Source organism: Sciurus carolinensis, chromosome 19 (genome assembly GCF_902686445.1).
Source record: "Sciurus carolinensis chromosome 19, mSciCar1.2, whole genome shotgun sequence".
Taxonomy (NCBI): Eukaryota; Metazoa; Chordata; class Mammalia; order Rodentia; family Sciuridae; genus Sciurus; species Sciurus carolinensis.
In genome coordinates this window covers 16,236,008-16,380,186 of record NC_062231.1, presented here as the reverse complement: position 1 = coordinate 16,380,186, position 144,179 = coordinate 16,236,008, and the positions used below count along the sequence as shown (strand labels likewise).

Here is a 144,179-nt window from a genome sequence, read left to right as displayed (position 1 = left end):
GGCATCATCCACTGTATTTTCAACCAACACGTAGTCATTTAGTATGTCATACAGAGCCTGGGAAACCAGAGTCACAAGAGGAACCAAGATGGACATAGTCCCCGCCCTCCCAGAAGCACAGAGTTGAGGGGGAGTCAGCAAGTCAAGAAGCAGTTCTAGTTGAGAGGGAGAAAGGAGGCCCCAATGTCAATACCAAGGAACTCTAAGGATTTGAGACAGGGAGCAGGTACGGCCTGAAGAGAGGGAGGGAAGAGCCAAGGAAACCTTCCTGGAAGAGGTGCCACCAAACTGCTAATGGACAACCAGAAGTCAGCCAGCTGAATGAGATTGGCTCTGGAAAGTGTCCTGGGTAGAAAGAACAGAATGCACCAGACCTGGAGGAAAGGGATCAAGTAGAGGACGAAAAACTGTGGACCACGTGGAGGGTACATTCTGAAGGAGGAGATGAAGGCCGAGGTCACCTGTGACTGGGTGACATAAACCACTAGAGTTATCCAATTAACAACCAAGTCCCTTAGATATCGCTCCAGGTTCAAGTTCACCCAGTCACCTTCCAGTTAGCCTTGGCCTCCCATGATGGCTAATTTACAGGGACAAAGTGTCTAGACAGAGGTTAAATTTCAAAATACAAATGAATAATGACTTTTTTCCAATTCTTGCTTATCTTTCTCAGGTGAATTTGGTTATCACCAGTGAGTCACCTGAGTATCCAAACATAGTCAGCAAAGACCCAGACATAGAACATGGTGCCCTTGCCCTACAGGGACCTGGCTGAGATGGACCATCTGCCCAGGAGGCACACGGCTGATTTCAGGCATCTGTATGTATTCAATTCTGTTAAAATCCCTTCTGTTGTTATGAAGAGAAAACCGAGTACGAAGTCTTAAACCACAAGAGAATTTATGGTTAGGAAGTTTAGAGGATCCAGAGTAGGTTAATTCTGTAACTCAGTGATGTCATCAAGTCCCAGATCTCCCCCCGCCATCTTTATTCTACTGTTGTCTTTTCTCAAAGATAGTGTTCGTTAGACTTTCCCTGCCCTGTTCTCATTCTCAAGAGCAAAAAAACACTCTCAACTTATTGGCTAAAACTTGGTTGCAGGCCCCTTCTATTTATCCAAAATTTGGTTGCAGAAAAGAAAGGATTGATTGGTTTGGATCCACCATGGGGAGTAAAGAAAGTTTCACCAGCCCTGACCCATGGCTCCACAGAGAAGGGCAAAATGGAACAGGTATAGGCTCTGCTGGCCAGGAAAGGTAAGAAGTGGGTATGGGTCATGGCCTGCTACAGTGGCCATGTTTCTGGTGCCCAGTGGGTTTTCTGAATGAGAAAAAGAAACAAACAAGACAGGATGCTTCCAGGAGGGAGGGTAGGAGAGAGGCTGCAGCTGTGCATTCAACTCAATGGTCTTTGTTGTAAGAAACAGAAACCCAACTCAAACTAGGTTCAAAGAAGAATCAATGATACTTATCGGAGGACATAACTGAGAACTCTAGAGCTGTACTGGCCTCAGATTTGCACCAAATTACAACCTACATACCACAGCAGTCCCACGAGAGTGCATCTTCCTGTGACATCACAGCTATGTTAGTTTGCATGAGTACTATGATGTTCACGCAATGATGACACACTGATGACACATGTCTCAGAACACGTCCCCATTCACTATTGAACAATGGCAAATGACTTGTCCAGAAATAGATTTTCAGCAATCTGTCTCAGTTCCTCTGTTGATGCTGCTTTTTCACAAGATGATCAGCAGCCTCAAATCTCTGTCCTTCCGGTCCAACAACCTCAAGAGTAAAGGGGCCTATGCTCTTTAATCTTCCAGTACAAGACCCTAAGCTGAGGCTCAGCTAAGACACCTTCCCCTCCCTGATACCTAAGACTGTGGCTGCGAGGAGGCCCATGGTCAGCAAGTGGTCACATGCTCAGCAAGTCTGGATCACGTGGGCAGGGGAGGGAGGGGGAGAATCACTGAGCAGTAAGGAGCAGAGGCACAGAGGGAACACAGAGCCTGGGAGGGGGTGACTTGCTTGTGTGACTTTCCACTGCTCATTCACAGCTGCTGCCTGATTTTCCTTTGGCAGGTAGAAAGTAACCAAGAAGTCTATGTCTTTCCATAGTCTTCTCTCCCTGCTAAGCCACAAAAAATTCCTTCCAAGACTCCTTCCAAACCAAGGGCAGGGAGGGTGGCTACAGAAAGATGTCCGTGCTTAATTAACTGACGTTGACAGTCACGACATGATCTCAGTGGTCCAACTTCCTTTAACCTGGGTTTGGGGAGGGAACCGGTAGGTGACTCTGAATGAAGTTTTCTTTTTTGCAGCGACATGAAAAGGAAGGAGCAGCATCATTGGTGCCACTTAGTTGAAAGCGTCCAATGAATCAGTGGAAGTTTGTATGATGGGAAAGGGTGGGGACGGAGCCAGAGCAGGACAGAAACAACAGCAGGCACGTCCTAAGACGCATGGCCCGCGTAGCGTGCCAAGGTGCCTCTTTTAGGAAAAGGAGCTGGACTTAACTTGTGAGTGGTTCTTTAAGTAATTGAGAACACACAATAAATGCAGTGATTTCCAAATGGAATGACCCTCCTGCATGAGCCACAGAAAGCATCATGGCCCCAGAATGATCACATGACACAAAGCCTAGAACCCATGACGGCAGGTTTGGTTGGGACACAATCTCCGGCCCACCATTCCCACCATAGGCCTTTGCCCTTGTTCTTCTCTCCGACCTGATCCACACACATCTGATTCCTCCTCAACCTTCAGATCCCAACTTAAATGGCTCCTTGACAAAGAGACCAACCCCACGGTCTGCTTCAGAGTCCTGGCACTCTTTGGTTTCCCGGCAGACCAGTTGTTGATGTGCATCTGGTTTATTGGCATGCCCACAGACTTGCTTAGATTCTGGTTTAAGGATGGCAGCATAAAGCTAGGGCCCTGGTTCAATCTTAGTCACCAGGAGATGGCCAGCGCCCCACCAGTGACTGGCTCTCAAATATTTGTTGAAAAGATGAATCCTAGGTTAAAGGAAGTTGAACCACTGAGATCATGATTGTCAACTTCCATTAATTACCTATGGTCCCCTCTCACGGACACCTACACTTGGACTACAGCTTATTTGCATAAGCTCTAAACCCTTGCAGTGGTCATTTGTCTGCTCAGACCACACATCCTAACCTGACTTCACACCTCTGGTACCTGATGAGTCCTGTTCATTCTTAAGGGACAATGTCACTTTCTTTCTGTAGCTTGCCTTGAGTTAGAGAGCCACATGTTTCAATCTTGGCTCCAAAACTGGCTTGCTGTGGGTACCTAGGAAAATGCTTAGCCTCTCTGAACCTCTGTTTCCTCCTCTAAAAAGTGGGGATCACAATAGCACCAACCAATAGAATTTCTTTCAGGACTAAACGAGAACAAACATGAAGTGCCCAGCCCCATGGCCTCATATCATTGTTTTAGGATCTAGCATTAATCACAGCCATTTGTGGATGCGTGGACCAGCACACTGTGAGTTCTCTGAGGGAGGGACTACGTTCTGTTTCTCTTTATGTTCTCATGACTTGCATCTGCCTCAAACACAGTAGGTGCTCAATACATTTGTGTGGAATTAAATTGGGTGTCATCGCAGTATCACCCAGGCATTCGAACATCCTCTGTCCTTCTCCTTGACATGCTGCTGTGCAGAGAAGGAGAACCCATATGGTTTCTGTCTCAAGCAAAAATTAAGAAGAAATGTTACCAGTCATGAGAAAATAATCACACCCCACATTCCCACACAAACTGAACTGCGTTTTTTTTTTTTAATCTTACTTTAAATATTTTTATTCGTTGATGATGAACCTCTGTTTATTTGTATGCCATGCTGAGAACTGAACCCAGCACCTCACACATGCTAGACAAGCACTCTACCACGTAGCCACAACCCCAGTCCCATAAACTGAATTGTTTTCAATCAAGTTCTAGCCTGGGCACTGGGCTCTTCTAGCTCACGTTTATTAGTGTGAGCCTTAAAGGGGTGACTGAGAGCAACTACGGAGAGTGGACAGGAAATAAACCCGGCTTGGTATCTCTCTAGAAGGGATGCATCTTCTCCTTCACTTCTTAGGCTGAAATCCACTTTGGAAACTGCAGAAAGCAGAGAGGAAATAACCCCAGCTTGGTATCTCTCTAAAATGGGTGCATCTTCTCCTTCACTTCTTAAGCTGAGATCGACTTTGGAAACTGCAGAAAGTGGAGAGGAAATAACCCCAGCTTGGTATCTCTCTAAAATGGGTGCATCTTCTCCTTCACTTCTTAAGCTGAGATTGACTTTGGAAAGCACAAGACCTAATGTCCTAGCCTTTGGCTGCCTAACCCACCAATCCTTCCCTTCTTCAGTCCCAGGGACTGTGTCAACTTTAAGGTCATGAAGACAGGCCACAGAGGAGCCAGACAGAGTAACAAAACATTATTTGCTTCCCTAGATTCTGGAGCATTCATCAGGAGCCTTCAGCGCCCAGAGTCCTAAAGCCCCACCAACCCTAGTTCCAGCCCGTGAGTGACCGCTCACGGGGCACTAATCATTCTATCAGACACCTAAGGTGGCTCCAGCCTCCTGTGGCTGTGCTTTCTTTTCTCCAATATTATGAATGTGCTTCTTTTTTAGAATGTGTTTTTGTTGGAAAGGTCTGTACCTCCTCATTACAGACTTACAGACTTCACCAGAGCATGATCTACACCTTAAAAAGTCAACCATGACTGATTAAATAATACTTGCGATGCGCACACGGGACAGGTAGAAAATAAGAGGTGCTACATCAGTCAGAGTCGGGGGTGGCTCCGGGAGGGGGGTGTCGACGGGCCGTGGGGACCGCTCTTCATTCAGTTCTTTCCTTGGAAGATCTCCTCCATTCCACGGCTTGTAGGCATGTTTTCTCACTCAATGGGAAAACGGAAGAAATAAGTCATGGGGACCTTTCATTTTTCTCATTCCTGTCATATAAACATGAAGGAAATGCTGTCTCTAAAAATGCTGCTAAGTTAGAGCAGCCCGGGGTGTTTCAAAGCCCACATTCTGGCCACTTCTCTCTGTTTTATGTGGCTTCCTGCTCGCCTATCCGATGAAAATAGCTCTTTCCATGGCAACGTCACAGAGCGAGATGGCAGGTTTTCTTCCCCAGTCACCCACCCCCCCTTTTTCTAAGCAATATTGTTGATCTTGAAACGAAACCAAGTTCTCCCCCATCCTTTTCTCTCATTCCATAATCACACTCGTATTGGCAGTTTCTCCCAGGGGCATGTGAGGACACTTAGCCACCTTTACCAAGGGACTGTATAGTTCCCTCCAGTTCCCCATAGGATGCTAACCCTTAGCACTGACAGTTTTGAACCTCGGAAGTCCACGTTCTTAGCTCAGTGTCCGCGGTCACTTGCAATGGCCCAGCCTACTCCTGGGCGTGCATATCCTAGCCTGGTTTACGTTTTATTTTACATGCTAACAATACTGAGCTGTGTCATCTATGACCCCCAATGTACTGGAATTTCACAGCCAACCTGCCACGGCATGGCAGTCAAGTTCAACATATCACCTCATCCCAAACGCACATGTTCACACACACACACACATGCATAGACACACATATCTATCACTCTAGCCTTGAACAATAAAGTTCTACTGAAGATCTATGGAGAAAAAGACTGAAGAGGGAAATTCTCCTGCACATCACTTGACCCCATATTTGTCCTTTCAAAACCTGTGAACTATTTCCTCAGAGTTCCTTTCTTTCTATGAGAACTGTTCAGTGTGGCTCTCCCTCTTTACCCCAGAGCTACTCCTCAAGTTAACGCTTTCTTCTCCTCCCTCTTCCAGTTCAGCTAATCACACTGAACAAAGTGGAAGCCAGGTCGCCAGCTGAGAGATGTCCCTGAAGCCAGATCATTAGGCAGACACAGACGGCTCATCGTTCCTGACGAGTGCGCGGTGGGGGAGGGGTGGACGCTGAGGCTCCCCCCATTCTGCCATGAATGGTTTACAAATGCACCTGGAACCTCCAGGGCACATGCTCTTTCCTCTACCCAGAATGCCTCCCTCATATCACCTGTATGATGAAACCTTAAGGTTTCAAGACTCAGGTAAAGCATCACCACTTCTAAGAAATCTTGGGGAATTTCAGACAGGTTTCCTCATTCAAATGGGAAAAAGTCCAGAGGTGACCCTGCAGAGGTGGCACTGTTTCTTAACTTCTGGGTTTTGTGCTTCATGACACATGCCTTTGCACTATTATGCCATACATTCTTTAAAGGGAATTGCTTCCCATCTTTGTCTCTAGAACTCAGATCAGCACAGTGTCTAAAACATAGTATATGCTGAGTAAGTGTTGGCCAGATGGAATTATATTCTCACCACACAACCAGAATCTGGGTCTTACAGGTGTTCTATTTTAGGAAATATCACTGGACTCATTTCTTTGCATCTCTGAGTCACAGGGTATGTTCTGAGCCTCTTCTAATAAGTACTTTATGTGAACGAACTCATCTAATGACAAGATTCACATGATATACGTATTACCATCCTCATTTTAGGAATGATGATGTTGAAGTGGAAATCCCCCTCTGGTAGATTTTCTGATTGCTCAAAATATTTGTTGCCCACTCAGGAGAGCCCCCTTCCTGTACAAAGAGACTCCCTTCAAGCCTGGCTATGTGACTTGCTTTGTCCTAGGAAAAATGAGAAGTGATATGTATCGTTAGTGAATCTTTGAGAACTAGCATATGGTTTGCTCTCTTTTCTCTCTGCTCACTAAGTAGCCTCTGCTATCACCCTGGGTCTGAGTTAAGATGATGTGAAACAGAAATACAGCTGGCCCCACTTGGCCTTATGGCACAAACAATAAATAAACCTTTGTTTGTAAGCCACTGAGATCTGGGGATCATTTGTTACCACAGCATAACTTAGCCAAAACTGACTAATGAGCTATATAAACCTGCAAACTTTTTAAACGTTACCATGTTCAAGAAAAAGATGAACATCTATCTGTTCATATAGGTGATGGATCTGTAATGCATCCCTAGTGCTACCCACCTCTCCCCTCTACCCCCACCACCCCACATGCACAAATCCAAGTCCTGTCCATGCCACTTCCTCAATTTCTTCCACTTCTTTCTTCATGTCAATTGCTACCATCCTTGGTCATGCATCAGCCCTCTTTCCCTTGAGTGCTGAGATAACAGACCTGATCCGGCAGTACTCAAATACTGCACATACCTTCCCCTTCCTCCAGACTACCGTCTGGAGAAGCTCTATGATATGATAATGATGCCATCAATCAATCACATGGTGCTTCAAAGTCTTCCATGCCTTTCCATGGCTCTCATTTGGTGACAAGACCTTCCAGAACCTGGCTCCTACCCTTCTCTCCAATCTCCTAATATTCTACCTTCTCACTTGAACTCAGCAGTCCATCCACTCTGATCTTTCCCCTCTGGAGCCATGTTAGCTTTACCTGTAACACACTGTTCCTTCTGTATGGAACCCTCTGTCCTATCTGCCTTTGTTCTCTGTCTCGTTATTCACATGATACTTCTTGAGAAAGCCTTCCATGACCCGCATAATCTAGGTCAGAATCCCTTGTTAGTGATTTTCCTGGGACCATGTATTTCTCTTTCATAATATTTTTCACAGTTACACCATCAGATGTATTTATAGGACCTCTTATTTAAACCTCTTTCCCAACCACACCAGAAATTTCGTGGTACATGGGAATGATGTCTAATTCATCTTTTCACCTAGGCACCCAATAATTTCTGAAACATGGCGGATGCTCAAATATTATTTAATGAACAAAGGGATAAGAGAGGGAAGACCTCTTCCACGTTTATATTCTGGGGCTCCTTGAAAAACTTGAAAGATACACTGGCTGGCTAGTTGCATTAAGCAGGAATTGAAGACAACCCACCCCATTCAATTTACAGTGTTAGAAAAACCCAAGATACCACAGTACTAATATCTTTCACCTGTAATCACATCCACGCAGGCCCTTTGGCCTTGCAATGAGAAGTTAGATTCAACACGGCTCTGAGCACAGGCCCTGGGCCTACAGCAAATAAGCTGACCGTGAATACCACCGAGTACCGCAGGCTCACCACGGTCTCCAAGTGAACTTGCTCATGAGCTAAAATGGACTGTTTGTCTTTTGGAATGTGTACAGATGGTGACCAGAAATGGAATACTGGCTGATATTTTCTCTCAACAACTGGCTAGGGCTTTGGGCGTCCCAGGGGGATGGTCTGAGCAGTTCAACATAAACAGCCCCAGAGGCCCACGGCGGGGGCCCCATGTTTTTCTAGGCCACCGATCAGGACATTGCCTGTGCCACCGCTCTTACTGATGGGGGTCAGAGGGAAAAGGGCAGAGCCGGCTGCCAAGAGATGCTCTGTGACGGACGAGGCTCTGTTCCTGACTTCACAGTGTTCTGACCCGAGTTCGAGGAAAGAGTCTCCTCGAAGTTTCTAAGACAGGGGAACCCAAGTGTGGCAGCCCGGTACAAAGAAAACAACCAGGCTCTCTCAGTTCCTCAGGGTCCACATCCTGGCATACTAGTGATATAAAATCGGGAAGGTGGGGCTGGGGTGGTGGCTCAGTGGCAGAGTACTTGCCTGGCATGTGTGAGGCACTGGGTTCGATTCTCAGCACCGCATACAAATAAATAAAATAAAGATCCACCAACTTAAAATTTTTTTTAAAAATAAATAAAATCGGGAAGTTTACTGCATTTCTCTGAGCTGTATTATCTTCATCTGTCGAATAGAGAATTAAAATGATGTGATGCATTCAAGCCTTCCCATGTAGTAGCTTCTCAATAAACTGTCAGCTCTTCTCTCCATCCCACATCCTTCTTCCAAGTGGCAAACAGAAGCAAATGCTCAGCTTTTATCCCAAATATCTCAGAGATGCTTCAGATGTCAACATCTCATCCTCATTGTCACAAAAGGGATTATATAATCTTAGTTGCTTTATAGAATGCCAGTCGGGGGTGAACTTTATGAAAATCAATGTAACACTGTGGAAATGACCTGAATATTAAGAAGTCACATCTCCTCCCGTCGCAGAAGCAATATCATCAGCATCAGCCTTTGTGTGGAACCTCCCAGAGGTCAGGCACTGAACTGAGTGATTTATACTTCCTGCTAACAGTGGGACCCGCCACAAATGACCTCTCCGCATCAATCGTAACTATCGTAGTGAAGATAATAACAACAACGTCACCTAGGGCTGCTTTGAAGATCAGGAAAAATACTTTATTCCACTGAGATCCACTTAGCGCTATGCACACATTAAGTGTTCAATAAACGGTAGTTTTGGATTTCCTTCCTGAGTTTTCTGGAGTCCACTTATTCTGATGCACAGGAGCTGACTGAGTGCCCTTCTTCCTAACTCAGTAATTAGTTACACCCCAGAGCTTAAAATCAGCTACAGAGGATGCATTTACACCACAGAAATCGGCCAGCACAACCCACCAGGGCTCTTTCTTTCCAGAGAGTCAGTGATTACTTACGTATTCCATTTCATCCATGAAGAAAATGGCATTGATGGGGAAGTTAAATGAACTTTCCAAGGTCACACTGCCAGAAAATGGCAGAGCTGGGGACATTCAATCAGGCCCACTTGACCCCAAACTACTATTGCTGTTTTGGTTCTTTTTTTTTTTTTTTCCTACCCACAATAAATGTGTTAGCATTTAAGGTGAAGAATGAGGAAATGGCCTGTATTGTTAACAGGTATCTTGTAGAATGTAAGGATCTTAAAAAGAATCGAAGGATTTGGTCTGCTGTTCTCCATTCACACCGGTCCATTTCCTAACATTGCTTCGCAACTGTTTATTCACGGAACCCTAGTAACAGAGGAGGAGATTTTTCTTTTCTCTTCCCTACAGCTCCCTTTATAAACAAAGGAACTGAGGCACAAGGAAAATGCAGTCTGCAAAATACAAAAAAATAATTAAATAATTTTAAAAAAAAGAAAAGAGAACTTAGTTACTCACAGTAACTTGGGAGGCCAGTGATTGAAAATTTGGTCAAGACCAAGAAAAAAGATTTTTTAAAAATGTCTTTGAATACTGTCTCAGATTAGTTATTACTGATCAATATTGTAGTTTTAAAATAGTATGTCTCCCTATTAAAAAAAAAGGGGGGGGAGCTTGGTAACTCACAGGAAGTGGCTCAGGGTCATGCAGAGATTCAAGCCCAGGGGGTCCAGGTCCAGCCTCTGTGTTCTGAGCCTGAAGCGGGACTGCATCTCTATGTCAACCACAAGCCTTTGCTTCAAGTTCCAGCCCAGAATACAGCTCCCTTGTTTGCCCTGCGGATTTACCGGCACAGTTAGGAAGTCTCTTCAGAAGCCGCAGGACTGCACCGTGGGACAGACGTCAGCTTGCCCGAGGGCCCCGCAAGCGCAATTCGCCAATCAGCAAAACTCCCTTATTTCTACTTATTTGGATCAGCCCTGGTGCTGCTGGGAGTGAGTTGACAGAGCCTCCCAGCCGGCCGCCAGCAGGTAGCGCCTGGGAAAGATTTATGACTTTCTTTAACTTTCTATTACACACATTTTCAAAAGCTTGGAAATTGACGTCTTCTACCTGAGAACTGTTTTTTTTTTTTTTTTTTTTAAACCTAGTGAGCACGAAGGCCCAGCTCTCACCACCTCCGTCCTCCCGCGGCTGTGCCCTTCATCCAAGCCCACTGCGTCCTGACCTGGAAAGCCGCTGGAGCTGCCCGCAAGACTCCTGGCTTCCACTTCTGCTGCCCTACAGTGTCCTCCCTCAAGCAGCCTCAGAAGGCACAAAATAGATGACCGATCGCCCCTGCCGAAACCCCTCCAAGGGGCTTCCCATCACACAAGAATCAAGTCCAAATTCTCTTCCAAGGCCCACAAGACAGACCCTCAGAAATCAGCCCTCAGCCTATTTTCTCAACCTCATCTCCACCAGCTCTCTTGATTCTCTCAGCTCCAGCCAATGAGCTTCCATGTTCTCAAACAGGCTAGTTCTTTTGTGCCTCAGGGTCTTTGCACTTGCTACTCCCTGCTTCGAACTCTTTGCCCCAAGTTATCTCATGGCTGGTTCCTTGTCATCCCTCAAGGTTCAATTCAAGAGCCACTCCAAGAACCTTCCTTTAAGGCTCAATTCACTCCAAGAACCTTCCTTGACTGCCCCATTGAAAGCACTCCTTTGACACATTCTATCCATGCTTTATGATTGTTATGACACTTGTCACTTACTTAAGCATTTCTTTGTTATTTATTATCTCCGTCACCTAACTGGAACATAAATTCATAAGAACAGGGACTTTGTCATTTTTACTATTCCCGTATCTGGAATGATACCCAGCCCTAATAGGTAGCCTATCAGCATTTGTTGAATGAACTAAGAAGTGATGTCTGATGCCTGATAGTCTCGGAGTTCCTATTTAAAATAGTAGGAGCACAATGGAGATGTCCTGTGATATCATTTCTCAATGCGGCAAGAGCGTTCCAGAACTGAGTGACATCCAGCTGGGTGTCCTCAGGAGAACAGAGTGACTCGGGAGACTAAGAGGTGCTTATCATCCTATTTCCTGTGTGACCAAAAGACCCTCCTGTCATTCATGCCTTCATGGACCTGTGGCTCGTTTCTAACCCAATGAACATGGCAGATCTCACTCTGGTGATATGTCTGCTGTGTAAGACTCCAGCTCAGCAGACGGGAGTGAGGGGGGACTCTTTGCCAGCTGCCATGTTGGGAGGTGGTCTCTGGAGAGGTCACATGACAGGGAACGCCAAGTGGCTTTTAGGGGATACAAGCCCGCCGCAGCTGATGACCAGAGAGAAAACAAGGACCTCAGAGCTACAACCGACAGAGATGCATTCTGTCAACAGCGTGGGCATCCTTAGAAGTGGTTGGATCTTTCCAGAGTTGAGCTTCCCATAAGACCACAGCCCTGGCCAATATCGATGGTCACTGACTTACGATGGTTACACTTTAGGATGACGCTTCATAGTGATGCAAAAGCCACATACACTCAGTAAAAGCATACTCTTCTGAATTCTGATCTTTTCCTGGGCTAGCAGCGGGTGGAACAATCTTCTTTCAGGTTGCTGGGTAGAGTAACAACTGTGGTTCTAGTTAGCCACACGATTCCAAGGGGAGACGGCTAGTCTGCTACAGTGCCCTGGGCCACTAAGCTAGAATGTTCGGTAGGTTTGCTGTAGTAAACGCACTTTTACTTATATTTTCAACTTGCAATGGGTTTATCTCAGTATCACCCGTGCTGAAACGAGGAGCATCCATACCTGGAATGTTGGCTGGGATTCCAGGCTGAGGACCCAGTTAAGTCGTGCCTAGACTCCAAATCCACATGAACTTAGAAAATCATTTCTGTTGTTTTACATCACTAACTCTGTGGTTCACTCTTCCCCAGCAATAGAGAACAAATGCAGGGGACATCCATTGATCCATTTACAGAAAGGAAGTTCCTTCAGAAAAGATGTCTGTGTTGAGGAAGTCAGGAGTGATTAGAATTTAAAGAGCCCTACCGTTGAGAAAGGAAAGAGCTACCTGGATGTGGTGGCACATGCCTGTCATCCCAGCTGCTAGGGAGGCTGAGGTAGGAGGATCGCAAGTTTGAGGCCAGCCTCAGGCACTTAGGGAGTTCCCTAGCAATTTGGTGAGACCCTACCTCAAAATAAATGAAAAGGGATATGGGTGTAGCTCAGTGGTAAATTTCCCCTGAGTTCAATCCCCTGTGCCAAAAAGATAAAGCAAAACAAAAGAAAACACATGTTGTTTCTAGGTACCACCTGAGAGAAGCCGAGGGATTGTTAGCAAGGACTAGAACAGCTGTGTTGTCCTCTGGAAATTAGCACCAAATGAAGCAAAAAGTCCCTCTGGGCTAGTTTTCTGAAGGGACAGGAGAAAGAGAGTCAGGAGACTTGCTCCACTCCCCCAGAGAGACGGGGCGGGGAAGGCCCCGGGGGGTTGGGTGATGTGACAGCCTCGGAGAACACAGCAGGCTGACTCTGGGGCTTATGGGAAAACAGAAGAAAGAAAGAAAATCTGTGGTGCATAAAGTGGACCCCAAATGTGAAAGGGGTGCCTCGTGATAAAGGAGCCACTGGTGGGTCCTGGTATAGCAGATTCGCCCTCCCTTCCCTGGGAACCAGCAGTGAGCATCCTCAGGCCACCAACTGGGCTCTGGCGGGAGCTTCAGGCACCTAGTCTTGGTCTCCCTGGGAGCCCAGTCCAGAGAGCCGAGCTGGTCTCGCTGGGAGTCCTACTAGGGCCGAGCTGGTCTTACTGGGAGTCCTACTATGTGTGGCTCTGCCCAATGTGGACGCTCTGTCAAATTTCGAGATCAAGTTGTGGTCCCCGCCTGCCAGACTCCTGGGTAAGTTTAATGACACAAGTGGTCATGGCCCCATGGGAACCATCTTCATTCCTCGCAAGTCATTAAAAGCAGTGTCTTGTGACGGCTGCCCCCGGAACACCAAGCATGTTTTTGAAGCATACGTACAAAGACACGGAGCAGATGTAAAAATAAATAAACCATCAGGGGAGGGAGGCTCGTATTCTGCCTAGGACACAATCATCCATCGACCGGCCATCTCCACCCTGAGTTCGGGAGATAGGATACAGAAGCCTGAGCTGGGACCCATGTGTCTGCTGGAGGTGCCCCATCTATACTCTGGCTTCTAGCATCTTCTGGGAGCAAAGAGAAGAGGAATACAGGTCAGAGTGGTGCAGAGCAGGAGGAGAGAGGAGTTCTCCAAGGGAAATGGGAGGAGGGGGTTACAGAATCCAGAGAGAGATGAGGGAGAACGAGAAGCAAAATATATTGGACTAAGAGAAACGTGAGATCCAAGGGCAGAGGTGCCTGAGCTCAGGTAAGGCCCGATCACTAATGAATATCAGCTGGGGATGGTGATCATTTTCCTGGGTTCTCAACCTGCAGTTCCTAAATCAATAGCATCAGCATTACCTAGGAATCCGCAGGAAGTACAAATTCTCAGGCCTCACCCCAGATCAACTGCATGAGCAATTCTGGAGGGGAGGCCCAGCGATTTCTTTGGGCTTGGTCATGTGATTTCTTTGGTCAATAGGATGTTAGCAGACTCAGTCCAAGCAAGGGCTTGAGGGGTGCTGTGTACTTGACCTTGAATACCCCTGTTATTCCCATAAGATGGGTCCCCCCTGCTCATACTGTCCTTTAGGCTCCTAGAATGAACATGGAGCAGATCCAATACAGCCACCTCAGTCAATGCACAGACTTCTGAGCAAAATAAAAGATTCTGGGTTTATTTGTTACCCAGCAGTAGCTCACCAACACATCGACCTTCAGTAGGTTTGGGTGCTAGGTTCCCGGGTGAGCTATCTCCTGTACAATATGGGCCTCGTGAAATCTCAGCACCTTAGAGCAGAGGGGGATTTTCAGGCCCCTGAAGCAGACAGTGAGGAGTATATTTTAGGGGAATGGATTCGTTTGAGGGACAGGGAGCTCTTCGCTTCTCTCAAGCTCACGAACAAGGCTACCCTGAGAGTTACTTTGGCACCGGACAATGACAAAGACCCAGAAGATGGAGCCAGAAATGGGATGCCAAGAATAGCCAAGGATGAGTTTGAGCAGTAACGGTCAGGAAGGGAAGAAAGTGGACAGGAACCAGAGTCACGCACGTCACTCCAGCTCACCTCAGCTGCTGACCTCCAACGGGCACACGCTAGACTCTCGGCTGAGCCAAACCTGTCTCCATCCATTCTTGCTCCTGGCCTTGGCTTTCCTGGGGTTTGCCTTTTACTCAGCAAGTTGGAGCTGTAGCAGATCCCGGATGAAGGGCAGCCTCCTCTCAGGGGAGGCTGGGTGCTGCTTGTGTGGAGTTCGCTCTTCACCCTGCAGGCCAAGCAGCCCCACCCAGATTCCAGCACTGCAGCCCATTGTTTCTCAAGTGCTTTCTCAGATGGTCATGGCAGTGAAAAGCCATGTGTGCTTCCGCTCAGCTGCGGGAGAAGTACTGCGGGCCACTTGCTAGGGGTCCTCGGCACCATCCTGGCTACTCAGGGAAAGCAGAAGTTACTCCTGGTCATCTGGCACCTGGCCTCCCTTGTGTGACCAATGATGCTTCCCATGGGCTTGTATGTCCAGGCAAATCCTCTCAAAAGGGGAAATCATTTAGCAAACACTTTCTGGATACCCAGAGGCAAAGATGTAAGTACTTCTCACACGTATTAGTTACAAGATACCCTCCTTTCTCAGCCTCGATTGATTAATTGAGCTGGTCTGTTCCATACCAATATCATCCAAACTCCCCCTGGCTCAGGATTGGGGCTGTCCCAGGGCCTTAGAAAGGAAGGAAGGTGAAGGATGACATGTTTGGCTACATGCTAGGCATTGTGCCAAGTGGTTTATATGAATTGCCTCATGTCTCCTCCTGATTCTTTGCATTTTTACCCTTATACCCATTCTACAGATGAGAATAGTAAAACTGAGGGAGGTAAAGCAACTTGCCTTAAGTCTACATAATTGATAAGTGGGAAGCCTGGATGGGGAATCCAGACTCACCTAGAAGCCAACATTTATACCCTTGCTATAATACATGAGAGGGGCTTGTCCATTTTGCAACTGATTATTTTATTATTAACTCCTTGAGGTAATACAATAGCTCTGATCTCCTCTTGGGCTAAGTTTTAAACACATTTTCTCATCTGCTCTTCTCAATATTAGTGTAACCCTCATTTTCTAGGTGAAAAAAAAATAATAAAGCTCAGATAGGTTAAGTAACTTTCCTGATATAGCACAGGTAATAAGAAACGAATCAGGATTTGAACACATGACTCATTTTAGAGTCACGATCCCCAATCACCTTGTCAGTGTCTATGCCTCTGAGCCCCATCGTATTGGTCAAAAGGGGGTTCAAGTCAAAAACGGAATGCTCCAAAAGACCCTAGCTTTCCAGAGCCCAGTGGATACCCCAGAGCTCTCGGACACACGTGACCTTGTAATGTCTGCGTCTAGAGCAACGTGAAGCACTGAAGATATTTGGGAATGAACTCTGCCACCCCATGCAATTGTGCCGCTCCGGGTGTTGGCGCTCACCTTTGGACACACCAAGGATGAGAACCAGGGCCATAGGGGATCTGAATGAGCATTTATAAAAGTAAATCACTTCTTGCATGAGAAACAATACAAAAACTATATTCCAAAGAGTCTCGTTTCCCTGCTCAAAAATAACCAGGGCTGGGGTCGTGGCTCAGTGGTCGGGCGCTTGCCCAGCCCGTGTGAGGCCCTGGATTGGATCCTTGGCACTGCATATAAATTGAAAAATAAAATAAAGGTACTGTGTCTGTCTACAACTAAAAACTATACGTTAAAAAAATCCAAAAATGGAGAGGAGAGTTATAAACTGGAAGACACAGCAAGAGAGGTATTCTCTCTCGGTTTCTCCCTAATTCATCTGAATTCTACCTAAACTGAGGCACAGGAGGACTTTCCACGTGGACCAGCAGGGCTCTCTATTTAAGCTCGTGTCATGAGCAAGAGAAGCTGCTTTGGTTTCTAGACTCCGCTTGGCTCTGGCTTTGGTCTTCCCTGGGGACACCGACTTCCTCGTCCGAGAGCACCCTCGCATGTCCCAGGAGGGGCGCGGCCACCTCCCAGTCAGGATCCAGGGCTTGAAGGCACAGCTCTGGAACTAGTTCCGAGGGGCACTGACATCAGCCAGGACCCCCTTGATGCCCTGGCCACAGAGATGACCCGAGGACAGGCTGGCTGCTCATCCTGGTCCACTCAGCGGGGGCCTGAGGCTTCTGAGGGAACCAAGAAAAGCAACTCTCCTCTTTTTCCTGTGAGTGGAGGCGCTACCCAGGTGGAGGATGGCGGGAGGGAGGAGGAGAGGAGGGGGTTCCGCCTTAGATGAAGCCCAGAGTCAGGGGAGGGGGAATGATTGACCCCAGCCACGTGAACCCCTCTTACCAGACAACCCGGAAGCTTCTCGGCTTTCCCTACTCAGCCAGAGGTGCACTATGAGCATCGGAGTTCTTTTCTCTCTCAATGGCTAGCCAAAAACCCTAAGTAATATGCCACCGGTGAGCAGAAACTAGGCAGAAACAGTCATCCCCTCTGTCCTGGAACACTGGCTGGAGGGCTAATAATAACCAAGGATTTTCTGTGTCCCACACCCTAGGAAAAAAGTGCTTTTACTTTGAGGACAACTGTACTTGCTTCGACCTGAGGGGTCCTTCCTCCTAGGAATTCCCTCTCTGCTCACCTCTGTCCAGGGAACTCCTATCCACCCTGCAATACCCAGCTCAGCTTTCCCTCCAGGTTCCCACAGCACTTACCCACGGCTGTTATCACCTCTGCTGTGGTTTGAATACGTCCCCACAAAAGGTCATGTGTTGGAAACGTAACCCCCAAAGTCCTATGCTACCAGAACTTGAAGGTGAAGCCTTTAGAAGTAACTAGGATTAGGGTCCTAAGAGTGAGGCCCCACGATGCAATGAGTGACTTTATAAGACTCAAGCTAGCACTCCTCTTCTGTCCGGCCAGGGGCCCTCCGCCATGATAGGATGTGCCAACAGGGCCCTCCCCACATGCTGGCACCTCAATGTAGACTGTCTATTTCTCTTATGGTTCTCATGAGCATCGATGAGTTAGTAAGTACTCAAAAAGGGCCTGGTGCATGCTCAGCTCTAGGTACATGTTTGCTCTTACCACTATCGGCACCTCTAGGAGCTTGCCCTAAACAGAAAGGGCTGAGTGAAGATGGTTTGCTCCATCTGGACAACCTCAGGTGCACAGGGTTGGGGCAGCCTCTCTCGAGCCAGCTTCCTGTCCCTCAGGCAGCTTTTCTTCACTTCCTTACTGACATGGCCTCACTGTGGCAGTTCCCACCTTGAGCAGCACTACTGTTTATTGAGTTGTTATTATGTGCCAGGGTTTGTTGGAAGACCATTCCATATCCTATCTCATTTTATTCTCTTAGTATTCCTTTTTTTTTTTTTTAAGTATTTACTAATGCAGATAACAGCATGGTTCACGAGAGCCAAGAAATGGAAACGAGCACGTGTCCACCAAGAGATGAATGGATAAACAAAACGTGGTGATTATGTACAAAGAAATGCTACTGGTTTTAACAAGGGAGAAATTATTATTATTATTATTTTTATTTTTAGTACCCGGTTATTGAACACAGAGGCACTCAACCACTGAGCCACACTCCTAGCCCTTTCTTTTATGTTTTATTTAGAGACGGGGATTCAGGAATTGGCTAAGTTGCTTAGGGCCATACTAAGACTGGTCTCAAACCTGGGATCCTCCTGCCTCAGCCTCTGGAGCTGCTGGAATTACAGGCATGCGCCACCACACTAGCACAAGGAGGAAATCCTGACACAGCCTACCAAGTGGTTGAGCCTTGAGGACATTGTGCCAAGTGAAATAAGCCTGTCACGAAATGTCGAATACCAAGCGATTCCACTCCCTAGAGTAGCCAAAGTCATAGGGACAGGAAGTGGGATGATTACTGCCGGGGCTGCAGGGACGTGGGGAGTGGGGAGCTATTAGCCCCCTACTCAGTGGGTGCGAGTTTCAGTTCGGGAAGATTAGAACATTCTGGAAATGGATAGTGATGATGGCTATGGAACAATGTGAAGGTCCTTAATGCCACTGAATAATTAAAAATGACTAAATGCTAAATTGTATGTTATGTGGACTTTATCATAATAAAACAGTATCTGATTATCTCATCTTCCAGTTGAGCAAAGAGACATTGAGAGATATCAAGCTGCCCCCACCCCATGGCCACACAGCTGGTCAGAGCTCAGGTGCAAAGACACACCTGTCTGTCCTGCCCTTTACCCTGCGGTGTGTCTTCTTCCACCCCAGCCTCTCTCCTCCCATGGTCTCCAACCCCGCTGCTGGGCTACCCTGGGGCTTTCCAGTAGGACGCTCAACATAATTCACTGTGGTCCTTTGTGCCCTGTTGAGACTTAGGTCACATTCCATGAAATGCACGGTCTTTGGCCATCTTAGTGGTTTGACATTTCTGAGTTGAGATAGGTGGGCCTTGTTCCTAGACATTATTTGCTTCAGGAAAAAAAAAAAATCACGGAATGATATTCACCTTAAGTGAGGTAACAAATCTCCAGTGATATTTTTTTCTTCTTGTCCAAGAACAACGATGATGCCTTGTCAGTCTGCACGTTCAGAGGGGCTAGATCACGACCACGTTGGGTTCTGCGGCTCACTCTGCCACTGTGTCACCGTGGGGCCTTGTGCTCCTCACCCTAATGACTCTCCCGATTTCTTTGGACCTCCGTTTCCCTTCTTGATGTAAGGGGTCCACAGCACCAACTCGTGTGTTCTGCAAAATGCTTGGAGGTCAGATAAGGAAGGTGCAGGAATCTTCTATCTGGGACAAAGCACATTCCTCCCACCCAGAGGAAGGAGAAGTCTCTTCCTGTCCCTTCCACCCTTTTCCTCTAGTGACATCTTATCGCAGTCTCCCTGGGGTGGAGGTCTGCCAGATGCACCGTCCTACTTATGGATTACGGGATAACAAACCTTCATAAAACAGTGACATGAAACAACACCTGCGGTTGATTTGGCTTTTGAGTCTGGAGATTGATGGGGTTCAGGCAGGCCGTTCTGGCGGGGTCCCTGAGCTAAGTGTCATGGAGGGTGGCCAGGATGGAGCCATCTCAAAGGCTCTAGATCTGTGTCTAGATCTGTCTGGGAGGACTCTGACAACTGAGGTTGAGGTGGCAGGGGCCGGGGCTCTTGGACCACTACATTTTCTCTCTACGTGGGGGTCTCCATAGAAGAGGCTCTGAGCCCCTGAACTCATGCATAGTGGCCAAGCCCCAGAGTTCTTGGCCCAACAGCAGAAACGGTACGGCCTTTTCTAACTTGGCCCTCAGCATCAACCAGCTTCATTTCTATTACCTCTGCTCTTCCAAGCAGCCACCAAGGCCCACCCAGGTTCAAGGGCAAGAGATGCTAATACCACTTCTTCATGGGAGGAAAGAATTTCTAAGCAGGATATCAGCCCTCATTTTAAAAATGGGAAAACTGAAGCCCAGAGAGGCTAAGGAACATGGTGAATGTCCCCACAACTGGTTGAGAGGCCTTAGACTCAACTCCACTGAACCCCAAAGGACACTACCTGCCCAGCGTGCCTGGTACATTATGGGTGCTTAATGATATTTGTTGAATAAAAATAAATAAATGAAAGCTATTGTGGCATACTGAAATATTGCATGGTATCCCATAAATAAATAAAACTTTTATGTACCAATTAAACATATATGAAAAGAGTAGCTGTAATGATGATTATCCTTAATTCATTCCCTTTGCTATGTTAAACCAGTGGCTTCCTGGAAACTACTATATCCAGGGAATAAAAAGAAAAAAAAGTATCACAGCAAATGATAATCAAGGAAGATTAAGAAAGAAGGTAGAAGTGTCTTTGTCTGCCCAGGCTCCGCAGGTGTGAAAGCGAAGAAAACCATTGTAGCTGCTGGTCGACATGTTTGTCCAAGCCCAAGCTTGTAGACAGGACAAGGTGGAGTGCAGGCTGTGGGGGACACTTCTGCCCCCACACACATCAGCCACTACAGTACTTCAAAGCAGAAAGAATCAGAAAACCTACCAACAATTCCTCAAAGCTTTCCTGGGGGGGGAAAAACTGTCATAGTAGAAATGAGGAAACCAAGGCCCAAAGAGCAAGTGAACCAACTGGTGCTCTCCAGCCCGTGGATGGAATGGCAGGAAGCAGAATCAGCCCTCATACTGTAGGTCCACACGTTTCTCAGCAGGAAGATAGCAGGGTGTCATGGATATACCCAAAGCCTAACAGGACAGGGAGCAAATGCTGGGCCCGGTGCATGGCTATGCAAACCTGAGCAAACCACGTAGCCACTAGGACACCCTGTGTCTTTACTGACAAAATGTAGATATTAATTCGCTCTTTGGATTAATAATAAGAACATATGAAGAGTTCCTTTTCAGTAAGTACAACCAATATTATAGGAAGAAGTGGGCAAAAAAACCCCAAATACACATTGATATATATATATATATACAAATATTTGTATGTGTGTATATATGTATATACACACAAATATGTATGTGTGTGTGTATATATATATATATATATGTATATATCTTTAGTGCTCAAGAAAATGTAAATCAAGACCTCAAGGAGAGGGCCGTTGTTTGTTACATCTGTTAGTTTAGAAAAAAACTGTATTTGACAATTCCAAACTTTGCATTTCAGTTAGGTTTTTCACTGATGTAACCAAAAGGCCTGACAAGAACAACCTAGAGGGGAAAAAGCTTATTCTGAGGTCTCAGTCCACAGATGGTTGATTGCATTGCTCTTGGACATAAAGAGAGGCAGAGCATCATGATGGCAGAATATGGTGGAGGAAAGCAGCTCAGGAAATGGCAACCAGGAAGCAGAGAGAGAGACTAAGCTCAGCTCATCAGGGACAAATATAAACCCCAAAGATAATGCCCCTCCATCACCCACTTCCTTGGGCCACCCTACCTGCCTACAGTTACCACTCAGTTAATCCCTAAAAGGGGATCGATGCACTGATCAGGTTAAGTCTCTCATAATACAATCATTTCACCTCTGACCTTTCTTGCATCGTCTCAAACATGGGCTTTTGGGGGATAGCTCATATCAAAGCCGTAACCGGGTGGATGTAATACCAGGGTCTCTCATGTTTCTGGCAAACCTATAAACTGATATAACCATTCTGGAAAACCAAGATTCACAGGAATGTTCATTGCCATGCTGTTAACAAAAGTAGACACCTGGCAAACACCAAAAAGCCCATGAAAGAGGAAGTGAATGAATCAGCTGTGGGATATTCCCACAATGCAATGTTCTATAGCATACACAGAAAGAGAAAGTAGCAATCCACGTGGATTCACTACAAAGAAGGACAACAATATGGATGAATCTCATCGATGCACTAAGTGGAAAAACTAAAGTCTCTAAATTATGTCCATTGTGATTGCCCTTTATTCACATTTAAAGACAACTAAAACAAAATGCATGCATGTGTTTATTAACATGCATGCAATAAAATTATATTAAAATTATAATAAAATGACACGAAAAAGAAAGCCAGCAGTGACGGCCACAGGATTCAAGGTGATGGTTACCTCTGATGGGTGTCAGAGATGAGATGGGGAAGGGACCTCGGTGCTTAGATGCTGGCTACTGTCAAAGTCTGAGCTTCGGTGTTAAGTTTGAGAACACGAGAGCTCATGACTTTGTTGACGTATGACATTTATGATGTATTCGTGAACCAAAACTCATTTACTAATTTAATTCTGCAAAATCGAGGATCAATGACAAGAGCCTTCCCGTTGAGCAAGGTGACTACGAGGATTTAGTCCCACAGCACTCCGTAGCACACAGTAGGCCCATAATAAGAGCCAGCAATCAGCAGTGGTTGTTACATGTATACATGGCTTAAAAACAGCTTCGAGTGAGTTAAAGAAAATAAAATCCTTCTATGCTAACCACCCCCCTGCCTGGGGCTTTACCAATTTCATCATTAAACGCCATCTTTCCACTTTGGGGGACCCCACACTTAAAAGTTGCACAGCTCTTGTTTGACAGACAACAAGGCCCAGTTACTTCCCAAAGCAGACTTCATGAGCAGAGAGCTCTCGAAGGCACCGTGATGTGTGGACTCTGTCCCTCCCTCCCTGAGGACCTCTCAGAGTCTGGTCTTGGGCCCTGTTCTCTTGAAGGTGTTCACCTGGCCTGGACTCTGGCTATCTGCAGAGGGCGGGGGAGCCTTGTGGACACCACTCTTCCATGCAGCCGGAGGTAAGAGTTTTCTTTTCACTCCCACGTGATGCAGGGAACAGAGAAGCCATTTAAGCCCTATAAATACTGGCAGGCTCAAAAAACAAGTCGCCAGCCTTAAGAACATGTCTCTGTTTCCTTTGGCATATTGGCCAATCCAGTAATATTTTCAGATAAGAAGGTAAACAGAGGGTGGAGGGGATTAAGAAGGCCTCACTCAGGCCAGTATGGTTACAGAAAGGCAGGGAGAAGAAATGTTTCTCAAGTCTTTCCCTTTCAGGGAAGAGGATGGTGGCCAGGCCCAGAACAGACTTCAAATTTCAGGGGTGGGGCAGAAGTAGGCCCTTCTCTCGGTACTTCAGGAAAAACTGGGAATGTCAGAGAACAGAGTGCCAGACACATTGGCACCCCAAAAAAGATATCTGTACAGCCTATATTTAGAGCTGTAGAATGTGATGGGGTACCTAGGGAGGTAGAGAAGAAAAATAGAAAGAGAGGAGGAAGGAAGGAAGGAAGGAAGGAAGGAAGGAAGGAAGGAAGGAAGGAAGGAAGGGAGGGAGGGAGGGAGGGAGGGAGGGAGGGAGGGAGGGAGGGAGGGAGGAAGGGGAGGGGAGGGGAGAGGAGGGGAGGGGAGGGAAAGGGAGGGGAGGGGAAGGGAGAAAACCAGATCAGAGTTCTTAACCCAGGGCTTGAAGCTGGGTAGGCAGGGTGGATGAACTAAAGCCAAAGGCACAAGCTTGCATAGCTCAAATGAAGGCTCCCAGTTTCTACATATTCTCAAAGAAGTACATGACTAAGAAGTGACTTCATAGCATAGATGATCTTTATGGATCCTTCCCCATCCACCAGACCTGGACTCCCATGTGCGTCTGAATTCAGGCTGAGACAGGTAAACACTGAAAGGCACGCTGTAACAGGAAGGTAGGCCCCACGGAGGAAGGAATTTTGTGTGTCTCCTTCGCTTCTGTATCACCACCAGCCAGAACAGCGGCTGACGCGTACTAGGTACTTGGAAAAGTTCTATGGAGCAGATGATCACGCCCAGCCAAAGCCTGTACTTCTTGGGCTCAGTCGGACCCATGGACAAATGATTCCTCGTCAGGTTGGCCATGGATGTGGCTGGGCTGTAGCAAATACTCATCTCTGGGCTTTACCTGCCCCACATCAGGGGCTTGGGAAACCCCATCGTTCTGTCAAGAGTCACACCTAGAATCCGGTGCGAATCCCTGGTCATTTAATCCAGTGGAGCAACCCTGAAATGCCCTCTGACACCTGGCAGCAAAAGAAACCTCGCCCAGTGTGGAGCGGCGGGTTGAACTGTGGCCCTGGACGCTGGATTTATAAAAGGCTTCCGCTGGCCTGGACTTCCAACCTTCCCCGTGTTGTTGATACCGAAACCTAATTGTGTTGATGTTGGTCTCCAAGGTAAACAGAGCTTGACAGGGGAAATGTTTGGGCCCAGAGATTCCTGTTTGCTCCAAGTACGGACGAATGGCCGGAATAATGAACATTTCCATCCATTTCCTTTTAAAGGGCTCCTGGGAAGCAGCGAAGGGGAGAGCCCCAAGCTTCCCCTGTCGGTCATCTTGCACAAACAGTCTCTGGCGTACCATCCGCACTTCCTGTTCTCGTGGAATCTCACTTGGAGGTAAAGGCCAAGAATTGTACCACGTGTACATAGGGTCATTACACAAATGGTGTGACTCTACTTCATGTACAACCAGAGAAATAAGTTTTACCCCGTTTGTTAATAATGAATCAAAATAAACAAATTAAAAAAAAATCATACCTCACTACAAAGGCCCCGAGATCCTGAGAGTAAGAGCCAAGAAGGAAGCAAAGAAGAAGGGAATGGGAAGAAGGAGGAGAGCAACCCAGCAGTAACCACAGTGAAGGCCCATGGTGTGCCCGCCGCAGAGCTGAGACTTGGAAACGCACCGCCTCCTCAGACCGCTCGGCAACCTGAGAGAAAGGTTTTCATGTTCCCTATTTTATAGGGGAGAACCCTGAGACCCAGAGTTAGCCCAAGGTCACACAGCTGAGTGATGACCCAGCGGGCATTGGGTGCCAAAGGCCACACTCTTAACCACTAGACCACACTGCCTGCCCTATCCTGTCCCTCTCCCTCCTTTCCATAGGGGCCCTTCCTCAGAGCACAGCATGGCTTCTGAAGTAAAGAGGGGGGCCCTTGGACTTGGAGGGGAGACACAATGAGCATCTGAAGCAAGGAACTTGTGGCGGTTCCCTGAGGATGGGCTGGAGGTGGAAAAGACTGGGAATGGACATGGAGCTTGGCAGATAGGCCAGTGAGCTTGACCCTCTCCGGAGACCCTTGGGAGCCAGGGCGGGATTGGGAGTGGGAGGAGAGCATGGCAGAGAGGGTTGTCTAGCGGCTGGGCGACTGGCACTCTCCGAAGGGGTGCGCCTGGCGAGCCTCAGTCTCCTCCTAACCCAGTCTGGGAAGCTGGCCTCTGTTGGGTTTGGCCAAGAGACCCTCATGAGCTCAGCAGCAGGGAATGCAGAGTGACACTGGTGTAGAGAGGAAAGGACTCTGCTGAACCAAGACCACAGCCGGAGCATCCCGCGGAAGGACTTAGCCCGAGTCCAAGGACAGCCTTTGTCTCCTGAATCACAGCCAAACCAGAGTCAGGCTCATCCCTGTCACACGGGGGTGAAAGGCTCTGAAAACGAGCCCTAAGAACCTCACAACCCCAAATGTGACCCAGGGACCAGCAGGTTAAACAGCAGCAGTAGCGTCATCTGGGAGCACCTCACAATTGCAGAATCCCAGGCTCCTCCTGATCCACAGTTGGCACTTTAACAAACGCCCTGGGCATTAAAGTTTGAAAGAAGAACTGTCCTTGACTGAGCCCCAACCAGGTGACTCAGAATTCCTAAAGCAATATTTCCCTCAAAAAACAGACTTTGCAAACATGGGGTGTCTTAAGATGCATATGCACATCCCCAAGGGAGAGAGGTCGGGGGAAAGGCGACGTAGTCTGAAGAGGTGTGTTAGTCGCCTCATGTTGCCGTGACCAAAATATCTGACCAGAACAACTTAGAGGAGGAAGAGTTTATTTTGGCCCATGGTTTCTGAGGATTAGGATTTCTTTCTTTTTTTTTTTTTTTTCTGGACAAAAGAAAACACTAATCTTCAGACTAAGTGACAGTTCAGAGCCCACCTTTCTTGATGGGGATCTATCAGCAAGTATTGTCATTCTATGCCCAGAGGAAATCTTAGATGCTTCACTTCTCTTCCCCTCTGCTGTGAACATCACATCCTACAAAAACCTCCAGCCTGGCTGGGCATGATAGCACATGCCTGTAATCCCAGCGACTGAGGAGGCTGAGGCAGGAGGATTGCAAGTTCAAAGTCAGCCTCAGCAACTTATTGAGGCCCTAAGCAACGTAGTGAGACCCTGTCTCAAAATAAAAAATAAAAAAGGGCTGGGGGAGTGTCCCAGTGGTTAAGTCTCCCTGTGTTTAATCCCTGGTATCAAAAACAAACCAACCAGGTTGGTCTCCTTGCTTTCAACTTCTGTCTCCTCTGGTCTCTGCTCCACAAAGCACTCAAAGTAAACATTGAAAAATCATGCTCCAATCCAACCCTAAGAACTGCCTGCATCCGTTTCCTTTAGTGGTTGTAACAAATTAGTAAAAACATGGTAAATTTGGACAACAGAAATCTATGGTATTCTAGTCTGCAGGTTGGAAGTCCAAGAGTTTAAAGAAACAAGATGGCAGCAAAAATAGAAGCAGCCTCAGGAATGGAGGTGAATTCACTTCACCTACTTCTCGATTTTGCCTGGATTGTTATCTGGTTAAAGATGTTTCCACCCAATCTTTCTTCAGTTACCAAATACCTTGAAATAGCCACAGCTCTTAGTTATCTGGAGTGTGCTCTTGGTTTCCCTTCTTCTCTGCCTCTCTCCTTCCTCGTTTCCAAGATCTGAGCCGCTCTTCTCTGCACACCCCATGATGTTCTGCCTTTTTTAAGGCCTGGAATTATGGAGTTACCAACCGTAGACTGAGACCTCTGAAACCACGGGCCAAAATAAACTTCTCCTCCTCCAAGTTGTTCTGGTCAGATATTTTGGTCACGGCAACATGAGGTGGACTAACACACCTCTTCAGACTACGTCGCCTTTCCCCCTACCTCTCTCCCTTCGGGATGTGCGTATACATCTTAAGACACCTCATGTTTGCAAAGTCTGTTTTTGTCAAATCCTATAACATTTACAGGTTCCAGGGATAAGGAGGGAGCTATCTTTTGGGGACCATTATTCAATCCACCATGTTGTCTCCCTATTGCACTTTATAAACCTTAAGTCTTTGCTGTGGGTTACATGGTCCTATAAGCTCCCACCCAACTCTTAGACCCTATCTGGTTCTGCCTTCTTCCTTGCTCGGCCACCCCTCTGGTCTACTTTCAAGTCATCTATTAAGTATGTACCTGCCACAGGGCCTTTGTCCTTACAGTTCCTTTTGCTTGAAATGCTACTACTCCTAGCCTAATTTTCTGAAAGAAGAAATGGATGAATGAATGAGTGAAAGAATGAATTAATGAATACCTGATTTCTAAGAGTTTAGAAAACAAGATGGTAGCAAAAGTAGAAGCAGCACCATGAGTAGAGATTAACTTCACCTACTTCTCAATTTTGCTTAGAGAGTTATCAGGTTAAAGTTTTTTTTTTTCAGTTATGAAATATCTCAAAATATCCCTGGCTCTTGCTTAACTGGAAGTTTACTATCAAGTAATTAGATGAGATGATCTTTATCAAAGTCTGAAGTGAGACTGATAGAAATAATGTCACATGGAACCAGTCCAGCCTCCTTATACTTGGAGGGAGAAAAGATAGCCCATGGTAGAGAAATCTATTCTGACATCCAGCAAAAATTCTGAGGGGGCTTCTTCTTTAAGTGGTCAATAAAATGGTGACTGTTGACTTTGGTGGCAATTTCACAAAGGCCACTGTGAATATGTTTCATCCTACCCTGAAGACAGGAATCCCGTCCTGGACCAAATGACCTTTCAATACTTCCTAATTCTGAGAACTGAACTATCACTCAGTGGAATTTAGAGTAGTCTAGTATGGAAATGGAAAAATGCTCTCATGTAGATACACAAATCAGTGGCTGTCACTCTATTATAGATATGAGTGGGTCTAGAGAGACCAACACAACTCCTTCTGGTTTGTCTGGAACTTTCTCCATTTGCATTTTAAATCCTGCGTCCTGGGAAAATCCCTTAATCCCAAATAAACCAGGACAGTTGGTCATCTTAGTGGTCGCTAACAGGCATATCCCAGCCACTTGAGGGACCCAGGGCAAAGGGTACAAGTGGAGGCCCACGTAGTTTATTCCTAAATAAATGGAAGTTATAAATCAAGTTTGCACACGACTGAATAGAAATATGTTCTGCCCTCCTCCAGAGACACATGTTTTCAAAACGACTTTGAAGGTCAGTTTGGAATGCCAAGCCTTTGGATTCCACTTTCTGGTTTGTCCCAACCCTCAAGGGGTCCTGTTCACATATAGGGGATGGTCTACTACATCCACCCCTCACCCCCTGTCAATAGCCAGTTCTTGGTTATTCCTTGGGCCTAGGGGTAAAGGCCAGGCTACCCTGTAAGACGGACTGGGACCCTTTAAATATGGAATTCTCAGGTCCATTAATTAAAATTCGATGGAGAAAGGGTGGGTGACCAGAGTATGGTCCCCAGGACTGGAGTCTCCCTTGCCCAGCTCTGCAGGTGATGTTGGTAGCCACCACTTGCTGAAGGCCTTTTGCATTAGAAACCACAAGCTGGCTTCCAGTCTCCAAATACTGCATCAGGTCCCCCTCAGTCTGAAGTCAGAATGATTCAAACTCAAAAGAAAAAAAATTGCACAAGACCTTAGAGAGGCCCTCAGACTATAACTAGAAAGAACTGAGGTCCCAACTAGGAGAAATGAAATGATAGTACAGCAGAGAAAATATCTATAAAGTGTACTTAGAGATTGACTTTCATGCCTGGGGATCTGTAAAACAGCGCCTGCCACAGCAGAGACCAGAGCTCAACCCACTCACACTCTGAGGCCACCCTAAGGCTGACATTTCTGTTTTCCTTCATGAGCTTGGCCTTGATGGGAGATTTAGACTATGGTCTATTCATCAGTAGGTAGGAGGACCCAGGTTCAAAATGTCCTGTGTGCTCTTACGCCTTGGTCCCATGAGCTCGTGAAGGGGAGCCACCTGGTATTAAGTAAACCACTACAAGGACAATATGAGGGGATGAGAGAGATCTAGAATACAGGAAGTGACATGTCAGCGTTAACATCATGGTAGCAGATAAGGCAGGCCTGGACAATCCCTCTGCAAGTCACTACCCGTGTGACCTTCTAGGAGGGACATTGCTTATTTTGAGCCTCATTTCAAAGCAAAAGAAAGATCCAAAGAGTACCTCCCATGTGGAATTGGCTTGAAGACGAATTAAGAAACAGCAAATAAAGAATTCAATCCAGTGCCTGTTACAGGGCACCTGTTTTAAAATATTGCTTACCAGTAGTAACTGGAGTAGTGGTGGTAGTGGTTAATTGCATTACACTAGTAGAGAAGTACTAGTTAAGGTCAAGAAGTAGCAATAGAACACAGTACTAGGAGGTATGGTTTAGTTGAACTATGAAGTTCACTTCTGAGTCTGCTAAGGAAAGAGCCAGCCTTCTTTATGTAATTTTCATTCTTTACTTTTGGGTATTGCAAATTGAACGCAGGAGTACTTTACTACTGAGCTACATCCCCAGCCTTTTATATTTTATTTTATTTTTTCAAGACAGGGTCTCACTAAGTTGCTGAGGCTGGCCTTCAACTAGTAATCCTCCTGCCTCAGCCTCCCAAGCCGCAGGGGTGACAGGTGTGTACCACTTGCACCCAGCAAGAGTCAGTTTTCTCTCTGACTGAGAGAATGGGTAAAGAAATCTCTCTGGGGAAAAAGCAAAGGTGTAGACTAAGCCTGCATAAACTGCAGAATGACCCAAGAGAACTGACAGGGAGATTCAGGGAAACACGAATCATTCATGCCTCTGTTGGAATATGGTACGAGGTGCCATCTATGCCCATCCCCAGTGATGTGGGGTAAGTGAGGAGCTCACCATGGTATTCACGGCTATGCAGATTCCACCAGAGTCACGGCAGCCATTCAGTAATATGGCAAATGATAGAAGGCAAGTCACAAGCTGGTGAGCCTGAATCACTGCCACCTTTTGCAACTGTCCCCAACTCTGGCCAAAGACAGGGACTACTCACTTTGTAGGTGAATCACTTCTAAATTAAGCATGAAGATTTCCAAATTAGTTCAAAATGCTCTAACAACTGGACCAAAGGTACCTCTCACTGAGTAGACGGAAGGGGATGTGAGTGAGGAAGAAAAATAGAAGCCTGTGTTCTCCAAGAATACAATTAATTTTCTTTCGAAATAGAGAACCTATTTTTGTAAAAATGACTGACTCACTTTATTTTTTTTTATCTTTTTTTATGACTGAAAAGGAAAGAGCGCGTGTGTCATGGATCACTTTACAACCAAATAAAGATGTCATGTGGACTTTAGGCTTTCTAAGTCAGTTTATATTATTCTAGCTCCATCCAAAACGTACACGTGAGCCTAAGACTGATTCGTTTCACAGTTGGACTGCCTGAAGTCCTTCTACTATCACAAGTAACTTCCCGCAATGCTTTCTCATGCCTTCTGGGAGACGCAGTATAGCTTTCCCCAAAATGCTCTCTGACCTGGTAACCCTAAGTTCTTGCTCTTGTTCTCATGGGCTCTGAGTCTCACTGCAGGACTTTTGGTTCTTTGGGACTCAACTAGGAAGGTTCAAGCCAGGCATGGTGGCACATGCCTATAATCCCAACAACCCAGGAGGCTGAGGCAGGAGGATCCCAAGTTAGAGGCCAGCCTCAGTAACTTGGTAAGACCCTCTCTCAAAATAAAAAAAAATAAAAAAGGACCAGGGTTGTAGCTCAGTAGCCAGGTGCCCATATAGTCAACCTGCAGACCAAAAACAATTAAAAAAACACACCAAACTAGGAAAGTCCAAAGACAATAATTGCCCTGAGTTCTCAGCTCTGGAATCAGACCAACCAGGGCTCCATTCCCAGTTTTGGCGACTGACTCTATGTGATGACGGACAAGCTGCTTACCCTTTGGGGGCTTCAGGCTCCTCATCTGTGAAATGGGGATACTTAGAGGCCCTAACTCAGGGGATAATCAGGAGGATTAAGTGTAACTATCTTTGTGAAGGGCTTGGCTCAGTGCCTGGCCACAGGGCAAGAGCCTCACAAATGTCAGCTCTTAGTCTTTCTAAGGCAGGACTGTTTAGAGTTATTTATTTAGACCCCCTAGAAGCTAAGCCACTGGAATCTGAAGGCTTTGCTAATAGAAAACCATAAGCTCCTGCCAAACAGAACTTCTTTTGCTGGAAGATCCGTACTTTTCCTGTCTCCAACTCCCCATTCATCATCTTTCATTATAATTGCTCACTTAACGTCCGTTTTCCTCAAGAGAGTGGATTCTCTGCAGGTGTCTTTTTTTCACTCCTGTCTGCCCAGTGCTCAGCAGAGAAAGATGGACAGAAAGACTCAGGCACTGGTTGTTTACTGAGGGACGGGAAGACTGAAAGACCAAGAGACCAATGGAATGACCTACCGAAGGACTGCCTGAATCCCAGATCAAATGACAGATCCAATGACCAACTGAGCAGTTCAGTGAATGAACACATGAAATAAGTGACTGAAATTGGTCATCCACTGTCAACTGGACCACAAGAAAGTATGTGAAAAAGGCAGGACTCCCAAGTACCCAGGTTAAGTTGGAAAGGGCAAACTCTTTGGGGAACAGATAACTATCTTTTTTAATTATCCTAAAGAGTTGGATTCTTTTTCTGATTCTATTAGTGATGGGATGGGTGCTAAGTCCCTACTGGAAATCATTGCTCACTGTATGCTCCTGTGGCCCTCAAACTATGTCCCTCCCACTGTCCCCACAAGCCAGGATCGACTTGGCAGCCTCGGGCCCCAGCGCATCTATTCGTGTCAGATGACATCGCCGCCAAGCCTGTGTCTTGAGCTGTGACAACAACTGGGGACATCAACAGCAAGGCCCAGAGTTCTTACTACCTCATTTCTGATAACTAAGAACCTTCCCTGAGGTCCGCCACCCACTCCTTTCGGCTGGGTGAGTTCATCCAGTCTTTCCAGAAAGCTCCTCAGCAGCGAGGCATGACTGGACCTCGTCAGGGGGATTTGGTGTCTTCATACCTTGTTCGTCAGCCGCGGACACACTCATCTCTCAGAGCTGCTGGAACCCTGCCCAGGGCTGGGCATTCCACGGCCTTCTCAAGGGCCTCCGAGGATGTGCGTGGCTAGCCAGAGAACACCGGACTGCGTTTCCAAACCGTCTTGAACGCACATGCTTACAAAGGCCCTGGACAGTATGTCGACTATCCTATTTTCCTGCAAAATATCTGTGATGGTAATTACATAGGCCGAACACTTATGACATTTTTCTGGTCATGAGGGAAGAAGACAGGACTCCCAAGTAGAGGCTGAAGAAAAGCCTTAAGGTCACCAAGAAGATTTTCTAAGAAAATCAAACACCATGACTACCTACTTGATAATTAGCAAATAAAGATTGCTCAGCTGCGAGGTGTGGAACACCTTCCCCGTGCCTGGCACTAGACTGTATGCTTGGTATAGCTGCCCGTGTGATCTATACGATGGGCAGTATCATCTCCATTTTACAAACAGGTAAACTGAGGTCTGACTCTACAGCTGATACCAAGTCCCAGCAAGAGGGGAGGGAAGAACAAATGGCAACAAAGTAGAATACAGTGTTGGAATATAACTTGGGTAGAATAAAATAATTCCTAACACTGGAAGAAAGAGGAATAGGGAAATCTCTTGGACATCTGATCATAGTTTGCTAATAAATTAACTGTCATCGTGTGACAAAGGGAGAACCCTTCAAATAAATTCCCAAGGCTGGCAAAGGACAGATGATTGACAGCTCCAGGAAGGCAGATGGCAGGGCAAACTGAAGAACTTTCTAACATGGAGAACTGTCTGGTGAGAGAATGAGCCCCCTAACATAGAAGACACCCAAACAGAGGGAAGCACATCCTGTCGGGGTACCATGGAGGTGGCAGGGGGACACCTTCAAGGATCTGTCCAGCTCCCAGCCCCTTGGGGTAGATGATCACTAATCATCTGAGAGGGTCTACCCCTGCCTGCATCCAGTCCTTTTGGGTTACAGGCATGCATGTGGAATAATTTCTGTAGAATCAGTTCAATGTCACAGTTTCATCTTTCTGGGGAGAAAAGCAGCAATAGGGGGAACCTTTATTCTGAGTCTATACTTTTATTTTTTTTGTACCTGGGATTGAACCCAGAGGTGCTTAACCTCTCAGCTACAATCCAGCCCTTTCTTTCTTTCTTTTTTTTTTTTATTTTGAGATGGTCTTCCTAAGTTCCTGAGGCTGGTCTCAAACTTGTGATCCTCCTGCCTCGGCCTCCCAAGTCACTGGGATTACAGGTGTGTGCCACCAGACCTGGCATTATGAACCAATTTTGATAAATATGGAAGAACTGGGTGGACATTAGAAGGAAAGGGGAACTTGGAAGAGGGATAAAACTATAAGAGCTACCATGTGCCAAGCAATGGGTAGCATACTTAGCACACAATTCCCTCAAGCCACTTGGGTAGGTCCTCCCGAGATCAGACTCATTCCATTTTAAGGCTAGAATGATCTAAGAGAGAAGTTAGTGGGTCCACACCCATATAGCCCAGAAGCAACAGAATCAGGGCTCAGATTCAGATAGCCTGGCTTGAAAACTCCCTCTTTTCTCAACAGTATCCTGTCAAACCCAGGAAGGGGAAGGTCGGGCAGGGAACAGAGAAACCAGTACTTAGGACAGATCAGTTCTGATGGGCAGAAAAGGAATAACAAGACCACAGCATAGAAAGGGTACCAAAGGACTAGGTCAGACCCTAGTGGAAAAGCAAGAAGGAGGAAATGGATCCAGCCTGACATCCCTCCTTCACATCTGAGTCTAATTTTGGCCTGGAACCCAAACAGCAGAAATGCTTCAAAATCACAAATGTTGGCAGACCACAGATGGGACCTCACACGTTTTGATCTAAAGCAAATCCACACGTCACCTTTGTCCCTGCAGGTGGACAGAAGCATCTTCATCAGCCATGTTTTTTTGTTTGTTTGTTTGGTTGTTGTTTGTTTTCTTGTTTTTCCCCAGAGAACAGGAACTTCGATATCCTATGGGGAGATGTTACCAGGTAACAGAGTTCCAGAAGGCTTTGGAAAATCAAAATGCCAACCTGGCAAACAGGATGGAAACGGTGACAATGGGGAAAGTGCTAATGAAGCCTTTAACTCCAGTGATTTTTATCTCCTGTCTGTCTCTGAAGCTCTCCTGGGAATCAGGAGTGTTACACTCCTTCGCTAATTAGAGATTCCCTGGTAGGTTGGACAAGCCTGGTATTCACCCTCATCTTGTACATAGAACATTATTCTAGACTGGAATGTTATTCTAAAGAGTCCCCGTAATTAGGTTGCGGAGGCTCAGGTACCATTAGCCCATAGGTGTTAAGTGAGATGAAATGATTCGTATTTCCGCGCCAAGGATCCAGGCCCTGGGGTACAGCGCTGCTGGCACATGGCCAACACCCAAGAAATGGTGGCTGGCATTCGAGTAGTTGCTCTGTAGTTTCTAATTCATGTTAACTTTGGAGTTGGACGCACATGGGTTCAGATTCAGGCTCTAAAACCAACTATGTAAACTTGTGGGAAAATTAATGTCTCCAGGGCTCAGGAAGATGGGGACAAGATGACTACCAACCTCAAGAAGGCCATGGGAAGCCTCCATGAATTCTGTGCAGACAGAGCCTGGGAAAGTTATGTTGGTGTCAGCTCAGAAATGACAGTGGGCACCAATCATCTTGAGTGTGTGGCTTAAAGCTGGGTAGTCCCCTCTGACAGGTCACTGTAAGTCCATGAGACAGCCCCCTCCCAGCGACTCTACCCCTCCACAACCCTCCCTTCCCCAGGGATCAAAATGATTCTTAGGCCAGGAATATTGGAATTGCCCTCTTGCCCTTTAATCCTATTCGATACGCTTTCCCCTCGGTGAGTCATGCCAACACCTCACTCCCACGTACTCTGCTACATCTTGGCTGCAAACTCCACAGATGTCAGCAAACTATAGCAATTCAAGTTCAGTAAGAGGGTCCAGAGCAGAAAATTGCTCTGGATTCCCCAGTGTCTCAGACTCAAGTTCCCGCTTCAAAGAATCAAGGCTAGATTAACGCTAGCTGGTTTCCCCCACCCTCCATGCATGAGGCAGAGTCATGGAAGCTTAAGCCGGGTGCTACGACTTGGATGTGTCTCCCAAAAGTTCATGTGTGCACCGTTAATTCCCCAGTTCACAGGCTGATGGTATGTGGAGGTGGGGCCTCTGAGAGGTAATTAGGATTAAATAAGATTGGGAGGTCAGAGTTCCTTGATGACATTAGCGGTTTCATAAGAAGAGACCAAAACTAGTATATTTGCTCTCTCGCTATGGGATGCCCTCTGCCATGTTATGCTGTAGCTCGAAGGCCCTCACCAGATGCCAAGCAGATGCCAGTATCGGGTTCTGAGAATTTCCAGCCTCCAGAACCATGAGCCAAACAAACTCCCTCTGAGAAGTTACCTTTTCTCAGGTATTTTGTTATAGAAACTGAGAGTGGATGAAGATACTCAACCTAAAATCCCACACTCAGTTCTCACAGTAGACCATTTCTTTGAATGGCAATTCTCTTTGACAATTTTTTTAATATATATATAAATATATATTTTATATATATTTATATTATATATTTATTATATATATTTATATATATTATATAATAATATAAATATATTTTATATATTATATATTATATACATTATATATTATATATTATATATTTTATATATATATATATATTTTTTTTTTTTAGTTGTAGGTGGACACAATACCTTTATTTTATTTTTCTGTGGTGCTGAGGATCCAATCCAGGATCACAGGCATGCCAGGCAAGCCCCCGACCACCAAGCCCCAGCCCCAGTCCTTTGACAATGTTTTAATAGCAATTATTTTTTCTTGCCTCCTCAACTTACACATCATTTCTATGTGGCAGGCATTCCTGAGCATGAGAAATCTGACAACCCAAGGTGACATGATTTCTCAGTTGAGGGAAAAGTACAGAGGAGAAAGAAGGAAGCTCCTTCCAAGGATTTGACCACCCATTACACTATCGCCCAAGCCCCGGTGCCAGTTTCCATGCCCCGTGAAAATATCCAGGGAAGAGGGGATGATGACTTTGCATCTCTCAAGTTCGTTGGGTACCTTTAAAGGAAGTTCCTCTACGAGAATGAACTCCATTTTAAAGATGAGGAAACTGAGGCACAAGGGGTTGAAGTGCCAAAGTCACTGTTGGTGGCAGAAGGAGAAATCTACAGTCTCCCCCGACCCAACAGCAGTCAGCATCTCGGCCCAGGAGAAGGCTTTCAAATTTCTCTCATGCCCTAGCACTTTTAACTGGTTTTTCCTATTCTTGACTGTCAAGCCCTCCCCAGTTCCTTTAAATAATTCACATAGACACAGAAAATGTAAAAGAAGCACACAGGCAATTTGTACCTGCATCAGGTTAGCTGCTGATGCCACAGTAGGCTCATTGGCACAGGTCGTGTCCTGGATGGAAACAGCAGAAGGGAGAAAATGAAGGAGTTGTTCATACGTGAGAAAACAGGGTTCAAGGAACCCTTAAGAAGAGGGAACTCCTGGGGGGCCAACAACGGGAGAGATCGGAAGGGATCAAGGGACAGAGCTGTCACCAAACTAGTGGGAGCTATACCTGTAGGTAGGAAATGAATGCAAGGAGCACAGAACCCTGCCCAGCCCAATAGGGAGGAAAAGGGAAAAATAAACATGGTGCCTGAAGTTGCAAGTTGATGGTCAGTCACGTCAATTTTAGCAGAACCAGCATCCAAACACAGGGTTCCAACTCCTAATCCATTGTTTATTTTGCACCAGGCGGATTCTCTTTGTGTCTTTCCCTGACCCCTGTCAAAGACTGGAAGGCAGATCTTGGCCAATGATCATGTTTTGTTTTGTCCAGATGTTCTGGCATTGTAGGCAAAGGCTTTCTGGATCTAGGAAGCCACCCAAAAATCTGGGGGCAATTAGACAGTTATTTTAAAATTAAAGTTCCTGTTAAAAAAAAAATAGCAGGAAAGAAACAAAAAAACCTAGAACTGTGAACAATTCAGGTGTATCAACAATTCTAGTTGATTCAATACAAACTATAGTGTGTGGCTCATATATATCTGTATCAGTTAATTAAAATGTACTATGTGGTCCATGGATTATTTATATCTACCCATTCTTAAGTGTTGGGTGTTTTTAATGTCAGAACAAATCCTAATCAAATAGAAATCACTCATTTGCACACTGAAACAATTTGGACCTTGGTCACTGTATTGTAGCAAAAGCATCATGGTGTGCCATGATTTACTGGGGATTTATGAACGTATCTGACACAAAACTGAAAGATCTGGGTTCAAGCTCCTGTTTTGCCTCTTTCTAGTGACTTGGGCAAATCACTTGTCCCTCCCAGTGCACTGCTGGAAACACAGAGTGGACCCATCAGTTATGGGTTCCCAGCCCCCAATTTCTCCACCTGAGTGTTAGGGGATGTCACCTGACCAGGTTTCCACAAGTATCTCTTAGTGTCTTTGCCATGTGTTACATAATAGTTCAGATAGTATCATCCAACTTCCTAACTTCTACATAACTCCCTGTCTAGTACAGAAGCCATTAGTTACAGGTGGCTATTGAGCCTTTGTGACGTGGCAGGTTTGAATGAAAACATAAGACACACACTAAGTTTCAAAGAAATAACACAAAGAAAAAAAAATGTAGAACATCTCAACAATTTCTTATATTGATCACTGGTGGAAATGACAGCATTTGGTTAAACTGGGTTAAATAAAATACACTGTGAATAGTTCTTCTGTTTGTTTTTTTAAATATGTGGCTACAGGGAAGTTTTAAATGGCATCTGTGGCTCATGGTATGTTCCAGTTGGAAAACACGGATGTAGAGAATACATCTGTTGTCAGGAAGAACCTCAACTTGTGGAACCAGCAATCCAGCCCTGCTTCACTCGTCCTGGGCACCTCAGGTCATTCTCCCCGTCTCTCATTACCCACCAGCCACACTGATGGAACAATCCCTCAGACTGATGGAAGTGTCCCTCAGACATACCAAGGCTGTGATCACCTTACCTGTGAGGGCAGAGACTTCTCCTGTCTTATTTGCTGCTGTATTCACAGCTCAGGATCCAACTCACACTAGTTCATTTCATTCATTTGTGAATGGTTAAAAGATCCTGTGATTCATTCAAAAATCCCAGTTAGAACAAACCCAGGGATGCTAATGGGACAGTTGAAAGGATACAGTCTGGAATTAGAAACCCAGAATTTGAATTTTAGCCCTGCCAGTGTACAGATGTGTGACCTTGGAGAAAGCTGTTGAATATCTATTTTCTCTGACAGTGATCATCCTGAGGACCCAGTACAATGAGAGCTTTGACACCAGACAACCCCAATGTTGGTTACCAGACAAACGCGCTCTCCAAGGGGAAGGATTTTGTGGGGTGTCTCTAGCACCTACTACAGGGCTTGGCTTAACACAAAACTGCTGGATCGATGAATGAATGCTTCCAATAAATCCCGGCACCACAAATGAATAAGCTTGGGAAAACCAGATCTCTCTACTGGAAAAGACCCCATTTTTTTTTTTCCCCAAAAAGAAGCAAGAATGACCTCAGAGCTAGAGTGTCCCTGAGGTGCATTGACCACATCTCCTCCAGGTTCCTGAACAATCCTAAGTAGTCATACTTTGTTCAGGTGTCCAGGCCAGTCTGTGACCACAGTACTTCCAGAATATGCGGGTCAAGAGCAGGGTTTGAAGGATCAAAGTCAGATCTGTAGCTGGGGTGAGAGCAAGCTCGAGCAGAGAGCAGGGGCCCTTCCTCTGCCTACAGCAAGGCCTTTTGCAGAAAAGAGGAGATGGGCCCCCCAACCTGAGACTCCTGAGTCTCATCCCAGCAGCTCCTAATTCTCACATTCTGAGAGACAGTCACAATACTTGCCTCCAACATTGTACCCAGACCCAAGAGTAAAACTAAGGAGGAGCCAGGTGCAGTGACACACGCCTGTACACCCAGTGACTTGGGAGGCTGAGGCAGGAGGATCAAAAGTTGGAGGCCAATCTCTGCAACTTAGTGAGACCTTCACTCAACATAAAAAAATAATAGGGACTGAGTGTGTAGCTCAAGTGGTAAAGTACCCCTGGTTTGGATCCCCAGTACCATTCAGTACATTCCTACCTACCTACATAAATAAATGAATGAATTAAGTAAGGAGAAGTGGAGGGAGTTCATGTGATTGGAACTAAACAGCATTGAATTATTTAAAAGTAGCACTAATCTGTGGAACAGTGATTTCTCAAGATGGAGCAAGAAGGGGGTGCAGGCTGGGAAAGGTGTAGGAAATGACTTCACTGAGAAGGCGCTTACCTAGTGTGAAAGGGATAAAGCTTGCCCTTGTTACACTCCTGGCTTCTGTTTCCACACTCTGAAATAAAAAGGCTTTCAGCAGGACACTGCACTTTAAGAGCTATTGTTCTAGGATCTGCTACTCAAAGGGCTATTCACCTGGAAACCTTCTGTTATAAGTCAGGCTTCCGTGGGCCACTGTCCCTTGACAGCACATCCTGGAAGTCCCACATCCTAGGCCATCTCTCCCTAGCCTTACCTCAGCTGCTCCATGCCAATTAAAAGCCAGAACCCAACCTCCATTCATTCAAAAATTGTGTTCTCCACCTCTACTCTGTACTACAGCTGAGAGCAACCAAGACAAACATTAAATACAGTCACATTTCACCGAGAGAGAAATCAAACACCCTTCAGCTTAGAAAAGGTGAATCGCAAATGGAAAGCCCTTTTGGGGATGTGGGGGAAAAAAAAAAAAATGAATCGCCATTTGGGATCCCAGATCAAGATTTGAGATTACTGGAGATGATGATGTGTTAAAAACTAGTTTAGTTTTCAGTGTGGGACTTGGGAGGTGGTGGCGGGAGGATCACAAGTGCAAGGCCAGCCTCAGCAACTTGGTGAGACCTGTCTCGAAATAAAAAATAAATAAAAAGGACTGGGAACTTAGCTCAAGGTTAAAGCACCCCTGGGTTTAGTCCCCTGCAGAAAAAAAAAAAAAAGGATGTACTTTTAGGTTCACTCTTCAATCTCCCTGCAACTAGGTTTTATTTTAGCTCACTGGAGTCCTGATTTCTAGCAGGAGGCACTGCCAATGGCTACAGGATGAACCCTTCATGAAAGAGCTTGTGTTTAATCCTCTCAAGACGGGAGGAAAAATGCTTCGGGGAACCCTACTTTGCAGAATACTATGGCATAGTAAGGAAACCTGGCCCTTCTATCTTTTAAGACATGTTAGATGTTTCCAGGGTACTTTGTTCTAAGGTTATTTCAAATCAGATGGACTCTTGCTTGTCCAGGCCTACATGAAATTACTAATTTCCTAGTTGATGGTTTGTAATCCTGAGCCACTTCTTCCCAGATGATCTCTCAATCTCATTTTTTACTTTTTTCAGGGTAAATAAAGCCTAGCTGAAGAGTTTGACCTTGGACCACTAACCCTCCCTCATCATTTCCTCCTCTACCTATTGGAAACCCTAATAATCCATGAGGCAACGATGAGGCCGCTGTATAAAACGAGTCCATGGGGGCATCTATTAAATAAGTCTGGGGCTCTCTTACTCCCAGAATAAGTAGGATTTGCATTCAAACAAGTTACAAGAAGCCACTTGTATTTTAGAAATGTTAAAAGAGCAAAAATCCTAACTCCTCAGAATCTCCTCTCCTCTTTGGTGGCTGAAGAACTTGCCCAGGTTCAGAAAAGTTAGCCCAAGTCAAGGCTGCAGCAAGCCACCTGCCTCCGCCCCTCCCTCCCCACACCCCCCAGGACAAGGCAGAAAGGGTGGTGGCAAGGGGAACACTGCTCAGCATTTATTTTTGGACCCAGCTCACTAAAAATACCTCCGCCTTCTTGTTTGATCACTCTCCCTTTTGACCTGAATGGATCGCCCAGCCTGCCGCCTGCCCCACCCTCTGCTCGTTGTCTTTTAAAGGAGAAGGGCGTGGGGACGGATTCCTGCCCCCGCAGCCGGGACAGATGTGAGCCGCCCTGGGCAGACAGGGGCTGCGGCCACACTGACGTCAGGGCCCAGCTCTGCTCCGCTGGCAGCCTCCCGGCAGAGGCCACCCAAAGGGAGGGGAGCAGCCTCACGCTGGGATTGGCTGGCCCTGCGCGAGCGGGCACGCGGATTGGCTGGAGAGGTTTTAGAGGGAGTCCGGCTCTCCAATTAAAGCAGCCCGGCTGGGCCCCGCGGAGCACAGAGCTCCCCCTACCTGGGCCGGCGAACCTGGCCATTCAGACACCCGCTGTCCCCGCTGCGCGCCCTTGCACTTCTGCCTGAGAAGCCAGGCGCTGCCTCTCCATCCCGGAGGAAGATGGCAAAAGTGACTAAGAACCTCAACCCACGCTTGCAGAAGGTGAGCTGAGATCTGTCTGAATCTACCCAGATTCTTTTTCTGGCTTCTCCTTTCCATCGCTGAGCAGGGAGGTAATGAGAAATTCATAAAATTCCAAGACTTAACAGAAAACAAAAAAAGTTAGGAATACATGTGTGAGCTCACAGGCACACACCTCCACATTCACTCTTTAAATCATTGTTAAAGTATTTGCAAAGGGTGTTTGTTCTTTGATGATGCTAATTAAAACTGAATTAAGGTAAAACTTGTGGGGCGGTTACTCCTCTGGTTCATAGAGGGAAAAGTTCTAGCTTCTCTGGTCCTGGCCATCTCTGGAGTGGTTAAAGTGAGGGTTGAGGGCGTGTAATATCTTCCCAAGGAGAAGACTTCTCTTTTGCTGCCATCCTCGTGTTTGTGGATTCCCACCAACTTACATGCACACAGTTTCTTTAGTTGGTGATTTGGCGGTGGCGGCATTTCTAGGACAAGGGAACTAATTTCTGTCCCCAGGGTCTGTGCATTTCCCTTTCAAGAAGGGCTGGCCAGCAGCCCAGAAGGTCACGGGTAAATTACTGCAGGAGGAGCCTGCAGCTGTGCCCTGTAGCTCCAAAACCCACTGGTTGCTCACCTGAACGCACTTGGGAGGCTTAAAAGTCATGAAGAGTAAAGGAATAGAGACAAGTGAGGCCTGACAGAAGGAGAAACTGAGGGGCAGGGCTACAGAGAGTTGGTTCCATCAGGCCACAGACTATCAGAGAAGCCTTAGGTATTCAAACCCTGGCTCCGCATTTTTTAAGCAACACACGATGTTGACCAAGTCACTTTTCTGAGCCTGTTACCCCATCTCTAAAGTAGGATTGATAGACCCCACTTCCCTCACAGCAGCCATAACAGCAATGGTAACGTTTTCTGCAATCATTACACAAAACAGTAATTATTAAATTCTGATTTCAGAAAATTCAGTCTTTTAGGACACAGTCCTCCTTAGATATCTGCCATTATCTGTGAGGTAGAATATGAGGCAAAAAAAAAAAAAAAAAAAAAATCACATCAGAATCAAAATGACAGGCAATTCCTTAGAGGCCCTGCATTTACCAACTTAGAATCGTGCCCTTCTATAGATGACCTGCCGCAGACCTCCAGAGAGGCCAGTGAATCCTTGTGCATGCATATGCCAAGTCACATTTAATCTGGGCATCTCTCTGGAATGTACCCTGCCCCATTGCATTTGCCGGACTATTTGCAGAATCGAGTCATCTCTCCTTCTATGGGACTCCCATAACACTTTGGGCCTTTGGAAGGTACCCATCAGTTTCTACCTACTAGTGAGTTTCCTGTGCTCTGCTCTCACTTCTATACATTTTTCTGAAGTTCTTGAGGGCAGACCTTTCTTGATAATCTCTCCCCCAACCCAGCACTTCATGCCACACAGTGGAACTCAAAAAACTGAATGAACCACGGAGAATATCTGGTCCCCCGTGTTTGCACTTGGGATATTACATGCATAAGGTTTTGTTTTTTTTTTTTTAAACTTGTTGCATTGTAGAATACACATTTGAACTGCCTCTCCCAAGAGTCCAGGGCTAAGGTGACAGTTTCATTGTCCTCTGGAAAGTAAGATGATTCCTGGTCTTTGGACAATAAGATCATGGGGAGTATATGAAGTCTGAAGAAGTCTCTGGAAACCTCCCTGCTCTTGGAGGAAGTCTTGTTTTTATTTTCCTTTGCATAGAAGAGTGTGATTATCTGGATTGGAGGTGGAATAGACTCTCCTTGTTACACTCTAGAGCCAATTCCTCTGGCCTGCGAAGGGTTTATTTTCCATTTAGATCCAATTACAGGCTTAAAGAAAGAATGTGGTATGGAGAGATGAAAGGGTGGATATTTTTTACCTCTTGGGATTGCAACAATCTGGGGGGAAGAGCACTTTGTAGATTATCCAATGCGTTCAACCCCAAAAGTGGAGGGATGGGAAGGGAGTTAGAGAGTAGCTCGCCTTCCTGAACTCGTACAGCAGTGACTAAGTACTATTCGTATCAACAGCATGCTGAAGAGAGTTTTATTGCATATTTACTTTTTAAATCTGTAACAGTGGGGGGTGGTTACAACATTTGGCTTCAGGATGCATAATCACACTTAGACATTTTGAAACAATTTCATAGACTCTTCAAGCTGCAAGGGACCTATTTACAAAATGAGAAATGGCTTGAAATGGCACACACACGGTCTCTGCTGTTCTGTTCCCAAAGAATTGGGAGGGGTGGGAATCCCCAGCAGCTGGAAAGTCATAAAAAGGTCTTCAAGAGAGAACAAAAACTCCAAAACTCGAGTAGCCTTAGAGATGATCTGTTTAAACCCCGAAAGGCAGGCTGAGGGACTCAGAGGAGGTCACAAACATTCATGAGCTGGGTGGCAGTTTCTGAGTGTCTCAACCATACTGAGCCAAATGCTCCATTGACTGCTGTTGAGCTGACATCTGCTTTTCCACTAGGAAAGAGAAGCTTCCCTAGCCCAGGGAGTTGGCTGAACATGGTGAAATTGCCAACATTCCTTGGTAACGAAGGGCCTTGAAGGCCAAATGCCATTACTTTTGCTGGAACCAAACATAATTATGCATTTGTTCTTCTACTGTTTATTAAGTAAAGTGGTCACTAGTGTAGTCTTTGGTCTCAGGTCTGGGTTCAAATCCCTGCCCCGCCACCTATTAGCTATTTGCTATGGGCAAGCTTATGAGCCTGAGTTTCTATCCTCACCTCGTTCGAAAATTGAGGCGTCAGCAGCAACATCTGCTTCCCAAAGTGACTGTGAAAATTAATAAGATGATGTATATAAAAGTTCAGCACATGAACACTCAATTAAAATTACCCAGTATTATTCTTGGCAGTGATGACATATTCAGTGGGTCTATAGAGGTTGAAAGAGTTTTTTAATGAATGGATGATGCACTTTTATTTATGACTGCCTCTCTGAAGAGCGCCCAACTTTCATTCAGCTGAACCCAAGCCAGATGACCAGTGAGCGCGCCTTCATTCTCCCCTAAGAGAGGCAAAATCTTCCAAGAACCAAGTCTCCTTCTGAACAGAGATTGCCAGTCATGGGCACTTCATTCTGGAGTCACAGAATGTTAAGGTTAGAGGAGGACTTGCAGTTCCCTTTCACTTTTTACATAAGGAAACTGAGACCCAGAGAGGTCAAACTCTGGCCTGGAAGTGGCTGGGAAGGGATGCTGAAGCTTAGTAGGTTCTGCAAGGATCTTCTGACGTCAAGGAGCCATTTGTGGGAATTGAGAAAGGAAGAGGACAAAGAGATCACAGGGCCTGCTCAGTCTTGACTGTGCACGACGTGCCCAGGATCTGGTTCCCAGGGTTCTGTCCTCACCCCTCAACACAAGGCTCAAGGGGCATTAACGTAACAGTACTTCCAAAGGCACTGCCAGGTTCAGCGGGGCGTCTCTACACTTCTCCACATGATGTCCCTCCTGGCTTTCCTGCCCTCTGGGTTAGTCCTCCCCTCTGTCCTCAGCCCTTCCTGCCTCACCTCCAGTTCCTGCAGTGTGCAAAACTGCTGGCAGGTGGCCCAGGGAAGCCTGTCCAACGTAAACACAGCTCCTCAAGAATTGCTGTTGGCTCCCTCACTCTTAAAAACATATTAAGCTGTCACTTAAAGATCTTAATAGCCAACACATTGGAGGCAAGCCCATAGGTGTATAAGCAACTCAGCCTCAAAGAGAGTCTTATTTAAAAGGAAAAAAAAAAAAAAAAAAAAAAGGGAAGAGAAGGGAAGGCAATGGAATTACCCAAGTTCCTCTTTAAAAAAAAAAAAAAAATTTAGTTGCAGGTAGACACAGTATCTTTTATTTTCTTTTTATGTGGTGCTGAGGATCGAACCCAGGCCCCACATGTGCTAGGTGAGCACTCTACCACTGAGCCCCCACCTCAGCCCTCCGAGGATCCTCTTAAAGGATCTCCAAAAACAGACGCTGAATCCATTACTTTGTAAAGTGCAGATTCTTGCCCTAGCATGCCGGCGTGTCTGAAGAGGTAAGGCCAGTGTATCTGCCACCTGTGATGGTGGAAGACAGGGAAAGATCTGGTCACAGGTCAGCTCTGGGTTTTAGTGTGAGCTATCTCAGCTCCAAAGCCAAAAGACCAGTGCAGGGCTTACCAGCATTCAGGCAGGTGGAAAACCAGGGAAGGCACAGTGGTCACCTCTAAGGAGGCTGTCATTTAATCTTCTCTCCACATTCGCTGACCAAAGGTGATAAGGAGGAAGGAGAACAGGAAGGGGTGGCTGCCACAATGGCGCTTGTGTGTGTCCTTCTTTGCCACCCCTACTCTGGCCACTTCCAGTGAGGATATTGTCCGGCATGCGGAAGTGAGGAAAGAATGGACTCCCAAAGAGGTATTCAGTTTGACTTTGGGAGGGAGGCTCCTCCTTTCTTTCCAACCCAAGTGTGCAAAATTATTTGCGTGTAATAAAGTGGAGACTTACCATGATGTACAGCAGGCCTTGCAAGTCCTTATTCCCCACCATTCATCCAACGCCAATGAAATATTTATTTCAAGAATAGATTTCTGGTGGGGGGGGGGCAGGGCGGTGAGTCATTACAATACCCAGGCATCTACTCGCCGGGTGACTATGCACAGGTCACTATTCCTAGGAAGCAGCACAACTTGGGTGAAAACCAAGATTGCTTCTGCCTGCAGCATGCTGACCTTTCCTTGACAACAGCCATCCACCCGCATAACAAGTCCCTTCCACTGAAAGCAGAATTGCAGAGCCATTTTTAGGACACCCCAGAGGAGGAGACAGCTGTCACTCTTGAATCACCTTCCTTTGTAAACATTCCGCCTTTACCTTTCATCTGATACCAGGAAGAAACATGGCAGGCAACTGCCACCACCTCACCAGAGGTAGGGCTACCAGCCACCTCTAGAGGGCTCACTCAAAACCAGGGCATTTCCTTAACATCATATATGTAGACGATTCCTGGTGTTGTGAACCACTCTTGGAATCACACCTATCAACAGCGTGACTCTGCAGGAGATACAGAAAATGCTTTCTATGAAACTTTGATGGAAGGAGTTGGGTCTCACATGGGCACTGAGATTCTTTTAGCGGCTGAAACGTGTATTTAGTACCTAAATATCTGATGCAGAAGCAATATTTTTGCAAAAACAGAAATGATAATGCAATCGCTAAGCTTTTGAAAATCCTGAATCAACTCCTTGTCTCTTATCTGCTCTTTTGGATGAGAAGTGAACCCTGTCATATTTTTTTTTCCCCCTCAGAAAGAATGTGTTTGTTCTTACTTCCATCAACAATTTGGCTTCCTGTCTCCCCAAAGACTTATCTGCTCTCTGTGAAGACAGATGAGTTTAGGGGAAAGCAAAAGAGAGGCAGGAAAGACATCTTTTGAAAGCTCAGAGGTTGCCTGACATATTCTCACACATTTTCTCATCTAGCCTTAAGGACCACTGTTACAAAAAAAAAATTAGTATTATTTTTGCATATGAGTAAATTGAGACTAAGTTTAAAATGACTGGCCTAAGTTCACATAACGACAGGTTAAGAAGTCAAATATAGACCTCTCTGCTTCTAAGACTTATTCACCAGCAGCAGAAATCTGGTGGAGAAGGAGCTTCACACACAAGTCAGGTTCTCCCAACTTACTGAACTCACTGATTGGCTAAGGGGAGCTGCCCAGAATTTCCTGTTGTTACCAGGCATCTCTACCTCTCTGATATCTCTTGGTCACCACCATGAGTATACTGTCACCCTTACCAAGTCAAAGCCATCCATGTCTTGGGTATTTAGTAAGGACTTCCTAGATTTCTCTTGCTATTCTAGAAGGCTCATAGAACTCTCTAGGTAAGTGACTGGTAGAGGGACCCTTTAAGGAATTGCATCTATTATCCTCACACTTAAAAAAGAAAATCCTAGAGCTCCTATACCCAGAGATTCCAGGAAGCTCTAGCATGGGGAGTAGGCTTGGCCTCAGAATGCCTGATCAATTTCAGCTTGCCTGGTCAGCCTGACTCATGGTCCACCCAAAACGTGTGAATTAGACAAGCAAACCACAGCCCAGGAAGTTGGGTCTCACATGGGCACTGAGATTCTTTTAGCGGCTGAAACGTGTATTTAGTACTTAAATATCTGATGCAGAAGCAATATTTTTGCAAAAACAGAAATGATAATGCAACCAGGACATACTTTAAAAGGAAACAAAATCACTAAAGGGGAAGAAACCAAAGTCTTCATTTGGCAAGTTGTTCTTCTGAATGACAAGGAGGGAGCAGTTCCCAACCCCTGGCGGTTGTTTCAAATCTACATGATTTGTTTATGGATTGATTTTTTTTCTTCTCTTCTTTAACATATTGGATCCTTTTTAAAATGTATCTTTGGAAACAAATGCACAGGAATCACTGCATAAAAGAGCTGAGTAGATGCTAATGATCAACTGGTGTACCTGAAATTCACACTGACATAATTAAGTGGTCCCAGGACCAAGACGCTTCAACTCACTGCAACTTTTATGAATGGAGGAGAAAAAGGTATATTTTCTCTGTCACTTCCATACCTGGAGTGTCCCAATTTTGTGTCAACCTCATATCCTCAAACTTCAGAAGGTTGGGTAAACATTTTGGCTGTGACCTGAGATTTGGCCACAGGTTCAGAGGCCATTTTGAGGAGCAAAATATTCACACATTTGCAAGCATATAGATCTAGATATAACTGCCCGTTCTGCCATTGGCCAGGTTTACAGTCTTTGCCAGGTTACTAATCCTCCCTGGACCCCTGGTTCCTTACTTGAGAACAACAACAAACGATACCTCTGCATTTCAATGAAAGTTGGATGAGCTAAAGCAGGTTAAGTGCCTGTACGCACAGTAAGGAATCCCTATATACTTCTTCCCTCTGTTGTTGGTACCCCTCTCATCAGCACAAAGCAAAAATCTCTTAGGTCATTAAGCACTGGGACATGGGAAGACCGAGTTCGGTTTACCTACATCACATGTGGCTCCTGAGATATGCGATAGCAGGAATTTCTCTTCGTAGCTAAACTTGACCTTAGCCATAAACATACTCAGGCTGTATCATTATGCAAAATCATGAGAATGGCAACAGTTCATCTTGGGTGTCTTGCTCCTCCCCTGTCAAAAGCAGCCTTCACCTTGTCCAGTACCAGTCTGTGACCCCAGCTCTGGGATCTTACATAGGCGTTTACCCTCAGATGGCTTCCTTATGAGATTAGGGTGATAGCCACCAGCTTCTTCATGCGGCAGCTACTTATTGAGCATCTATTATGTGCCAGACACTGTGCTGTTGTACAAGACAGTGAATAAGAAAGGTTTGGACTCTGCCATGTAAATGCAAATCTGGTGGAATTCATTTTTCATAAAGCAGGAGATGGGCCAACTCATGACGGTGTTCTGTGATTCTGTGTGTTCCTTGACCTCAACACTGCCCAACACTCACACGACCAGAGGCCTTGAGCAGAAGGACGTCTGAGGCCAGGGGACTCCTGGCAGCTCTCAGGTGCTACTGGTAACCAGTGGCCTTTTCGGTTCTGTCGCACACGTGTAGAAGGAGACGCGCTGTCCACTCTCAGCACATGTCCTCAGAGACAACTGAACACCCTGGGCTCTATTTTTTCATGATGTTGATATTAGGGACACCAAAGGGCAAAAGCATGGGGGAAGTGAGAAAGGTCTCCTGTCTGGCTGATTCTCTTAAGAAGAGAGCGTCTATTTGGGCTACATGACTAAGTGGCGTTCCTAGGCACTGGTTCATAAGACTGACCACTGAGGTGACTGACCTGAGTAATCTGCTGGCTGAAAGGGGTGGAGGGAAGGTGGATGCCAGTTCTACCCTCTTCCTGGAGGACAGCCAGCCCACCCCAGCCCAGGCTCCATAGCCATCGATCTCTGTGTTAAAGGAATCTGGCTCTAATGAAGGAGAGGCCAACACTGGAGGCTCCTTATTTTAGAAGAAGAATGGGAGGGACATTTTTTGGAAATCTTGTTAGTAGATAAAGGAGAGGTTTGTAACCAGGAATCTATGAGTAGAAATGAGAGTATCAGGGAACTTGAATGAGAAAAAAAAAAAAATTCATCTTTATATCCATAACTTCTCATTGAAATTAGCATTTTCTTCTATTATGCAAGAAGGCAAAAGGCCTAGAAGTTTATAAGACCCTCTGCCTTTGATCCCAATGAAATCAGGTATTTTCATATCCTATTATCCAGCTGAGATGGGTCCTTGACCTACCATTTACACTCATCCCTACCCCTACTCTGAAATGACAGTAATTAGTTCCACTGCTGTATCTCAATAATTAATTTCATGTTACCAAATTCCAGATATGGTTTTATATGGTGATATTACTTCAGTACAGTTGGTTTCCTTTGTAACTGTATTTTGTGCATTTAAAACATTGTTTTGAGGAGAGATGCTTTCATATCCAGACAACCAAAAGAGCCCCAAAATATTAAGATCCCCAAGATAAAGCTTTAACAGTATTATACACATGCACACAAAAAATTCATGTGTGTATACATGCATACATGTATATTTGTATGTACACACATACGAATATACACGCACATGTATATACACATATGTATACACACACATATCTATGATGAATTGAGATCTGAGGCTCTTGGAGTAGAAAAACTGCATTCAGATCCCAATTCTGCCCCTTGTTCCCAGTGAACATTAGCTCTGAGCCTCAGTTTCTTCAGTAAAATGGGCCTAAACATCATTGTACTCGTTATAATAATCTGTTAAGTTCTTAGCACAGTATTTGACATACAATGAATGTGTGTTAAACTAATTATCATTGCCATAAAAAGAGCTAATAAACTAAATGTGGTGGTGCACTCCTAAAATCCCAGCTACCTGGGAGGCTGAAGAAGGAGGAACACAAGTTTGAGGCTGGCTTGGGTAACTGCATAAGCCTCTGTCTGAAAATTAAAAATAAAATGAGCTGGGGATGTAGCTTAGTGGTAAAATGCCCCTGACTCAATTTCTGGTTCAAAAAAATTCCAAACATTATTTTAATGAAACTTTCTTACCTAACTTGATTTAGCCAACTTTAAGAATTTAGTTTGTTCAAACATGCATTCTCCAATTGTTATGTTTTGTTTTGGGAAATAGAGAAATAAAAGGACAGGACTCCCCGAACCAGAGGAACCTAGTTGAATTCTCAGAATCACAGCAGCACCTAAAGACCTGAACCAGAGGTTTGAAAGTGGGACTGAGAAAGAACAGAAGAGGAAGTAGTTAATCTTACCTGGGGAGGTGAGGGAAGGTCTCCCAGGGAGGCGATATGTGAGCTGAGTGTTGAAAGACAAGGATGAATGAGGATCGGGTCACAGTCCAGTTCTGTGCCTTCCAAAACCAATACTCATATTCTCCAGCATAGCTGACGTCTAACTTGGAAGTATCATTTCTCTTAGTGGAGATACATTCCAGGGTAGCCATCCATTCACAGAGGTATATCTTTTGTTTTCTTATCCGAAAACTTATTCTTTTTCCTCAACCAAACCCCTTTGGGGTGGCCAGACAGCAGAGCCTGCCACATGGAGTGCAGAAAACTTCTTACAACTTTGACTCAAGAACCTCCCAGGCACAGCAAAAGAGTTCCAGCAAACTCACTTGAATTTTTGCAAAAAGATCTAGGAAAAAAAAAAAGAGAGAGAAAACCGATCACGTGCAATCTATGTGGAAAGAAGGAAACAAACACTCTGTGATACTTAGCATGTTATGCATGTGACACAGGAACTCTCTCTAGTACACATGGGAGGTGTGCACCCCTTGAAAATCAAATGTCACTTAAACCTCAGTTTGGAGAACAGAAGTCTCAAGTAGGATTCTAGCTGCATTAAGAGGATGAAAATCAGCCTTCTGAAATATGGGAGTGTGGTGGACCAGATTCAGAATCTTGCACTGAAACCCTTTCTCTCACAGAGTACTTACTTCAGACTTGGTCTGAAAATACAGGTTCCAGTCAGACCAAGGGGCACACATCTGTAATCCCAGCAACCTGGGAGGCTGAGGCTGTAGGATCACAAGTGTGAAGCCAGCCTGAGAAGCTGAGTGGCATTCTCGGCAACTTAGCAACTGTCTCAAAATTTAAAAAATTAAAAGGATTGGGGATATAGCTCAGTGGTAAAACACCCCACTGGGTTCAATCCCCAGTCCCATAAAGTAGCTCCCAACTATTGAAATCGCCATCAGCAAGAGAATGGGTAAACAAATTGTTTTCTATTTATACACGAGAATACTAATAAGTCATTTCTAAAAATCTGACATACGCAACAGCACAGGCAATCTGTATTGGGTAGAAGAAGCCAGAAACAAGGCCATGGGACACCATATAATTTCTTTTATATAATGTTCAAATCAGGCAAAGCTAAATCAGTCAGAAGAGTGGTCACTTTTATAAGAAGAAGTGATTATTGACTAGAGAGGGGCATGAGGGAAACTTCTAGAGCACAGGAAGTGTGGTCCCATGGGATCTACATATAATCAAGTACCTATTGTGAGACTTGTGAATTTTTACTGTATGTGATTTTTACTTTGAAGCACCACCAGAAAATACAAAAGGCAATATTTGATAATCAGTAGGAAAGAAAAACACATATATGGTTGTATGTATACATATCAATTTATATATCTACGTATATATCTACATAATCTAACTACGCGCGCGTACACACACACACACACACACACACACACACACACACACACACACATAAGCAGCACAGGAGGTGGGTCAGAGGGGTTGAGGAGTTCCTGCTGCAGGCCCATGGATATATCAAATGAAGGGAGAACTCTGTCCCAAGGACCTGCCACTAAGACTCTTCCAAATCCTTCCTTTGACATTGAAGTTTCTATACAGTGGATCCCTTTGCAGCCATGCATTCCCCTTCGACATTCTTCTTCCCCCAAACTGATCTTCCACTCATTCCCTGAATATATTATTTCTTGCCCACACACCTGCTGAGAAAGCCCCCTTCCCCACGGGCCCAGCTTCCTTCCAGCCCCCAAGCCTCTCCATTTCTGTCCTCTGAACTCCCAGCGTGCTGTTACACTCCCACTCCACAGACATTTAATTTTCTGAATGGCCCCGTGAAAGAGAGAAGAGGAGGGGAAAGAGAGAGGAGAGAAGGAGAGAGAGAGTGGCTGGGGCAGGCCGGGGAGCTATTCTTAGGTAGTGGAATTTCGTGGGCTACTAACAATCTGGACAATGACGGAGGAGGAAGTTGGCGGGCTAGCAATCTAGGTCTTAAGATGGTGTGGGGGAGGGAGAATAATGGCGGCAGCAAAGTGGCAGGGCAGAGATGGCTGCAGCCTTGTTGACCCATTGTCCCTTCACCCTGGACCATCCACGACTACGGCCATGCCCGCTTAACTCCTGGGCCTTGATACCCTGTTTAGACTGAAGTTCTCCATGGGGAAGCTCCTTGAGGGATGGAAACCATGCCTTCGTCCCCTTCCTGTGCTCCCTGAAAGCCTGGTAATGTCCCCAGATAGAAAAGAGAAGGACTAGAGTGAAGACATGGGGCGAAGGCAAAGTACGGGAAGAGTAAGAAGAGTGTCCCTCCCTGAGAGGACGGGAAGAGGAGCCATAAAGTCAGATGTGGAATGGAGTAGGGGGGACCATTAAGCTCTTTCAGTGCCACTCAGTGGGACGCCCACGCTTGTGGCTTTCTCTCGAGCCTTGTGATTGGTAGACCTGGGCCAGAACTGGCAAAGTCCTAATGGGGTGGGAAAGTGGGAGGGAGCCTCCTTGGGAGGATTTAGGAGGGATCTTAAGATGAAAAGGAAATGAAAGTGAGAGGTGGAGAAGGGCGGCCTGCCAAAGCAGACCCTGAGATTTTGCTGTTTTACTGCCAAAACAGACCCCGAAGTTTTGCCCCGGGTTTGATTAACCTCCTTCAAACCCATCTACTGAAGGACTGGCTGTCGGCAGTGGATGAACCAACCCTTGATTTGTTTCCCCTGTTCAAACAACTCACCAGAGGTGCCTCTGAACTCGGGGCCCTCTCTTTGGGGTTGGAAGTCCCCAGAGAACAAGCTTCAATGGTTTCCAGGCGCTGGGGAGGCAGCTGGCCGGGATCGCAGAAGTCCTGGTCCCCCTGAGAGACAGGAGCCAAAGGGAGGACCCAAAACTGGCTTCAACAGAGTCCAGACCACTCCTAGCTCAGACTGATATCTACTTTTAAGTTTCTAGTCCTTGATGAATATTTATACCAAAATAGGGCCAGTGGAAAAGTTCCATCTGCACGGATTTTAAGAGTTTTGCCTTTCCTCAGCCACGTTGACCAAACTCAGGAAAGTGGGGGAAACTTTGCCAAGTACACGCTCTTTGAAGTGCAAGAAATTCTGAGAAGGCCCTGGGCCATCGTATTTCTTCTTATCCTGAAGACTTAAAGTTGGCATTCCTTTTTTTTTTAAAGAAATGCTGAATATCAACACCTCTTGGTGCTTTATAATTTTAGCCAAGTCTTTGACACCATGCTAACCAGGAACATTCTTTTTTAAAGGATTGCGTAAGTCTATTCAAAGTTTTGCGGGGTGAAATGGCTGTGTTGGTTGGTATTTGAAGATATTTTAAACATCTAAATGATCTGATGAATCACTTTTATTGTCCTCTTTACTTTGCTCGTAGAGAAATGGCTGGTTGTTCTTAGTTTTTTATTCATCATTTCCTACTCCTCAAGGTCAAAATACTGGAAACTTCCCTGTGTCCTGCTCTTGATGTGAGGGGCTCCTTCTTCTTGCAGGAGGCCTGTTAGTGCTTTTATGATGCAGAGGTCATGTGCGAGGAATTAGGCTGTGTCATTTTTTTTTTCTAATATTTCCATCAATCCCATTTTATAGGCGAGTAAATTGAGATTTAGAGGGATTAGAGAAATTGCCACCATTGCAAAGTGAGTCATTGATGAACAGGAATTAAGTGTAGGAAACTTAATCCAAAGCCCGTCCCTCTGTACTTAATTCATTTCCAGGCTTCTACAATTTTATGTTATGAATTTGGCCACAAGTTGAATGCAGTCAATACCCAGATGTGCATTAACAACACGGAAACCCATCAGGCCATTTCCCCCTTTCCTGGTCTTCCATCCTTCTGATTATGTCAAGGAGAAAGTGTCCATGGGACATTTACAATGCCTTTAAATGCTCACCCAACTTCCCAGTAAAGAGGTGGTGAGCAGTCTCTGTGCTTCTCCAAGGCAATTGTATCCAGCTAGAATTTAATGATATTGTTTCATTACTTCTATTACCTTCCCTGGTGGTCTCATGGTTAGAATGTGGCGCTCTCATTGCTTCCTATATTTTTTGTGACGACCTTCTACTGTTTAATGCACTTTACAGGTAGGGATACTTTTCAAAAAGTAATAAGTGTAATGGAAAATCATAAGCAAGTAATCACAAGATGATATACAGGAGGACAAAATCCAAGAAGGAAAGATGTAGGGTTTTACAAACACCTCGTCTCTGAGCCTCCTGATCTCTACAGCACCTGGCAGTTTTCAAGATATCTTTTGTGTATTATCAAATGTGATGGCCATAATGACCCTGTGAGGCAGGTAGGGATTATGACTCATTTTAAAGATGGAAAAAGTCGAGGTTGAAAGAGCAGAAGCTGCTTGTGGGGGTCACATAGGTAATGCATAGTGTAGACAAAGTTCAAGTTCAAGGTTTCAGGCTCTAACGTGCACAGAGCAGCCCCAACACGTGGTCAGCAAATGATCTCAAGGGCAGGAGTGAATGAAGGGATATTTCAAAGCAATAAGTCAAGACCAGAAATGCCATGGAAAGTCTGCAAAGCTTACTGATTCTCTCAAACTGGCCTGAGTTGTCTACATTTCCCAGTAGTTGAATATATTCCACTTCATGAAGAAACCCACAACGGAGTTTCTCTAGAGAAGTCTGATTTCCCCTCTTTAGTAAGTCACCTTCCAGAAGGAAAAGGATCTAACTCTTTCATCAGAGGATCATTTCTTACCCTCTGGGTACCACCATGCAAGGGCTGACACAGACAGCCCAACAAAGACAACCCAGGTTCTGAAATAAGAAGGAAAGTGTTTTTTGTTTTGTTTTTGTTTTCCCCAAGTCTACTATGAGTGGTGATTGAGATTCAGCCATCAGATCCAGGTAACCGGATGGAGAGGGACACCATTGACACAGGAGAACCAGGGTTTCTGCTACCAAAGAGGGCAAGTGGCCATCCCATGGGCTCAGGCACAAGGAGATTCCAGGCACTGAAGATGCACCTGGAGAGAAGGCGAGAGCTGGATAGAAGAGCTGAAACCATCGGGGCAGATCCCAAAAGCCTGCTGCTAGAATCCTGTAGGGAGAAGGGAGCCACTAAAGATGCACTGCAGAGAGGATGGTCCAGCCAAGGGGAGCTATAACTGGGAAAACCAGAGGAAACCAGGATGGCTTTAGGTTTTTCCCCTCTAACAACTTCGGCAGGCATCAGCCTCGGGTGGAGCCTCTCTACTATGTTTTAGCTTTTGATGTGACAAGAAGCACTGATGCAGGGAGAAAACAAGCTGTCGAAGAAACTGCCTACACACGTTTTATTGAGAAGCTACTATGTGCAAGGGATTACTCTAAGGACTGGCAGTAGAGCAATGAACTAGGCATAGCAGGGCCCTGCCCTCAAAGAAACTACAGTCTGGCAGGAAAGAGTGACATTGGAGAATTACAGACCAGAGGAAATCATTACCATCATGATGGTACTAGAGAAAAGTGCAATGCCCCAGGTTTTTAAAGATGAGATCATGGAGGTAACTGAAAGACAGTGAGGAATGTGTTAGATGAAGGAAGAAAAAAGTGGTCCAAGCAGAGAGGGAAGTTCAGGGGGACAGGCTCAGTGGTATACAGGAATTTGGCCTCTTTCCTAGGGCGGGCTATGGTTAAAGGATATTCCCAATTTACTCAAGAGATAATTTTCTGGAAAATAACTTGGCTTCTGCAATTCTCATTTTACATCTGAACCGAGTCCCATGAGTTTCAAAACTGGGCATTGCAAGAGAATTATTTGCAAAGTGACAGACTATCCACTAATTTCTTTCATAAAACTGGGCTTAAAGAAAAAAAAAGAAAGAAAGAAAGAAAGAACACAGCCTAAAAATTCTGTTAGGGTCTTTCAGTTCTAAGAACCTATGATTTTCTTAAATGCAGAATTCAAGTATGTACAGGGGAACAATCAAAGGAAGGAACAAATATCTGAACTGAAAAGTGTATTTCGTGTTAGTTTTAAAAACATGTTGGCAAAAAAGAGAGAAGGAGTCATTTATAAGTAGGATTTCTGTTTTAAACCCGAAAACACCTTGCTAAATACACAGCCACGAAGCACAAATGTTATTTTACAAAATCTTTACCATGGAGGCATTGATGTTGATTGAGGTGTGTGTGTGTGTGTGTGTGTGTGTGTGAATGCTTCCATTGTCCATAAGTGAACCAGCAATTTAGGTCTGAGATTCCCAGCAGGAAGCAGTTGTGTAAGCTAAAGGCCTCAGACTTCTAATAACAGTGCTGAACATTTATATGGCATATTTCCTTTTAAGATATTAAGATTCAGACAGGAAAGATTTTTTAAAAATCCTCCAACTTGGTGTTCTTAGTCTTCCCCCATTCCAAAATTAACTCCAATAAAAGTGTGTTATCCTTGGAAAGATCAGTAATGCTGCAAATTTAGAATTCACATGCACACACACACACACACACACACACACACACACATATACACATATAATTACATTTTTACAGAACGACATTCTTAAGATTTCAGGCTGCTAAAATCAGAAGTGTCTCATAAAACTGGGGGGTAAAATAAGTTAAGTATAGCTGGCCCTGGGATTATAGTTTTCTATTTCAGAAGATGTCTAAGAAGAGCTGAAATCTAAGAACCATGAAACCAATTAGATTTTAATTTCCAGGGGTAACCTGAAGACATGAGGCCTGTGGACCCCAACAGCTTGTTCTCGTTTAGGAAATAGGGGTGGAGGAGGGAGGAAGGAAGGAATTCCATAGGGACTTTATTTTTTCCTATCTCAACTTCCCCTAAGTTACTAGGTAGATCTCTGGATAAGATTCCCAGGGGGTTTCCATAACTACCGGCTCAGAATGAGAGCTTTAGTGTATCTTCCAAAAAACTGGCAAGGAAGGAAGAAAAGATAACCAAGGGAAAAAGATTATACAGGAAGTTCTGTAAGCAGGCAGGAAATGCAAGGTCAACTTTTGCCTATAGAAATCCCTAGAGTCAAATTAACTTTCTATAGACCTAAAGGAGTTAGTCAGTGAAAATAATGCCCACCCTCTGGGAATCTGGGTGGTCTCCAAAGATCCATTAAAATGTCCAGAGGTGGGAGGAAGTAGGCGGTAGGAGGACCATGCTCTCACTGATTAATTTAACTAAATCAGCCTCTGGGGGGGAAAAAAAAAAAAGAATGAACTTTTCTGGAAACTTGGGGAACTGTCAAACTGTCAAAAAAGAAACACACAGGAGAATGATTTTGCCCCCTCTTGGCTGGTTTTGTCTGCCTTTGCCCAATTCACTATTCTCATTAGCCTGGGTAGTGTCTGTAGCTCATACAGACGAGACTAAATGTCAAAGGAAAATATGAGTTTGGTCTTCAAAGTCCTATCACGTCAGTCTAGAGGGGTCTTGGACATAAGATTTGTGGACCTGCTTTGGATCCAAGGATGTGTAAACATGGCCTATCAGCAAGACGCTGGCAGCCCAAGAGGCTGGTTTCCTCTCTCCTCGGTCATCATTTGCACCCTGCCAGTAGAAAACTAAACAAAGAAGTCTGTGTCCCGCTAGGGACTGCCAACTTCCATGCACCATCACACAGATCCGATCCCCTAGCCCTGAATCACACCATTTAGGTTTCATAGGTGTTTGACTTGTTCCCTATCCCCTGTCTTTTCAAAGTGAACCCCAACCTCATCACCTTTGAAAGGTACAAGAGATATTCAGTGACTATTTCCAGGTTATGCCTTTTCTAGGGCTTTGGCTAATACACAGTGGGAGAGGGAACCCAGCCATGCAAAATATTCTATTCAATTCTGTAGCTCTTCTGCCCCAATGTCCTGCCTATCAGGACCTGCTCAGGGTTGAAAAACTTGGGAAAAAGTATTGGTTTGAATGTTACGCCTCTTTGCCTATTTGGGAGGGTAACAGCTAAAAAAAAGAATGAAATTATCACAAAGGAAAGAAAAGGGCTGGGGATATAGCTCAGTTGGTAGAGTGCTTGCCTTGGAAGCACTAAGGCCCTGGGTTTGATCCCCAGCACTGCAAAAAAAAAAAAAAAAGAAAAGAAAAGAAAAGAAAAGAAAAGAAAGTGATAGATAATCCCCCTTCATGCCTAACCAAGCACTTACAGTGTTTGCTTCATAATATGTCAAGTAATAAAGTAGGCAGAGGCAGACACTACTAGTAGACCCAGCTAGCAAACCAGATTACCAAGCAAACTCACTACAATGTTTGTAGTCATACACTCTATCTACAGTTAATATGATCCTAGGGAATGCCTGAAACCATTCATAGTACTGAACCCTATGAGTGCTGTTTTTTTCCTATATGTACATAGTGATAAAGTTTAATTTGTAAATTAGACACAGTAAGAAATCAATAATAACTAATAATAAAAAACAGAACAATTATAGCCATATACAGTAACATCACTGCTTTTGTGTTTTGGGGTCATTATTAAGTAAAGTAAGGGCTACTTGACCACAGGTACTGTGACAGTCAATCTGTTAAATGAAATAACTACTAAGTTACTAACGGGAGGGTAGCATATACAGTGTGGATATACTTCCTGTCTGGGTATAACAATGTAGCCATATGGTGAGAGATTTCATCTCTATGTCAAACTAAGGCACAATTTAAAACTTATTATTTGTAGAATTTTTCATTTAAAATTTTCAGACTGCAGCAGACCACAGGTAACTAAAATTAGAGAAAGAAGAACACGGATAATGGGGATCTACTGCAATGAGTCTTTATTATTGGAGGAATTAGGGATTGAACCCAGAGACTTGCATATGCTAGGCAAGCACACTACCACTGAGCCACATCCCCAACCAATTTTATTTTGAGACAGGGCCTCCCTAAGTTGCTTAGGGCCACGCTAAGTTGCCCAGGCTGACCTCAAACTTGCAATTCTCCTGCCTCAGCCTCCCTAATAGCTGGGATTACAGATGTTCCTCACCATACCTGGGTACTATAAGAAGTAATTCGTTTTTAATCAGAAAGAGATCTCCAGGAAGCAGATGATGTGATCAGGTCTTGAAGTGGGACTCAGTTTCAGTCACCGGAAGATAGATGTCCACACACTTACTCCTTAAATGGCCCTGAATCTGGACTTTCCTGCTCTTCTGGAACCAAGTGTCAACTCAGTGAAGTTTGTCTGGCAGAGGTAAAGAAGGAAAGGCAGGGGCAGGATCTTCAACAAGACACCTTCCATTTGATATTCCCTCTTTCCTCATATGGGTTGCTTTTCTACTCTGTTTTCATTACCAAGTTTTTGTTCCCAGATGATGTGAAGCCTGGTGGTCTTCAGTGACTCCCTCCCCTGGAGGCAAAGGCAGAACTAACATGTTTCAGGAAGGGTCATTTATGAAGGTTAGGAGACTAGAGAGAGGGGAGAGGGAACCTGCTCTAGGAATCTCAAAGACCTCTCTGACAAAGTGACAGGAGGAATGGACTGGACTTTTCTGGAACTTTCCCAGGGGGCATGTTCTTCATGGAGACTGAACACAAAGACTGTTTGGGGTCAGCTGATGCATAAGCTGAAGGGTCCAAGAAGGTCACGAATCCTTCTAACATGCTGCATGCTTCAGAGAAGCCTGTTGGACTTCTGTGAATTTCTCTCTCCCTCATGGTCACCCTGATTTTAACTTACTCTTGCCTAATTAAACATGGCACGTTGAAGCAGGCAACAGGAAGGAGATCATGATCTATTTTGCCCCAAACTTAACCCGTAGTAAAGTTGAACCTGAACAAACTTTAAATTAAAAAAAAAAAAAATTTTTAGTTGTAGATGGACATAAGACCTTTATTTTATGTATTTATTTCTCTGTGGTGCTGAAGATCAAACTCAGTGCCTCGCACATGCTAGGCAAATGCTCTACCACTGAGCCACAACCCCAGTCGCTAAACAAACTATCTCAAGAGACAAAAATGAAAGGCAGATGCAGTGGCACACTCCTGTGATCCTGGAGGCTTGGGAGGCTGAGGCAGGAGGATTCCAAGTATGAGCTTAGCCTGGGCAACTTAGCGAGGTCCAAAGCAACTTAGCGAGGCCCTGTTGCAAAATTTAAAAATAAATAGGGCTGAGGATGTGGCTTAGTGGTTCGGCACCTCTGGGTTCAACCTTTGCAAAAAAACAAAACAACAACAACAAAAAAATAGACAAAAATGAGTGAATGAATGAAAAATAAGTATTTAAAAGGAAATATTTCTTATATAGAGAAAAAAATATTCTTTTGTTCAGTGTTTGTTTAGAATTATATTTGGTGATACTAGAACCTTCCCTATCATGAGACACATCCATCTGACACTTTCAACTGCAACCAGGCCACAGGATGAATTTAACATACAAACTACCAAAGGAAAACAACTAACTCTTTCCCCAGAAGTGCTGTCAATTTAGGCTCTGCCCCAGTTTCTCACCCACCATCTGTTGTCCTTGTCTGTTGCTTTAAATATAAATGATTGGGGGGGCGGGGGAGGGGGGCGGAGAAGTTTCTGCCCCTAGAATTCTAAGTACTACATCAGTAGGGTCAATCTCGATTTGTTTAGTCTGTGTGTTTTATCCTCATTACACAATTCAGGACAAAAGTAGCTAAATTGAAGGGATTTATTCACGTCCATGTTTGCACAGATGGAGAAATCAAAATGCCCAAGCAGCTATTCCAGAGTGGAAACCATAGATTTGGATACACACCCACCCACAGAGCTCCCTAGAAAACATCTGTTCACAGGCCCTCTAAAGAAGGCAAGGTCTTTGTGAGACTCAATGTGGTTTCAGGAAGCATTTTATCCAGTCGTTTCCGTGGTTGATTTCCATGCCACGGTGAGAAATTCGGAAATGGTGAGAAATTCAGAAATGGTGAGAAAGCTGAAATAAAGAGAAAGAGAACAGCCACCTCTGCACATCTCTTTCCCCGTTCTCATTATGTTCTCAGCCAGCCATCATCAGGACCAACAGAGTAAAGGACAGAACCCTCTGGGATTTGGGTTACAAGTCCCATTCCATCATCCCATGGAAGAAAAGTTTATTTTAATTCATGGGTTCAGAGGTTCAGTTCATGGTTGGCAGACTCCATAGCTCTGGGCCCAAAGTGAGGCAAAAACATCATGGTGGAGGACAATTACTCAGGACATAGCAACCAGGAAGCCGAAAGAGAGCTCCACTCACCAAGGTCAAAAAATGAACCCCAGAGGTATACCCCCAGTGACCTACATCCTCCAGTCACACCCTGACTGCTGCAGTTATTGCCCAGTTAATCCACGTTAGTGGATTAACCCACATCGATTAGGTTACACCTTTCATAATCCAATCATTTCACCTCTGAAAATTCTTGCATTGTCTTACACATGAGTTTTTGGGAGACACCTCCTATCTTAATTATAACATTTGGGAAAACGGGATTTTCTTGGCCATAAACTGAAAGTCCTAGCTTGAGGTCTTCCCAAAGCTGGAGGAAGTGAGAGAGGAAGAAGCCAGGCGATAAAGACAGAGCAACAGATCAGCTTCAGGAGAAGAGGGACCAAGATCAGAAGGCTTTGTTTCATATTCATTAGAAAAAAAAAATGTATATATATTATGGACTAGGATACAAAAAGTCACTCTAATGTTTATGGGCAAAGTGACTAGAAAGCGTCTTATGCTCACCTTCCCACACCATCCTTGGGTCCTTTACCTTCTGACCTCCTTGCTCCTCTAGGGACACAAAGCACCTGTCCTAGGGAGGCGAGACCAGAGGGTTTACATGCAGGAAGGGCAGCAAATGTTAAATTCTGGACAGTGTATTGTGAGTAGTTTTAATTTCATTACTCTGTTCAGATTATGGGCCATTTGGACAACTCATTTGCTTCAATTGTTGGGGAGTTTCAAAAGGTGAAGTCCAGAGACTTGTGAAGACACCAGGATTCTTAACTGCAAAAGTGAGGGGGACAAAAAGATTACCCAGGCAGTTTGGAAGGATCTGGGTCTTCCAGGTTCTCTCTGCCACCTTTGGCCTGGAGTTAGGGAGGTGTGAGGACCCTCCCTAGCCTCAGGCTGGGAACAGGGTCACAGTATCAGCAAGAGGCCCAGGGAAGTCAGCCAGTCTGGGACATTTGAAGGAAGAGGAAGGGCTGTGGTTTCCTTCTGTCCCTGTTAGAAGAATTACTGCACTTGGCACTAAAGTTTATGAGGCAGATTTGTGCCAGTACAGATGTGACCCAAATGAAATGGCTAACAAAGTCAGACTTACTGAGAAAACCTCTTCTTGGAGGGAATGCCAGTCCATGTGCTAAGAAGGGGAATTTTTCTTTCAGACTTATTGAAATATAATTGACAAATAAAACTTGCACGTACTTAAGGTGTACCAGTTGATGTTTTGATACGTGTATGCGTTTTGAATCAGTCTAACTAGATATGTGTCACCTCCAACACAGTCACATCCATTGTTATAGTGAGAACACTTAACAACTACCCTCTTAGCAAATGTCAATTATGCAACCCAGAACAGTTAGCTACTGTCTCAATGCTGTGCACTGGATCTCCAGAACTTACTGATTTTCCAAAACCCCATTTTCTGCAACCTTAAACCCTGACAGCCAACATTCTATTCTGTTTCTATAAAGACAACTCTTTTAGATTCATATATGAATGAGATCATGCAACATTTGTCTTTCTATGCCTAGCTTATTTCACTTAACCTAATGTCCTTCAGGTTGATCCACACTGTCACTAATGGTGTTACTGTCTTCTTTTTTATGTTTGAATAATATTCCACTGTGTGTGCGTGCACGGGCACACACATTTTCTCCCTCTCATCTCTTGACAAACTTTTAGACTCTTTCCATCTCTTGGTGGTTGTGAGTCAGGCTGCAGTAAACATGGGTGTGCAGATGTGCAGATAGCTCTTTTCGATACTGATTTCAGTTCCTCTCGAGATAGATGAATAACAGATATCCATCCAGAAGTGGGATTGCTTCACTGCGTCTTCTGTTTTTAATATTTTGAGGAACCTCATAATGTTTTCTATAATGGCTGTGCCAATTTATATTCCCACCCACAGTATATAAGGGTTTAGGAAAAAAGAGTTATTGAGCCATCGAGCTGGGAGCCTTACAGTCCAGTTGGAGCAGCCGAGGGTATAATGGTGAGACCCAATGGTTCCCAAACTTGTCTCACATTGGAATCCCCTGGAGAGCTTCCAAAATGACTGCTGTTTATGATCAACTCCTAGAGATTGATGCTAACTTGGTCTGGAGTTGAGCCCAGGCTTTAGAGGTATTTGAAGTTCCCTCAGGGGATTCCAATGGGCAGAGAAGTTTGAGGACCATGGGCAAAGCCCCTCGCCATCCAAAGTGTGGGTCCTGGACCAGCAGCACAGGCTTCCCCAAAGAGGTTGGCAGTACTATGAAATGTCAGGCTCACCCCAGGCTTGCTGAATCCAGATGTGCACTTGAGCCAGATCCCACTGAGCCAGATCCCAGCTAATTTTGCTAATTGGAGAGTCTTAATTAACTGGAGGAGGGCTGTGCTCCAGGCATGTCCAGACCAGGCCAAGTCTCCCTGGTAAGGTTCAGCCTCATGTCACCCCATTTTTCTCCTCCCAGCACTGGCTGCCATTGCGATTCTACATTTATGTAAGTTATTTGAGAAAAAAAGTCTGAGGCCCCAACATATCTAGGAAAACTTTCTTGGCCTGGAACTGTAGTGCATTTGGTTAGATTAAAATGTGGATTTCAGAAATCAGAGATACCCTGTTCAAAATTCAAGCTCTAGTACTTTAGTCGGAGCCCCAGGAACCTCAGTGAGTTAGGGAAACCAGCTCTTTACTGGTTCTTCCCAGGCTTTCCTGGTCTCAGTGCTGAGTCCTCCATGTGAGGTGCCACACAGAGTTGGCAAAACCGGGACAGTCAGGAACCCTTCAGGTAACTTGCATGCAAGGTGGAGACACTAATAATAATATCAGTTTTCAAACTTCTGCTGTAGAGCAAAATCACCTGGAGTTCTTGAACAGAGATGGCTGGGCTCCACCACAGTGAGCCATTTCCTAGGTCTGAGGTGACGCCTGGGGTTTGGCCAGGCTCCCTGGCTCCCAGGGACCGCTGCTGTTGCTATGGCTGTTGCTGGAGGACCACACCTTGGGTACCAATGCCACACACCCACCTCAAATGTCACATGCACGTGAACTCAGGCTTAGCATGGTGCCTGGAAAAACGCAAATCCTAGTTCAGCTGTGCCTCAGTATCTGCAGGCGAGTGTTCCCGGATCACATCAGACACCAAAATCTGCAGAGGATCAAGTCCCTTTCATGAAATGGCTTAGTATTTGCACATGATCTTCGCACATTCTCCCATAGATCTCTAGATGACTTACTGAACTTAATACAATGTCAACGCTACCTGGTAAGTTGTTATACTGTATCATCTAGGGAAGATGACAAGAAAAAAAAAAGTCTGCCCATGTTCAATACGGACAAAAGTTTTCTTTTTTGTAATATCTTTTAAAATATTTTTTTAGTTGTAGATGGAGATAATACCATTATTTATTTTTTTATGTGGTGCTGAGGATCAAACCCAGGACCTCACACATGCCAGGCAAGTGCTCCACCACTGAGCCGCAACCCCAGCCCCCGTCATATTTTTGATCCAAAGTTGGTTGAATGTGTGGTTGTGGAAACTGCCAGTGTGGAGAGCTGATTCTACTTGTTTTACAGATGCTGTTTATTGTTATTAGAGTAAAGATGGGACTTAAGCTGGCCCCTAAAGGATTGTGGGATTGCAGCACCTTGAGGTTTATATAAGCCAGAACAAAAGCCAGGAGTTCACACTGAGAACTACAATAGACTCGGATGATTAGAAAGGGAATCTGCATAGAATCAGTAGATAAAATGGAAATTGAAATAGACACATGTGGACAGGTGAGGTGGACTCTGTTGACCAGGTGAGGGGCAGTCTGATGACATCTGACCCCCATCAGCCCTTCTTCCTATAAAAGTGATCCAGCCTGGTTTCAAAACGAACTGGACACGATAATAATCTTTAATATAGATAAACTCTGAAGAGTTAGGAATCAAATCGGAAGTGACTTGCTTTTGGTTATCAAGAGTTTCATTCTAATTTTTTTTAAGGGGTAATTCCTAGGAAGTGACTTTCAACATGCCGTCCCCTAAGCCACTGTCCAAGGAACACTCCTACCTTTGCCCCTGCTCCTTACATCCCCAGGACTCCCCCGATGTAAGTCCTCTGACACGATTCAGTTTGGCGACATCAGATGAACACACATCCTACCTACGTGAGCCAAAGAAAAGTGTCAGAACACTTTTTTCCTCCCTCTCAGGAGAAAGGACAGAGTAGGTGCTGTGTTACAAGACCACTTTTTTTTGGTAGTGAGGGAGGATTGCTAGGTATTGAACCCAGAGGCACTTAACCACTCAGCTAAGTCCCTAACCCTTTTTAATTTTTTTTTTTTTTTAACTCTGAGACAGGGTCTTACTAAGTTGATTAGGGCCTCACTAAACTGCTGAGGCTGGCCTTGAACTTGCAATCCTCCTGCCTCAGCCTCCCCACTCACTCAGATTACAGACATGCATCACCACACCCAGGAATTGACAGTTCTGTTTATTGCTTCTCTGTCAACTACTGGAAGATGCTGGAAGATCCAGTGTCTACAGACAGAGTCCACATCAAGGAAAGCTACAAACAGAGGGTCTGTCTTGGAACACTCTTTCTGGCTGATTTTTTTCCCTTCCTCAACATATAAGATCATCATTTTGCTCTTCAATGAACACAGTTGGGCCTGTCTGACTTCTGGAAGAACGACCCGTGATGAACAAATGACTATTTATTGTGTTAAACAGCCCCAAACTAGCTGCAAGTGCGGCTTGATTGCCCAAATCTATTTCTCCCTTCTTAGGCCATTTATTTGTCTCTCCGTCAGACTTCTGTTAGCATGGAAACTGTCCCATTAGCAGGATGTACACTGGGACCAACTCCCTGCTTCCTACACCCATATTTACTTTAAGGTCCTGGCCTAAGTAGGCTGGATCTCCTGCCTGTCACTTGCCTGACTCCAGTGAGCTTTCTTGGTGTTTCTTGGGATTTGTCATATTGATTTTATTCAGGTGCATGAGTTGCTTAGGTCCTCCCTAAACTGCTGAGGCTGACCTTGAACTTGCAATCCTCCTGCCTCAGCCTCCCCAGTCACTGGGTTTACAGGCATGCATCACCACACCCAAGAATTGATGGTTCCTGTTAAGCTCTTCTCCGTCAACTACTGGGAGATGCTGGGAGACAAAGGCTAGGGATGAGGTAATTGCAATATATGGAATATGTGAAAGTCTTTTTTTTTTTTTTTTTTACTTTTATAAAAATCTAGCCCAAGAGGCAAAATTTATATACAGGAAAAAAATAGAAAAATACATCTAACTGGGAGGTGCAGTTAGAAAAAGACTTCCTCTGAAGTTCCCTAGAAAATTAAAGCTTGTTGGGGGGGATGTTTTGAGAACATCAAGTTCAAGGTCCCTCAAACCATTTTACCACAAGAGGTAAAAACAGCAACAATAAACACTAAGTGCATAATAAGTGTGCGCTAAGGCCTTTCCATGTGGAATCTCATGCAATCTTCAGAGATGGCTGGGTTCCTGTTACCCTGGGACACAGTGAGAAAACGGAGAATCACCAAGTTGAGTCGCTGGCTCAGTGACAGCAGAAACCCTGAAGGCCTGACCAGCCTGGCACCGGAGCCTGGGGCTGCCCACCTGGAACAGTGCACGCTTCCCTCCTCTCCCCTTGCTTCTTGAAGCACAGGCTGGCCCTCCAAAGGTTCAGAAACCACTGCTTTCCAGTGCTGCCATCTTTATTGGATCGTGTAATCCTCCTTCCTATCTGCAGCCAGGAACCCCTTTGCAACATCTCACAAAGCAAGCATCCTCCCACGGAGAAAAAGAAACTTCTACACTGTGGGTGGGACTGTAAATGAGTCCAATTGCTGTGGAAATCAGTATGGAGGTTCCTCAAAGGACTAGGCATGGAACCACCATGTGACCCAGCTAGACCACTCCTCAGTATTTACCCTGAAGGATTAAAGTCATCAGACATCAGTGATGTATGCAGACCCCCGTTAATAGCAGCACAGTTCACAATAGCCAAACTGTGGAACCAGCCTAGGGGTCCATCAATGGATGAACAGATAAAGAAAATGTGGTCTAGATCCACCACAGGGTTTTTTATTCAGTCAAAAAGCAAAATAAAATTATATCATTTGCAGAAAAAATGGATGGAACTTGACAACATTATGTTAAGTGACATCAGCCAAACTCAGAAGGTCAAAGGTCGTATGTTTTCTCTCACGTGCGGAAGCTAGAGAAGAAACAGGAGAAGAAAGACGAGGGGAGTCACGTAACTCAAAGGGAGATCGGTAGAGGAAAGAGACCGAGGGGAGGGAAAGGGAAAATACTGGGGACTGATATCAGCCAAATTATATTGTTATATTGTTTGCCTGTACAAATATGTAACAAATCCCAATATTATGTAAATAAGGAATGTGCCAATAAAAATATGGAAAAAAGGAATTATAAAATTACAATAAAAATAATAGATAAGTCAGCAAATTAAAAATTAGCATGCTGCAGAACAGAATTAGGCGACCCCAAACCATTTTATGAAGTTCTAGGTCAGGTCAAGAACTGACTTGCCTCCAGTGGCACAGTTGATAAATGCCAGTGTGGCACTGGGAGGCTGGGCCCCTGCGTCCCAGGCTGAGGCTCTGCCGTACCACCCTGCCTGACATCCCTCCTGCTAAATCAAACCTGAAGGCAGCACACGGGACTGCAGCCCGGCCACCCAGGCCAAGCGGAAGAACACTGCTCAGGCAGGCCGGGTGCCGTGCCCCTGACAAATGCTTCCGGGTCTCCTCTGCCTCCAGGCCTCTGGCTGCACCTGAAATGGCCCAGCCGGGATTGGAACCACTTAACTATCAAGTGCAGACAGATCACTGTGTTTCAACGAGTAGAATTCAAGGTGTCACAAAGAGGAGGTGGAAGTTAGCGGAAGTAGATACTAAAGGCTTTAAGGGAGTAAAATTCTCTCTATATATTTCCTAGTTGTAGATGGACACAACACCTTTATCTTATTTATTTCTTTTTTATGTGGTGCTGAGGATCGAACCCAGTGCCTTACACGTGCTAGGTAAGTGCTCTACCACTGAGCCACAACCCCGTCTCCTCGAGAGCAAAATTCTGCCTCTGAATGGAGACTCCCCTGACCCCACGCCTGCTTAGGGCAAGGAGGAGTTAGTGGTGATAGGTTTTTTTTTATTTGGGGGAGTGTTTTGTGTACTGGGGATGGAATCCAGGGCACTCTACACTGGGCCACATCCCCAGCCCCTTTTTAGTTTTTATTTTGAGACAGGGTCTCACTAAGTTGCATAGGGCCTCACTAAGTTGCTGAGGCTGGCCTCAAACTTGTGATCCTCCTGCCTCAGCCTCCTGAGTTGATTACAAGTGTGTACCACCATGCCCAGCTTTTACATTATCTTAATTCTCATGTTGAATGTGGATCTAATACTGACCCGGCACAAACAGGAACATGCCCTGCTCCAGAGGCATGCAGTCTGGCTCTTCCTCCCTAAAGCCTGAGTATGTGCAAAACAGATACTGTGGATACACGGTACAAACAGCAGTCAGTCAGCTTGGTGTTATCATGGGGACCCTTGGGGTGCAGAAGAGAGGTACCATGAGGGATAACAGTTCTCCTTACATCTCTCTCTGAATCCAGTCCAGCCCTGGCAATAAGTCCAGCTCCATGAGTTTCACAGCTTGCTTTTTTAACCCTCTTAAAAGCAAACCCAATAAACTAGTAGTGCCCCAAAGAGCATGCTCAGATCACCCCACCCACCCACTGCACCTCTTTTCTTCCGTTTGGCTCTTGCCTGTTCTCTTCCTTCTGCTCGGCCTCTTCCTGTCTCCTTTTCTGCCTGTTCATTTGCTCAGACCAAATCCAAAGTCACATCACAGCCTCCCTGATCCTCCCGTATGGATTTATTGGCGCCGTTCTCTGCTCTTCTCAAGTCTACGTGCAAAATAATAATGGTTACCATTTCTCGTGCTTAATATGATCTGGTATTTCATGTTTATTATCTCTGTACCCATTGGGCAGGTAAGGAAACTGAGGCTCAGTTTGTCCGAGGCCATGCAACCAATAAGCTACATGCAACCAAAAAGCTAGATTTGCATTCTGGTATCTCAGACTTCGAAGCCTATGGCTTGCAATGACACAGTGGAGCAGACTCCCTTCCTCCACCTAAGGGCTTCAGAAACCAGGCGACAAGTAGGTTTCCCTCTTCACTTCCTCCTAGACTGTGAGTTGTTCTAGGGCACCCTTGAGGCTTATATTATATCCTCTGCACTGGGTACATAGTAAATGCTCAATAAATTGCACACCGTCCCCCTCCACCAGCCATGGAGAGCTAGGTAACTTTTTCAGAGAACAGACCCACCTATAAAATCTACTACTTGTTCAATTTTAATGCAAAAAAATCTGGGAATTTGTTTAAAATGCAGTTGGTGATGCAAAGGAGCTGGGCAGGGCATGCGCCTCTGCATTTCTGGCGAGCTTGCTGACGATGCTGCTTGTTTAAGACCCCATTCAAACTCAGCAGCAGCAGCCAAAGGCACTTGGGTTGCCTCTGGCTCGTAAGGAATCATCAAACCTGTGTGTGCACTGTGTTCTTGCCACAGCAGATTTTTATGGAAAAAGCTCAGGAGATTTTTCAGTGTGTTAGCAAATGATTAAAGGTTGGCTCGAAGTGATGAACATGTGGCAGCCTGTAGCTCTGGTTTAATCAATTCTATCGATGTATTAGAAATAAATGAGGAAGAGGAGGCACTCACTCAGTAGGAGGATGTCATTTCAGTGACAAGCGGATCAAGGAGTGGGTGGTGGGTGCGCAGTAGAGCCTCTCCAGCTAGCGCTGGCGTTGAGTGACAGCCCTGGAGCCTGGGAAGGAGGTCAATGGCATTTTTCTGGGGAAGAACCCCACCCTTCACGCCTGCCTGCCCTGGGGCCCCTTTCCCAGCTGGTCTTCCCTCTTCCTGGTAAACAGCTAGTGATGGCTAATTGATCTGGTGCCCTGTGAACCCTGTGCAGTCCCTTTGCGGCTGTGCCAAATCCTTCAGAGGTCAAGCATCCCCGGTCCCAGACGTTTGGAAGGAAAACACCCTCTTTTCTCTCTTTTTCCAGATGTCCCTGGGCCAGCAGCCGTCAGCAAGAACCGTGGCTTGTTTGAGGTGCAAGGGGATGTGTTCAGGCTTTGAGCCACATTCGTGGAGGTAAGGGGTTTTGTGAGGGGGGCTCTGCCTGCCTTCATTTCTTGGCCGTGCTTTCTGGGAACCCTGGTGGTTTCTGGGGGACTGTTTAGGTGGCTGTGGAGGGAATGCTGTCCTGCCTGTCCCAACTCACCAACAAGAAAAAAGCCCTCAGGGGACAAAGATCCGAAGAGGGAACTCAGTGCTTCCTAGACTGTTTTAAGTGGGGCAGCGGAGGTGGGGGGCGCCGAGCCCAGCCCAGCAAGGACTGATCTGGGAAAGATGGGGTCAGGGGAACCAGAGGGGTAGGACCGCCCGCCCTGGGGTCGGGTGCATGGGATTGATTTCATTGACGCCAGGATACCATCATTCCTGCAGGGAAGTTTTGGAAGTCAAAGTCATTCTGGCCCCAGAACTTAAAAACCAGAACCTGGTATTCGCATCCATGCAGGAGGGTCATGGGATCCAGCTGGGTTTGCAGAGTTCTTTCTTCCGCGGATTCTGACACCAGGCGCACATCTGCCATATTGCAGAAAGCCTCAGGTGTGCTCATCTCAGCATCTCTGTGCAGGGGCCCCCCTGGAGCTGTGCAGGTGTGACCCCCTGCAGCTCTGAGAGACGAGACTGAGTTCTGTGAAAGACAGCCGCCAACGAGGAGCATCTGTGACCAATGTCACAGGGGACACTGGGGTAGGGGCAGGGATCAACATTTGCATGGTGTTTCCTCAAAGATGCTGTTGAGATGAGCTGAGTGAATTCTTTCCGGTTGAAATAACCCTGAGCAGCAGATGTCATTCTCTCCATTTGACCGCTCAGGATCCTGGGGGTCACGGGGAGACAGGAAGTAAATGGCAGGATTTGAATTCGAGTCTGCAATATGGCGGACTGTGAGCTTTCAAAGAAAGAGGTCACGCCTTGACCCTGTTCCTGGACGGTCCTCTACCACAGAGGAGCTTCTGTGGTCTTCAGATGGGAAAGATCTTCAAAGTCACCTCATCCAGGCTCATGTCCCTTGAAAAACTTCCTCCTGGAAATAAAACACCCCAAGAGGGAGAGCTCCCTGCACTTCCATGTTGGCCGACTGGGCTCTTCCAGATCTTGAAAAAAAGTTAGCTTACGTGTCATTTCAACTCCTCTGGTTCCAAAGCTGCTTTCATCAGGGTCTTGGACGAGGTTGGTTCCCTGCAGCCCTGTGAGGACAGCTAGGAAGTCTCTTTGGACAGTTCTCAGAATAGAAGGAAAATGTTGCCCAAACACAGCCAGCAGTGAACTGAATCATGCTGTCCCTTATCTCAGGGATCTGTCTTGACCAGCCTGGTGCCTACCATCTGAAAAACAGTTATTTAATGCATTTCATCCGCTCTCCTAGTTGTGGAGGCAAGGAGAATCATTCTTGACTCTGTTCCTCGTAAAGTCACAGATTTAAACTCTGTAGCCTATCGCCCTGGAAATGATTTGGACATTAAGTGAATCTGTCTTTGGGGCATGCGGGCTGCATCTTGTAGGTTCCTCATATCGAGGTGGTCTATTAGTGGCAACCGCTTCAGAAGGGACCTGAATTCAACTCATATTGAAGTCGTGATGTCACACAGCCTTAGTTGGGAGACACTGTCAAACATTCTCCTAGTGTCAGTCGTTTGAAAGGTATTTAAATAGCTCAGGTTCCAGTCAAGCCAGGTTGTTGATGAAGGTTTCAAAATTTGAAAGCTACTGAGGCTCTTTGGGGATGATGTGTCTCTGTCCCCTACAGTCTGGGGTGGAGGGGTGTCTTCCTCATTGATAAAGATCCGCAACCTGCCTGGTAACGTGAAAAGGAGAAATAAAGTGAGCACAGTCTCAAAGAGCATCTCCTATTTGCTGACGTTTTCCACTTGGAAATGTTTGGCATTCCCAGCTTCTCCGATAGCGTGCTGGGATTCTACATTAACCCAAACAGCCAAGGGCGGTTTCCTCTCCCAGTTTCATGGAGGGAAGATGGAGGGAGGGGAAGAGAGTCACAGGGGACATGGAAGACTTGGTATCAGGGCTTCTCCGCACTGGGCTTTCCTTCTCCTCGTTCCCCTCCCAGTTCTGTGGCTTTCACTGCCACATGTAAATCTCCAGGGCCAGCTGTCATCTGCACTGTCACAGAAATAGTCTCTGTGAGGCTCCTCCAAGCGAGAGGCAAGAGTGTCATATGGATCGTGGATAAAATTTCCCTGCTGGAGGTGGTGGCATAGGCCTATAATCCCACTGGCTCGGGAGGCTGAGGCAGGAGGATTGCACATCCGAGGCTAGCCTCAGCAACTTAACGAGGCCCTAAGCGACTTAATGAAAGTCTGTCTCAAAATAAAAAATAAAAAGGTTGGGGATGTAGCTCAGTGGTAAAGCACTCCTGGCTTAAATCCTCAGTACCACCACCACCACCAAAAAAAAAAAAAAATCCCTATTCTGTACAATAAGCAAACCCTTCTTAGGTGACCCAAAAGGAAAGACTTCTGTTCTGTTTGTCCTGCAGCACCCTTAGGGTCATTTCTTTTTTTCTCACATTGCAGCCCACTGCATGTGAACTTGGGCTGCAAGCTTCTCAAAGAGCATTGGAAATGCCACGCTGCACCGTGGTGTCTTAAAGACAAGGAGCAGCAGCCTTGCACTAAAGAAAGATGTTTAACCTTCTTTAATCCACTCTTTCCCAAACTCACGACCACCAAGCACGGAGCCCGTCCCCATGTGCAGCCCCAAACACCCTGGGGAGCTGGCTGGGGCCAGCAAACTACCCCGATCTCCTCCAACTCTGTCCTAGCCCAGCCCCATCCTGCTTTTAGTTTCCATATGATTTTCTCTTGCTTTCTGGCCTCAGGCTTCTTAAAGACTACACCGGGGCCCCTTCCCTTGCACTTAACTGAGGCTCTCCAACCCAGCACTACTGCCGTTTCAAGCCTGATCATTCCTCGCAGTGGCGGCTGTGCTGTGTACCGGAGGTGGTTTAGTGGCATCTCAGGCTCCACGGGCTAAATGCCAACAGCAACCTGATAATCAGAAATGTCCCCAGCCATGGCTAGGTTCCCCCCCGGGAAAGAGAATTGATCTTGTTCAGGGAACTACTGATGTGAACCATCCCAACAAGCCGCTGCCAGCCCCACAGCTGGTATTTGTGACAAATGATCAAACCTGTTACCTTGCTGGGAATAGAAAAGGAGAGCCCCCAGGGCTGGTTTGCTGTGACCAGACTGCAGCCAGGCTCCCTTGATTAGCCCTTTATTGTCCCGGGTTGGTCTTGACAGTGCTCACTTTGCTTAAGGAGCTCTGAAATCACATGCTTTTAAATCAGAGCATCGGAGACAGCACTGCCCGCCTCTGGTAACAGGCGGGAAAAAAAGGGAGCGCCTTTCCTCTCATGCCATGGAATTCTGGATTTCTCAACCTTAACACCATGTCATAAAGCAGCCAAACACCCTTTAATTGACAGAAAGAAGTGTCAGGCTTTCAGGGGAATTTGAACCTTCCCCAAGATGGTATTTCTTCTCCAGCCTCCTTTCAAAGCCTTCCCCAGGAAATGAACACCAGTCTCTAGCTGAAGGGATCTCTTGGCTCATCTCTCTCCCTTTGCTTCCTGCACACATGTGGATTTATTTGTTGCTTTGGTACTAAAGATTGAACCCAGGAGCGCTTTACCACTGGGCTACATCCCCAGCCCTTTTTCTTTAGTTTTTTTTATTTTGAGACAGCATCTTCCTAAATTGCTAAGGGTGTCACCAAGGTTGAGGCTGAATCTAGCCTCCAACTGGAGATCCTTCTGCCTCAGGCTTCCAAGTCACTGGGATTATAGATATCAGCCATGGCACTGGCTGTCCACACGTTTCTCAAAGAAAATTTCCACTGGATTCTCACTTCGGTATGCTAAAGAATTCCAAAGTTGCTGGAGTTCTGGGACTCATGAATCTTGGGAGACCATCTTAATAATTGTTCAGAGGAGGGGTTAGTAAACTTTCTTGTAAAGGTTCAGATATTAAATATTTTAGGCTTTTGGGGTCATCCGATCACTGTTGCAACTAGTCAAGTCTACCGTTCCAACCCCAAATTGGCCACAGAGATTATGTAAATGAATGATCATGACTGCATTCCAATAAAACTTTATTTATAAAAAGCAAGTTGTGGGCCAGGTGCGGTGGCACACGCCTATAATCCCAGTGGCTCGGAGGCTGAGGCAAGAGGATCAGGAGTTCAAAGTCAGCCTCAGCAATTTAGCAAGGCCCTAAGCAACTCAATGAGACCCTGTCTCTAAATAAAATGTATATATATAAAAAAAAGGTTAGGGATGTGGCTCAGTGGTTAAGCACCCCTGGGTTCAATCCATGGTACCAAAAATAAAGAGCAAATTGTAGGCCAGGTTCAGGCCCAGGGATGCACATACTTTATCGCATCTCTAATGAATGAATTAGCCTTTACCATGGCAACCACCAGGAGAAAATTGTGCTACTCTTTTTCTCGGTAAATTTGGACTGCAAAGCTTCATCACATTCACAGCCCACATTCCCACAGACAGCTGAGTGTTTCCCAAACACAAATCCCAATCCCAAAGGCCTTTTTCTGCCATTTTCTCTGCTGCTGGCCTTCTCAAGGTACGACTGTTGTGCTCGGTGCTTGCTTTCCAAAGGGTAGATGCTGTGCCGGGGGAGACCGCCTCTCTTTTCCAGGGGTTGATCCTCCTTGTCCCCCCACTCCCCAGGAAAATATGCAAGTCTTGCAAATGCAGCCAGGAGGACCACTGCCTAAGCTCCGACCTGGAAGACGATCGGAAAATCGGACGCTTGCTGATGGACTCCAAGTACTCCACTCTGACTGCCCGGGTGAAAGGCGGGGACGGCATCCGGATTTACAAGAGGAACCGGATGATCATGACCAACCCCATCGCCACCGGAAAAGATCCCACTTTTGACACCATCACCTATGAGTGGGCTCCCCCCGGCGTCACCCAGAAACTGGTAAGACAGCTGTTTCCAATCCAGTGATTGCGTTCTTACCTTTGTAAATATTAGCTGTGTTGGGGGTTTCTGGATTCCAGAGAGGAGGGGGCAAGAGGGCAAGGTTGTCAAAACAGTAGGACCTGCTTTGGTTTGCACTCTGCTCCTACACCATGTGATGTGGAAGTAAAGACATCTAGGCCTCAGTTTTCCTCATCCGTGTAGTGGGTAGAGGCATTCGCATGAACTCTGAAGGGCCCTCCAACTCTAATACAGGGGCACCCATTGTCCCATTTGGGGCTCCTCATTTCTGAACAGGAAATCGCTAAAATTCTCTGAGTGTTTATCTCTATGAGATGCTCATTTCTCAGCGTCAGCCTGAAATATGCCCTCAGCAAAGAAGAGGTCACCGTCTGGGGACATGTGAAATGACTCCCCAGGGGACTCAACCTGTAGTCCTCTTCAAGAACCGGAGCACCAAACTGGTGCTTCTCAAATTTCAACATCCACGTACATCATCTGGGGAGCTCATTAAGATATATCCCGCCGGTTTAGGGTCCTCCTGAGATTCCCAGGTGATGCTGAGGCCGCTGGTCCCCAGACTGTACTTGGGATACCAGGAAGCTAGATGAGTTCCACAAAGGAATGAGATTCAAAAGTGTTCCCGAGCCTGGGCCTGGTGGTGCAGGCCTGTAATCCCAGCAGCTTGGGAAACTGAGGCAGGAGGATCACCAACTCAAAGCCAGCCTTGGCAACTTTGTGAGACTCTGTCTCAAAATAAAAAATAAAAAGAGTTGGGGATGTGGCTCAGCAGTTAAGCACACCAGGTGATACTGAAAAACTAAAAGCAAACAAAAACTCAACGGTTTGAGTGATGGGAGCCTAGCATTTCCTTAAATCTTCCGGGGAGGAAAAAGAGGGGTTCTGAAGTCCTACATGGTTTTATCCCTGCCTGCTCTTTCCATGGCTCCCCAACAGTGACTCCTCCCTCCGGTTCTAGAACATACCAACCAAGTTTTTATCCTCCTCACTTGCTTCTCCCTCTCTTGCAAAGTCCTTTCCCTGCTTTTTGCATGGCTGGTTCTTCCAAAGTCAGGCATCAGGCAGGCCTTCCCTAACTGCCCAGTTTACAACAGATGCAGCCCCTTCTCAGACCGCATTCTGTCTCTGTCCGCTACCTTAGAAGCTTTTATTGTAAGCTGTAATTATCTTGTGCAAGCCTCTGTACTTCCTTAGCATCTAAGTGCCTGAGGGGGCACACCCTGTCACACCACGACATCCCCGCACCTCACACAGTGCAGGTGTGTTAGCCAGCTTTCCATCACTACAACAAAATACCTGAGGTGATCGCCTTACAGAGAGAAAAGGTTCATCTTTGGCTCACAGTTTTGTAGATTCCAGTCCATGACTGGTTGACCTTGTTGATTTGAGGTCTATGTGGCAAGGCAGATCATGGTGACAGTGTGGTGGCACAAGACCACTCACCTCACAATCCAGAGAGCAAAGAGAGGGAAAGAAAAGAGACCAGGATCCCACAGTGCCTTCAAGGGCATGTCCCCAATGACCCAAAGATCTCCCAACAGGCCCCACCGTTTAAAAGTTTCCACTAATCTCAAGAGCATGATGCTAGGGATGAAGCCTTAACATATAGCTTTTGCGGGGACATTTAAGGTGTAAACTACAGCAGCAGGGTATGTGGTCGGTGTATTGTTGCAACGTCACCCTCCAGCCAGAGATACCCCAAGTGTGGTCCACAGAGTGGAACCGTTTTGCAAAGCCCTTAAAATGGGTACCCAACCAAAAAATGTACAGAAATTAAGAGTAAATGGTGGGAGGTGTTTGGAGCAGCTTGACATCTGAGTGATCGCAGGAAAACTCACCTCCCAGAACAGAAGTCAGCAATGAGTGGAAAAACCACACACACCCCGATCCTTCACCAGGAGGAGTTTGAGGAAAAGCACCGTTCTGACTTGTCCCTTCGGGGAGAGGGTGGAGGAGTCTTCCCAGGGTGAAGAAAGGCTAAGTTGCTTTTTTGTTTTGTTAACGGCACATTTTGAAAAGCATGAAGCACGTTTTAAAAGGAGGCTTAAGCAGAGGTGGGAATTGTCCTCCATGCGAGGAAGCAAAGAATAAATCACTGGCCTTTGCAAGTCTGTGGCGCTCAGGCAGGGGCTGATCCCAGATCTCAGAGGGTGGCATCCAGGCAACTGGCAGAGACCAGGTGGTTGGGAACCTGGACTTGCTCCAGCGCCCGGTCTGGGTAAGGCATCAAGTGACTCTCCGACCTGTCAGTGGAAACTAAGCAAGCAGCCCGTAAAAGAGCTGGCTGTAGGTGTCGGGAACTGGCTGGTGAGAACCCCAAACGCCCGGGCCTCCGTGTCACAGGGGGAGGCGTGGCGAGGCGGTGATTAATGCCAGCTCATAAAACCACGCGGCTATAAAGAGCCCTCTGTCTGTCCCGCCTCTGCTCGGCTGGGGCAAGACATTTCTGAAACTGGCCAATTCTCCCTTCCCACTTCCTTTCCCAACTTTTTTTTTTTTTTTTCCCTAACGACCAAGTGATGGGGACTGATTGTATTTTGGAACTGGAAGAGAATCTTGCTGTCTGCTGGTCCTCCCAGCCAGAACCAGGGCCAGAGAAATCCTTCAGCCTCATAAGCGGGTAGCAATAAGCCTGATCGCTCCTCTCTGCTGAGGGCTTACTCTGTGCCGCTTCTGTGCTAAGAGCTTTCCTACCACCTCCTCGAACGCCCCAGCTCTGGCCAAACGTGCGGCTATGACCCTCGTCTGTGAGTGGGTAACGGAGGCTCAGGATGTCACCAGTCAAGTGCTCCAGCCATGACTTAAGTGGCACAGCCTCCCTGCTGCCCAAACTCAGGTGCTTCCTCGTGGGACCACCAGAACTCACAGGTGGGGGGGATGAGGCAGGAAGGAGCAAGTTCCCTGGGTGAGCATGGTCAGGGAAGGTTTTCAAGAACAGAGAGGAGCTTGAGCAGGTCTTGGCAAGCTCACCAGGATTTGGGGAGAGGCAGGAGGGAAAAGGTGAAGGCGGCCGGCGTCGATCGAACATTTTGCAAATGTACCCGGCAAACAACTCACCAGTCCCCCTATAGAGGATGCCGAAGACCCATTTTACAGAGGAGTAAACTGAGGCTTGTGAGGAGACTACGTCAAGGTAGCATTTATTTCACACCTCACCCTCTACTTCCATACCCACGGCAGACATCGATGCCCATTCAGAGCACTGTCCCCATTGACGCCTATCTAGCCTCAGGATCTTTCTTTAGCCCGTACTGACTGGGGTTGGCATGTGCCATGAAACCCAGTGACTCAGGCCTGGGTGCTCTGATTCTGGAGCCTAGATGTGACCTACTGCCCAAACTGAAATACAGGCCACATTGCCACTTTCCTCTTAGTATTTTGATATGTCTTCTTACACAGAGAGATTCTGGAAGACTCTCCACCCTAGATGTCCCAGCCAGATGGCAAAGGACCAGATAACAGGTGTCCTCGGCAAAAACTTAAAACTCGAACCAATCTTTCCAACTGGTCTGAGAAAACACCTCTTCCTAAAGATTTTGGGCCCATGACCTCAGCTTCCTAGAGCTCCTCTTACAGAGTCAGAGCGGCATCTGGCGGCTGCTGGGACCCAAACCCCTGTCCCTATCATCCCCTCCCCAAGTCCAGGTCAATCAATAATTGCCTGAAGGAATGTATGGAGGCGGGATCCTGATATCCTCCTCTGTGGTCGATTAGCAATGCCTGCATGGGTGGCGAATGGTAGTGAGGGTAGGAGTCGCAGACCAGCTGGGCAGGGCCAGGGGCAGCTGAGTACATGGCCTCAACAGTGCAAAAACAAAGAGCAAGCACTGGTGGTGGTTTTGAGCTATAAGAAGAACACTGGGCCCTGAGCAGGAAATCTCCCTTTCCCCAGGCCCCAGCCAGGGACCCATCTGCAGCCACAGACACCCATGGCCAGTGCAGAGCTTTGAAAAGACACCGTGAATGCAAGGATCAAGAAATGGCTTGGCTGTTGGGGGCCATACTGCTCCAGGCTTCCTAACAGTCTGTTTATAAAGTTGAGTAGGGTATGGTGTGGATTCTTAAAGGTCAGAAAAACAGACATATCCAGGAAATTGAGAGTTCCGGCCCCAGGTGGCATAGTAGAGAAGGGCATGAGACCCAAGCTGCTGGCTTCAAAACTGTCTCTATCACATATTAGCTGTGTGGCTTTGGGAAGGTTATAGACCCTCTCTGAGCCCCAGGGAGTAGCATTAACTCTTCCTCCAAGGTTGCCCTGAGAATTAAACGTGTTAACATGCGTAAAGCACTTGGGAAGTGCCTGAAACCGAGTAAGATCTGCCTAAGTGTCAGCTACCCCTATCATTTTTTAAACTCTGAAGCTGAGAGGATCAGGCCTTTCCATAGGGAAAGCTGTTGCCCTTCCCAGAGGTTTTATCAGCTGTGTAGCATCCTGGGGCTTCCGTGTGTACGTTAGGTGGAGGATCTTGGCCTCTTTGACCAGCCAGAATCCACTGTGTCCTTTGGCCCCTTCCCTGGGCTGTCGATTTGAGTCAGTAGTGTTGCTCTTCATTGTTGTGATGGACCCAGAGAAGCGGCCACAGGCCTGTCCCGGGGCTCAGAACCCTACCAATCAGGCAGTCAACCCTGGACTGTGCAGATGGGGAAACGGAGGCCCAGAGGATTAGATACTTTCTCAGTCTGACAGAGAAAAGCAGAAGGATTGAACATGAATTGAGAGTCAGTGACACCCTCACACCCACCCTAGGGCTCTGTCCACTGCCCTGGCTGTCTCCTGTGTCCTGGAAAAGCAACTGGGAATCCACAGATGCTCCTGTGGTGGATTAACAGATGAACTGTGAGTCCTCAGAGCCAACAGTGACTCAGACAAGGGTCCCTCAAGGCACGCTGCCCAGGGAGCACACACAGTCACCCTCCACCTGACTCCCACAGGGACCCGGGCACCTGCCTCTCTGCTTCTAAGAATGCTCCTATTCAGAAGTCATTCATTAGGACACCTGGCAAGTACCAAGCTCTGGACTCATGCCTGCTTCATTCCCAGATTCTTTCCCCCTTGCATTAGTCAGCTTTCTGTTACTGTAACACATACTTAAGATAATCCATTTATGCAGGAAAAAAGGTTATTTGGGTTCATGGTTTTGGAGGGTCCAGTCCATGATTGCTTTTAGGTAGGACATCATAGTGGAAATGTGGTAGACAAAAACCACTCACCTCACATGGGCCAGGGGGCCAAAGAGAGCGAGAGGAGGCAGCACTTCATAATCCCCTTGAAGGACATGCTCCCAACAGCCTAAACCCCTCCCGCTAGGCCCAGCCTCTTAAAGGTACCACCACCTCCCAAGATTGTCAAGCTGGGGCATCCAAGACCCAAATGATACCATCCCTGGTCTCTAAAATCAGACAATGACTGGGAGTGTTCATGATGGATTTTAGTATGAATTTTCACGTTGATTCCCCCTGATTCTAAAATGAATCCAGCCCCAGGTGATGAGATACGGAAAGGTAGGATCACAGAGGAGCAATATGACTGCTCTCACCTGTGTGATGGGGACCAGGTCACCTGTTGGCCAGGGTCAGACTCAAGGTCAAGTGCAGAAATGGGAAGGCACCATCCAGGATAAATATTCTGTCTCCTGGTTTCCCATGCGGTGACCGGGACCTTTATCTGCCCCGCAGCATCTCATTCCTGAGATTAACCAAGGGAAATAGTTCTGTTTACTTAAAAAAAAAGAAAAAAAACCCAACACACATGTACATGCAAAAGCTAAATCAGATAGTTGTCTGAACACATTAGTATGTTAATATTCAGACAAATAACAGTCACTTCGGAGGGTAAACGTTATTGACTTGAGACCTTGTGGATTCTACTCTGAGAAGGTGTCTTTGCATATTTTAGAATTAATAAACCATGAAATACCTTGTGCCCATAATGATCTAATTACACTTTTCTAAGAAAAGCAATTTGAAACTGGATTGCCTTTTTTTTTTTTTTCCTTTAATGAGGAGCATTGCCCTTCAGGTAAATGAAGTAAAAAAAAACTTACCCTGTTTTGAAAGAACTAAGATCCATATTGCAGAACCAGCAAATCTAAACCCCTACTTAGATTGTACTAGTCTCATTAAGAATGTGAATCTGTGACTACAGCCTGAAGCAGAATAAAAGTTCATTTAGGGCCCTCTTGGCTATTACTAAAATTCGCATTTTTTTCCTAAAGAATCCTGGCATTTTGAAATGAGACGTTTTCCAACATGCAGATTCCTGGATCCCACAGTTCACCTACTGAACTGAGGCCTTGACTGGGGAATCTGCATTTTAGTTACTTTTTCATACAGTTCTCAAATACTGTGTCACTTGAGAAAAAGTACTCTGATATTCTCTAACTCCATCCCTTTACCTACAAATGCCATAATTTTATTCTTCTTTAAGGCTGAATAGTATTCCATTGTATATACATACCACAGTTTCTTTATCTATTCATCTATTGAAGGGCCAAAAAAAGAAAAGAATAAAAGAATATGGGATTTTCAAAGTTTCAATAATAAAGTATTAAAAATGGAATATAAAGAAAAAAAAACACTTTGAAGTCTGTCCCTGGTACATCTGACTGCAGTTACAGATTTTAAAAAGAAAAGACACAGAGAGGAAAGCAAAGGGAAGGCAAAATCGATAATGCACCCAGTGTAGACACTCTATTACCGAACCCCTCACCCACCCTAGGTTTTATGATCCTTGTTTTTACAACTGAGGAACCTGTGCACAGAGAGGGTGTGAGGTAGCTATAGTCACACAGCAGGTATGCCAAGAACCTGGATTTTGGTTCAGGACAGGCTATCTTCAGAACCTTCTCTCTTGCTACTAAAGTAGAAAGGACACTGCCTGCCCTTGGGGAGTGGAGGGTCCGCTTAGGGGGTGAACTTGAGCATACCAGGAATGGCTGAGGAGGAAAGAGTGGTTGAAGCATATGGTACTGATTGTAAGAAGGGGTAAGAGGAAAGAAGACTTTTCCTTTCTCCATGAGGGGCACCTCAGAGGCAGAAATTAAGGACATCAGTCATGGGTGAGTGAGAAGACACCTGGATGACATGGATTACATGAGATCAGTTTTTAATGCATTACTGCAACTATTGTACCGTCAGGGCTTTCTCTGTTGACGACCGTCCATCCGATGATACTGGAAAAGAGGCTTAAAAGCAGCAATTTGAGGACAGAGGCAAAACCTGTCATCCTAATTGTTACCACTGGGGCTGGGGTTGTGGCTCAGTGGCAGAGCACTTGCCTGGCATGTGTGAGGCCCTGGATTCGATCCTCAGCACCACATAAAAATAAACAAATTTTTTTAAAAAATGACCCATTGACAACTAAAAGAAAATTAATAAATAAAATAATTGCTACCATTACTTGCAAGTCAGACAACAATGCAAAATGGTCTTTATTGACCATTCTGATGGAAATATAAAGGAGTAGAAAGACATTCCTCTCTCATCCAAAAATGCAAGCTACAGTCGTTTGGGGGAATGAATAATGAAATACTCCTATTACTATTAGCAGTAGAGTGGTAGCTAATGGTGAGCAGGCGGAGCATAAACTGACAGATGGAAAGAAGTTTTTCTTTCTCACGTGACCACACCTTCACCAAGAGCAAGAGCTAGAACATTCTCTGTACATATAAGATGGTTCCCGGGACTGACAACTCAGCGGTAGGGCGATTGCCCAGTAGGTATGAGGTCCCGGGTTCCATCCGCAGCACCACAAAATAAATAAATAAGCTCTTCTCTACCCCACGATGTGAACATGGTCTATTGCGATCATCAGAAAACTGATAGAGGACTTCCTTCCTTCCTTCTTTTCTTTGTGGGTACCAGGGATAGAACCCAGGCTTGCGTAACCACTGAGCCACATCCCCAGCCCTTTCTGGAGCCAGGGTCTCGCTGAGTTGCTTAGAGCCTCACTGAGTTGCTGAGGCTGGCTTTGAACTCAGTCCTCCTGCCTCAGCCTCCCAAGTCCCTGGGATTGTGGGCAGGCGCCACCATGCCCAGATTTAGCCTTCTAATTCGGTCCAGCGTGAATTCAGTGAAGGCAGGCACCCTGCGGCTACAGCTTGATCAACTCTGAGACAGAGACACCTCCACGGTTCCACGTCACCAGCCATAAAACACAGAACATTTCTCAGACACACAAGCGAGACGGGCACATTTTTCTTGCCTGAGTCTTTCATCCCTGTTTCCTTCCTTGTGATGATGGACAGGTATTCCTTTTGTAATTTGGACAAAAAAAAAAAGCAACATTAAATTCAAAGATAAAGGCTGTACCTGCTTCGGTCGCCAGGAACCCGGAAAGACACCACGCTTGGCATTTTCGGTGGCTCCTGTCACCCTCCGTGTGACACTGTCTCTCCCCCTCCCCCTCCCCCAGGGCATGCAGTACATGGAACTCATCCCCAAGGAGAGGCAGCCGGTGACGGGCACCGAGGGCGCCTACTACCGCCGCCGCCAGCTCATGCACCAGCTCCCCATCTACGACCAGGACCCCTCTCGCTGCCGCGGACTCGCGGAGAACGAGTTGAAACTGATGGAAGAATTTGTCAAGCAGTATAAGAGCGAAGCCCTGGGCGTGGGAGAAGTGGCCCTCCCCGGGCAGGGCGGCTTGCCCAAGGAGGAGGGGAAGCAACAGGACAAGCCAGAGGGCACAGAGAGCGCGCCCACCACCAACGGCAGCCTGGGCGACCCGTCCAAGGAGGTGGAATATGTGAGTGTCCCTCTCGTCGCCGGCCTGGTTCAAGTGACCCAGGCACAGGGCTGCAGGGTCAGGTCCCCTGGAGCCTCACTGTTTGTACAACCATTCACATGTTCGTTCATCCGGCAGGTGGTTGGTGCCCCTCTATCTGTCCCAGGGGAAACAATACAAGGTCACAGTCCAGGGAAAGGTGAACTGCCACAGCCTAGGGAAAGGGTCTCTGACCTTGTTTGGGGTGAGGGTGGACCTCAAGATGTCGGTGAGGCACCAGCTGGTGATGAAGAGCGAGAGCCAGCCAAGCGCGGGGGCCCACGCCTGTGATCTCTCAGTGGCTCGGGAGGCTGAGGCAGGAGGATCGTGAGTTCAAAGTCAGCCTCCGCAACTTAGCAAGGCCCTCAGCGACTCAGTGAGAGCCTGTCTCTAAATAATATGCAAAAAAGGGCTGGGGGTGTGGCTCAGTGCCTGGATTCAATTCCTAGTACCAAAAAAAAAAAAAAAAAAAAAAAAAGAGAGAGAGAGGATAACTAGGAGCAATTTAAGCCTTGACACTTTGAGGGGACAGTGTGTATCCCCTTAAGGAGGTTAGTGTGCAAGAAAAGAGAGGAGTCAGGATTAAAATCAGTCTCATGTGACACAGCACAGTGGGCAAGGGAACGGGGGACATGAGGCTGGGGAGGTCAGTAAGTAGGGACTTGGTGGAGAGTCATGCTGTCCATTTATTTGTCAATCAAATTCAGGTTAGCTTGTATTAGCTGCCAAGCCCCAGGGAGTCAGAGAAGCAGAGGACACGGTCCCCCTGTTGGAGCAAACCATGGATATTAAGGATCACAGGCAGATTTTCGGTCGGGGAGAGGATGTGAGCCCAGCCCTGTTTTAGAAGGTTCTCTCTAGCAGCAAAGGGGCAGAGGCGCAATTGCCACGAGGGCTACTGGGGACGTCTGGAGAGCCCAGTGTCTGGGAGATTGATTTGTCTTCAGCTGAGACAGGGACCACCTGGGGCTGATGGGCGGTCACTTCATGTCCAGCCCCTGGTGTTCCTGAGTTCTTTCCGCCCACCAGCCACGTGGCCTCATTTTCCCTCTATGACATTTGGAGATCAAAGCTCCAACTCACAGGGTCCTCAGCCACGTCACCTTTCTCCCTGGGAACAGGCTGACAGCCCACCGTGGGCCAGCAACCCAGGGAAATGCCCGCCAGCCTATGCCATCGCTAGAACCAGAGAAAGCCTTTCCTGAGTGCGCCTTCCGTCTCAGCCTCCATCTGCCATCCGAGAGATACGGCCTCACACCGCTGTAGCCAAGAATTCTAAGATAAAAAACAAAATTTGTCTCTTCCACCACGGATTTGGCAATGATGTTTAAAAGACCCATGTCTCAGGAAAAACACACGTCCTAGGTCCTTTAAAAAAATTAGCTCTAGTTACCACATTTCATAAGCTGGTCTTCCCCCATCCCACCCAAGTCCTGCCCTCTGTCCACCCTCAAAATAACTATCTGTCCTTAACGGCATGAATTCTGCTGAATTCCATGTTGGAAGGAAAATTCTTTGAAACTGTTGGGACTCTTCCAAGTTGCCATTCCCAGGAGAAAAAAGCTGAGCGGAGAGCAGATCTTAGAGTCTCCTGAGCCCCCTCATTTGTTTAGCAGAGAACTGGGGCAGAGGTGGCCTAGGATTCCAGGTCCTTTCCTACAGTGAACTTTAGGAAATGCTCGTGACACTTCAGAACTGTTTAAATAACACTGCTGGGCAATACATGGCAGATTCCACAGTCAGAAAAAATAAGCAGGGAATTGCCAGGTATGGTAGTTCATACTTGTAATTCCAGTGACTCGGGAGGCTGAGACGGGAGGATCACAAGTTGGAGGCCAGCCTCAGCAACTTAGGGAGACCCTATCTCAAAATAAAAAAAATTTTTAAAAGAAAAGAAAAAGGACTGGGGATGTGGTTCAGTGGTAAAGTGCTCCTGTGTTTAATCCCTAGTACCAAAAAAAAAAAAGTAGGGAATCCAAAGGAAGCAGTTATTGGTTGGCCTGGCCTGGGCTGGCTATGGAAGACATAGCTCTCTTTTCTTGTCCTAACTGCAGTGTGAACTCAATACCTAATGATGTGATTAGAGGACTGATGTCTGTTACCCTCCCAAGATGCTGAGGTCTTGTTCATCTCTATATCTGCAGTAGGTGTCATTGATATAGATAGTAGATGCTGAAAAACATGCTCCACAGATGAATAAAATCAACGTTTGGACTAAACGGGTTCCTGCTAGGTAGCCACAATTCTCATGGCTATTTTGGCAAAGAAGATGGTCTGATTCCAATTCCACTCTGATTGCACACTGCTCTGTGCTAAATCCCAGGCTCACACGTCAGGGTCTCCTCTCTCTCAGAGTTGCCTGGCAGGATGAGTTTTACCAGAATCATCCTATCGGGGAGGAATATGAGGATCAGAGACAAAATGTCACCTTTCCAGATCCCCAACATTTCCAGCATCTGCATGATGTGGAATTTTAACACCTTACTTACTATTAGCTGCAGGAAAAAAAAAAAAAAAAGAGAGAAGACTAGGTGTTCTATTTTTCTTTTTAAATTTTTTAGTTGTAGATGGACACAATGCCTTTATCTACCTTTATCTCATTTTTTATTTTTTCTGTGGTGCTGAGGATGGGACCCAGGGCCTCTCACGTGTGAGGCAAGCGCTCCACCAGGGAGCCCCAGCCCCAGCTGCGGAGACTGGGTTTTCTTAATTGAACCCCCAGTTTATCTCAATGCAGGGAAGCAAAGCCTGACAGAGGCTGTTAGGAGCAGGGTAGGCTGGTTCCCACACAGAGGCGCACGGTGTGAATGTGTGTGGTGGTCGTTCTGTGAGCTCACGCTCCCCCTGTTTGTCATAAAACAAAAACAAAAACAAAACCACAGCATGGAAGGGTGACCGAGGCCAAGTGGCAGGGAAGAAGCCTGATCTGGTGCAGGGCCATGGTTGCTCTGGTGCAGGGCCACGGATTTTGCAGTAAGTGGTCAGGGCATTCGGCTTGAGGATGAGGGTGTGCAGAGAAATTGGAAGATAGCCTGATGTCCCCGAACCAGAGATTTATGGGGCCGGAGCAGGAGGGAATATGAAGGGCAAAAACGAGACACATGAACTAGACGGGTGGCACCTGATTATCACCACAGTGGTAATTATGTTGGCGGCTACAGCTTAGCGGGCACCGCTCTCTGCTCAAGGACTGGACTTGATACTTGTCCAATACAGAGCTCACAACCAACTAATGCTGTGAAGAGCTTGCACCTCCCGGGCGGCTGGGCCTCAGAACTAACGGACCCCGGGCCCACGTTCATTCCCATCTCCCAGACCTTATTCACAGAAGGGCTAATGGATGCCATGCCATGAGAGGGTCACGCAGCCATGCGAGTTTGAGAGACGGTAAACTACCTGGGTTCCTTTGTACCAGGACTTTAGTTGGTGAATGCAATGGTACTTAAACCAAAATCACCCAGAAGCCTGGGTGCCAGCCCGGGAGTCCCCGTCTTACTAGGTGTGGGGCACGGCCCGAGAATCTGCATCTTCAACCAGTCCCCAGGTGCTGTGGGTACTGGTCTGGTACTAAAAATTCCCTCATGTGCAAGTTCAGCAAAGACGATACTAATTTGGGAAATAGCAAGGATCCAAGAGGTGGTAAAACCTGGAGTTTCCTGCATTTACCTGGCCTCCTGGCTTTACGTTTATTTTGATGAATCACCTCAAGGGATCTCCGCTTGGAGAATATGACGTGGCGGCGCCTTGTCCGTGGGAGTTCCAGAAACCCAGGGACAGAGCCGAGCCCAACTCTAACCACTCCCGTCCTTGAAGACACTACATCTTAGCTGTCTGAGGCTCACAAGCTGCCTGTCCACAGTGCATGGGGCCATGTGCTCAGATGGCCCCATGCACCACCCTGTCAGCCCCCGACAGTGGTGTCCTTCCTCTGACACCCCAGGGAGACTCAGGTCACAGCCATGGTGGAGTGAGGCCACTGCAGCCTCCTTACTCCCAGCCCAACACCAAACTGTCCCCAGGGGAAGCACTGTCCAGGGCAGAGGGGTGTGATTGCTAAAACCTTTCTGTAAAGGGCTGGGAGCAGTTCCCGCCAAGGGCCTGTGTGTCCAGCGAACCGGTGACGGTGGGCCAGCCAGGTGGAAGGATGCTGGCTGCTCGTCCAAAGGGCCGGAGCTGCCCCAGTTAAGCTGACGGGGACACAGCAGATCCAGCAGATGGGCACCCACGCCCTCGGCCGGCACACAGCAGGCCTTCAGAGAGGTCCCGCCGGGAGGGCAGGAGACCTTCAAGTAGCCGCGGTACGTCCACCCTCCCGAGCGGTAAACCCCAGGGTTGTGGCTGGCCACGCCTGACGGAATAGTCTCCGAAAGTGTGATTATCACACTGAAGTTAGCAGAGTCGGGACAGCCCGGGAAGTGACTCCAGCCACCAAGCCGCCAGTCTCCCCTCCCCAGGAGGAAATACCAAAGCAGAAAAACCCCAGTCTCAGACGGAAACTCACCCCACCATCGCACCCAAAGGAAAAAAACACCTTCTACTAAACCCGAGACTGTTAAGCCTCCCTCTCGTTCTCTCATGTGCCCCACTGTCTCCCGAGCTCAGTGAGCCCCGGGGCCGCGTCTCCATCTCTTTAAATCTTTGTGGCAACCTCAGGCTTCTTCCCTGCCACTTGGCCTTGGTCACCCTTCCATGCTGTGGTTTTGTTTTTGTTTTTGTTTTATGACAAACAGGGGGAGCGTGAGCTCACAGAATGGCCACCACACACATTCACACCGTGCGCCTCTGTGTGGGAACCAGCCTACCCTGCTCCTAACAGCCTCTGTCGGGCTTTGCTTCCTTGCGTTGAGATAAACAGGGGGTTCAATTAAGAAAACCCAGTCTCCGCAGCTGGGGCTGGGGCTCCCTGGTGGAGCGCTTGCCTCACACGTGAGAGGCCCTGGGTCCCATCCTCAGCACCACAGAAAAAATAAAAAATGAGATAAAGGTAGATAAAGGCATTGTGTCCATCTACAACTAAAAAATTTAAAAAGAAAAATAGAACACCTAGTCTTCTCTCTTTTTTTTTTTTTTCCTGCAGCTAATAGTAAGTAAGGTGTTAAAATTCCACATCATGCAGATGCTGGAAATGTTGGGGATCTGGAAAGGTGACATTTTGTCTCTGATCCTCATATTCCTCCCCGATAGGATGATTCTGGTAAAACTCATCCTGCCAGGCAACTCTGAGAGAGAGGAGACCCTGACGTGTGAGCCTGGGATTTAGCACAGAGCAGTGTGCAATCAGAGTGGAATTGGAATCAGAGGATGAGAGGGGCTGTCATGCCCATTTCACAGACAGGGAACCTGAGGCTCAGCCAGGTGAGCCACTGGGATGAGTGACAGTCTTCGATTGAGTGCCAGCCTTTCTGCCTCAGCAGGGTTGTGAAGGTCCGGCAGCCCAAGGGGAAGCCCTGGCAAGGGGTCCAACCACATGAGGGTGCGCGTTTATGTTCACTGGGGTCGCAGCAGTGTTTGGGGCCACTGATAGTCGGGGCCACTGAGGAATGTGAGGGCCTTTGTTTGTGTGCCAAGAACAGCAAGTCTTCCTGCCCCACCCGGTTCCGGCCCCGCCATGTTGTCCTGGGTCCTGGGAGGATCACAGGGCTGGAACTGCTGGCTCCTCCAGTTCTTTGCACCTTCTCACCACAGTCTGGCTCAGAGCCCCTCACCCACTCTCCCAAGGCCTTTGCCCTCCCCTCCCTCCCAGTGGGTGGAACTGACAGGCACCTGCGCAGTGTGGGCAGCCAACCCGGATGCTGGGATTTGTGAACGGCTCCTCGTGTTATTTCCCTGCATTCAGAGAGCTTCATGGATGTTTTCTTGGAAATGAAATCTACAGATTTCATTTCATGGCTATTTTGCCCAGGAATTTCCGCCCTTCCACACACCCCGAACTTGTTAACTGAAGAAAGGGGAGAGAAAGCCAGAACATAGCATTTAATGTCATCTCCACTCAGCAGTGGTTATCATCCCTGCCAGGAGCCTGTCCCCTCCTTGCCCCTGGCTACAGTATCCCAGGCCAAGGGATCATCCCAAAGAGTAACCGAGAGAAGCAAAGAGGTTCACAGGGCTCCAAGCTCCCCAGAGAACTGGGCCGCGGAAGACAGGTCTGGCTCCTCTTTCTCCACCTCCCACAAAAATGCAGAGGGGTGTGGTGAACAGGAGGCCCTGGTCCCACCCTCCTGCCACAGGACTGACTCTCAGATGGAAACTTACAGCAGCTGGCAGCTCAGCCCACTGCAGCCCCAACAGAGGGACATATTTGTGGGCAAGGGACTTCCAAGTCTTTGTCCGAGCAGATGTTTGGCTTGTGGGCTGCCAGCCCCGCTGGGGAATCTGCTATCACCCCGCCCACTCTGTGAACCACTTCTTTCTGAGCTGGAGGACGGGGGACGAGAGGTGCAGAGGCAAACCTGGGGGCACTCAGACAGAGGAATCCCTGGTGCCCTCGCTTCTTAACCCCAACCCAGGTACCCGTGGACAGGAACCTGGGAGCAGTCTGCACAATCACCATGGTTCCAAGTTCTCAGCATCGCCCTCCCTTTCTTTCTTTCTAGTAGAGGTATTTTAATGACCTTCAAAGGACATCTTTTTTCTGAAGAAAATTTCCTTTATCCACTCTTTATGCTCTAACTAGTCTTCCATATTGCCAGGTGGCCTTCACAAGCATCTTTTTCTGTTTTCATTTTGAGTGGCGACGTAGTAGTCCATTGACTAAAACAGGGGCTGCAGCCTTAGTGCTAAGGTTGCTGCAGGTGGTATCTAAACAGATGACCATAGCTGTGTTCCAGTAAAGCTTTATTTACAAAAACAGGCAGTGGGCTGGATTTGGTTCATGGAGGTGATCATGGAGGTGGTGGTGAGGATGGTGATGGGGTAGTGGTGGTTATGGTGATGATGGTAATGATGGTGGTGATGATGGTTATGTAGGTAGTGATGGTGATGGTGTTAATGGTGATGCTAGTGGTAGAGGTGGTGATGTGATGGGGGTAGTGGTGGTGATAGTGATGGTGGCCTTGATGGTGGTGATGATGATGGTGAGATCAATGGTGATGGTGATGATGATGGTAATGGTGGTGATGGTGGTGATGATGGTGGTGATGGTGACGATGGTGGTGATGGTGGTGATGGTGACGATGGTGGTAATGGTGGTGATGGTGGTAATGATAGTGATGATGGTGATGGTGGTAATGGTGGTGATGGTGATAATGGTGGTAATGATAGTGATGATGGTGATGGTGGTGATGGTGGTAGTGGGGGTGATGGTGGTGATGGTGATGATGGAGGTGATGATGGTGATGGTGATGGTGGTAGTGGGGGTGATGGTGGTAATGGTGGTGATGATGGTGATGGTGGTAATAGTGGTGATGGTGATGATGGTGGTAATGGTGGTGATGATGGTGATGGTGGTAATGGTGGTGATTGAGGATGGTGGTAATGGTGGTGATGGTGGTAATGATAGTGATGGTGGTAGTGGGGGTGATGGTGGTGATGATGGTGATGATGGTGATGGTGGTACTGGTGGTGATTGTGGTGATGATGGTGATGGTGGTGATGGTGGTGATGGTGATGATGGTGGTAATGATAGTGATGATGGTGATGGTGGTAGTGGGGGTGATGGTGGTGATGATGGTAATGGTGGTAGTGATAGTGATGGAGGTGATGATGGTGATGGTGATGGTGGTGGGGGGGGTGGTAGTGATGGTGATGCTGCTGCTGATGTCACTGCCTGCCATTCTTTACTGTCTAGGTGGTGCCAGGCACTGTGCACGGAGACTTCCCATGTCATTTTATTTAATCCTAAGCATTATCCTACAAAGTTGGATCTTATTATCTCCCTTTTAATAGAAAAGGAAATTGCATCATTCTTAGCAAAGTTAAACAGTGTTTACAAACTTCAGGTTACAATCCATCAGTGGATACGATCCATCTATTTAGCATGTTACAACCAGAATCTTTAAAAAAAAAAAAATAGTTGAAAGAGAAAGAGTACTTCAGGGTAGTAAATATATTCCTGCAAACATTTATTTCATGGGTCTGTAAATAATTAGATCAGGGTATAAAGTGTATTTTCTACTGTGGATCACAGACAAGAGCAAACATTTCAAAATGCATAAAATTGTCTAGGCACCTAGCTGTTGATCAGTTAAGCCAGAATTAGAACCCAGACCTGCCTCAGCCCAAACTTCACCCCAAAGGACAGCAGCTCCCATCTCCAGAGCACCCGTGAGGTTCCAGGCACCTCACAAGGCCCTGGCAATAGAAAATGACACATCAGGACTTTCTTGCGAAACTTTGGACCAAGCAACATCCTCCTGGCTAGTCGTGGAGACCATGCCTGTCAAAGCCGGATCAGAGAACCACATTCCAAAGCCTACGGCCCTAAGCACTGACTGGGGAACCTGTCCTTTTTGCACCATGAGAAACCTCTAGAAGGCTACAGAGTGGGGACACAGATCATAAGGGAGTTAAAGTTGCAGAAATGATTTAGGCAAGGAAAAAAAAAAAACCCTCTGGGATAAAGAAGGCCGCAAAGCAAAGATGGTGAATGATCACCATAAGAGGAAATGGGGAGACGCTGTTTATAAATAAATTGTGAGTATTTGTGTTGGAAAGAACCCAGTGCCTGGATTCAAGGCCCTTGTGTTAATATTTACTGTATTGTAATAGTGAGATTTTCACGAGGCACTCTGGGTTTAGACTGGGTAGGCTTTGGGATAAGAACCTTCCAGAAGAAAACAGCATGACGGAGACAGGATTTCTGGCAAGCCTGAGGGAGAGATGATTACTGAGTCAGAGGACTCTTCTTATCTGCAGATCCCTCCCTGAAGGCCAGTGTGGCCTCAGAGACAATTCCTCAGCTGCCTATGCATTGGCCACCATCCTAAAACCCGCTGTATCTTCGTTGCTTCGGTTCAGAAGCCGTGATGATTCTGCGGGTCGACATTGAATGCCCCTGTTACCTGATGCTGCCTATTGTTCTGTCCCAAGGCGGAGTAGCTTAAATCAACAGTGTTGACTTTGCTCAGAAATCAGCCCGTCGGGCAGCCTGAGAGAGGGTGCTGGCTTCTGTGTGCTCAGCTTCACTTGGAACAGCTCAAAGGTCAGGGACTGGAATGGGCTGAAGCTCCCGGAGGTGTTTGACCCGGATGCCGGGAAGACACACATGGCGGGGCTGGGTGGGCCGGGCACCCTCGGGTTTCGCCCTCTATCTCTGTGTGGTTGTTCCACGTGATTTCCTGAGCAGGGGAATCCAAGAGCTCCAGAACCTTCTCGCCTGTCTGCTCAGGGCTCCCCCAGGTAAGTGCTAAGAGGGTCCAAAGAAGAGCTGCCCACATGGTCCCTTTACCACGGCTCCCCTTCAGATTGCTCTGACTTCATAGTGGTGCAAAAGCAACACGCATTCAGTTAGGAACTGAATTTCGAATTCCTATCTTCTACGGGGACCAGAATAGGTACAGTTCTTTTTCGCCATTTCAGCCAACAGCTGAGACCCATGGCCCCCCGTGAGTCGTGCGATTATAACCCTGGACAACAGATGCTGTCCTGGGGATGGTGCTGCTAACAGAGGACGCTCGAGGGTCAGGAATAGTCAGTGCGTTCGCAACTTCCAAAAGTTTCACCATTGGATGGATTTATCAGGACAGACGCCCATTGAAGCCCAGGCCCTTCTGACCACCTGGAAAGCCAGGGAGCATGGCTGCTGCCATGTTCTGCTCCTTTCAGTTCAGTCACCCAGCTGGGACGACGTTCGAGGAAAGGGAATTCGACTCCACGCTGGCTGGAAGCACACCCAAGGATACGCCGACAGGACTCCAACACACCGGGACTGAAGGAACCCCACATCTCATCTTGCCGAGAGCCACTGCCGACAAATCCCGAGGCCCCCAGCATGGAAGAGTCAGAATCTTTCACCCCAACCCTTTCGACCAGGAATCTCAGGCCATTTGAACAGGAGTGGGACCAAAAAATGTCACTGGCGTGGGGCGGAAGGCACCTCCCATTTGTTCTACTTATGACAGGTTTGCTCCACATCTCCTCTGCCCAAGGTTAGATGGAAAGTGGTGGAAACATCCCTCACGGGCTACGTCTGGTTTAAAGTAATTGGGAGCATGAACAGGAGCCGACCCATATGCTACGGATGAATTACTCTCTTCTACGCCTTGACCCTGATCCTGAAGAACCTCTACTTGCCCGTACCACATCCTTTAGCAAGGGAATTAGCCTCAGCAAGGTCACATGGGCTTGCTCAAAGGTAGTCCAGGTTTGAACATTCTAGGAATTCAAGATGACGTTGGTGGGAACTGAGCTGAATAGCTGGTATCATATTCGCTGAGCGTATGAGTAAGATAATGTTTTAGCTCTCAGTGACGGTGGTTTTGAGCATGTGGGCCCAAGTACCCCAGCATCCCTGGTGGGGTGGGGAGGAGGGTATGCAGATTCTCTGCCTCATCCCAGATCTGCTGAATCAGACACACACAGGAAGGGGAATTGTGATCAGTTTTAACAAATCCTCTAGGGGAATCTGGGGCAGGCTTAAGCCTACAACCACTATGGTGGGCAGTGGCGGGGGAGGGGCGAGTTAGAGGCAGGAAGCAGACCCTCCAAGCCAGGGCCTGCATGCTGCTGGACCTGGGGTAGTAGCTGACAACGGACAGATACAACGATTCCCTGTCCCAGATAAATGGTGATTTCAGCTAATCATTATTAATCCCTTAAAAAGTCCAATGATTCCATGATCTCATTGAAGCCATACAAAAAAAAAAAAAAAAAACCAAGGCTAAGTAACTGGATTGCAAGGTCACACAGGAATAGGCCCAGGCGGCCTGACTGGACAACTCCCCTCTTATCCACCCGACTACATTTTAGAAACAGTGAACCTCAGTGCAAGGGATTATGGTAGGAGATGAATTAAGTTCGAGCAGAAATAGATGGGACCAGGATCACAGGACTCAAATCAGCTGGGCGTTCGAACTCTGGGTTGCCAGCCTGTTCCTCGTGGCTGAGGGACCAGCAGCTGGACAGCTCAAGGACCACCTCAGATCTCTCATCCTTTGAGAAGATCTCTCATCCTTTGAGAAGACTGGGGAAAGGGCCCAGAAGAGCGCTTAGAGGCAAGAAGAAAAGAAGGGTTGCTGAGACCAAGCGACAGGCCCAAAATGTATTCGTGCAACAACCGTCAACGCCATTTGCTTAAAAGGACTGGTAGTAATGGGGCCAAGAGCCAGAGATGCTAGAGCCAGAGACTTCCCAGGGAGGGGCTTGAGGAAGCACTTTGGGACTGTGGAGAAGGTGGAGACCCGGCTCCATGAAAGATTCTCCCCACCTTCGTCCAAGAGTTCTCTCCCAGCAGCTCAAATGGGAACATGCCACTCCTCCCCTCGAAAACCTGCAGTGGCTCCCTATTGCCTCCAGAGTGAAGTTCCAACTCATACCACAGATTCAGATTGACTTGCCATCACCCAGGCTGTCTTTGGGGCCTCATTTCCCGGATTCCCTTCTACTGGTGCCTGCCGAAGTTCCACAGTGACAAACCTAGGCGTGTTCACGTCCCGGCTGCCACCTACTTCCATATTCAGCAACATCTGGAAACCTGGAGTTCGACCAACCGGGTGTAGTTTAGTGGGCTAGTAAGTCCTTTCTGTGTGGGAGGAAAAGGGCTGGAGATTTCATCCTGTGAAACTCAGCAGCCAGACAGACAGAAAGCTCACTCTGTACTCTTAACTGTCCCTGCCAAAGAGCTGACGATCCCCAGCTTCGCAGCGGGGCTGGCGGACGTGAATGAACGGGTGCTGATTCATCACTTATTTCTGGTTCAGCCCCTCTGATGCGTTCCAGGCCAGCGGGGCTCAGTCACGGGGGGGAGGAACAGAGTTTTCGTTTAGGTGAGGGACTGACTCCAGCCATTCTCGTGGGCGGAACGGAAACCGCAAGTCCAGCATGTTCTGAGGGGCCTTATCAGGCAGTGAGCGTGGAGTTTTACAAACATCCCATGTCTAGACCTTGGTTCTACAGCTGCCATTGGGCTCAGGGTCAGCTATGTGTACAAGGACGCTCTTTGTGGTTTTCTTGCCCTGATTTCCACAGTTTTGATCTTTATGTCATCTTTAAAGGGTAAAAAGTATGTTACCCATGTGAATTATACCAGATGAGAACAGCGAGTGTTTGTGCTCTGTGTTAGCCAGCTTTCTGTTACTGTAACTAACGCCTGAGATAATCAACTTATAAGAAAGAAAGGTCTTTTTTTTTTTGGCTCCTGGATTCAGAGGTCTTGGGCGGTGATCAGTCTGACTGATGACTTTGGAGCCTGTGTGAGACAGCACATCATGGTGGGAACAGGTGGCAGAACAAAGCTGCCGACCTCATGGCAGCCAGGAAACAAAGAGAAAGAGGAAGAGACTGGGGTCCCAGTGTCCCTTCCACAGTGACTGAACTTTCTTCCACTAGGTTCCACCTCCTAAAGGTTCCCAGTAGCACCACAAGCCTTTAACACAGCAAGCTCTTAACACATACCTCTTTATGTGCACATAGAAAAACCATAACTATTTCTATATCGGCTGATGCCATAGTTTGTGCTTAGTGAGTTAGAAATTATCATCTCAAGTTCAAGGTCAACAAATATTTTCTATAGATGGTCAGGGAGTAAATATTTTGGGCACTATTTTGATCCACCAGCTTCCAGATGATGGCATCCTGCAAGCACCTTATATAACAAAACAAATTTCCACAAGATTTTTATAGATGATATTCAAAATATAGCAATCCTTAAGTGTATTTTAGTCTTGAAATTTAGACCTACTAATGAGAAGAACTGAATTCTTTTGGGGGGCGGAGAGAAAACGTGTCACTTCCATGGAGTGTCCCAGGGTGTCCTTTGGATTGGGATGGAAGAGCCACACCATGTGGTAGAGAGAACGTGGCTTTAGAGTTGGGTTATATTTCAACCAAAACTAACGTAACACAAAAGACGGAATGCTGACGTAGCTCTGAGAACAGAGCCATCTTGGGGCTGGGGCTCAGGGGTAGAGCGCATGCCTGGCATGTGTGAGGCACTGGGTTTGATCCTCAGCACCACATAAAAATAAATAAAAGATATTGTGTCCATCTACAACTAAAAAAATAGATATTAAAAAAATAGAATCCAGTCATCTTACACAGCATTAAAGAGAACTTGCAAAAACTGCAAAACTATGTTTTAAATTTTTCTTCTCGCTGAATTTTTAGTTTTGGAAAACATAGCTTTTGGGGGGTTTTATTTTTGCAGTGCTGGAAATGTAAAGCCAGGGCCTTTGTGTGTGCTGAGCAACTGTACTACCAATGAGCTCCCCAGTTATTTTAGTCATAAAATATCTTTGTGAGCATGTTCTGTAAGCTAATGTTGTCATTTTTAAATGAGTAAATATTTAAATTTCTCTCAGTGATCATTTCTCTTGTGAGAAATAACAATAGCTGTTACCCACATGAGCAAAAGCTCTGTAGGGGGACCTCTCTCAATATAATACAAAGAGTACTGAGACCAAATGATGGGAGAGTCCCTCCACTAAATGTTATTTACTCCTTACAAACAACCTATTAGGTAGACGATGTAATTATCCTACTTTGAAGATGATAAAACTGAGGAACAGAGAGGTACATGAACTTGTCCAAAGTTGCACAGGAAATAGGCCGGGGGTGGGATTGGAGCCCACGTCCCCATGCCTCCGTGACCACCTTGTGTCCTTCTGATTCTCTCTGACCCTTCCAGTTCTGTGAGCTCTGCAAGGGCGCGGCCCCTGCGGACAGCCCGGTGGTCTACTCAGACAGGGCCGGCTACAGCAAGCAGTGGCACCCGGCCTGCTTCGTGTGCGTCAAGTGCTCCGAGCCGCTGGTGGACCTCATCTACTTCTGGAAGGACGGCGCCCCCTGGTGTGGTCGGCACTACTGCGAGAGCTTGCGGCCCCGGTGTTCTGGCTGCGATGAGGTGGGCGCGGGCAGGGCCGGGTGGGCAGAGGGGGCCGCTCACTGCTGGGGGCGGGGACCCTGGAGGCCCCCAGCCTCCTCTGCTTCCTCGGCCCAACGGGACTCACGCGTGTTCCCGCCCAGGGTGGTTAGGTGGGTCCCACAGGTGGCAGTGGGGTCTCGTCCTGGGCGCCCGCCCGGCACTTGGTGAGTTCTCAGAGGAACACTGCGGGGTGCACAGGAGGCAGGCGGCCCAGGGCCACCTGCACCTCGGTCCTCGTCATCTAGAAAGGTGAATGAGAACAGGACCCTCCCCCTGCCGCCAGGAGGACAGAGGAGATCTAACTGCAGGAAGGTGGTTGGCGCCCAGCCTGACCTGGAAGCTCTTAAGTGGCTCCTGCTGTTCGTCTCACCATCACATATAACAGAATGTGGTGGAGGCTGGTACAGCAGGAAACTACCCCAACACGAAGCCACGCTTAAAGATGGTGCAGGGAGGGTCAGGTCTCCGGTATGGAGATGCCAGGGGCTCTAAAAGCACATTGGTAATGACCACCCTAACTGTGTGGTTATAATAGTGCTATGTACCGTGCACCTGCCTTTGGAGGTAGGGGACACACATCTCTGGCACAGGTGAGGGTTTGGGAGGTCTTCCTCATGCTGAGCCACCTCCTGCCACCTTCTACCTGCTGGTCCCAACAGGAAGTTTAAACCTTGCACTGTTACACTGAGTGACATTAAGGAGGAAAGGGGCTGTGGCAGGCGTGCCCCATAACCTCAGTACTGGGGACCACGGTACACTCGCAGTCTCAAGTCTCCATCTTTGTTTTTCTCCTTGTTGTTGTTGAACTGGGGATGGAATCCAGGTTGTTCTATCCTGAGCCACGTCCTCAGCCCTTTTAATTTTTTACCTTGAGACTGGGTCTCAGTTGCTCTGGGCTTCACTCAGTTGCTGAGGCTGACCTCGAAATTGCACTTGTCTGGCTTCAGCCTCCCAAGTCAGTGCGATGTCAAGCCTGCACCACCATACCCAGCTCTCCATCATTTTTTAAAAATTTTTTTAAATTGTAGAGGGACACACCACCTTTATTTAATTTATTTATTTATACGTGGTGCTGAGGATTGAACCCAGGGCCTCACACGTGCTCGGCAAGCGCTCTACCACTGAGCCCCAACCCCAGCCTCCCATCATTTATTAAAGGCTTACAATGGCGTCAGTAACTTGCTCCATACTTTAGGTATAACGTGCCATTTCTACCTCTCAGGGATCCTCCAGAGGCAGACTAACGGGGTCTGCATTTTACCCAGACGGGAGTGAAACTTTGGGCAGGTCACTTTCCCCAGCAGTCCGTGTACTGTGGTTAATTTTGCACTCACAAAACCCTAGAAGTGGGGAACACTTGCGTCCCCATTGTACAGACACAGAAGCAGAAGCTCAGGGAAAGTAATTTGCCCAGAGTCATGGAGTTGGCCAATGCCTACGTGAAAACTCACACCCGGTTCCCCTTTGACACAAAAACCAGAGTCTCCATTTACAAGCATGCTACTCCATTCTTCCTGGGCCTCCAGGCTCTTCCAGTATGTATGCCCCAGAGCGTCACTTTATTCCAAGCCCAAGTGACCCTCTGTGATCTTGCTCTTGAAGACTGGCAGCTTATTTATCATCAAGCGGTCCTCACCCTCACCAGGATGTGGACTCCGGTCTTGGAATGCAACCAGCTTTTGCATCTGCACAAAAACATCACAGGTGCCGTGTAAATAAAAACCTGTCTGTGGCAGAAAGGTTTTGTGGATTTTCTTTTTTCCATTTGGGAAGCTAAGATGCCGCCGAATACTAGCCCGAGGACATCAGATTTGCATCAGGTTTCTCCACTGAGGCACCTCAGGCTCAAAACAAGAATCGGGTGGGACCACGCACCAGCCCATAAGTGGTCCTGGATCCACCGTCTCCGCCTTGGTTCCTGACTGTCTTCTGCTCCCCTTCCTAGATCATCTTCTCCGAGGACTACCAGCGCGTGGAAGATCTGGCCTGGCACCGGAAGCACTTTGTCTGCGAGGGCTGTGAGCAGCTGCTGAGTGGCCGGGCCTACATTGTCACCAAGGGCCAGCTCCTCTGCCCCACTTGCAGCAAGTCCAAACGCTCCTGAGGAGCAGCCCGCCCACAGTCAGAAACCACCGGATCCCTCTGAGAGCCCGGGCCATCCTCAGGGGCGGATGTGACAGCCAGCAAGCTACATAAACAGTGATCTTTTCCCCCCAGTGGGAATCTCTGTATCATCTAGGTTGAGTGATGGTGGATCCTTGAGGGTCAGTAGTTGCAAACCAGAGATGTTCTGAGAAGTCTTAGAACGGGTTCATTTGTGCCGTGCTGGTGGTTTCCCAGCCACAACCTACCGCAGACCCAGAGGGTGCCCTGCGAGGGAGCTCAAGGGGGCATTTCCCAGAAGGCCCTTCTCTCCCTGGCGGGCCAGTCGCGTAGCTGTAGGGTGCAGGAGCTCCTCTGGGAACAGGCTGGGATTCCGACTGTCACTCCTTGTCTCTGTTTCAAGTGGCATTTGGATTTTAAATGAACAACTATGTGGGGCATGATAAACACATCAATAAAAGTTTTACGAAGTCCACAGATACCTTTCTCCCATTATTTACGACACCGGGAGGGGGGATTCTGCAACCTCTGGTTAACCCCATCCTCCTCAAAGCTGGTTCTAGCAGGAAGTGCTGTAAATGCTAAGAAGCCCCCTCATCAAGGATCTCCTGAGACTTCGGTTGGATGGAGATTCCCCAGACAGAAACTCCCTCCCGTCTGCCGTCACAGACACTCTGGGGTCACGGATGGAAATGGGCGTTCCTGTTTCCTGGTACACCAGAAAGTGGCCTCCCGGTAACTGACGACCTTCTCTTTAGCCAGGGTCCCAATCCAGCTGCACTCGGAGCCTTGATGGATACCAGGAGTAAGACAGGGAAGAGAGCGGGCAGCTCTCCAACAAATCAACCTAAGCCCAACCAAGGGCCCCACAGGGAACATGTGACCAGTGTACACTGCTCTTTAACAATATGGACTTTTTATGAGAAACCTCTCAATGTTCAAAAACAGCCAATTGATCATTGAGTGAGCCAGATTGAAGAGACCTTGGAGCCAGATTTTAATCTCACTCTCTCTCTTATGGTCTCTCAGTATTTTCAGCCCTCAAATTAATTTCCTTCCCACAATTACTAAACAAACAAAACTCAGACGGGCGTGGTGGTGCACATTTGGGAGGCTGAGGCAGGAGGATCGCAAGTTCAAAGCCAGCCTCAGCCACTTAGCGAGACCCTGTCTCTAAATAAAATATTTTTGAAATGGCTGGGGAGGTGACTCAGTGGTTAAGCACCCCTGGGTTCAATTCCTGGTATTAAAAAGAAAAAAAAAAGTGTCATTTTCCACCATGGATATGAGGGCAAAATGACCTGAGTCCTAGCAGCTCAGTTCAGATACCAGTGGTCTTGTTTCTTAACTTCTCCCTCTGTCAGGCTGGGGTTGTGGCTCAGCAGTAGAGCACTTGCCTAGCATGTGTGAGGCACTAGGTTTGATTCTCAGCACCACATAAAAATAAATAAGTAAAGATCTAATTTTGCCCCCATTTGTTTGCTTTGCCAGTTTGACCCAATTTCCATGGTTCCTCCTAAGGCTGAGATTTTCTGCTCCTGGCTGGAGTCTCCAGCTGCCCTCAGTTTCCCGGCCCTTCCATCCTGTCCAAGACAGCCCTGCATGTGTGGGAAACCCTCATACCCCTCCTCAGCTGCCTGCTGTCCGCCAGGTTAAGGACCAATCTTCCCTCCAAGCTTTGAACCCTTCCTAAAAGTGGCTTTCCAGCCTTTTGGGCCTTAGAATTCTTTATTCCCCTGGATTTCTATTTCCTCATTTCTCCTTGACAGGCAGAGTTCCTTTCCATGAGCCCCTAGAGCCCTCACCCCAGGCTTTTGCGTCTTCTGGGCTGGTTATCTGAAGGTCAACACCATCTGTGGAAATTCTACATGTTTTTCTTTCTAATGTAACTCATTATTTAATGGGGAAAACAGTAAAATGTGGAAAGTATCCAAAAGTCAAAGAACCACATGTATCGGCATTGGGGAGTCAGAAAAGATTTCACAGAAATGGAAAACTGGCCCATACCCACAAGGTGACCATCAACTGCATTCTACTGGAGAAAGTTCATTTACATTTCTTTTTTTTTTATTTTCTAATGGTACTGGGGATTGAACCCAAGGCCTTGTGCATGCTAGGCAAGCACTTTACCAACTGAGCTATATCCCCAGTCCTCATTTACATTTCTACAGACAAAATAATTTGCACTATCAGTGTTCTACAATTTATATCATAAAATACTACCTGTTCTATAAGATACTTCCCAAGCAGAAGCCCTTCCATGAAGCACCGGTAGAACACTGGCTGACCCACCTGTTCATACATCCATTCATGCCACAAATATTTATTGGGTACAATGGAGCTCATTTTCTCATGCTAAATACAGGAATATGGTGCACCCCCTCCCACCAAAAAAAAAAAAAAAAATCAATGACCCCTGTCCCCATGGATTCTGCAGTCTATGGGGGAGATGGACTTTAGGCAACCACTACTATAAATCAGCATAAAATTATAGCTACCGTGGATGCTATCGAGTGGACATCAGTGATACCACAAGCATAGAAGAGTGATGGGTCCCCATCAGAAATGTCAAGAGCAGTGCCTCTGGGAAAGTGGCACTTGAACTGGGACCGAAAGAATGAGGAGACTCTCGGTCAACAAAGAGGGAAGAGACAATGGTTAAATGTGCACAAGTGGAGAGTCTGTGCAAGGACCCTGTGGTCCAAGCAGCACCAGCGTCTTCAGTACTGGATTACTGGTGTTGGGAGGCGAGAGTGATAAATGTGGCCAGAGACGGCAGAACCGAAAGATGACGGGTGTAGCAGAAGCACAGGGAGAGATGAGGACAGGCCCAGAGGGGACAGGGTGAGCATGCTGCAGCTTTGCGGGCAGCAGAAAAGAAGGATCTGTCCTAAGAGCAAAGGGGAGGGAGCTTTCAAACAGATATAAACAGGGGAAGGAAACAGCGAGACAGGGAGTTTACTGACCTCTCTTCTGTGAACACACCAGCACGATGCCTGGTTGACTTTACTACCGAGCCACATCATCATGGGTGGGAGTGATTATTTAGAACAAGCCCCACTGACCAGCACCCAGACCTGCTCCTGCCTTCCTCCTGCCTGCTAAGGACACTCTTCCTGGGTTTAGAGCATCTAACCCTCGCTGGCCCTTCCCTTTCCATTTGAGGGGCCACTCGTCCAGTCCTTTCTATCATCTTTCCCTCCATGCCCTAGGTACATTTTGTACCCAGCCTGACAACCGTCTCTTAATGATTCTCCCTGCTACAACTGCACCCTGTCTCCTCGCTGCTTCCAGACGCACTACTCAGAAACACAGGTGGCACTGGGCACTCTCCTCTTGAAGAACAATCAAGGGCTGGCTCCCTGTTGCACATGCAGAAGAAAGTCCAAACTTCCTTACCTTGCAACCAAGTTTCTTCATTTTCCCAGCTGAAACCCACCTTCCCTCCTGATCCCCTTTCTGAAGCTAAAGGAGGAGGAACCCACCCTTTAGAATGCTTCAGCGTTAACTGATGCACAGTTTTATCTCAGGCGTCAGCAGGAAGAGCAAGCAACTGCCATTTCCAGCACCCCTTTCTCTATAGACAGACTTCCCAAGGCCTCGCCCTCGCCTGGGGGGGTTTTAGGCACCCTTTATCTGCACTCAACACCCCAGCCTGACAGTGATCACTGTACTGCTTTTATTACACAAGAACTATTTGTGAAAGGTTCCTGCATTTTATTTTTAATTAACAAATAATAATTATATATTTTTATGGGGAACAAGTGATGTTTCAAAACATGTTTACAATGTCCAAGGAGCAGTTACCTTAAGATGAGCTTATTATATTTGCTTCCATAACCCTTAGGAAGAGGGGTAGCAATGAAATGAAAGAACCATTAGCTCTTGTGCTAATGACACCTGTGTTCCCAAATGGTCAAGACTAAATGTCAAGACTCCAGACGGAGGGGGACACCAGAGGCTGGCTGTGTGCTGCCTGTCTGTAACCCAGCTCCCCTCCCTTTATGGGAAAGGCCCACTTCCCATTACTTTCCCAGTCTCCTTTGCGGCAGGAGAGAGGGCTCAGTGCTGGCCATGGGGCTTCTCCAACAAGGTGCTTCTTAGAAAATTTTTCTTCCTTAATGAAGAGAGGAAATAACCCTGCTTTCGATTTGGGGTTTTTATTTTCCCCCTTCTTTTTTGATAGCATTTCAAACTTAGCAAAAAAAAGTTAGAACAAAGAACCATTTGAGGGTACTGCTGGTGGTACCCCATCATCCCTGAATATTTTCTTTCTTTCTTTTTATCTGTGGAGGTGGCAGGGGTGGAGCGCTGGGGATGGAGCCCAGGGTCTCTCACTCTAATCTACCACTGAGTCACACCCCCAACCCACCCCTGAAAAGGCCCATGTGTCACCCCTACAAATGAGGACATTCTCCTGCGTAACCCTTACCACCATCAAATTCAGGACCAACACTGACACAGGTCTACCATGTAACACTCGGATTCAAGTCGAGAGCCATCAGTCACCCCAGTAATGTCTTTTATAACGAAAAGGTCCAGCTTAGAATCTTACACATTCCATTTATCTGCCTTGTGTCTTTAGCCATTGGTTCCCAATTCTTTCCTTATGAGTTTTAAGATTGAAGTCCAGTTAATGAGTAGAATGTCCATCAACTGTCTGATATTTGCTCATCATGAGATTCAGGTTATGCCTTTGGGGAAGGAACCCTGCACAAGTCATGCTGTTGAATTTTTGTTGCATCAAATCAGAAAGCATAGGTTATTTTAACTTTAATTTTGAATACTTGTTTATGCTAGTAACTGCCAGGTTTCTCCACCAGAAAGTTATTCTTTTCTCCCTTTGCACTTAATAAGTATTTTGTAGAGAGGTTCTTTGAGACTATGTCAATATCCTGCTCCTCATGAAAATTCCACCCAATGGTCCCAGTGGCTCTTAGTATCCATTACTGTTCCTTTTCTTTTTTTTTTTTTTTTTTTTTTTGGTACCGGAGATTGAACACAGGAGCACTTAACCACTGAGCCACATCCCCAGTCCTTTTAAAAATATTTTATTTAGAGACAGGATCTCGCTAAGTTGCTGAGGTTGGACTTTGAACTTGTGATTCTCCTGCCTAGTTTTCCGAGCTGCTGGGATTATAGGCATACGCCACCTCACCAGTCTACTGCTGTTTCTTGATTGAATGAATGATTACTATGATAGCTGCCAGATGCTGATATTTTTATTCTAATCATTCCTTTAACATTTATTAGCATTGCTGCCAGATGCTGATATTTCTATTCTAATCATTCCTTTAACATTAATTAGCATTCCATCGTATGAAAAAGCTTTGCTCCTCATTTATTAATGCATTTATCTATGTTGGCTTGGGGTTATGAATTTATTATATTTATAATAAAATATATTTATTATTGTCATAAATGTTATATAATATGCATAATATTATATCAATTATAGACTATTACTATCTTTATTTACTTAAATCCACTAAGTCCTAAGTTTTCAGTTCTGCAAGTACTGCAACAACATCAACAGAGGCACTTTGAAGGAGGTCAGAAATCATAATCTAGAGTTTAGAGCTACATTAATATTAAATATCAATAATTATTAATTTATTATGCATTATATTAAAATATTAATATAAGTGATAGATTTGTTTTGTATATAATTTTATTATAATGTAGAATTAATGTATAGTAACAATTAATATAATAATCATTCCTTATATTTATATTGGTATGTTATAAGCATTATGATTATATTGTTATAAAATTACATTATATGCTATATTTAAATTTATAAAGGTGTTCCACAGTTGAGTAGTTGATGGAACAGAATGGGTTAATTCTCAAATTGTCCCAAATGTGGCCAAAGAAAGCACCCTCCGGTCATCTGTTCTCTCTGCGGACTTGTCCCCATCATGCCTTTATCACTTGATGCTCTGTCCTGACAAAGTGCTGCAGGCTCATCTGGTGTTTCCTTGACCCAGCTCTGGAATTCATTGCTTTTCTAGAACTTTCTTCTTCAGCTGAGTGTTGCTGGGCTGGAAGTCCTGAGGCCATCTCAGAACCTCGAGGAGACGAGGGAACCATGCCGAGGAGCTAAGGATGCTGGGGCTTGGGTTAAGCAGATGCAAGGTCCTCACTTATACCACCAAGATAGCAAACTCGCCTCTGGACTTCTTACACAGGACGATCCCTTCTTCTCTGAGTGGAGTGATCTGTTTTCTCATCGCTCCACATTTCTTCTTCTTATAGTTTTTCACCAGTAGGGATTTTGTTCCGTGTAACCAAAAGAATTGTGACTGACATCTGAGCTGTTTCACACTGTAGCTTGTGTGAACGAGGTGCCTCTGAAGCCGTTATCTTTTCCTCGTTCATTTGGATTCTTTTAATTGACAGAAAAAAATTGTCAATATTTATGATGCTCACAATGTCAGGTGTCACTTAAGGCAGGCATAAGTTCTGAGAAATGCACCATTAGGCAAATTTTGTTGCTGGGCAAACATAGAGTGCATCTCCACAAACCTAGGTGGCCCAGGTGGCTCACTCCAGGCAACCTCTCTATGCAATCAAGAGACCCGGTAAAGAGGAGATGCAGGAGGCTGCCACCAGCGTAGCATGCCTACTATTCTACAGTAGATTTTTTTCTGGGTAGGGTGTGTGCTGAAGATTGAACCCAGGGACACTTTACCACTGGGCTGCACTCCCAGTCCTCCTTTTTATTTTTTATTTTGAGACAGGGTCTCACTAAGGAGCTGAGGCTGGCCTCAAACTTGTGATCCTCCTGTCTCAACCTCCTGAGTTGCTGGGATTACAGGCAGGGGCCACCATGCCCAGCTTACAATGACTTTTTTTTTTTTTTTTTAAAGTAAAAAGAATACATTCTGACGTAATGTAAATAGATATACCAGTGATCTTGTGACTTGTGATCCAGCATGAGGCACATTATTGAGGTGCCCCACTATCACATGACAGGCAGTGCAGTAGGATTTTTTGTACCAGCATCACCCCATACATGGGAGCAATGGGTTATGCTACTGTGCTGTGGTGGCTCCATCAACACGGTCCCAGGGCTGTTCCGGGTCCCCAGCCATCTCACGGGACTCCTGTCCTCTGTGAGGCCCACTGTCCTCTGACACATCATCGGGCAGCATGTGACTGCACGCACAGACGCTGTAGACTAGCTAAATCCAGCTAATTCACATCTCGGGACCTCACATACTTGCCATTCTTCCGTGGTGAGAACCTTTCAAAGCTACGGCCTTCGTAATGTTCCATCCAGTCTGTCCCGCGGGGATACAAGCCGTAGTGCCATCGAGTGCTGGATGCTCTGAGTGCTGATCATGCTTTGGCTCCAGAAGTTTGGCTTCTAATGTGAGAAAGTTGCAGGAAAGATGAGGCTGTACAGCAGCATGCAGGTCGGCCGTGCACATGGTCCCCAGCCCTTGGACAAATCGAGAATGGAGACAATGCTGCGTGTGTGTGTTGACGTCACTGTCTTCTAAAAACCTTCTTCCTCTCTTTTTTTTTTTTTTTCTTGACTTGGTACCAGGAATTAAACCCAGGGGTGCTTAACCACTGAGCCACATCCCCAGCCCTCTTTCTTTCTTTTTATTGTTTTGAGACAGGGTCTCACCAAGTTGCCTAGGGCCTCGCTAAGTTGCTGAGGCTGGCCTTGAACTTGAAATCCTCCTGCCTCAGCCTCCTGAGTCCCTGGGGGTATGCTTTTTTTCTTAATCAATATTTGCATTTGGTCAGATTCTACTAGTTTCAAGAAAAAAAGTCTCGGTCTGACTTTCTTGGTTCAATAACAATAGAAACAGAAGTACGGGCATAAAGCATTCCTTTGTCCTGACTTCGGGACAATGTTGGTTCTTGAAAGACAGAAAGAACTTGGACTTACAGAAACAGAAGAAATATTATCCAGATCTCTCTCATGTTGCAACTAAGGGAAATTCAATTCAAACAAAAAAACTGAGGGAGGATCTACATTCTAGGATCTACTTCCTGGTCAGAGAATTCAAGAGAATTGCCAGTCTCGTGAACAACTGGATCTAGGAGATCAAATCACAAGTCAAGACCTGGCTTCTTTCATCTGTGTTTTCCTCCACGCTGGTTTTACGCTGAGGCAGGCTCACGCAGATTGTAGCGAACGTGGCCACCTCCAGTGGCTAGGTTCACGGTCCTCCTTGGTACAGTAAGCCCAATGACAAAGGAATGTCTCTTTTTCAGGACTGACTCTGGCCAATGCAAATACCTATAGTACCTATCCCTTGACTAATGTCCATGCCACAGGACTGGGTGCTCCAAATGATCTTGTCTTGAAAGGAGCCAACAGGCCAACCTCTAAAGAGGAAAGGAAGGATTAAAAGAGAGAGTGACATCCCAAAGCACAGGTAACAGGCTCCTTATCAAAAAAACAGAGGGCAGAAGTGGAAGAGAAAAGCCCTCTGGGCACAGAGAAGCCGATACCATTTGCCAAAGAACAGCAGGACACTTCAGGTAAGTAAAACAGAAGCAAAGCGGAGAGGAGGAGCAATCTGAAACACTGGGAAAGAGAAGACCCCAAAAATTGAAAAGACCAAGACTGTTCCCAGGATTGGGAACCGAGACTCACAGGAAGCCTGGGGAAGCCTCTGCCTGGAGCCCAGAAGGAAGCCAAGTCACAAAGCTCATTGTAAAGTAATTACGACGCCACTAAAACTCTCATTTATCTTGATTTTTTTTTTAATTACTGACAAGATAAGACAAATGTATTTTACAAGGCCTAAATAAAATGGTATTCCCTGAAGGAATTATCTAGAGGGTTTTATAGCTGCCTTTTTCTTTGTTTTTTCGAAAACTCCGTGAAAGATGATGGAGACTTACTAAACTGTTTTATGGGAAAAGTTTAATAAATGTGAAGGATGGGCTTCCATGAGTTCAAATATGGAAAGTTTTAAAATAGAAGAGTGACACAAACAGCTAATGATCCCAATATGCTAGATTATGCAGGCTGCTGGCACAGGCTGCAGTTTTTAATCAAATATATAAATTATGAAATATTGTTACAAGGACTAGTGAGCCTTTTGCCCTACAAGGGAATGGTTTGTGCTTCAGCTGACAGGAGAGCTCTGTGGAGTTCGTCTTCAGCTGATAAAGGGACAGGGGGAAGGAGCAGATGGGCAGGCGGCTTGGGACCATCCGGTGCCAAAGCTGGATGGAAGAACATGCTTGGGCCCAAGCCCCAGGCCAAGCAGGAAGATGTTTGCCTGTTTAGGACATTGCCTGTGTGGTCCAGTCCACAGGGGAGGTGTCTGTGACATCTGGGGCCAGAGCTTGCAAACACAGAGCCATCGGCCTGTTCCCAGCTGCCTTGGTTTTCAAGGCTCAGCACAAAGTTCCCTCCTCCAGGATGCCCTCAGTGATTACTCCAGAGATTCCTAACCATTCTCAGAGTCTCAATCAACAGTGTAACAGACGCAGCCCTTGGCTAGATTGTACTTATGTTAACACTCCATCGTTTGTGTCCCAAACAACAGGACACTCATTTGCTCTCTAGTTGGTTTTTTTCACTCATCCGTTAACCAAGCATTTCCTGTATGACTCCTGTGTCCCAAGCTCGGTGCTAGGCTTTGGAAAGACACACATCATGTCAATCAAGGTCAGAGCAGATATGGCTCTTGCTTGAAATGAGTGACAATCTCTAAAAGAGGAGCAGCAACGGAAGGACAATTGTCTACTCAGTCATGCCTGAATCTCAGCACCTTTCCAACGTGTGTTCCATTCCCAGGGAACTGACAGCCTCTTAGTAAATACACACTGCAGGCCTGGTCTTCCCCTCACTCCCCAAACACACCCAGCACATCAGACTCTCAGCCTTGCCCCTAGCAGCACGGACTCCAGCACTAGACGGCCTGAATTCCAATCCTGACGCTGTTAGAAAAGTCACTTCCTTTTGGTGGAATTTTCCTGCGCTTTCAGAGCCAAGCACTGCCTGACCTGGATTTGTGGGGACTCCTTTTAAGAATGGCAAATGGCAGTATGAACCTTCAGACTCACAGTGGGTCCCCACAAAGCCCCAAGAGACCACCTGGGGAGAAGGCTGGGGACACGCTACAGATGGTACATTCGCCTTCATCTCCCCCCACTCCACCCAGGATTAAAACTCAGGAACTGAAACCCCAGAGGCCTCAAGTTTAGAAAATGAAGGCCAGCATTTGCCACTCACGTCACTCCAGGAAGGTGATCTGGGTGTTCATGAGGAGCCCCCAGGGAACGCTGGTTCTACTGGGCCGGGTGGGGATGAGACTCGGCACCTCTGACAGGCTCTGCTGGTCTGAGGCGACGCGGGGAGAAGCAGTGTGGGAATGTGTTGGAAGGGCTGGTGAGAAGCCACGTGCGCTCCCTCTCACCGAGAAGTGGGGAAACTGAGGCCCAGGGGAGGGTAGATGAATCAGCAACGCAAGGCGAGTCCAAAGCAGAGCGAAGACAGCAACCTGGGTCTCCCTGTTCCCAAACCAATAGCCCTTCTGAGTCTAGCAAGCCAAGGATGTGATCCCTGTGCCTTCAGGAACCAGGTAGTTTGGTAAATGCATGAAGCAGGTCAGATACCAGCAGCTGGGACTAAGTTAGTTAGTTAGTTAGTTATTGGTACTGGGGATTGAATTCAGGAGTGATTTCCTACTGAGCCACATCCCTAGACCTTTTTTTAATTTTTAATTTTTAAAGTTTTGAGACAGGGTCTCACTATGTTGCTTAGGACCTCAAACTTGCAATCCTCCTGCCTCAGCCTCCAGAGCTGCTGAGATCACAGGTATACGCCAACATGCCCAGCCAAGAAAACATTTTTTAAAATGGGCACTGCCCTGCAGTAGCTTAGGATTTTTCTTTCTTTTATTTATTTATTTTTTTTGGTGGGGGGTGGGAGGGACCAGGGATTGGACTCAGAGGCACTTAACCACTGACCCACCTCCTCAGCCCCTTTTTGTATTTTATGTCAAGACAGGATCTCATCAAGTTGCTTAAGGCCTCACTAACTGAGACTGGTTCTGATTAAAAATAGTGGCCTGGAAGAAAATACCAAAGATGCTAGATGAAACAGCTACCTGCAGCCTAAAATGAAAATGCCTTATTTTGGAATAACTAATCAAAGGTGAAATAGTTCCAGCGATGATTTCTATTAGCAATAAAAAAACTGAATCCTTTAAATCTGAAAATACCTGACTGTATCCATTCAGTGCAAGGGTGTGGTTTCCTTCTGCTTTAGTTAGGATATTAGTCTGCAAGTCGCAGTGTGACCCTCTAGATTTTGCCAACATCACCATTGCCCTCTACCACCGGCTTGAAAAGGGTCCCCTCTCAGGAGAATGCACAGGTGGCTCTTTTGATGGCCCTCACTTCCTAAGGAGGGTGACTTGGGGACTGATTTCACTTCAGGGTCAGGGAACTGTTGGCTCTGAGAAACCTGTTTCCAATCCAAAGTTTCAAAACAAATCCAGCTCCAGACAAAGGTTTTAATGACACAGTATAGCATCTTCCACACCAGGAAACTTTCCAAAAGGAAAAGCATAAACATAAGACAAGCTAATCTGGATCCTGTCTGTGTCATTTATGAGGCAGAATTAGAGCTGTTTTCTTCAATGATGGCACTTTCCAGAAGACCAAGTCATCTGCCCACAACTGGGCAGTTATTTGAAAAGCCCGGATGTGAGCGAGTACCTGGCATGTATTAGTGTCAGTCTTTGTTTCTCTGAAGGGCAAAAAGGGGGTTACAGACATATACACACCCCTTAGCTCCCAGACATCTGGCTCTCCTGCATTCGATGGAGATGTTTCAGGAAAAGGTTTGAAAATAGACAAAATGGCAGACGCTATAACCCTGCACGGAATGACTGACCTAAATCAGGGCCAGGTGTGACTTCATGAAAAGAACTTTCTCAGGTTCCTGAGGACCTGCTCGCACAGCACCTTCCATCACTGCCCTGCCCTGGCATCTGGACATTGCAGCACAGAGTAGGCTTTTTCTTTCTTTCTTTCTTTCTATTTTCCCCCCAGGGATTGGACTTAGAGGCACTTAACTACTGACCCCCATCTCCAGCCCTTTTTTGCATTTTATTGAGAGACAGGGCCTCACCAGCCTCGCTAAATTGCTGAGGCTGGCTTTGAACTCACGATCCTCCTGCCTCAGCCTCCTGAGCCACTGGAATTATAGGCGTATGCCATCACACCCAGCTAGTTGAGGCTTTGTCTAACCAGGGCCCTCTTACAGCAACCCAGGGCTCCCCAGTTCTTCTTATGGTTTCTAGATAGGAAACGGCTAAGACCTGAGCTTTACCACACCCTGGCACGAGACAAGCTGTCCCTAAGCCCTTTAAAATATCCATCTATAAAATGGGCTGATCGCGTCTCAGGTGGAGCAAATGGGTCAGCAAAGAGGTAAGAGCTGTGTGACTTATAAAGAGCTCTAGTCACACACCAGCTGGTAGGGACCTTCCCCTAATCTGGCTTAAGAGTAACATTCTTCTGGTAACACGGAAGGGGATGATTCAGGCAGGCTCAAATAGTTTTGTGAACTGTTAAGATCAATGAAATCTAACACGTCTCCCCACAAATGAGATAAATAAAAGCAGGGCTGCAAGAATTAGGGAAAGGGGAGTTAAGAGACCCGCTCCCCCAACACACACCACCACCGGCCTCTCACGGCCAGACCCCCAGGGATCCTGGAGAAGAGCCAGGAGAAGTTCAAGACCTACTGAGCCACAGGCTCACCCCTGACTAGGACCAGCTTCATGAACACAAGACAGGAGGGCCTTTCTGTCCCTCCATGACGGCCAGACCACTCCTCTTGCAAGTCCTTTAAGGAAGGACACCGAGGGGGGGAAAGAAGGTACAGCAGGCAATTTGACAGGAAGGCTGGACTCAGCGAGACCAGGGAGAGGGTGTCGCTGGGGAGTGGGGAGCGCGGGCTTGCCTGACCCCGCCTCCCCTCCTGCGATGCAGGAGAAAACCCCGCCCACCCTCAGTCCAGATGGTACACAGGTGACGAGCAGGAGGCCAAGAAAAGCCGCCCCAGGTTTGTTTCTCTTAACCAACACACTAGATGGATTCAGGGGCATTTTTGCCCAGGAGCTGAAGACGTGGGACGCCTGTCCCACCCCCGAAGCTGAGGTCAGGGAGGGAACCGGGTTTGAAAAGGACCTGGAGCCAACCCCAAGGTGGCCCCTTTCCGCACGATCAACCCCCACCATGGAGCAGGAGATGCCGTCAATGGACAGGTGAACCGTCAGGCACCTGGAGACGACTTGCTGGGTCCTGCTTTGTCCCCAAACTGACCCCGCAGCACTTGCAAAACAAGTTCCAAAACAACAGGGTAGCTTCCTTGGGTGCCTTCACAGATCCCCAGATATTCAGTAGGTGACACAGAAAAATCATAATAGGAAAAACGTCAGCATAGTAACGCAGCCTGGAAAGTCTGTCCGGGGACCTTACCCTGGTCCAGCGTTTTGACTTTCATGGAAGCAGGGGTGGGACCAGAGCGCTTTCTGCCCATGAGGAAACTATGGCAGATGGGTGAGAAGCCCGAAGCCACATGGTGGGAAGCTACAGAGCAGGACGGGGCCACTGCACTTCAGACGATGGAATACGTTCCAACGAGAACTTGTAGCAAGAGTCAAAATAAAATGCCCCAAGACCCAGGCAGAGCCACCCAGAGTCAAGGCACCCGCTGAGGGTCCTGGAGTCCTCTTTCACCCAAATGGCACTGAAAAGGAACGTTCATGGTCCAGAACTCTCCACCACATGCTCTCGTCCCAGGGAGAGGCGACCCGTTGCGGATAGGGGGAGCTAAGCTTTGCAAGTCCTTAAGGAGGCTCTCGGAGGCCACTTTCCTCAAAGGCCTCTCTGGTTTCTCCCAGCAGGAGAGAGCTTCCAGGAACAGAGCCAGGCACTGGAGAACCCCACCACCTAGCTGGGCGAGGAGCCTGGTGTGGGGCAGACAAGCTGCTCGAGTCTGTTCCAGCTTGTGGAGAGTCTGTTCCCTGTGGATCTGCTCTCTACGCTGCAAAGGCTGAGGACCAGGACACAGGTGACCTTGCAGCCTGGCGTGGCACTAGGCTTTGGCAAGGCACTCAGTGTCACTCACCTTGCTACTTCAACTGCCTCCCAGCTGGTCTCCACTCTTGTCCCCCGCTGTGGCCTATGTCCCATGAGCTCATATTCCACATGCATGAGTCAAATCACTCCCTACTTGCAACTTTGTGATTGTTCCCCAAAGGAAAAAAAATCAGACTCCTTAACATGGCCTGGGGGATCTGGCACCTGCAAACCTCCCAGATTTCCAATTCCATCACTCCCTTCCCAGCTCCCTCTGCTCCTGCCACATGGCCCCTTTTTATTGTGCCTGAAATGTAATAAGAAAACCCTGTTTCAACCTCAGGGCCTTGGCACTTGCTGTTCCCCAAACCTGGAACCCTCCATTCTTTCCCACATGGTTACATGACTCTATCTTGCCAACCCAGGATCAGCTGGAAAGTCACCTCTTCTCGGAAGCCATCCCTGACCACCTTATCTGGAAGTCCCCAGTTGTTCTATGTCACATCCCTCTGCCTCATGGTCTTCATAGCACATATCACTTTAAGAGCTTAACTTGTCTTTCATTTATTTTCTCATTCATTGTCATCCCCACCAGAACATAAGCTTCACAAAGCAGAAGATTTATTTATGCTTTTTCCCCCAGTACTTTAAACAGTGCCTGGCACATAGTAGGCAATCAATAACTATGTGCTGGAATGAATAAGTAGGTGTTAATAAAGAGATGACTGGGAGAGGAATTTCTGTATTTAAGTGTGCTTCTGTTTACTGCCTACAGGACTGCCCTCCCAAACTAGCCTGGAAGTTTCTCTAGGGCAGAACGCTGTCTGGTTCATGCCAGAGAACGAGTCTCTACATGAACTCTGTTTTCTCATTCTCTGTCTTCTTGATACACTGGCATCTGGGTCCTTGCTGACAGGAGAGGGACTGCCCCCCCTAGGGCTCAGCAATCCTTCAAGGTAGCAAATAACTTGCCAGTAACCATGCCTCTGATATGCAGACCCACAAATCCTCAGTCCGTACTCCACCCTGGCCTCCTCTCTAAAGTCTCTGCAGGCGACCGCCTTCTCACTCGCCTAACATCACACCAGCTCTGGGATGCCCGCAGCTGTGGGTCACTCCTGTTGCCCAGAGCCTGCAAAGTATTCATACAATCCAGCTCTGCCTTGCCCTCTCCTTCCTTCACCAGAAAGGCTCAGGTGCAGGCTTTCTCCTCGTCCTCTCTGCCTCCTGACCAACCCTGGTGCACAAGCCCCAACACTGTGGCCCCCAGTGGCATGTGAGTAACAATTTTTCAGTGACAGTCGTCTTCTGATCTCTTGGTCTCACCAAACCCGAATAATAAAACCTGCATTTCAATTCAGCTCCTACCCCCAAACAGAGCCCCCCTTCAGCAAATGTTCAACAAAGATCAAAGGAGGAGCCCAGCGAGGTGGTGCACGCCTATAATCCCAGTGGCCTGGGAGGCTCAGGCAGGAGGACTGCAAGTTCAAAGCCAGCCTCTGCAACTTAGTGAGGCCCTAAGCAACTCAGCAAGACCCTGTCTGTAAATAAAATACAAAAAAGGGCTGGGGATGTGGCTCAGTGGTTAAGCACCCCTGGGTTCAATCCCCAGTAACAAAAACAAAAACCAAAAAAGGGCGGAAGTCATATCTCTCTAGTCTACCACACAACCCCCAGAGCTTAGCACAATGCCTGGCACACAGTAGGAGGATGATCCAATGTGTGGAGCCACATTGTAAAACCTGGGTTTAAATGCTGATCTCACGCTCCATGGCTATATAGATTTGGACCAGTTACTAAACTTCTCTGGGTCTTTATGAAAACAATAAACTCAGAGAGTCACCATGACTCTAAGCAAATTCATTTAAGCAAAGTACACCGAAGTGCACAGGGTGCCCAGTCATTACCACATAAATAATGATGCTTTCTTATTTTCCTCACAAGCCAGCTATGAGACGTTAAGATTACTCCCAATACATAGAGGAGGAAACAGAGGTTCTAACAAGCGAAGAAGCAGCTTAGCCCAGCGAGCTTGCGGGGCCAGGAACTGGCAAAGCCACGTCTTGATCATTCATCACATGTCACAATCCAGGGTTCCAAATAAGGGCAGAGAGCTGGGCCTCATCCCCCCATGGGGCTCACCATTCCGGGTTGCTTCTTGTCCTCCACACCTCTCGGTCTTGTCTCTTAGGGGCTGTATCTTAGAGTGAACACACAAACCACACAGCAATAACCTGAATTTCAAGCGTTCAAGTGAAGTTACAATTAATGCCTGTGAAATCATGACTGTATTATGGTTGGCAGAGAGACAGGCAGTTTTACAAAGCCATCTAGTGGGGCTTAGGCCTCAGCTTTCCCCACAACACAGTTTAAACATTTTTATTAGTTGGCAGTGAGGAAAAATCATTAGAGTCTATACAGAACATCGAAATGTCCACACTTTGTTAGAAAATCAGACGGTCCGGCCACACCAGGATCCTGGCTCCCGTGACCACTGCCCACTGTAGCCAGGCCACTCACTCTGACCCGGGACAATGGCGCCTCCATGAAGGTTTCCACTCTCTCTCATTCTCCCATCCGCCCTTCACACCACCTCCCTCTACAGAGGGGCCCCAGGAATCCTACCCGGCCCCCATGCCACAGGAGTCTTATTATCAAATGCCAGTTTCATCAGGCCACACCCTGGCTCAACGCTACCTTCCCAGCCTTGTTTCTCTTCACTGACTACAAAGCCATCTTAAAACACAATCGTATTTTAATGAGCAAGACACACAATGAACAAAGGAAGCATCCATCGAACAAGACTGTAGAAAAGCTAAGAAGGAGCTGAACAGGACAATGAAATGGAAAGTCATTGTGGGTCACCTTGAGATAGATGACCTGGCTGGAAGGCTGTTCTCAGAGGAGGTGGCCTCTAAGCCGAGACCCGAGTGGATAAGCAGAGTTGTCTGATGAGTGGTCCCCATGGCTCATCTAGGTTATATGGTCTATTCCAAAATGGGTTCGGCCCTCGTGTTTCCCTGTAATCACAACCCATGCAATGTGACTTTGTTATCGCTCACACCAAGAGGCTGACACTATTTGCCTACTCCTTACACCAGGAACAGCCCTGTGACCACTTGGTCCAATAGAAAGTTAAGACTATTCTGGGCCCATGGGGTTCATCAGTTCTTTATTATTGTGACCAAAAGACCTGAAGAACAACTTACAGGAGGAAAAGTTTGTTTTGGGCTCAGGGTTTCAGAGGTTGAGTCCATGGTTGGCTGACTGCATTGCTCTGGGCCTGAAGTGGGGCAGAACATCATGGTGGAAGGGTCTGATGGAGGAGAGTTGCTCAGTTTATGGCAGCCGGGAAGCAGGGTGAGACAGTAAGGAACCAGGGACAAAATATAATCCAAGGGCAAACTCCCAGTGACCTACTTTCTTCAGGCACACCCTACCTATCTACGGTTATCACTGCGTAGTCCATTCACAGTATTAATCAATCAAATGAATTAATTCACTGATGAGGTTATCATTTGACCTCTGAGCATCCTTGCATTGTCTGTTACCTGAGCTTCTGGGGGAGACCTCATGTCCAAACCACAACACCAATTGAATTATTTTGGCATCTTTGTTGACAATTAGTTGATAATATGTGTTCAGATATATTTCAGAATCTTCTTTGTTTCCTAATCTATATATATATAGAGAGAGAGATTGCTCAATTGCTACAGTTCTATACAGTCTTGAGATGAGGGAGAGTAAGTCTTCCAACTTTGTTCTTTTTCAAAAATTATCTTGGTTAATTCTAGTTCATTTGTGTTTCCACATAATCTTTAGAATCAGTTCAGCAATTTCTACAAAAGCACCTGCTAGAATTTTGATTGGGATTGTGTAGTCAATAGATCTGCTTGGAAAGAATCAACATCTTGACAATATTGCGTTTTCCAATCCATGAATATTGTATATCACTCCATTTATTTAGATCTTCTTTCACTTATCTTATTGTAGATGTCTTTCATTGCAGAAGTTCTGGGCATCTTTGGTAGCATTTGTTCTTAAGCTAATGACATTGTAATTTTTAGAAATTTTGCTACCAATGTTTACAAATATAATTAATTTTGTTTAGCCTTTCTAGAAGCTGCTTGCACCAGCATCTGAAGTGTTTAGCCAAGGCATTTGTGGAGTCCCCTTCATCTCTTTTCCACTCAGGACTCCACTCTCACTCACCAGTAATTACAGAAGCCCTGAAGATCCTCACTTTCATTCCCACGCCAGAAATTGAATGAAGTTTCTATTGAAGTCTTAGCTAATGCTCATTTCCCTGTGACTGCATCTTGCCTGCAAGCAAAAGACTTACATACTCCAAACTTAACTAGTGCTGATTTGAAGTTCTGACCTTTCCAAGATCTTCTGACTTTAGTGCATTTTTCAGAGACTTTGGGTATTATTTTTTGTACTTTGTCAGAGTTTATATATGTTCTCTGAGAGTAGATTGGCCTTTCAGGAGTCTATTCTTCCATTCCAGAAGGTGGCCTCCCTTGTTTGATTTTAATACCTCTGGTTGAATAAATACTAAAAACATTCCAAAAACTTGCAGAGTGACAAGTGTTGACAAGGACATGGAGAAACTGGAACCCTTGAGCTTTGCTAGTAGGAATGTATTATGTGACCACCATGAAAAACAGTTGTGTCGTTCCTCAAAAAGTTAAACGTAGAATGCTTTATGATGGAGATAGTTCACTTCTAAATACTCAAGAGAATTAAAAGCAAAGACTCCAGAAGGTATTTGTATACCAATTTTTTTTTTTTTCTGTACCAGGAATTGAACTCAGGGGCACTCAACCACTGAGCCACACTCCCAGCCCTATTATGTATTTTATTTAGAGACAGGGTCTCACTGAGTTGCTTAGTGCCTAGCCATTGCTGAGGCTGGCTTTGAACTCGCAATCCTCATGTCTCAGCCTCCAGAGCTGCTGAGATTACAGGTATGTGCCACCATACCCAGCTGTATACAAATATTCTTAACAGCATTATTCACAAAAACCCATAGACAGAAACAACCCAAGTGTCCTTTAACAGGTGAGTCCATGTCTCTAAATAAAAAATAAAAAGGACTGGGGATATGGCTCAGTGGTTAAGCACCCCAGGGTTCAATTCCTGGTACAAAAAAAAAAAAAGAAAGAAAGAAAAACAGGTGAGTGGACAGACAAAATGTGCTATATGCACACAATGGAATATTGTTCATCCTTAAAAAGGAATGAAATTCCAATGTGTGCTATTTTCCAGGGCTGTCATAACTAGATACAACAGACTAAGTGCCATAAGCAACAGAAATTGGTTTTCTGTCATGGTTCTGGAGGCTAGAGAACTCTCAGATCAGGGTATGGCAGGGTTGGTTCTTTCTCAGGGGTCATGAAGGCAGGACCTGTCCCAGGCCTCTCTCTTGGCTTAGATATGGTCACCTTCTCCTTAGATTTTCATATCATGTACCTCTGAACATATCTGGTCCCAGTATCCTCTTCTTTGAAGGACACCAGTCATGTTGGATGAGGGCCCACCCTAATGACTTGATTGTAACTTAATTCCCTCTATAAAGACCTCATCTCCAAATATGATTGCACTCTGAGAGACTGGGGTTTAGGACTTCGACATGTGAATTCTGGGGAACATAGGATGCAATTCATCCCATAACATGCTACAACATGGCTGAGACCTAAAAACATTAAACTAAGTGCAGAAGTCAGATACAAACAGACAAATATGTGATTATATTTACACGAGATAGAAGAAGTAGAGAGATTCATTGAGAAAGAAAGTAGAACAGAAGTTACCAGTGCTGGAGAGAGGAGTGATGGGGAGTCATAATTGAGTGGGTACAAGGTTTCTCTTTGGGATGATGAAAAAGTTCTGGAAATGGATAGTGGTAACCTCAGTGCAATACTGTGAAAGTACTTAATGCCACCGCACTATACATTTAAAGTGGTTAAAATGGTAAATTTTATGTTGTCTGTATTTTATCACAATAAAAAAGAATACTTTTGAACGAAATCTATAAAAAGAAATTATTGCCTGACATTTCTTCTCTTTCACATCTGGCAATTGGTATCACAGCAGAAAGTATTTCTATTTTTCTCATGAGACATTAGAAATCTAGATTTTCTGCAGTTGTTTTTTTCCTCCCTTTGAATTATGTACGTTATACAGGGATACTGACCCTTATTTTATGATAAAAGACAGGTTATTAAAGGCAAAATGAGAATCGGAAAACACCTTCCATTCTAGTTGGAATAAGATGAAATCTTAGAGTTGTTTTAATTGGCATTTCTCTAATTACTAGAGATGTTGAACACTTTTTCATATATTTAGTAATTGCCTGTATGTCTTCTTCTCTAAGTCCAGTTCCTTGACCCATTTACTGATTGGGTTCTTTGTGTTTTGTTGTAAAGTTTTATGAGTTTTTTACAAATTTTGGAGATTAGTTCTTTATCTGAAGTGTGTGTGGAAAAGATTTTCTCCCACTCTGTAGGCTCTCTTTTCACATTATTGATTATATCCTTTGCTGAGAAAAAGCTTTGTAGTTTGAGTCCATCCCACTTATTGATTCTTGCTTGGATTTCTTGTGCTTTGGGAGTCTTATTGAGGAAATCTGGTCCTAAGCCAACATGATGAAGATTCAGGCCTACTTTGTCTTCTATTTGGTGCAGTCTCTGGTCTAATTCCTAAATCCTTGATCCATTTTGACCCTAAGATTTCATCTTTAAATTTCATATTACTCCAATTAGAATGGCTATTATCAAGAACACAAACAATAATAAATGTTGGCATGGATGTGGGGAAAAAGGCACACTTTTAAATTGCTGGTGGAGTTGCAAATTGGTGCAGCCACTCTGGAAAGCAGTGTGGAGATTCCTCAGAAAACTTGCAATGGACCCACCTTTTGACCCAGTTATGCCACTCCTTAGTTTATACCCAAAGGATTAAAATTAGCATCCTACAGTAACGCAGCCACATCAATGCTTATAGCAGCTCAATTCACAATAGCCAGATGGTGGAACCAACCTACATACCCTTCAACAGATGAATGGATAAAGAAACTGTGGTATATATACACAATGGAATATTATTCAGTCATAAAGAATAATATTATGTCATTTGCTGAGAAATGGATGGAATTAGGGAATATCATACTAAGTGAAGTAAGCCAATCCCAAAAAACCAAAGGCTGAATGTTTTCCCTGATAAGTGGATGATGATATATAAGGGGCTGGGATGGGGGTGAGAGAAGAATGGAGGAACTTTAGATTACATAGAGGGAAATGAGAGGGAGGGGGAATGAAAAATGGTAGAATGAGACAGACATCCTTACTCTATGTACATGTTTAGTTACATGAATGGTATGAATCTATATCGTGCACAACCACAGAAACAAAATGATGTACCCCATTTGTGTACAATGAATCAAAATGCAGTCTGTAAAAAATAAAAAGAAAACACCTTTTGGACAAATATTTTTTCTTCACATATTTTATTGGTGCATTACAGCTGCATATAATGTGGGATTTTTTGTTACATATTCATACATGCACACAATATAATTTGGCCAATATCATTCCCCAGTATTTCCCTTTTCCATTCCCACTTGGTCTCTTTCCTCTTCTGATTGTCTTTTGATTTTCATGAGATCCCCCGAACACCTTTCTTTTCCTTTTTCCTCTCTAGTTCCCACATATGAGAGAAAAGATATGACTCTTGACCTTGAGTTTGACTTATTTCACTTAACATAATGGTCTCTAATTCCATCCATTTTCTTGCAAATGACATAATTTCATTTTCTTTATGGTTGAAAAAAACTCCATTGTGTATATATACCACATTTTCTTTATCCATTAATGAACATCTAGGCTCGTTCTGTAGTTGGGTTACTGTGAATTATGCTGCTGTAAACATGGATATGACTGTATCACTGTAGTATGATGACTGTAATTCTTCAAGATCAATACCTATGATGGTTCCATACCTAGTCTTTTGAGGAACCTACATACTGATTTCCATAGTTACAAACACAACAACAGTATATGAGTGTTCCTTTTTCTCCACATCCACTCTAGCATTATTGCCAAACAAATCTTTAAAAAATGAAGTCAAGTCATATTTTCAACTTGAATAGAGTCATCAATAAACCAGTATTTAATTTAAATGGTCTACTTGAAGTTTTTGACATGGTTGGCCAGGTGTCTTTTATTTCCAATAAAATACCATCTTTGGAGATGTCAACTTAGCAGATACATTTTCATCTGAATTAAAGTTAAATTAAAATTAAAATTAAAAATCCTTATAGAGTCCCGAATGCTTGGCCCTCTGATCTTAACATATGAGGACAGGGAATTCTGTGGACAGTACTTGCAGGCTTTTAAAGCAATTCTTATGGTCTTCATTTGATATTGACAACAACCTTGAGAGATTTACTACCCATCAAGTAGGTGAGAAAATAGAGGCTCTGTCATACTTCAGGAGGTGATATTGCTTTTGAGTTATACAGAATATATATCTGTATTATAAGTTTTGAATAGTTGCTTTATGATCTTTTATCAATAAATTATGTAACTTGGGACAAGTAACCCTCCTTCCTTATACTCAGGTTTTCCTAGCTGTAAAACAGGGAATAATAGAAATATTCTGGAACATAATAAGTACTCAATAAATATGGGACAGTATTATTATAGTAGTCAGGATTATTCCTAAATTCTCAGCTATTTATAAAATGCCAAATCACATTATTATGTATTTTATCTGCCCATATCTCTGAAGATATATATTACCTAACAAAACCACCTCAGCAAATTCTGCAAAATAGATTTTCTTATCCCCATCTTATAAATAACAGGGGAAACTGAGGCTCTGAAACATTAAGTTATTTTCCAAAAGTTTCACCAATACCAGTTTATTGGTTTTGAAGTCCAGACTTTTAGAGAAAGTTGTGACCTTGAAGACCCAGATCCAATACCAGTTTCTGACTGTAGGATATGCTTGGTCTTCTCCAGCCTGTGTCCTCACCTGAAAGATGGGACCATCTAGTCCTCTACACACTTTCCAGGAACCAGTAGCTAAAGAAGCACTTTGTCATGATTAAAGTCTAAATCTAGCAAGGCCTGTATTCAGGCTTCCTGGGGAGAGGAGATGGTCCAAGTCTGTCCTGTCTGTAGCAGTGTACCCTGTTCTGAGCTCTTTGGCTGGATACAGTGTGTGCCCAATTAAAAGTAGCTGGATGAGTTGGGCAAACTAATTGCTTCTCCAAGAACCCCTTCTTCTGCCAAGTCAGGGTTTCTGAGAGCAGATGCTTCCTGAATTATCTCCAAACTCCTAATAACCTTGTAAGTCTCAGAACAAGAACCTGTGGATGGTTATAATATATGCTCCTTGTTCATCTGGAATTCTGAAGAATAAAGACAAATGCCAGATTCCAAAGGGCTTAGGACACAGCTGCATATTAGGAATGGGGTGTCTTCCCCCAAACTGGGCCCAGCCTGTCCACAAGGCCCTCTCTATCAGGAGGGTAAATCTATCCAATGGAAGTAAACTTCTGAAGTTTACTTAGAAAAATAAATGTCAATATCATTTATGACCTTACTCTGCCAGCTCCGAGCCCTGCCACTCTGCTGAAGCCCACACATGCGCGGTGAAGCAAGGCATCCCAAGTCACTCCTTGACTCCCCTGTGGCCATCTCTCTATTGAACTTGAATTATTTTCTGTTTTACTCAGCAGAGCTTAAATGCTCAGCAGACATCAGTTTGTCCCTGAGGACTTAGACCTGGAAAATTGAAGCAAACCCTCCAGAGGCAGCCATGTACTTAGTTGCAGATGAAGATGCAAAGGAAACTAATTAAGGCTTTTGTTTTTAATTCAGATTCAATTTTGGAATACTCCATTACCCAAAGTCCAAAGGGATATGTTTGCAAGGCCACAATGACTCCCGGGTAGCGAGTCCACTGAGTCATATGACATGCAAACTTCCTTCCAGGGTTTCATGAAAAGGCAACTCTCTCTTCTTTCCCCTTATTAGATATTTACCTTAAATATTAGCCTCTAATTTTCTCATCTGCCAATAAGTGGGAATTACAATGCTTGCTTATGTCAGAACTGGTTCTGAAAACTGCAAGAACGTGTTGCTGTTTTGTAGACGTAGGCTCCCGGTTCATGCTATTGGGAAGTAGTGGAGCCTTTAAGAGGTGGAGCCTAGTGGGAGGATGCAAGGTCATGGGGGTGTGCCTTCAAAGGGGACTGTGGGAATCCATCCCCTTCCTCTTCCTCTCTCCTTTGCTTCCAGCCGTTAGGTGAACAGGCTTTCTCTGCCCATGCTCCCTGCCATGATGCGCTGCCTCGCCACAGGCCCAAATCAACCAAACGGAAGTCACCAGAACTGTGAGCCAAAGTGAACCTTTGCCGATTGTCTCAGGTATGTGTGTCAATAACAAAAAGCTGACTGATGCACACAGAGTCACAAAGCAACGGTGTAAATTGGGGAAGTGCTGGCCAGAGACTCAGCTTTTTATGATGGCAGCATGTTTCATCTTTCCCAACTCTACCGCCCTTCCTTCAAACAGAAAAGTGGCTCTCTTTCCACATCTTGTCCAGCCCTGAAACACACTCAAGATGAACCAGCTTTGAAATGAGACATAATGAGGCTTACCTTTTACCTTCAAAACATGCTGGCTATGTCAACCTGGGCAAGAGTTTTAACCTATTTTCTGCAAAAAGAAGTACTACCATTTTCTTCTAGGGGTTAGCATGAGGATTAAATGAAATAAACCGACAGCCTCAGAAGCTTAGTAGATGGTCATGTAGGTGTTTACTTCTTTTTCTTTTTCCCAATATTCTTGTTTTTATAGCCCTATGGTTATCAGGACAGGGCCCTGTATACAGTGTGTGCCAAATTAATGTTTCCTAAGTAAATACTTGGTGCTCAATAAATACTTGCAATAAGCTAGCTGACTAATTTACTAAAGATTGTCATGCAGCCCAAGAGTCATCTCCTGCAAAGCACTTTGGTGCCCAAATTGATACTAAGGTCCAGAGGTGACTAAATGAAGTCCATTCAGTGATTAAAAGCAATAAGGAGGACTTCAGTAGTATGGTATGGAGATCATCATCAGCACTTCTGAAGCCCTAAGTCCACGGCAGGTACTGTCCTAAGACTTCTACGTGCATTCATTCATTCCTCAAAACAGTCCTCTGGATGCATATGCTATTTATCAACTACATTTTGCATGTGAGGACACTGAGGTAGAAATTAACTAAAGCAGGTCTTCAAGCAGATAAAAAGAAACTTGAACCCAAGGGCCGTGAACAGAGTCCCCTAAGTCATATATGAGTTTAGACCAATTCTCGAGGTAGAGGGTACTCTTCTCCAAGGCCACCTTCACTCGTGATACCAACTGGACATTCAGGGGGTGGTTCTCAAAACCGTCACATCCAGTCGTCTTCTAGAATAACTCACAGATCCCACTAAAAGCTGTTACGCTCCCACAGCTGAGTTTAGTACAGAGAATAGATGCAGATTAAAATCAGTCAAGAGAAGTTCTTAAGACGGAATCCAGGGAACGTCTCCGATGTGAAGCTCCCATTGTGCTCTCCCCATAGACTTAGGGACACGATCCTCTCCTGGCATCCATGTGTGACAATATGCATAGAATATCAGCAGACAGGGAAGCTCACCTAGGTCTCGGTGTTCAGCACGATCGAGGGGATTATCTCATGCAGGCATGAAGGATGGATGGATAGACGGATCACCCACATGACTGACCTAGTCTCCAGTTCACTGAGTGTGTGACCCAAAGCCCCCACCCACCCTAAATCACACTGTTGGTCTCTCTGTTGTGGTAAGCCCCACCCACAATCACATTAGTACAGTCCAGGTAGACCAAACCCCTAGGCAAACAAAGACCACCTGCCAAAAGCAGAGGCCAAAGGCCAAACTTCCTTTTAGGCAAAACTCTTGGTGCACACAGGCATCCATATTCACATTTGTATTTAGGCTGACAATATAAGTTATATATAAATGTACAGAAATATAAAACTGAAATGAAACATACCATTATGGTTTGAATGTGTGGTGTCCCCAAACACCCCTGCATCAATCCTCTGATATGGATTAACTGAGTGGCAACTATAAGCAGGTAGGGTGTGGTTAGAGGAGGTGGCTCACGGGGGCCTGCCCCTGGGGTTATGTATTGTCCTTCGTGAGCACAACTCTCTCTGCTTCCCTACTGCCATACCCTGAGCTGCTTTCCTCCACCAACTCTTCTGCCATGATGTTCTGCCTCACCTTGGGCCCAAAGCACTGGATTTGGCCATGGATTGACTAAGATCTCTGAAATCTTGAGCATCATCAAATAAAATTTCCACCTCTAAAGTTGGGTTGAGTCTTTTGGCCACAGTGACAAAAAAAAACAAAACAAACAAACAAAAAAAACCTGACTAAAGCATAGACCATGCCATTAAGTGAGAAATAAATGAAGAAGAACCCAAATATTTCACTCTATGTATACTTCCCTGTATTTTTCTATTTTTAGAATCTTTTCCAATGAGACTGTATTTGCATATTCCTTATGAAAATAATTACCTTTAAACCCTTAAAAGAAGAAAGGGGGAAAAGAAAAGAAATTCTACCATGGCGGCCAGGCCAGCAGACATGGCACCAGGTCTGCACGGCCGCGTCATTCTATAAATAGGATAAAATCTGCTGACCCACCTCATTGTGCAAGGACGAAGGCTGGTCATGTCACAGGAATGCAGAGTTGGGAAATCCTAGCGAAATAGCACAACGTTGGGACTCGGGAGCAGGGACGAAGAAAGGAGAGAAATTATCATCAGCCAAGGGTCAGGCTGACCTGCAGGGAACTGGCATCAGGGCCAACCTGAGTCCTGCCAGGAAATAAGAAGGGACAGTGAGAGGAATGAAGAACATGGAACTTCAAGGTCTTGGCCTTGAAGATGGGAAGCGGGAGGAAGTCAGAGGAGCAGGAGGAGGAACCTCCTGCACTTGGGGTCTCCTCAATACTGAATCCTGGCCAGAAGCCATGAGAAGTGAGTGGCAAAGCCAACTGTCCCTCCTGCATGTCACTCTATGCTCCTGTTCCATCCTCTTGTGCTAGCCATACAGAAGTACTTCCAGCTCAGCACTGCGGGAGGTTCCCTGGTTTACACCACACCTCACTGCACACAGCAAGGCAGGCCTGCCCACCTGTCCCTGTTCAATAAGTCCTGATCCCCACTGTGGGACCCTCAGCAGTCCCAAACAAAAGCAGAGCCTAGTGGATTTTACGTATGAAAGGCAGCTGAATTTTCCCCTCTGAAAAGACTTTCTAATAAAACCTAATGGCAAAGAAAGGTGAACTCACAAAATACACCTATGTGAGAAACACAAATTAGAAATCATCATGAAACTAATTCAAGCACCCTACGGGACCTGTATTATTCATGTGATCTACCTTTTCTTTTCCTTTGTAGAAGAGTCATAGATTTTTAAAAAGTCATTATACTATTTGAGACATAAAAGTGAATAAATGCAATAAATAATCTAATGGATGCTGGGTACTAGGCTCATTCAACAAATCCTTACAATGACCCTGCTAAGTACCACTCCCATTTTATAGATTGGGAAGACTGAGGCCCAGAGAAGCTAAGAAGCTCAAGGCCACACAGACAGAGAGAAAAACTACCATACAAACCCACAACTGTCTGATGTCAGTCTACCCTCTTATCAGAAGGTACTGAGTCCTCTCACACTCCTAGCTCATAGCTGGCCTTGGTTTCTCTTTACTACTTGGACTCTGGGTTGGTAGGTCCCCAACAGGCTTTGTCTCCAAATTCAACAGCATCTTGACTCTCAAATTGACCTGGGCTAACTTGAAGTTCACCTATTACGGAGATACATTTTCCAAACTGAAAAACAAACTCAAAATCCAAAAGAGGAATTGTATTCTCCTTTATGTGTGGAAGCCAATCTGAGTTGGCATTTGGCTCCCAAAGTGTACTCATTCCAGGGCCAGTTCAATGATGGGTGTCCACACTGAGGCAGAGCATGGGGCACTGGGAGTACCCGGCACCACCATGTTCCTGTGATGCCCCTGGCGCACTTTGGATCCACCTCTTACCACAGACAGGGTGGTTGATGATTGACACATGTCTCACCTCCTGGCTTGTGACCCAGACCCAGAGGCCTCCAGGGCAAAGGTGAATGTGGACAACTGTCAACAGGAAGGAGGGAAGGAAAGAAATGCAGAGAGAGGAGGAAAGGGAGGGAAAGAGGAAGGAAGACTGAGCACAGAACTGAGTCCTATCAACCCCTCTAATTAGAAAGCCACCAAGTCCAGCCTCCGAAAACGTTTCTGGAGCTGACCTACCAAGGAGGAAAAAGGATACCCTCTCCCTCCACCTGTCACCCAGAGCTCAGTCTTCCCAGTGACTTGGAACAGGAGCCAGGAGTCTTCCCCACCTGCTACTCAGTGCCCCAGACCCCAGCCCAACATTGCTACCCCGCGGCTTGCTCTCGTCTGCTTCCAGGGCAACGCAGAGGTCTGTTGACTCCCTGAACAGATGGCACCATGGCTAGGCGGCAGCGAGGGTCAACCATGCCCAGGACATGGGTGACTCACCTCATCGCTTTTAATAGCAAGTCAGGGCACCCTGGTCAGGGGTCATGTGTGGCTGTGGAGTATCCAGTTTGCAGCCAGGTTCCCTTTGTGGGTAGGATGTCATCGTACCACCTATATCCACCCCCCAAGAGACTGCTGAGTGACAGCCTGAAAGGGAGGCCCCTGCCCAACACCCCGGAGCACGTTTATCCACGACTTGGAGGAAAACAAGCACGTGTCCATTGCTGGTGTTGCTGGCACAGAGCTGAGAGGGGCCACCAAATGTCAATGGAGCATGGGGACTTTGAAACACCCAGACAGCCTGGAACGACACGGCCAGGGTCCAACAAGACCCAACCTTAATGGGGACAGAGGGCAGAAAGCTCCAGGGCTGGTGCCCTGAGATGCAGCTGCCAAATCTCAGAGCGGGTGGCACGGCTTAGCAGCAGCATGGGAGACAGAGCATCACGGGGGACCCTGTCGGGTGTAGCGAGCCAACAAGAGCTGCCCTTGCAGGTCCTGGAGGGTCTGAAAACGTTTTATTTGTCTGAGCTCCAAGCAGAGCCTCCAGGGTTCCAGGCCTCTAGGAGGATGGTGAAAACTGGCTCCTGTCCAGGAGAAACTGATGAGGACAGTGAGGGAGACAGGAGACACGTCACGTGCGCCATGCTGAAAGAGCTGTGTTTAGCCTGGGGACGCTCGATGGCAGGGACCGGAGAGCTGCTTTCAATATCAGAAGAGCCATCACAAAGGAGATGAACTTGACCTTGCTCTCTCTGGCACCACAGGGTGAAACCAGGGCAGCAGAGGGACATCAAGACATCTCTGCACTAGGTAGAAATCAGGTTGGCACCGATGAGCTCAGCTGTCCCATGATGAAATTGTTGTCCCCAGAGAGGCTGAGCTCCCCGTCACTGGATGTAATCAAGTGCAGCCAGAATGAGCACCCCTACCGAGTACTGAGATATGGGCACTAAGAAGCCAGGATGACATCTGCAGGGCCTTTTTCATCTCCAAGAACTGAGCCTTTTCCCCAAAAGCCTCAGGAGAGACCTGTCCCTGCAGTAAGGTGTCTCCAAGCACCTGTTTCTTAAATTCTCTGATGAAAGAGAGAAGCCAAGCACTTTCAACAGCTGCTATTCCACTGATTCCTTTTCCTAAATTAGGCTCCCCGGGTCCTCACACCAGCTGGAGCCCAGAGACAAGGGCCCCATGCAATCCAGAAAGTAATTAAGTCCATGATATCAGCACGCAGCTTGTCCCAGAGAACATGGAAGCCCCAGGGGCAGGGGGCCAAGTTTCCTCAAGTTACCATTCTTACAGCAGATTTTGGACTGTTGTCCCTGAGGGCCCAAGCCCCAGTGATTCATGCCAAGTGGTGACCGAAATAGAGATGAGCAGCGGACAGAGGCTATCGCCCAGAAAGCGGACACTCAGTCAAGGACATGGAGAAGTGGCCTCCACCACCCCGTCCACTTCTCCCTCCACTGGAGTCTGCAGTTGTTTTCTTCTCAATCAGCCAAGCAAGGTCTGGGAGGAGAGGCGGTACCCAGCCCTGAGGAAGGAATGGGACAAGCTGAGATGGGCAGGCCTGGAGGCAGGTCTTAGCATGGTGGACGGCATGACCCCCGCTTAGCAGGTATGAGCATGTGCCCCTGAGACAGGAGACATCAGCCTCAACTCTGACGGGAAAAGAAAGGGAACTATAAGTGAACAAACAGTCCCTCTTGTTGCAAAGGAGGACACCAGAGCCCAGAGAAGTTGAGTGAGTTAGCCAGGGTCACAGAGCAACGGTCAGGCCTCATGAGGGTCAGACCCGAGTCTCCTTCCACCCTCAGTTCTTAGAAATGTCAGCCCCCTGCTGGGCCTGGAATAACCCAGGAGGCCCTTGGACCCTCCAGTCACTGGTCCTCTCATCACAGGAAACTCTTCAAGGAATCATGATTTGCTGTGAACAAAAATTCTTAAGGAAAATGAAAATGAAAAATAAAGTCAGATAGAAAAAAAAAAATGCGTCATCAAAAAGAGGAAGAAAATACACAATTTCCGAATGCCTAAAGGGGTTGGGGGGAAACTCCACAGAGAAGTCGACGTCCAGAGGAGCGCCAAAGACAAAAGCGCCTCCTTCTCAAGTGTCCGCTCTTGGGGTGACTGTCCACAGAGGCGCCCCAGGAAGAAAGAGACGGGGACATGCGGAGGGAGATAAGAAGACGTTGCCGAGATGAGTGAGCCAGGGTGGATCCTCGTTCACCTAAATAATTCAACTTTAAATACACTTGTCTCACACAGCCTGATACAGTCTCAACCTAACAAATTCTCAGGTATTTGCGGATGAAATGACACGATCCCAGACTTCCTTCAAAATAACCTCATGGGGAGAGGTGACGAGGCTGTAAGGACTTGAGTCCATAATTATCGAAACAGGAGACTGGTGAGACGAGGGGGCTCATGATTCCGACTCTTCTCAGTATATTTGAATTTTTCTATAATTAAAGATAAAAGAAGGAAATGGTGCTGATATTTTCAGCCCTGCTGCTAAGGCCACCACCTAGAAAGAGAATCCTACAAGGATGTGAATGTCCAGCAAAGGTCAGGTTTTGGTGTCCAGAATTACTCTAGAGCTTGTCTGGTACCCTGGAAGTCAACTGAGCAGACTGCTCCTGGGCAGATCCAGGAGTGTGAAAAGCACACTCATTAAAAGGCAGCCTGTGAAGAGAAATCAATCAATCAATCAATCAATAATTTTTTTTTAAATGTGGCAAAAATGTGACTTGTTCTCACTTCCCATCTCTTCTCCAGGATCTTATCCACTGGCTTCCGCCTCCTCCATTGCAGGGGCGTCCTCTGCAGGAGATCTGAGAGATGAGCCTTTCTTCCCCTCTCTTTGCTTCACAGTGACCTCTGAGCCGGGCGAATGCTCCCTGGCTGCAGTGACACCGGTAGCAAGTCTGCTTTGCAGATTCAAGCAACCCCTCGGCAGAGTCTGGCCCCTTTCACAACCCAGCTGCTCAGATGCCTTCTCGAAATAGAAGCCTCGTTTGATAATGTCTCCCCATTTGCCTTTCTGCAGGAGCCAGGCTGAGAGGCCAAGCTGATTAGCTGTGAGCTAATTTTTACCTGTGTCCACCTGTTGATGTCAGTTTCCACAGGTCCTGAAGAGTGCGGTCACATGGTATGAGCTATGACAGCCTGTCTTAGGGGCAGGCCTGTCTGTGGTGTGGGGCAAACCCAGCATTCAACAGACTGACCATACTCTGTCATCCGTTCTTTTCAGGATTTGATAGCTCTGTCAAGGAGAAAGTCCCTCTTTAGTACCAGTCCTTCCCACCTTGCTAATATGAGCTAATCTCCCTTTTCATCAAAAACAAGTAGGTCTCAGTTTTGGAATATCTGCAGGAGAGAGTATCTACCCAATATGAATAACCTGGTTTGATCACCATTGTTTTTATTTCTAGACCCACTTTCTATGTATGGAAATTATGTTGGTTTCCCATGTACAACCATCAGACAGTGTTAGAAACATTAAGTAAATACAATTCACACATTCCGCAAATGTGATTCAGCACAGAGCTAACGAAGTTTGCAGAGGACCTTGGGGAAGCAGCTCCAAGAGAGTCCAACCCAAGAGACAGCAGAGAGGAAGAAGCATAGAGGACGTGAGAGTGGAACCGGAAGGCAACTCAGTCCACTGCAAGGAATGCAGCCACCTTTTCTATTTATACAAAAGCACAGGACTACAGGAACATATTTTGTGTGCTTTTTTTTTTTTTTTTAAGAAAAAGACTCTTTTAATTATTCTACCTTAGAATTCTTGGAGTCAGACTTGACTTTACCCCCAAATCCCACTGATCATCTCCATCCCTCGTGTCTACAATCACCATTATCATCACCATCCCATTGTCATTACCACTGTAAACATTGTCATCATCACTGTCATCGCCATACCATCATCATCATCATCCTCAGCATCCTCACCGTTATTATCAACCACCATCACTGTCACCGCCATCATCACCACCATCACCATCACTGTGACCACCATCACCCCCATCATCACTCCCATCATCAGTCTTATCATCCTCACCATTACTACCACCATCACCACCATCACCATCACTATCACTGTGACCACCATCACCATCACCGCCATCATCACCACCATCACCGCCATCATCACCACCATCACCATCACCATCACTGTGACCACCATCACCACCATCATTATCCTCACCATCACTACCACCATCACCCCATCATCACCCCCATCATCAGTCTTATCATCCTCACCATTACTACCACCATCACCACCATCACCATCACTATCACTGTGACCATCACCATCACCACCATCATCACCACCATCACCGTCATCATCACCACCATCACCATCACTATCACTGTGACCACCATCATTATCTTCACCATCACTACCACCATCACCCCCATCATCAGTCTTATCATCCTCACCATTACTACCACCATCACCATCATCATCATCACCATCACTACCACCACCACCATCATCACCACCATCACCACCATTGTCAACGTCATCATTATCACCATGCTCAATATTGCCATCCATCACTATCATCATTATGTCACCATTATCAACCTTATCACAATCACATCAGCAACACCATCCTCAGCATCCTATTATCATCAACATCACCACCAATGTCACCATCAGAAACTAACAGCACTTCCTGAATACTAAGAGCCAGGCACTGTGCTGAGACTCTGTTTTAGTGACTTTGGTGGCTCCCTCACAAGCAGAGATACTGTGACCCAGCTTATCTTACAGATGGTGAAAACTTGGACAGGGTACATGACTCGCCCATCTTTACACACCAAGTAAGCAACATAGTCTGTGATCAACTCTGCATCTCTATGCCCTTCAGCCTTGGGTTCAATGACCTAGCTTCAATATTCCACATTGCTTCCCCAGACTTCAATACTACCTGCTTACTAGGCACCAGTGACTCTAAGCAGCCCTAGACAGATCTACAGAGTTGGTTCAGAAGCCTCCAGAGGATGAGGTTACTGTCCACACCTATGTGCCTCCTCAGTACTTCTACCTGACTGTGAATTGAGAGGATTCATGTAAGCTTCATTTTCTAAAAGATTTTATTGTGTTTAAAACTATAGCTAAAATAAGTCAAGAACCAGCCTGGAATCTGGAAGTCTACCTACCAGTTACTTTTGGGCTAAATGTGTCCCCTCTCTTGGGCTCAGTTCCACATCAAATTATCCAGAGGAGTGATGCAGGGTGACCCAATGAAAACTGAGTACCTCCAAATGCAAGCTCTGGAGATTAACTTTTTAAAAAATTGGTGTTGGGGATTAACCCAGGGGAGCTTAATCACTGAGTCAGTCACATCCCCAGGATTCCTCCCCTGCTCCTCTTTTTTTTGGGGGGAGACAGGGCCTTGCTAAGTTGCTGAAGCTGGCCATAAACTTGGGATCCTACCCCTCAGCCTCCCAAGTCTCTGGTATTACAGGTGTGTGTCACTACCACCAGCCAGATCAACTCAAGCACATTTTTATTTAATATTAAAATGAGCTATACCAGGCCCGAAGGGAAATGCAGTCCTGAGTCTGAGTATCTACAATTAATTATCTACTAATGTGCATTTTCAGTGTCAACATAAGTAGCAGGGCATTAAAAATCAAAATAGATATGAACTGGGACATATCTACCACCCACCATTGGATAATGCAACAGAACATTAACTTGGGATACATTGAACGTGCCTGTACACACCTGTGTGTGCTCAATGTGAACTCAGTGGAAAGGGCCCTAGGAGAGTTCTAACCCTGACCCACACAAAGAGGAAGCCCTGGCTACTGAGGAGGCTAAGTATCTACTTCTTATGCCATAGCTGATTTGGTGTGAATAGTCTCTAAGGGCCCACGGCACTGGATCCGCTCACCTGCAGAAGATCTACACCCATCAGCCCCACACCTATAAATCCTTTCTCAAAGGAATCCTGTCCACTCTCCTCCAAGGTGATCTTACTGCCCAAGGAGTCTCTTGGAGGAGGCTGTGATGCCTTCTGAATCCACACATAGCAGATATAGGTGCCCCTCCATGTCAACCAACAGTTTTTGCCCTAAGTGGGTTGGCACCAACACACCATCGACCTGCCAAAACTCTCCTGTGCTCCTTGGGCTCAAGCCCAATATCATCACGTCACTTTCCATGGAGCGGGTAAATCCGCCCCAGAGGGGGAAAACATTTGGAAAGTGGAAAATAAGCACAAATGACTCCTGGAACCAGAGAAGCCCTCACACACGGCACATGCTCATTAACACTGGACTTGGGCTTGTCTTTAAGGTCAGTGGAGGTAGAAGAAGTTCCTACGAAAGCAAGAACAAGCCGGACCCCAAATTAAACAATAAAAATCAGCAGAACTAAATTACGTGCTCCAAAAAACAATACAAAGAATCAGCAAAAAAAACTGTTGGGCTGGGCGCGGTGGCCACACCTGTAAGCCCAGCAGATCAGGAGGCTGAGGCAGGAGGATTGTGAGTTCAAAGTCAGTCTCAGCATCTTAGTGAGGCCCTAAGCAACTCATCAAGACCCTGTTTTGATATATATTTTTTAAAGGGATGGAGATGTTGCTCAGGGATTGGGTTCAATCCCTGGTTCTTGCCTCCACAAAAAACTGTTGTTGTTTCAAAAGATACATAAAATTGATGTACCTTTAGTTAGACTAACAAGAACAAATACAGAGAGAAGACCCAAATAATAAAATAAGAGATGAGAAAGGAGAAATTACGAACAATACTAATGAAATTCAAAGGATTATTAGAGATTATAGTATATCTCATAAATTAAAAAATCTAGAAAAAAATGGACTCATTTTTGGACACATGTGAACTACCAAATTGAACCAAGGAAGTTATAAGAAACCTGCATAGACCAATAACAAGAAATGAGATCAAATCAGCAATAAAGGTCTCCCAACAAAGAAAAGACCAGGACCAAACAGCTTCATTGCTGAATTTTACCAAATGTTTAGAGAACAATTAATACCAATGCTTCCCAAACTATTCCATAGAATTCAGAGGAAGGGACCCTTCCTGGTTCATTCTAGAGGCCTTGGTTACCAAACCTTATAAGACAACAAACAAAACCATAGAGTAATATCCCCCGGTGAATATAGATGCAAAAATTCTCAACAAAATACTTGCAAATTGAACTTAGCACAATAAAAAAAAATCAGACACCATGGTCAAGTTAATTTTGTTTCAGAGATGCATTGATAGTTCAACATACACAAATCAATACACGTCATACAGCACACGAATAGAATGAAGGGTAAAAATTGCATGTTCATCATGATACATGCTGAGAAATCATCTGATAAAAATACAACATCCCTTCATGAGAAAAATCTCTAAATAAATTATGTAGAGATAGAGCGCACCTCAATACAATAGGTCCACAGACAACATTATACTGGGAAAAAAAGATTTCCTCCAAGTTCAGACAAAAGACAAAGGTGTCCATTCTCACCACTCTTACTCAATATAGAACTAGAAATTTTAGCATAAGCAATTAGGCAAGAAAAAGAAATAAAAGGGAAGGAAGAAGCCAAATCACAGATGATAGGAGTCTATACAAAGAAAATCCTGACAACTCCATCAAAACACTATTAGAACTGATTTTTAAAACCCAGTAAAGTAGCAGTATAAAAAATCCATCTTACAAAATCCAATAACTTTTCAACATACCAATAAGAAATTTCCTGAGGGGGAAAAATATCACAAAAGGAATCCCATTCACAATAGCCACAAAAATAAATAACCTAGGACTAAAGTTAGAAAGTGAAAGATCTCTACAGTGAAAATTACAAAACGCAAAATTGCCAACTACAAGAAACAAACAGAAAATGGCACTTAAATGTGGAAAGACCTCCCATGCTCATGGGATAGAAAAATTAATGCTGGTAAAATGTCCACAGTTCCCAAAGCCGTGTACAGATTCAATGCAAACCCCATCAAAACAAGAATGACGTTCTTCCCAGAACTATAAAAAATCAATCCTAAAATTCATGTGGAAGCACAAATGACCCTGACTAGCCAAAGCATCCTTAGGCAAAAAGAGCAGAGCTGGAGACAACACAATACCTAATTCCAAGACTACAGAGCCACAGTAGCCGAAAAAGCATGGTGTTGGCATGAAAACAGATGTATAGACCAGAGGAGCAGAATAGAGAACCCCCAAATAAATCCACACTTCTACAGTCAACAGATGCTTGACAAAGTTTCCAAGAAACACATTGGAGAAAAGAAAGTTTCTTCAATGAACAGTTCTGGGAAAACAAGGTATTCACATTTAGAAGACTGAAACTAGACCCTTAACTCTCATCCTATATAAACATCAACTCAAAATGGACCACGAACTTTCATGTAAGACCTGCAACTCTGAAACTAAAAGGGGAAACACTTCAAGATACTGGAACAGGCAACGGTTTTCCAGATGGGACCCAGAAAAAACCCAAGAAACAAAAGTAAGGATTGACCAATGGGATTACATCAAACTAAAAAGCTTCTGCATCACAAAGGAAACCATCAACTGAGTGAAGAGACAACTTACAGAATGGGAGAAAATGTCTGCTGACTATTCATCTGACCCAGGGTTAATACCTAAAAAATATAAAGAATGTAAAAAACTTTTAAGGAAAACATTAAGAACAATCTAAGCAATCCCATTTTTAAAATGGGCAAATGATCTGAATAAACATTTCTTGAAATACAAATGGTCAATATATATTTCAAAAAATGTTCCATTGTCACCAGTCATCAGGAAAATGCAGATCAAAACTACAGTGAGATACCATCTCACCCCAGTTAGAATGAACTTATCAAAAAATAACAAATTCTGGCATGGATGTGGAGGAAAAGGAACACTTATACATTGTTGGTGGCAATATTAATTAGTATAGCCACTATGGAATGCAGTATGATGGTTCCTTGAAAACTTCTAGATCTAATAAATAAATTCAACAAAATAGTAGGATATAAAATCAATACCCATCAATCAAACATGTTCCTATACATCGGTGATGAATCCACTGAAAGAGAAATTAGGAAAACTATCTTACATTCACAATAGCCTCAATAAAAATACTTGGGAATCAATCCAACAAATGAGGTAAATGATCTCTACAATGAAAACTACAGAACACTAAAGAAAGAGATTGAAGAAGACCTTAGAAGATGGAAAGATCTCCCATGCTCTTGGATAGGCAGAATTAATATTGTCAAAATGGCCATACCACCAAAGGTACTATACAGATTTAATGCAATTCTTATTAAAATCCAAAATGACATTCTTTATAGAATTAGAAAAAGCAACCATGAAATTCTTTTGGAAAAATAAGAGACTCAGAATAGCCAAAGCAATCCTTAGCAAGAAGAGTGATTACATAGAGGGAAATGAGAGGGTGGGGGTATGAAAGATGGTGGACTGAGACAGACATCATTACCCTATCTATGTACATGTATGATTACATGAATGGTGTGAATCTACATCATGAACAACCATAGAAATGAGAAGTTGTGCCCCATTTGTGTACAAAGAATCAAAATGCAGTCTGTAAAAATAAATAAATAAATTTTTTTTAAAAAGTGGATCAAAGACTTAGGCACTAGAACAGAGATCCTGCACCTAATAGAAAAAAAAGTAGGCCCAAATCTTCACCATGTCTGCTTAGAACCTGACTTCCTTAACAAGACTCCTAAGGTGCAAGAAATAAAGAATTAATCAATGGGATGGATTTAAACTAAAAAGCTTCTTCTCAGCAAAGGAGACAATAAATAATGTGAAGACAGATCCCATAGAATGAGAGAAAATCTTTACCATATGCACCTCAGAATAGCATTTACATATAGGATATATAAAGAACTCAAAAAACTCAACATCAAAAAAAAAAAAAAACTAACCCAATCAATAAATGGGCTAAGAAACTGAACAGACACTTCACAGAAGAAATCCAATCAATCAACAAATCTCTGAAAAAATGTTCAACATGTCTAGCAATTAGAAAAATGTAAATCAAAACTACTCTAAGATCTCATCTCACTCCAGTCAGAATGGCAATTATCAAGAATTACAATTAATGTGTTAATTATAATAAAAACCAAACAGCAACAAGAAATGTTGGTGAGGATGTGGGGGGAAAAAGTCCACTCATACATTGCTGGTGGGAATGCAAATTGGTGCAACTACTGTGCAAAGCAGTATGGAGATTCCTCAGAAAACTTGGAATTGGAACCACCATTTGACCCAGCTATCCCACACCTCATTTATACCCAAAGGACTTAAAATCAGCAAACTATAATGACACAGTCACATCAATGTTTATAGCAGCTCAATTCACAGTATCTAAACTATGGAACCAACTTGGTGCCCTTCAATAGATGAATGGATAAAGAATATGTGGTGTATATAAACAATGGACTATTACTCAGTCTTAAAGAATGAAATATGACATTTGCCAGTAAATGGATGGAGCTAGAGAATATCACACTAAGTGAAATAAGACAAACCTAAAGAAACAAAGGCCAAAGCTTTTCTCTGATATGCGGATGCTAATTCACAAAAAGGGCAGAGGCAGTAGGGAAGAATAGAGGTACTTTGGATTAAAGGAGAGGAGTGAAGGGAGGGGAGGGGTACGGGGTTAGGAAGGACAGTGGAATGAATCAGATATTATAATCCTATGTACATATATGATGACACAACTAGAGTAATTCTACATCATGTACAATCAGAAGAAACAGTTATACTCCATTTAGGTATGATGTGTCCAAATGCATTCTACTGTCATGTATAACTATTTAGAACAAATTGTTTAAAAAAAAAAAAATCTAAAAATAGAACCACCATGTGATCCAGCAATCTCACGCCTCGGTGTATATCCAAAGGAAATGAAGCCAGCATACAAAAGAGATACCTGCATCCCATGGCTACTGCTGTACTTCTCAAGGTAGCTAAGATATGGAATCAACCTGGGTACTTGTCAACTGATGAACAGGTAAAGAAAATATTGTATGTCCTACGCAATGGAGAACTGTCCAGTCATAAAGAAGAATGAAGTCCTGTCTTTCATAGGAGAATGAGTGGAACCGGAAAACATCACCTTCAGTGAAGGAAGTCAGACACAGAAAGACAAGTATGCTCTCCTATGTGGAAACAAAAAAATTCAATCTGAAAACAGGACGATCACCAGGGAGTGGAAAGGGGGATGAGAGGGGGTTTGGAGGGCAGGAAAGAAGAAGGCAGGGTACACATGACCAGTGTGCATGATCTAGGTATGGATGGAAATATCACGGTGAATTCCCTTAATCTGTAAAATTAATGTGTTAATTATAATAAAAACCAAACACACACAAAGGACACTGGAGGTAGGACTTGGGGACTTGGCCAGATCTGGGGGGTGGAGCCAGGCCCTGGGGGTGGAGCCAAGTCCTTGAAGACAGGCCCTGGCACGCTCCATCCAGGGCACTAATGCGCATCCTCATAACCCAGTTACATCCTAATTACCATCATCTGGGGGGTTAGGATTTCAACACATGAATTTGGGAGGCGGGCTGCATTACTGAATGGCCCTTCCTCTTGGTCAGACTCAAAATAGCTTGTCCGTCAAACCCAAGTGAAGGTTCTCATTGGTCAAACCCAGAGGAAGCCAGGAGCGGTGGGCAGGGGGCGGGGCGCTGCTGCAGAACCGCCTTCAAGCGCAGACCTCGGAAAAAGGGGAGAGTACCTCCGGGAGGCGCGGTGGAAGGTTCAGTTTAGGAAACGCTTGGAGATTTCTTAATAGTTTTATTGACTGTTCCGTCTGCGTCGCCCAGCACCCTGGATTTCCCGCCAGCATTCCCACCTGAAAACATCAGCATTCCCGAGGCCCTTGTCCCCCCTCCGCAGCGCCAGTGTTTTCCCTCTCTCCTGTGCTCCCTCCGCCGAGTGGTCCGTTCACTCGTTCACTCGCATTGCTCGCTCCCCCAACTCTGAGCGTATCCCTCCTTCATTACGCAGAGCAGCCGAGAGCTCATCCTACCCTCTGTTCCCAGCATCGCGGCTTTCTTCCCCACACCACGATCTGCCTTCCCTAGAGGCAGTCTGGCAAATGGCTTTCTCATCTCATCTCACATTTCTGTCATTTGTGTTGCACAGCTCAAAATCATTATTAGCTGCAAACCTTGTTTGAGGAATGTAGCAAAAAAAAAAAGATTTTCCCTAATTGATCTGGATAAACATGTGTGTCAATACAAATCCCATCCCTTCGCGGATCATTTGTGGCATTTACAGAGATGTGCAATAGGGGAAAAATAAATAAATAAAACTAAGGCTTTTCTTTAACTGTAAGGGGCAGCCACTTAGTGGATCTTCTTTGAGAAAACTGTCTCTGAGCCAAGCTGGGGGAATGAGAAAAATAAGCAGATGCTTGGAGCCAGGAGGATTTTCATGTTTCTATAATCAGATCGGATCTGTTCCTCTGCAAGAGTTTGGATTCCCCTGTGCCTGCAAACAACCGCAGACTCAAAGCCACCTGCCATGTCTGCACATCGAGGCCTAAGGCTAGGCCACACTGGATTCTGCAGCCTGGCTTGTCCTCATTCACTCTAGTCAAGAGTCTATTTTCTAAACCCAGGAAGAGAGCACTGCTCGTTCCTTAGGAACAACCAGCATCTGTTTTCCTCAGCAACCCTCCCCCAGGAGGCCAGGTCATCATCCTTAGATGCTGCAGAGCTCAGGAAGGAAGGGAGGTTGGGAGCCTGCTCTTCCTGACCAGCTTCAGACTGCATTCAAGCTGGTGTAGACAGAATCTGCAGCTCAGTCCCTGCATCCTCAGAGAACACAACATGGCTTCTTCTCAACTTCACGTGTGACCTTGAACAGACCCAAGCTTACTTCCTTACAGTGAAAGAGATCAGTTGGGGGACCCTGGCCCCTGAGGGCCAATGCATGACCCAAAACTGCTCTGGTTGGCGATGGCTTTGCTTATGGAATGAAACCTGCATTGTCCTGCAGAACCAGCTTCCCTGCTGCTTGAACCAGGAGAGCTGGTGCTACTTCCTGGACAATCGGCTCATTTCATCACAGGGCCACAGCGGCGGGATCTAGGATGGACCAAGCCAGGCCATTAGGCCCAACAAGTCTCAGTTCCAGAACCTTTTCTAGGGCAACCAAGAAAAGCCACATGCTCTTGGCTGCTGAAGAGCTGGGAATGTCACCCTAATCCCAGAACTAAGTGTAGACATCTTGCTACCAGCAGAGAGAGAAGCTGGCAAAAGGTGGCAAAATGCTGGTTCCTGCCAGCATTGTTTGAACCTCGAGGAACAATCAGGCCCAGAGCTGGAACAATGACCAGACTGTTCTGCAGGCCCATCAGCTGCCTCCCTCGGAGTGGGCTGGGTTTCTGTCACTTGCAACCAAGTGTCCTAATGCCCACATGGAACTTCTCTTTTTTCTTTCTGCTGTTTCACTCTCTGCTGGCAATGTCAGCAGCAGCCATCCTCCGCATATTTTTCTGGAGACAGCAGGGTGTGGTGGGTGAGAATACTTGATTGGCTACAGGTGACTGTGTACTAGGAGGCCTGAGGTGAGCACCGGGTGGCAGGACTCAGGCACAGCCAGGGTTCAAGTGCTGGGACAGGCTCTTAGGAAGTTCCCCTTGTGAGCTGTGAAAAGTCAGGTGTGCGGAATTCTAAGGCACAGCACGCTGCCAAGAGGCATCACTCAGAAGGGACAGAGGCCACACTCAGAGGCTGGCCCTCCCACACCACTGGAGCTACTGAATGGCCAGGCTGGGGACGGAAGAGCCGCAATCCATGGAGGCAGTGCTCCCGTGCATACCCCAGCCTCTCTTCAATTCCATACTGGAAGACTAGGAAGCCCAAGACTCCGGCTCCAGCCCAGCTCATTGCTTGACTCAGAGCAGAATGCTCAACCTCCTTGGGTCTCAGGTTTCTCATCTGAATGGGTCTCAAACTAAAGGAGTCTCAAAGGATTCATCAGAGTGTCAAATTGAGATGGTGGATGGGACAGTGTTTTGTAAATCCATTTTGTCTTCTATAACAAAATACCGTAAATTGGAGTGGGGGGGGCTTATAAAAATGGAAATCTCTTTCTCACAGTTCTGGAGGCTGGAAGTGGGCAGTGAGGGAGCCAGCATGGGTGAGTTCTGATGAGGGTTCTCTTCCAGGTGGCAGATGCCCACCTCCTTGTATCCTCACATGGTGCACAGAGGTCACGCTCTGTGCCAGGCATTGTCTCACTGAAGTCTCACAGCAATTTTCCAAGAAAAAAGTAACAGTAATAATGACAACACTATTTGATGCTGCATTAGTAGTGGTCACAATCGCTGAGAGCTTCATTATGTATAAATATACAATTTATTATACCTTGTGTGTGCGCTATGTTTATCTATATACATGCTTATATCTTGTGCATATATCTTGTGCAAATAGCCACTTTCTCATATCATCAGATGGTGGAAAAAGAATTTGCA

The 144,179-nt window shown here is 46.0% G+C and overlaps 1 protein-coding gene across 1 annotated transcript; it reads left to right on the top strand.

Moving 5' to 3' along the window:
- The first annotated feature begins 41,380 nt into the window (after positions 1–41,380).
- On the top strand, positions 41,381–101,436 carry Lmcd1 (LIM and cysteine rich domains 1). Its single transcript, XM_047534592.1, has 6 exons — positions 41,381–41,546; positions 71,029–71,117; positions 75,802–76,057; positions 84,492–84,824; positions 98,623–98,838; positions 100,805–101,436. The coding sequence occupies exons 1-6, from the start codon at positions 41,505–41,507 to the stop codon at positions 100,961–100,963; spliced, it is 1,095 nt and encodes a 364-aa protein (XP_047390548.1). The 5' UTR covers positions 41,381–41,504; the 3' UTR covers positions 100,964–101,436.
- The last annotated feature ends 42,743 nt before the right edge of the window (positions 101,437–144,179 follow it).

What these genes read in the sequence shown, in the direction of transcription:
- Lmcd1 (XM_047534592.1), top strand. Translation starts at nt 41,505, where the DNA reads ATGGCAAAAGTGACTAAGAACCTCAACCCACGCTTGCAGAAG. An exon ending in TCAACCCACGCTTGCAGAAG is followed by an intron (nt 41,547 to 71,028) that starts GTGAGCTGAGAT and finishes CTCTTTTTCCAG; the next exon opens with ATGTCCCTGGGCCAGCAGCC. An exon ending in GGTGTTCTGGCTGCGATGAG is followed by an intron (nt 98,839 to 100,804) that starts GTGGGCGCGGGC and finishes TCCCCTTCCTAG; the next exon opens with ATCATCTTCTCCGAGGACTA.